Here is a 121,896-nt window from a genome sequence, read left to right as displayed (position 1 = left end):
GCCTGGCTGGCATGTGAATCAAGACACACCACCGGATCAACTTGGCAACCAGCAATTTGTTTTCAGCGGCTTTGCGCCCTGGTGACGAAAACGCAGGCCATCCCCGGCTTTGAATGGAGCACGTGGCGGCACATGAAGGCCGCCTCGCCACGCGCTGGCGCAGTCGGGCAGCGGTGACTTTTCCAGCTCCTCTCGCGGTACCCTCGCAAGTCTCCTGGCTTGCTGCAGAAGTTGTGGGCCGCGCCGGGTTGAATTCGAGCCCGATCTGGAAAGAAAACAGGAACCACCAGGGCCCTAAAACGCATTTCGCAGGAGTCGATGATCCCGTTGCTTTTAGGGGCGTTCCAGCTTAAGGGAGCACGCGCGTGCAGCAGCAGGGCAACCGGGTGCATGTTTACTCGGAAGTAAGCTCCACTACATTCAACGGAACTTTCTCTCTAGTTAGCCTCCATAGGAGGATTGCAGCCTAAGATTCGCAACGGTTCTTGATGCAAGAGCCTCTAGGCCAGCGGCCTATCCCCAACCTGACGCCCTCCAGATAGGTTGACTACAACTCCCATAAGCCTCACTCAGCATGGCCAGGGATGATGGGATTCGTAGTCCAAAACCTCCGTCATCACCGTCATCCTTTCCATCCAGGCAGTCCCCACCCCCTCTTTTTTTAATCACCCAGGACGCCCCGACGTGAGGAGGACTTCCGTCCCAACTGACATAGCCGGGAGTTTGCCTCGCGCGCACCCGATCGGTCCCGCGTTTGTGTCCGAGTGAGACCCCGATCCCCAAGCTCGTTTACCCTCTCGCCCTCCCCGCCGCGCGTACGACGAGGTTTACAGCAGGCACGTGTGTGCCCCGCGCGAGCCCCCTCCCCCATCTCAATTTGGGAATAAGCTCACACGATAGGGTTTACTTCCGAGGAAGCCTGGCTAGCCCCTGGCTATCAGGCGGCAGCTCCGGAGCAACTTGCGAGATAGCCTCACGGAACTCAAGTGCCCCCCCCCCCCCAAGCAAACGTGCACAAGTTGACATTTTATTTACTCCCTCGCCTCTCCCGACGCCCCAGGTCCGCGAGGCGGGTGGTGGAACACCTGGGTGAAAAGCGCGCTTTGCTGAACAAGACGGCCACGCCGCCCTTTCCACCTTGCTGTATTCATCCTGTATCAATAGGTAGAAGGACAGCCCCACCCCCCGCCGCCCCCCGCCGCTTTTCTCCCGTTGCCCACGATTCAAGCGCGGCTTCAAAGTTTCCGGCCCGTGGCGTTTCTCTGTCTTATCTGGAAGCCGCCGAGGCGGGAGTGTCGCAGAGCAGTAAAAAAAAAAAAAAGGAAAAAAAGGCGAGCAAGCGAGGAGAGACAAGCGAGGGAGTGAGAGCGCGAGAAAGCGGCGGCACTTGCTTGCGCGAGGCGATTCCATTGCATCGAGCATGCTGGGGCTGGGATGGAGGCGGGAGCCGCCGCCGCCGCTCTATTGCAGCAGGTAACGTTGCGCGCTAGGACCGGGGGGAAACCCTCGCCGCCCGCAAGCTGGACTACCTTAAACCCAGCCCAATGCCTCTTCCTGCGCCACTTTTCCCTGCGTGCTTGGATGGGAGCGCCACAGTCGAGAGCCGCAGCAGCAGCAGCAGCAGCAGCAGCTCGGAGCTGGAGGAGTACAACGGTGGAGCCCTGCAGAAGCTACACCTGTTCCAAGGCAACGCAGCGGGGAGGCACTAGCAGCCCTTGGACGCCTCTCCCTCGCTCTCTCCTTGCTCACCACGGTGGATCGTCGGCCAGGCTAAACCGAGGGGCATCCGCTGAGGATTCTGGATAATAGATCTGGACGTCAAAAGTTTCCCCCCCATTATTATAATAATTATTATAATTATTATATAGAAACAATTACTCTTTCCTCCCTTTTTTTTGGTGGTGGTGGGATTTGTCTCAGCGAGCAAACCTGAGATCCCCCCTCCCCTCTGCTGCTGCTGCTTCTTCCTCCTCCTCACAGGATTCGTGCTGATGTATGCAGTCTGTTATAGAGTAAAAACCGCGCATGCCTTTCTGGGATCCGAATCCATAAAAAACCCTGGCATCGTCCGTGCATCTTAAATGCATCTACCAATAACCCATGTACGCGCCTCCCTTCTCCTCCTCCTCCTCCTCTAACGCCGAAGTTGCGATGGTGGTTCTGCTGCTGCTGCTAAGCCCGATGGAGAAACTACGGGTTCTTATCCTCATTACGGCCGGATGGGCAGAAGACCACCTTACCGCTTGCTGAGCCCGGAGGGAATATCGATGCGCTCAACCCGGCTCCACTCGGAGACCTTCCCCCGCTCTGATGTGTTTATAAATATGTCACGGTGTGAGTCGAACGTGGCGGTGGTTTCTTAAGACGTGCAGCGGCTTGACCTTGAACCTGAGACCAGTCAAAACAGCAGATTACTTTTAAATATATATTGATGGATTAAAGCAAGAACGCTTCCTCTCCCCTCCCCTCCATGTAACTGCAAGGGGAGAGTGGAGTGGAAAAGAAAAAAAGGGGGGGAGAAATCTTGGGTCTGGGCACTAGCGTTACAATTTTGCTGCACACACAAAAAAGGCGACCTTCCCCCCCTCCTCTTCCCTCCCCCTCGCTCCTGATGGCTCCCTTAGGTGAAGTTGGGAACTATTTCGGGGTCCAAGATGCGGCGCCTTTTGGGAACGTGCCGGTCTTGCCGGCCGACAGCCCGGTCTTGCTAAGCGACCACCTGGGGCAGTCCGAAGCAGCGGGTCTCCCCCGGGGGCCGGCCGTGACGGACCTGGATCATTTAAAAGGGATCCTGAGGCGGAGGCAGCTCTACTGCAGGACTGGATTTCATTTAGAAATTTTCCCCAATGGTACGATCCAAGGAACCAGGCAAGACCACAGCAGATTTGGTAGGTATGGGGCGATTAACCCTCTGGTGGCCGTGGGAAAGACGGTGACAGAAGTTGGTCTGGATTTCTTTTTTTGTAGGGAGGAAATGGGATGGAGGAGGAGGAGGAGGAGTCGATGATGAGGATTATGGTTGTTGTTATTGAACAGCTCCGAAGAGGAAATGCCTCCGGAATTTGCAGATGGCATGCACAAGGGACACCCCTGCAATCGTTCAAGTAAGAGTTTTTTAAACTCAAGAGCCACAAAGTATGGGAAACTAAAATATATGGACTACCACTCCCCTCTGCCTCAAACCAGGCTTGTGGTAGGGGTAATAATAATAATAATAATTCCAATATTAGTCTAACTTAAACTTCCATTCATTTCAATGGGTCTACTCTAAGTAGGACTGACATGGATGCATAGGAAGTTATTCTACTGCTATCGAGAAGGTTTGGATCTCCTAACGTGTAATGGACTTATTGAAATTGCAATCTTTTACACGATTACCTGGAAGTGAGTTTCCTTGAACTTAATGGACTAGATCTGGACTTAATCATACTTCAGTCCCATTGATTTCAATGGGTGTATATTCTAAGCATGCCTAAGTCTGGATTCAAGCCAGGGAGACGTACTTCTGAGTGGGCATGCACAGGATTGTGCTGGTAAGAAAAGATAACGCCTTCTTGAGGCACATCCGAAAAGTACCTTCCCAACTCTCTCTGCTCACACAGCGTTAATATCTGGCTCCATCCACCTGCAAAACAGTGTATAGAAGGATCCCGCCCCTCTTTCTCCCCTCCCCCCTTTGCAGGATTTCCTCCCTCCCCATCCGACCCACCCCGTCAGTAGCTCCTGCCAAGAGTTCTCTCAGCGGTGCTGTCGGTGCCTGCATAATAAACCGAGATCTCTTGGTCATGAAATAATAATAGTAGCCGAGGCATTCGCTTATCTTTGTCTCCCTGAACGATGCCCGCCCGCATGTCCGAACATTATGCAGGTATCGGAGGAAAGATCCACGCGCAACGTTTTCCGTCAGTAGCGCGCAGGCTTCCCTGAAACTTAAAAAGATCACGTGGGCACTTTTTTTTAAAGGGCATTCCGGAGAGTTCATTTCCAAAGGATCCTATTTGTGACTCAGCATAGAAAGGCGAGTGAGCTAGTTCAGCCTCCTCTGCAACCTGACGCCCTCCAGAAATGTTGGCTCAGTCCAACACTTCTGGAGGGCGTCAGCTTGGGAGAGGCTGTATTGGTGGGATGCTTCTCGGGTGCTTGGATCCACACACATCTGATGCGTTTCAAAGAGGCTGCAAGTTAGCCCCCCCCCCAAAAAACACACCCCAGGTGTTTTGGACTTCAACTCCCATCAGCCCTATCCAATTTCAAGAATGCTGGGAGTTGTAGGCCAAAACGTCTGGAGGGCATCAGGTTGGGGAAGGCTGCTTGCAGGTCTACTGTATACATTGCCAATGAGTTATTATGCTGGACGGGTCTGACTGAATCCTGCAGATTAAGTTTTGAAGGGGGCGGGAGAGACAAGATGATGCTACTTGAAGTTGCCGGGCTCCCAACTGCTGTTTGGAAGGAGTTAACTTCTGAGCGAATCCACCTGACAGCACTTAAACCAGGTCGTAAAAGCAGTGTCCTGTGGTGATCCCCCCCTCCTTCCTTCACCGTCATGTTTTAATGCCAGATGTTGAGCAAGATCTAAACTGTTTCTTTTACTGCTTTCAAGTGCTGTTTAGATACTGCCGTTGTTGTGAAAGGAAGGGATGCGCTTTGGAGGGGTCATTATGGGAAGGATGATGCGAGAAGCTCTAGTTACATGCAAAGTCATCCGGTTTCGTCCTCCGTTCCTCGCAACCTAGGACAGACTCACTCACCCACCCCAATCAGGGGCCCTCCAGATGTGTTGGACTGCAACTGACATCCTCCCCACCCGGCTTGGCGGCTGGCTGGGGATGATGGGGGTTGTAATACAGCCTCTTTTCTTAGTTGTGTGCGCGCGCACGCATCTCCTTTTCATGCCCGGGCACCGTTTCTTAGAGGAATATATTTTGCGGATCCAGCTAATAATGATGTTGGATTTATAGAGACTTTAAAATGTTTTACATTAAGGTGGTTCAAGTGGGAGCACACTCTACCCAACCAGCTCCAGCGTTAAGTGGATAAACTTGAGGGGTGGGGGGATTCCAAGCAATCAAGATTCAGTAGGTAAAAGCTGAGAAAGAAAGTTGGCAGATGACGCGCGCATCTCCATTCGCCCCACCCACGCCCCCTTCTTTTGGTCCGGGCTGGTGCTGCACGCCCCCGTGGCAAGCCGCCCAGCAGAGGCGAGAGATCTGGTGCAGCAGGCCGGCGCGTACGCGCGAAAGGACGCGGCTGCAGTCTCTTTACGGTACATTTGGCGGTGGGGCGAGATCAAAAGCTGGAAGCTCTGGTGCGTTAAGAGGCGAGATTTGCATGCTGCGGTTGAGCTCAGCGGCAGCCCGCGGGCTCACGCCGCTAGCAGGTGTACGGCGGCCGAACTGGCGCTTCGGCTCGCTCGCGCGTTTGCCGTGGCAGCAGCAGGAGGCCGCCGCAGGGTCCTATACCCCGCCGCTCGGCTGCGCTGGGCTCTCGCTGCTGCTTTCTGGAGCTACTGCATGCTCACGTTTCGAGGGAAGCGGCTCCTTTTATATTCGAAAACGAGCGCACTGGATAGCTCACCTTGCGGTTAGATCCAAGCCTGTCCCTTATTTCTTGAAGATTTTAAAGGGCAAACAATGTTTGGGCATGTCTGGTGTACTAGTGGGCAGGAGAGAGGTCCCAGGTGACCAGATGTAAAAGAGCTCCAGACTGGAGAAAAGAAGACCGACGGGAGACATGTTAACAGGGTTCAGGTACCTAAAAGGGTGCCACAGGAAGGATGGTCAAGAACTGTTTTCCATGGCCTACAGATATCAGGAACCGAAATAATGGGTATGAGTTACAGCTACCTTGATTTCAATTAAATGTAAGGAATAACTTCCAGAGGATAATATCTGTACAGCAGTGGAACAGTCTATCTACAGAGGTTGTGGGTTCTCCTTCTCTGGAGGTTTTTAAGAAGAAGGCTGGTCAACCACCTCTCATGGATGGTTTAATTGGTTTTCCTGCACATTGCAGAGGGTTGAACTGGAAGATCCTTGTGATCCCTTCCAGCTCCATAGTTCTATGATTCCATGTACCCATTTCATGGTCATGTCATGAGGCGTTTTGCCCAGCTGTAGGATAGTAAAATCACACATGCTGATGCTCCTTCACCTATGCAAGAGAATCATAGAATCATAGAATAGTAGGATTGGAAGGGGCCTAGAAGGCATTTATCCTCCTTTGCATCTGGTCACCCCATGTACAGGTGACTTTCTCAGAAAGGAATAGGTTATGTGTAGTTTGCAACAGAGAAGTCTGTGAGATCAGAGTGAGATTAGGTGAGGTCACAGGGCTTGATATGATGTCCTCACCTATCTGTGCTCAACCTGATGCCCTACAGGTGTGTTAGACATTTATTTTCTTATTTATTTATTCAAATTTATATACCACTTATAAGGGGTGAAATATAAATACAGATGTGTTGGGATTACAACTCCCAGCATGCCTCAGCCAGCATAGCTACTACTTATAATGGGTGAACATAAATACAGATGTGTTGGGCAAGGGTGTTCTACTGTGTGCAGTAAAAACCAAGCTGGCTGGGTCACATTTCATGGAAAGCCTCTGTAAAGACATGAGTTTTAAGAAGGCGTTTGAATGTCAGAACAACCATGGTTGCTGGGGATGATGGGAGCCTTAGCTGAGCAACCTATGGGTCAGGCACATGTAAAGTGATGGAACTTGACTCTAATTTAATTACCAAAGAATCACAGGGAAGGGAACAGTAAGACATGCAGTGAGATTCTATTCTTTAACTATGGCTGCACACTTACTTAGGAGTGGGCCCCACTGAATTCAATGGGAGTTACTTCTGAGTAACTATGCATAGGATCAGGCTACAGGATGTGTGTATTTGTGTGTGTAACTTGCTTTTTGCTGGGCCTTCCACAGGGATCCTGGTTTCAGACAGGCATAATTATACTAACAGAATGGTAAATTTGTGGGAGAGAAAAACTTCCCCTATCACATCCATACAGATTGACCAAAGATCAGCACACTTCTCCTAGTGTGGCACCTGCAGAAAGCTCCAAAGGAATCAAAGAAGTGAGCCAAGCCATATTTCATATTATATCCCAACCTAGGGATCTCCTATATAGTTTCATCAGAAACCTTAAGAAACCAAGGTCAGGAAAGCAAATTGGGCAAATCATTTAGGCTTTGTACACCATGGCAAAAAACCTTGTACCCAGGTAGTACTGTTAAAACTAGCTAGGTTCTGTTCAGAACAGAAAAGTAACATAATCCCTGCTCAGGTAAGTCTTATAATAGAAATAAAAGTCTTCTCTCAAAAGTGGGTGTATGACCCCCCTGGAAAAAGTGAAGCAGAAGTTGAGGGGGCAGGATTGTAGTTTGAGATTGATAAACAAATGGTCAAAGAACACCTAATTTCCTTGAATGAGTTCAAATCTCCAGGGCTCGATGAACTGCATCCTAGAGTAATGAAGGAGCTAGCGGAAGAACTCTCAGAACCTTTGTCTATTATCTTTGCAAAATCGTGGAAGACGGGTGAGGTGCCGGACGACTGGAGGAGGGCTAACGTTGTCCCTATCTTCAAAAAGGGCAAAAAGGAGGAACCTGGGAACTACAGACCAGTCAGTCTGACATCCATCCCTGGGAAAATTCTGAAGCAGATTATAAAGAAGTCAATCTGTAAACACCTTGAAATCAATGCAGTGATTACTAGAAGCCTACATGGATTTGTCAGGAACAAATCCTGTCAGACTAATTTGATCTCATTTTTTGATTGGGTAACCTCCCTTGTGGACTGTGGGAATGCTATGGACGTCATATATCTTGACTTCAGCAAAGCTTTCGACAAAGTGCCCCATGATATTCTGATTAACAAACTAGCTAAAAGTGGGCTAGATGGAACAACTATTAGGTGGATTCACAGTTGGCTACAGAATCAGACTCAAAGAGTACTTATCAATGGAACCTTCTCAAACTGGGGAGAGGCAATGAGTGGGGTACCGCAGGGCTCAGTCCTGGGCCCAGTAGTCTTCAACATTTTTATTAATGATTTGGACGAGGAGGTTCAGTGAACGTTTATCAAATTTGCAGATGACACAAAATTGGGTGGGATAGCTAATACCCTGGAAGACAGAAACAACCTTCAAAGTGATCTTGGGCTGAAAACAACAGGATGAAATTTAATAGGGATAAATGCCAAGTTCTTCATTTAAGAAATAGAAACCAAAGGCACAGTTACAAGATGCTTAGATACTTGGCTCAGCAATACTATAAACGAGAAGGATCTTGGAGTTGTTGTAGATCACAAGCTGAATATGAGCCAACGGTGCGATATGGCTGCAAGAAAGACAAATGCTATTTGGGGCTGCATTAATAGAAGTATAGCTTCCAAATCGCGTGAGGTACTGGTTCCTCTCTATTCGGCCCTGGTTAGGCCTCATCTAGAGTATTGCGTCCAGTTCTGGGCTCCACAATTCAAGAAGGACGCAGACAAGCTGGAGCGTGTTCAGAGGAGGGCAACGAGGATGATCAGGGTCTGGAAACAAAACCCTATGAAGAGAGACTGAAAGAAATGGGCATGTTTAGCCTGGAGAAGAGAAGTTTGAGGGGAGACATGATAGCACTCTTCAAATACTTAAAAGGTTGTCGCACAGAGGAGGGCCAGGATCTCTTCTCGATCCTCCCAGAGTGCAGGACATGGAATAACGGGCTCAAGTTAAAAGAAGCCAGATTCCAGCTGGACATCAGGAAAAACTTCCTGACTGTTAGAGCAGTATGACAATGGAATCAGTTACCTAGGGAGGTTGTGGGCTCTCCCACACTAGAGGCCTTCAAGAGGCAGCTGGACAACCATCTGTCAGGGATGCTTTAGGGTGGATTCCTGCATTGAGCAGGGGGTTGGACTTGATGGCCTTGTAGGCCCCTTCCAACTCTGCTATTTTATGGGAAGCAGACTTTTAAAAGGATTAGCTTTTTAATAAGGGTTAATTTGGAGCAGGCAGTGCAGAAATAAGGAGGAAGGGTGTGATCCCAAATATATTTGGACCCATGCTGATCCCCCAAAATGTTTACTTTGCAATAGGCCAACATATTTGAATGGTGCTTCTAAGCTTATTACTTGTACGTTTCATGAATATAAAACTGCAACCCTAAAGACATACTTTTCTCATTTGTCTAAGGGAACTCTGGGAATAGCAGATCCGTGGTGTGGCTAGGGATCTCCAAGGGTTGTACACAATGTCAGTTCTACTTAGAATAGACCCATTAAAATGAATGGGACCTAAGTTAGACTAACAGTATATATAGCTCCAAGATAGCATCTCAGCCTCCTCGGCATGGCAGTCTCCATGCAGTTCCTAGGGGGTCTTTGATTTATATCATAAGAATTTAACCAAAGTTTGTAAGGCGTGTCTCTCTGTACATCATCCACATGTGTTTGTCTAAACCAGCCTCAGGCTACTGCGGCTTGGAAGTGCACTAACTGTATTTAACAGCCTTCCTCAACCTGGTACCCTCCAGATGTTTTGGACTACAATTCTCAGAATTGTGGACCATTGGCAGGGGCTGATGGGAGTTGAAGTCCAAAATATCTAGAGGGTACCATGTTGGGGAAGGCTGGTGTATAAGGCCCTACCTAATATCTTTGCCTAACTGTGCATTCCTATACATGTTTACTCAGAAGTAAGCCCCATTGGGTTTAAGGGGCTTCCTCCCAGTTTCCTATCCTCAATTAGCAGTTTTGGGGAGGACAGACAGATACAGTGTATTTAACTGAAAAATAAAATAAAGGGAGCTATCCGTGAAGGGGGTTTTGTGAGGAGGGTTTTTTGTGAGGAGGGGTCAAAGCCATACTAATACTAATAATCAGGGAGCAGTTTGCTGTCTTCAGAAGCGGCATTACATCTGAAGTCTATTTTAAACACGTGCCTGGGGCACTCCATAAATTACGTCACACTGAGTCAGGAAGCCCTTACAGATGACATCTTTAACACGTTAAAAAAAAAACTTCCTGTATAAGTAAGCTCCTTTTTGCAGCGATTTACTAACTGGATATGGCTGTAACGCCGTCCTGTGTGATCAAAGCGTTGGTAACAGGGTCTCGTCCTTTCTTTAATGGAGCCTCCTTTGGTCTAAGACATTAGTCTTGAGGGGAGGCGTGTCTTTTGCGTCAGCCCCGGGACTGCGTGGCCAGTTTTTTGTTTTGTTTCGAATTTAAGACACCCTCCGCCTCCCCGGTCAGAGCAGGCAAGAGAAAGATAGCACGGCCCAGTGGAATCTACCCAGAAACTGCCAGCAGGGCCGAGGGAAGGAAGCAAGCGGGCTGGGTAGGCGGGTGGTTCGCACGCAACGGGTAAGGTTAGCTCCGAGCGCATCGCCGCGTGTGGACCCTCGGGATTGTACAGAAGACGCAGAGCCTCGCCGGGCCAGTGTGTGAGCGCGGTCCAGGCTCAGCAAGCGGCTCGTCTCGCCGGCGGCTGCTGCTAAGCGTCCTCGAGCGACACCCTGCAAAGGTCGTTGAAGCGGCCCTGGAAGGTTGCGCGCCAAGGTTGCCCGGTTCTTGCCGAGCGAGCCCGATTGGATTCAGCGCCCAGTCAAAACGCCCATAGCTTCCGGCTGCTGCTGCTTCTGCAGCGGCGTCCTTCCTTGCCCGGAGCCATTCTGCTGCAGGCAATAGCTGAGGAAAGCGGAGAAGCGGGATCCCCGCAGCAGCGTTTCTTTGAAGGACGGGCGAACAACCTCACCGCCTTAGGACTCGGGCGGTGCTAGGCGGGGCGGGTAAGGCAAGGCTTTGGTGAGGAATGACCTCGCCTCGTCGCACGGTTTCTCTTTCCCCTGGTGCCCGGGCGTGCTAAACAGAGCTTGCCCTCTCTCTATAAAGCCAATTTTGTCTTTTCTTGCCCTTTCTTTCCCTTCTCCCAGTGCAGCCGTAGAGTACGAATTAAAAGGCACCTTGCAGACTTCTTTAGTTCGCTCTTTCCTTCTTTCCGTGACGCTTTGGCCCTGCCCTTCATTTCCAAGGGGTTGGATTTCGATTTAGGGCCCAATCCTAGGCACGTTTCGACAGACCAAAGTCCCACAACTCCCAGCATTCCCCGTTTGGCTGGGGCCTGCTGGGAGTTGTACGACTTTTGCCTGTTGAAACATGTTTAGGATTACGCCCTTAGTCACACTTAGAGCAGACCCATTGAAATCAACGGATCTGCACTTAAGCATGACTAAGCCTAAAGCTCTAACCCAAGATTCTCCCATCTTATCCTCTCCCTTAAGGAGAGAGATGGTAGTTGTCTTTAGATGGGCAGAACATGGAGCAGCTTTGTTCTCTGTTTCTCCACAGGGCAGAACTATTTTTTGGCTAATGTTAGGGGAAACTTCCTACCTGTAAGATTGTGGAACAGGCTCCCTGGGGGAGTTGTATAAATAAAGGCTGCATGACAGGAATGCTATAATTAAATTCTGCATTGCAGATCCTGCAGTGAGAATTGGGACGGACTAGATGACCTCTAAAGTTCTTTCCAAGATTCTATAACTGTACTGTGAGGTAGGTTATGGACTGAGAGTGCACGATTGGCCCAAGTCAGCTCCATGGCTGAGGTGAGGAGATTTGAACTCAGATCTCCTGGTACAGATAGTTTTTCCACTGCGCTAGACTGGTTCTCTTCTATGCCCATTCCATGGTTCTCTTCTGTGCCCATTCCATGATATTAAACATTTTTAGAGCCTTTACTTTGCAGTGTAGGCTGCAATTCCAATTACATAGTTGACTGTAACCAGAGCTGGATCTACACTATTGCTTTAAAGCGCTTTATAACAGTTTTATAGAGCTTTAAAGCAGTTAAAGTGCTTTATAACTGTTATAAAGCGCTTTAAAGCAGTAGTGTAGATCCTGCTCAGCTTAGATCTGAGGGGGCAAAGGAAAACACTTCTTTTAGCTATGTCAACTAACAAAATACCCATCCATCACCTATCTATCATACTGGAGGGACTAAGTCCCTAAATCCTACTGCATGCTCAATAGGGAACAAGTTCAGTGCCCCCCCCCCAGACATCCCAGATGCATTCCTTTACTCAGTGGAGGCTGTGGCTCTGAATTTGGTGGGGCTATGAATCTATTCTGGGTTTCAGTCAGAACCAGCTAAAACTCTAAAGGAGTTATCCAAGGTGCTGAACCCTATCTTCAAAACAGGTTCAGTGCCTTGGATAGACCCATTGTAGAGTCATAGCCCACTGAAATCAGTACTGAAAATACGCTGCCTTTACTTTCTTCCATATAACTGATGGTTGACATTGCTTCCTGTGGTGGGGGAGTAAAGTGTTTCCCATAAAGGCACTGTTGCAGCGAAGGAAAAACTTACTCCTACCTCTGATACTGAATGGCTCAGGGTTCATCTACACCAAGCAGGATATTCCGCTATGAAAGAGGTATAGAAAAGGCAGGAGCCACACTACTGCTTTATAGCGGTATTGAAGTGCACTGACAACTGTTGGGGCCCATTGACACGTACCATATGCCGCTTTCATCCCACTTTCATAGTGTTATATCCTGCTTGGTGTAGAGCTGGCATGGGCCCCATACTTCAGTACCACTATAAAGCAGAAGTGAAGATCCTGCAGTGCACTTCAATACCACTATAAAGCAGTAGTGTGGCTCTTGCCTTTTATATACTGCTTTCATAGTGGAATATCTTGCTTGGTGTAGATGAGCCCTCAGTTGATGCTGGCAGTAATCCTGCAGTGTGTGCGTGTACATGCACATGCAAAATGTGACAGCCAGAGTAGCATCGTGGTTAAAACAACCTCCCCTTACCTGGAGCCCTCCAGATGTTCAGACTACAGCTCCTGATCATTGATTATGCTGGGAATTACGGGAGATGGTCCAAAACACTGAGGTAGTGGGGAGGATCAGGTTGATGAATTCTGGGTTAGAGAGTTGGATAGACTAGGGTGGAGGAGATCCAGGTTAAAATCCCCATTTTGCCATGAAGTTCATTGGGTGACCGTGAACCTGCTATAATCACTTGCCTTGACCTACCTCACAGGGTTGTTATGAAGATAAAGTGGGTGGACACCATTTATGTTCCTGTGAGGTCCTTAGAGGAAAGATGGGATATAAATACGATATTTCTCAGTGCTTAAGGATCCTTGAATTATATAAACCTTCCCTTGACCTGTCCTATTGATAGAGGTTATAAAATGAAACATATGGTAGGTTGTATGTATCTCTCTCTCTCTCTCTGTGGTTGGTTTCATTTTCCTAAATAAAAGATGCCTTTCTAACAGTCATAAGCACATGCTGTTCTGAGATAGGCATTGATCCATAAGAATAGGGGATAATTTGCCAATTATATCACCTATTGTCTTCAGGGAGTTTGCCTTGCCTGCTTTTCTAGGCAAAAATCCCTGCATGGGAAGTAATTAATCCTACAGCAAGGGGGATGTGAAGGAAGCACATAGCAGCCTATGTCGCCTCTTTTGATTCTTCTGCAGTCTGTGACCTTCCACGGATAGCTTGTGACTCCAACTCTCTATGCACGTAGGTGATGATGCAGCAGTGGAATTGTTGCAAAGGCTGGAGGGAAAAGCTGAGGGCTGCTGCAGCTGCAACATATCTGAGCTCCTCCAGAATTGCTGCAGATGAATTGCACCTCCATTCATTGGTCATCCCCTTCCTAGGAGGTGGGCAGGAAACTCCTTTTAAGCCCCGACAAAGTGCTTCTCCTGGCTGGCAAGGAATTCTGCTCCTCTACTCTCTTCTCTATCACCTCCTCCAGCTTTGTCCCTGTCCTGTCCTCTCATTTGCTGCCAGTTTGTCCCAGCTATACACTGCCTGCATTCTGCTTTTGTGAAGGTTTAGCAGCCAGAGATGGAGCTGGCTGGCTTCCTGCCTCAGTTTCTCTTTTCTGGGGCAGTGGCAGCAGTTCTCAGAGCTCTCACCAGGGCTGGCCTTTCCACAGGACCAGTGGGGCAGTTGCTTCAGGTGGCAGATGAAGGATGGGGGTAGGGAGCAGTGGTGAGATGCTGTGGGGTCAGAGGTGTGTGTGCTAAGCAAGCCTGCTGTCCACAGGTGCAGTGGAAGCTATGCTCCTGGGTAAGAATCTGTACTTGGAATGTGTGGAGCTGCCATGTTGTCCTTTGCCTCAGGCAGCAAAGTGTCTTGTGCCAGACCTGGCTCTCAATGGGCTCCAGAAGGTACAGAGGAACCTGGGCAAGGCTGCTGGGTCAGAGCTTAGCAACAAGCATGGATTGAATGGTTTTGGACAGGGGAACTCACCTGAGAACAGTTGCTTCTTGCCTCAATGCAGCAGACAGGTGGCAAAATGCATTCCTGCCTCTGCTTTCTCAGTAGGTTATTATTTAGGGTGACCATATGAAAAGGAGGACAGGGCTCCTGTATCTTTAACAGTTGCATAGAGAAGGGAATTTCAGCAGGTGTCATTTGTATGCATGCAGCACCTGGTGAAATTTCCTATTCATCACAACAGTTAAAGCTGCAGGTGCTATACTAGAGTGACCAGATTTAAAAGATGGCAGGGCACCTGCAGCTTTAACTGTTGTGATGAAGAGGGAATTTCACCAGGTTCCCCATATATACAAATGACACCTGCTGAAATTCCCTTTTCAATACAACTGTTAAAGATACAGGAGCCCTGTCCTCCTTTTCATATAGTCACCCTATTATTATTACCATATTTACACTAGGGATGGACAAATCTGTCAATTTTGATTACTCTGTCTGATTTTTCCACTTTAAGTTTGGTTCATCCTGAACTTTGGAGATTTTTTCTTTTCTTTTCAATACCACATGAAAGTTTGTATGTACTTTTCTGTGCCTTTCTCCTAATACTTGTGTATTGCTGTGCAATTTGTATGCAATTTAATATATACAATTTTGGCAAGTAATTCTAATATAATGAATTTTGAACGTTATTTTCATTAGTATATACATTTTTGTGTGCACCTTTCCCAAATATACTCATTTTTGGGGTATGCTTTTGATTCCATTGCTAAATTTGGACAAATGCAAATTTAGGAAAAAAAATTTTTGTTCAAAAGAGCAAAATTAGGTAAGTTTGTGTTAAAACGCGAACCAAACCAATTTCTCCCCCATTCCTAATTTGTATCAGTTGTAAAAGTACTTTGCTTCTGTACTGATTGTACAGCCGTTCCAGTGGAGTTAAAATTATTATTGTTCCTTTTTGCTTTTCCTCCATTCTGAAGAGAAATGTAGTAGCTATTCCATCTTAAGTGATAGCTTATAGAAGATCCTGCCTTTGAAAAAGGAACTTTACCAAATTCTGTCTGTTTGGAAGGGCTAAAGTAGTTGCACTCTGCTCTAGAACTGTTTTGTGATGTCAAAGATCCTGGAGGAAATTGCAGCCAATTACTTAAATCGAACACCTGATGACCTACATCTAAATCTCTTGCAACCTGATATATGGGAAGTCACTATCTTGGAATTCAATTGCAAGATCTGTTTATTTTTTAGTTTACAGTATTTGTATACTGCTCCATATCTAACAGATTCTGGAGCAGTGAACATAAGAACACAATAGTAAAACGTCAAGATTAAGATACCATATTAAAATGTTTTAAAATAGAATGCCAATAAAAACCGTGGCTGGTAATTTAAGGAATGCTTCCTGGAACAGAATTGTTTTCAGGTGGTGCCAGAAACAACAAGAGTGTTGGCATCTCCCCTGATCTCCAGGGGCAGGGAGTTCCAAAGAAGCGGGCCACCTAGTAAGACGTGTTGAGGCCCTGAGCCATGACAAGATTCCGAGGCTCCATACCATAACAATAAAGAGACAAAAGTATATTGCATTAGAATAGGAAGAGTAACGAAAAGGTACCACCCAGCGTTAGGGGGTTCTTTTAGTCAAACAGTGTTAGATAGGCTTCTTTTTTGCAGGTGTGTGAAAAAGTGCTTATAAAGTAAGTTGATTTGAACTTCTTTTGAACTGCAGACTAGAAGTCTGCACTTACTGTTTCCAAATACTAAATGTTGTGTTGCCAGGGCTCCAAGCCCCCCCCCCCCCATAGGGCCCACTGTGGATGCCTGCTCTGTTTCCCCAACTCAGTTTTTTTTTCACATGGCATGGCATTCTGAGCAGTACCATGCAGTGGAGGCTGGTGGCTCTGATGTCAGTTGGGTGGTGCATCTGCTCTGGGTTTCAGTCAGAACTCTGAAGGAGCTATCCACCGGTGCCAGGTGGCTGGATCTAGCCACCATTTTAGCATCCCACAATGTCCCCAGCCTGCAGCCAAATATGCCTGCCTGAGTATAAGACCCATCAAAGGACACCTTGGCCAGGGCTCTCTCAAAGCTGTATCTGGAACTACAAACAATAGAGCACACTAGGGCCCTTTCTACACCGAAGGGTTTTCCCAAATGGAGGGATTGTCCCTGCCTGCTCCCGGGATCCCCTGTGTGGCATTTGGATGCACAGAAACGATCCTGGGGGAAAAAGGCAGGTGTAGAAATGGCCCAAGTAGGATCTCTTGGCCTTCCTAGGATGATACTTAGAAGATAATCTTTGTGAACTGCCCAGAGAGCTTTGGTTATTGGGAAGAATAGATACAAAATGAAATGTAAAGTACATTTTCAGAGATGTATTTTGCAGAGCATACTCCCTGGGAGAATGAGCCCAATTAGAACATATATTATCATATAACATATCATATGTTATGCTGTTGTCAGTTGGTTGCCTTTTTGCAAAATCCTTTCACTCTTGATGGATTTGATATCATTGTGACAACGTTGTAACTGCCCCCTTTTTCTTCCCTGGGGGAGAAACATTACCAAGGGCCATGTGACGGCAGCATTTGTGGGGCTGCAGGGAGATTGGAGAGTTGGTGGGCCAAAGAGAGTAAGTTGGCTGAAGGCAAAGGTTCTGAAAAAAGCAGCGAAGGAGACGGGTGTTAAAAACTTGTCACTGGTTTAGAGTGGGCATGTGTCTAATTTTTACAGAGACAGTCCTCTGTTTTAAGTTGTCTTCTATTTGAAGGGCTGGTCTATCCATGTCTAGTTTAAAGATAAAGAGCCATAAGAAAGGGAGTGTGAGGGGCCTGGAAATTGCCCACCTACAGTTAGTAGCTCAGCTGACAGTTCACCTGGTCAGGGCCTTCTCCGCTATGAAATTCTATTTCTCTTTATATCATAATAATAGTTTCTAAATTTGCATGTATACATACAAACTATGCAATTCTAGCTTCTTTTGTTATAGCTGCTGCTGTTCTTTTACACTGGTTGGGCCTAAGCACAAAAGGGGATGACTTCAAGGTGACTACGAGAGGTGAACATAAGAGAGAGTGGAGCTGAAGAGAAGGCAAAGAGGAAGGAATAGATGGGGAATGTGCTCCAACAAGACCTGAGGGCAGGACTGGCTGCTGTAGGAACTTGTAAAGCCGAGGGTTGAGGAAAGGGAAGGGGAAAGATTAGGAGGGCTGAATTTCAAATATTCTTTTAAAATAAACAGGCAAAATTTGAACCATAGGTAACTTAGTTTATTTGGAGGTGACCTTTATTATTTATGGCTAAAATTGGAGGTACTGGCAAATGGGAGCCCTGGTGGGGGCCTAACTCCTCATTCAGTCATCCCTTCTGATGGCCTTTTTATTTCAGGAAAAATTGCTTCAGGTGGGAAGAAACCTGAAGAGATGTGGAGAGAGGAGATGCTTAACTCTCTCCCTGCCTGTTGCTTCTCTGCTAGAGAATTGCCTCAGTAGCTGCTTCCATCATTGCAGGATTCCAAAAGCATACTGCTTACACTAAAAACACACACATCTAAATAGTTAATAAATTTGGAACCTCACAATGGCCATGTTCAGAAGATACCTTAAACCACAGCTTTAACCAGGGTGAATAAAGCAAAAAGCCTTATTCAACATGGTTAAAGCCATGGTTTAAGGTGTCTTTTGAATGGGACCACCGTTAAGTTGCCATTGGTGGGGGTAGGAAAGGAGGCTATGATTTAAAGGATCAATGGTGAAGAGTCCAACACACTGTCTCTGTTCCATCCTGGGCTGTCGTTTCCTGAAATTAAAAGGCCAAAGGACTATTGGGATTTGGCATTTGCCAGTTGGTGTTATATAAATTCATTTAGTCAAGTGTTATCTATTGAAACTTTAGTACTGAGTTCAGGCTTCAGGTACATATTGGTAAATTAATATGTTTAGTATATTATTGACCAGGTTAAGAACGTAAGAAGAGCCTTGCTGGATCAGACCAAGGGTCCATCTAGTCTAGCACTCTGTCCACACAGTGGCCAAACAGCTGTCAACCAGGAACTCACAAGTTCCATAGCAAGGCTCTTAGTGCAGGCCTGCAGCAGGGTCTCTCCTGGTCCAAGGAAAGGGAGGGAAAGGAAAGAAACTGTATTAATGGAAAAGTGCCCAGTTAATTTACAGTGCCTGAATGTAACACAGATTTACACACATTTGTGTCTGTAACATGAATTCAGACCCTCAGTGGTGTTTATCAGCTTTGACACAGTCAGAATCAACTTTCACAGCCTATCAAATAAATACTGTTCTTTTCAAAGCTAGCCTGCAAATAATGTTACCAACCTTTCCGGACATCCTAGCATGTCAACAGATTGCTGTAACATTGGGCCTGGTACTTGCTTGGAAGGGCTTATGAAAAATCTCTTTGAACGGGTATTATTATTTATTTCATTTCTATTCTGCCTGGTAGCCCTCTGTGAAGGGCTGAGCTTTTGGCTTGGCACCTACATGCTGTATGCATTGCATAATTTCAGAAAAAAAGCTCAGTACAGTTGCCTTTTATAAGCAGAGGATGCTGTATCTCTAATAATTACTCATCTGTTGGCATTCTCCCTTCTGGTGGAAAACAGCTGCCATCTTAATAATACATCAGTATTGATTAAAAGTGAATCCAAAGTACTAAATTTGTGAATGAAAACAATATGTACATTTTTGTGTTATATATTTTGCAGGTATCCTGGAATTTATCAGTATAGCAGTGGGCCTGGTCAGCATTCGAGGGGTAGACAGTGGACTTTATCTTGGAATGAACGAGAAAGGGGAATTATACGGCTCAGTAAGTTCCTTACAGTTTTTTTTTTTAAAAAAAACATCTTGGCTTCTGTATGCTTTATTTAGTTAAATTGTTATTATGATTATTGTTGTGTCTAAATGGTTATCTTTGGCTTCCACAAGGCCTAGGTTTACGGGTACGTCAGACAAGATATTGTGCAAACGTTTAGTCAGTGATCCTACAGTCTAGTTAAGAAGGAGAAACAAGATGCTACTAATAGGGGATGCATAAGAACGTAAGAAGAGCCCTGCTGGATCAGACCCAGGGTCCATCTAGTTCAGCATTCTGTTCACCCAGTGGCCAGCCAGCTGCCCACGGGAAACTCATGAGCAGGACATGGCCACATCTGGCTACAGCTTGCAGATTGTTGAACAGTTAATTTAACAGGTTGATCCTAAGGTCCCATGTTGTCATAAAATAAATGTGAGCTAGGTTGTACCTGCACTGTCATGTCTTGTAGCTTTGTATTGGGGTTGCAAACTCACTTAGGCTGTTAAACTGGCATAACACTTTGGAGGGCACCACTGCACTGCCAATAGCCACCATTAGCAGATGCATCCTTGTGGTGTTGACAAGCTCTTATATGGCCTTGAATCAAGCAGATCCAAGGCATGATGAGGGTAGGGTGAAGCAAGAAGGCTAAAGTATATATAATCTCCAAAGCATTCCAGCCACCATGGAACTATCTACGTCTGCACTCACATTAGCAAGATGAGTGGCATTTGATATTTCTGTAGGTGTGTGTGCCTTCTGTTCACAGGTTTTATATGCGAGAATGTCAGACAAAATGGGAAATGCCTCTTATTTTCATCATGCTAAGATGCAATTTTTTTGGTTTAGCTTTCTAGAATATCTTGAATTCCTCAAATCTGGACATTGTTTACTGTAATTATAGTGGCATCTGTTGCTTAAGTATACTAATGTACATCCCCCAATTTTCTCCCCACCAGTGATATTTTAGGAGGATATATGAGAGTTTTCTACTTTTTATAATTGTTTCTATAGAGAGAAAGAAACAGAGTCCACCTCAGGTGCAGAAGGGAATCATGTTGTGCTATATTAGCTCCTACGAAACTGGCAAGGAGTAGGTAGCCACTATCTTTCCAAGGTCAACTGAGCAGTATTTTCTGCTTGTTGCAGTCTGGGCTCCAGTGTATTGTTTCCTGAAATCAGTCACTGACATCAAGGATGCAGGTCTAGATTTTGGCATTGCTGTTCACAACCTAAGCCTGGCTGAGACAGAGTCCATGTCCATGACTCTCAGCCTAATTTCAAAAGCCCTCTACAAGCCATCATTTTAGGCCTTTGGCAAGAGCTGTCTGCCCCTCCCCTGGCAGCCGACTGAGTGGTGAGGGAGAGAGAACGAGTGTGTGAGAAAAGAGGGTGTCAGAACGGGAGAAAAGTGAAAGAGAGAAAAAAGGACATGGACCCATTTTCTTCTTGTTTGGTCTCACTCACTGCTGGGTAGTGATGTCTGTCAATGGGAAATCTGCCCTTTTTTAGGCACGCAAGATTCCTGTGGCATCCCCAACTTGGCAAATTTCAACCACTACTACAAATTTCAACCATATGTTGGACAAATTACTGCCACAGTTTTTGAAAATTACACAATTACCACCGGAATTTGTGCAAATTACAACCAGAATTTGTGCAAATTACAACCGGAATTTGTGCAAATTACAACTGGAATTCATGCAAATTACAACTGGAATTCATGCAAATTCCAACCAGAATTTGCGCAAATTGCAACAAAAATTTGGTCGAATTATACAATTTGCAACCGCAATTTGTGCAAAATGCTATTTATGCAAATAACACCACCCCCTGAAAATCTGTGAACTGTCCCGACTTGATGCAGATCAAGTCAGGCCAGCTCGGGGGGCGGAGCTTGGCAGCCATGGCGGTGGCAGGTTTCTTCTGAGGCTCTGAGCGGCGTTGCCGGAAAAAGCAATTATCTATTTTTTAATGGGCATAAATCTTTGAGCAAACGACAGGAAATGATTATAAAAGCTATCGGAGCTGGAAAGTGTTGAGAAGAGCCGATGGGATGAGGTGAGCTTGACGGAATGTCTTTATAAACTGCAGAGGCAAAACCGAAAGTAAAGTAACATGATTGATGTCGCAGTTTGAAAAGAAAGAACTTATGCTTGTTAGACGTTGATCTGATTTACAGCGATCCTCACTTCTCATCCTTTATCTTAAGTTGGAAAGATTGAAATACTGGCTTTGAAGTTGTTTGCTGTAATCTTTGTAAAGTGGAAAGTGGAAGCTGTTTGCGGTGTGTCGAGAAGGGGGGGGTGAAGGGGAAGAAACAGCATTCTGTGAGGGAGATGTGGGATTTTGAGAAACTGTGAATGATTGGATCTGATCCCCTCTAGTGAATGCTGTTGTGAACTGAATATATTTCCTCCCCCTCGGGAAGAAGGTGGTGTGTTTGGCACATAGAAGAGAAGCCAGTAAAAGTTGCTAAGGAAGTGGGGGCTCTAAGATTTATGCCCTACTCAGAAGGGTCCTATGTCCAACATTAAAAAAAAGATTAAGAAGTGGGAAAAGTTGAATATACAAAAAAAGAAACCTTCAAATCATAATTTAACCCACCTCTCCCACCTGGAAGATACAGCCCCTGGAACAGACCAGGAAGACGAAGTTATAGACCCAGTTTCTTTGGATACAGTACCAAATAAAGAAAAGAATATGGCTGAAGGGGGAAAAGCAATGGACAGCAACTTTCCCTCCCTAGCAGAAATTAAGGCAGTTATTGTAGAGAATAATATCATCATTTTTTAAAAAATGGATCTGCAAATGAATGAATTTAGACAACAAATGCGTGTTCTTTCGGATAAGACCGCAGAAAACTCGGATAAGATCAAAGAGATAGAGGCAAAAGCGGAATTGGACCAGAAGAAGCAAGAGGCTTTTGAAAAATCAACAAATATTCAATTTAAGGAATGGGAATTACGTCTGATCGCCTTGGAAGACCAATCTCGTAGATCTTCAATTCGAATAAAGCAGCTGAAGCAGATACAAGGAGAAGATCTTAGAGAAATTATTCTGAACTGGTTCAAAGAGCTGATGCCTGACATACCAATAGATGGATCGGATCTGGACCGAGTCCACCGCGTGGGGGGGCAAAACTACAAAGGGACTAGAGATATTTTGGTGAAATTTGGTAACTATTATAAAAAAGAGCAAATCATGAAAGAATTGAGATCTTTGACCCAGTTACAATATAAAGGCAAAGCAGTGCAAATTTATAATGATCTTTCTCAACATACATTAAATTGGAGACGGAGTATTAAACCAATAACTGGAATGTTAATGCAGAACAAAATTCTATACGCATGGGGTTACCCGGTTTTCTTAAGATTTACATATGGGAGGAGGGAACACAGAGTAACCTCATTGGATCAAGGTAAAGAATTGCTGAAGAGGCTGGGTCTGGATGGGGAAGCAAATGGGGCTGGAGTGGGTGGGGGAGGGAATGAGGCTGGGACATCTGGAGAGTAAGAGAATTGTTAATTATGTTTGGAGATAATTGCAAATAGAAATGCTAATATAGAAACCTGCCGGCCAGGCGCAGCACTGCCTCCCCCCCCCTTTAAAGTAGATGGCTGGAGTACTAGACTCACGGGGATATGGGGGGGGATTAGAGTGGGGGGGTGGGGAGGGGGGGAAGGTAGGAGAGGAGGGATTGGGGTAGGAGGGTGGGGGTTTTATGTATGGAGTTTGTGTTTTTATGTAAGCAAGTTTGAACTGCTGAGCACAAGGGATCGGAAGAGATTTCAAAAGGGTGATTATGGATAAAAAGATAAAGGTATCAACACTCAATGTTAAAGGTTTGGGGGCAGTCGTGAAAAGGAAGAGAATAGAACAAATGCTTAATAAAGAGGGATCAGTTATTATAATGGTCCAAGAGACACACCAAGGCTCCGAGAATTCGAATATGATAAAATTAAAGTGGTTAGCCTATTATGAAAAGTCATTAGGGACATCGAAAAAAAATGGAGTGGCCACTTTGATTTAAAAAAAAAGTGGGTTTATATTAGAAGAAGTAAAAAAGGATGATAAGGGCAGATATCTTATGTTAAAAGGTAAAATTGAGGGAAAGGTCTATACTTTGATTAATGTTTATGCCCCAAATGAGAGGCATAGAGAGTTTTTTATAAAGTTGTTTAAAGAAATAGAAGAATTTAAGGAGGGGTATGCTATATTAGCTGGGGATTTTAATATGGTTATGGATAATAAACGGGACAGGTCAAATCCCACTAATGCTGAAAAGAGGAACAATATGACTATATTGAATAAATTAGTAAAAGAAAATGATTATTTAGATTCGTGGCGTTTACTTAACGGGAATAGGCCTGGATTTTCATACTTTTCCCCAGTTCATCATACATACTCCAGGATAGATTATATATTTGTTTCAAAAGATTTTGCAACGAGGATCTGTAAAATGGAAATGGGGGTAATAAAAGTAACTGATCATGCCTTGTTAAGTCTAGAATTTACAGTTAAGAAAGATTATAAAGAGGCATATAGATGGAAGCTGAATACAAAGATATTGAAATATAATAAAATAGTAGATAAAATTCGGAAGGAACTGTCGGAGTCATGGGAAATTAATGAAAAAGGAGGAACAGCTGGGTCAGTCATTTGGGACACCATGAAGGCTGTAGCAAGAGGAATCTGTATTAGAGAAACATGTAGTTTAAAAAGACAACAACGTGCAGAACAGGAAAAGTTAGAGATAGAAATTAAAAACTTGGAGGAAAGATATTGGCGAGTTAAAGATAAATATAAATTAGTGGAAATACAAGCTAAGAAGAAACAATTAGAAAATTTAAATATAGAAGAGATTCAAAAGAATTTAATGTATATGAAAAGGGAATATTTTGAAAACAGTGATAAGAACTCAAGGTTGCTTGCCAAGCTCACACAAAAAGAAAAAGGGAGGAATGGGATAGAAACGTTGAAAGATAGCCGAGGGAATTATTGTCATGCAATGAAAGCTAAAATAAAAATTTTTCAGGAATTCTATCAGGAATTGTATAAGGGTAAAGAAAGTCAACAAGAAAAGGTGGAGGAGTATATTGGAAGGTTTATAAAGAAGGGAATAAAATTAGAATATAAGGAGTTAATGGAGTCAGTAATAACTCAAAGAGAAGTTGAAGAGGTTATTGATAAGTTAAAAGTTGGTAAATCACCGGGAGCAGATGGTTTGGGTCCAGAATATTATAAGGTCTTCAAAGACTGTTTAGTTCCAAAATTAATGGAACTTTATAATAGGATATTATCAGGAGAGAAGATACCTGAATCATGGGAACATTCAGTGATAATTCTGATCCCAAAACCAGATAAAGATTTGACTAATCCCGATTCTTATAGACCTATTTCTTTAATAAATCAGGATGCTAAAATTTTTACATCTATTATGGCCAAACGGCTAAATAAATTTTTGGCAGAATATATAGGAGCAGATCAATGTGGGTTTGTGGTAGGAAGGCATATGCATAATTTAGTGGGTAGAGTTTTAAATGTAATAAATGTAATTAAAAAAGCAAATATTAAGGCAGGTATTATGGCATTAGATATTTTTAAAGCTTTTGATTGTGTGAGCTGGCAGGCACTAAAGAGTATCATAGATAAATTGGGATTTGGAAATAAATTTAAAAATGTAATAGAACAGCTATATTCCCAAAATACGGCGGTAGTGGTGGTAAATGACGGACTTACTGAAAAGATACGACTAGCCAGAGGAACAAGACAAGGATGTCCGCTCTCGCCGGTCCTGTTTGTAATGGTTATGGAAGTTTTGGCGAAGGCACTAAGGGAGGATGAAGAGTTAGAAGGAATTGGAGAGGTAAGGGAAATAAAGTTAAACATGTTTGCGGATGACACTTTATTGACCATTAAGAATCCATTAAGAAAGTTAGAAAGAATTAAATATCAGTTGAGGGAATTTGAGGAAATTACAGGGTTAAAAATAAATTGGTCTAAATCAGAGATGATGTTGTTTAACTATACCAAGAAGGAAGAAAAGGATTGGGAATTTAAGGGAATGGAATTGAAAGTTAAGAATGAGATTAAATATTTGGGAATTAAAATTACAAAAAATTTAGAGAATCTTGAAAAGGAAAATTTAACGAGGTTAAAGAAAGAGGTATTAGAGAAATTGGAGAAATATAAAAGATTAAATTTATCTTGGTTCGGAAGAATAGCCTTAATAAAAATGAAGATATTAGCTAAAATTAATTTTGTATTTAGAATGTTACCTATAAAAATATCAGAAACCGAGATAAAAAGTTGGCAAAATATTATTAATAAATATTGTAATGGAGAAAAGAGAGCAAGAGTGAATAAAAATAATGGGTACCTAAGCCAAAAAAAGGGGGGAATGGGTCTCCCAAACATAAAATTATACTACGTAGCAAATAGATTAAGACATGTTGTAGAAGCAATTATGGGAGTAGGAGATTTATATTGGATGGAAGAAAAAACCATAAATAAGGTAGAGATGAATTTGGAGAATGTTTTTTTTAAAGACGGAGGAAGAAAGTGGGTTGGAAGTATAGATAATCCACTCCTGAGGACTCAATGGGAAATTTGGAGTAAATTTAAAGGGAAGCTGCTTCCGAGCAACTCTCCCTTAGCACCGATAATAATGTTAAAGAATTTCCCAGAGGATCTAAAGGGTAGATTATGTAAAATATTAAAAGAGAAAAATAAAATAAGATTAATGGATTGGGTAAGAGATATTAAAACAAGAGAGGATATGGAAAATTTGTTAAAGGAGAAGAAGCTATCTTGGCTAGAATATGGTCAATTAGAGCAATGGAATAAAAAGTGGATTAAAGATAATAGAATGTGCAGAAAGATGACGAGGTTTGAAGAATTAGTAGTAGGAGGAAGGGAAAGGAGGGAGTATAGTTTCAAAAGGATTAATGAGTGAAATATATAAAATATTGTTAGAGAAGGAGTTTAGAGAGAATACAGAGAAAATGGTTTGGGAATCAGATTTGAAGATACAAATAGGGCGACAGAGCTGGGAGGGACTATGGAAACAAAGAGTGTTGAGAAGTTTATCAGTAAGAATAAAGGAGAATTATTTTAAAATCCTATGGAGGTGGTACCTAACCCCGGTTAGATTGAATAAGATAAGTGATCAACATTCAGCAAATTGTTGGAGAGGTTGTGGGGAAAAAGGAACGTATTTACATATGTGGTGGCAATGCAAATATGTACAAAGATTATGGAAGATGGTGTTCTCAGAAATTGAAGAAATAGTGGGAATGAAAATAGAACAAACACCAAAAATAGCATTGCTGTCACTATTTGAAGATATAAAGTGTGGAAAAGGAACTATAGAGCTGATATCGAATTTGTTGGTTGCAGCACGATTGATGGTAGCTAGGAACTGGAAGGTCCAAGGGGAATATACTATTGAGGAATGGTACAAAGAAGTATGGGACATAGCCATTAATGATAAACTGACATGTAATATTAAGTGGAGAAAAGGCGTAACTAAAATAAATGAGTTCGAAGGAATTTGGAAACAGTTCCTAGTGTTTGTGTTTACTAAGGGAAGTGGGAAACCACCAGCAGAAGAAACGATTAGATTTTGGACTCAAGAATGATCCCGAGGTGGGGGGTGCACTTTTATGTTAAGAACGAAGATGTTGTAGTATGATAAGGTATATGTAATAGTTTTTGATATTTGTACTCAACAATCATTCAATATGTATGCAGCAGATATTTGATGTTTTTCTTTTTCTTATTGTGTTTTGTTTCAGTTATATTTTGGTAATGTTTATCTATGTTTATATAGTGTTGAAAATGAATAAAAATTTAAAAAAAAAAAAAAAAAGTCAGGCCAGCTCGCAGGAAAGCAAGCCAAAATCCGAGGGGCCTGAGCTGATGAATGCTCCAACAGTGTCTGGCCACAATGTTATTTATGCTGTGCTTGAAGAAACCAATAATTCTGCAACATCGATAGTGCTTGCTAGCATGACTGGTTTATTGATGTTGCTCAAGTATTGGTTTTCGCTAGCACAATGTAAATAGTGTTAGTATATGGACATTATTGGATCCTTCAAATACTTTTCATCAGCATCATTATTTTAAAAGAGCTTGAGGAAGAGTTCACAGACTCACAATGCATCAGACCAATACAGCAGCTTCTGTACACCTTTCAGTTCTTTCTTTCTTTCTGATGGAAGCTACTTCTGCTTAGCAGATCTGATCGTATGGAGCTTGCTGCCTCCTGTAGGATAGGATTCAAAGTGTAAAAACTGGAATGACTGGTCATGGGAAGATGGGCTATGTTGACATCTTGGGATACATTGTAGTAAACCACTTAAAATGTGAATAATACTAAAACGATACATGGTGGAGAAGGCTTGCTTTACACAGGATGTATCTGGTAATACTACTAGTGTGTTTTGCTCTGTGTGCTATTGTGATTCTCTGTGCTGCTGTGAATCTTTAGGATTAGTGTTTTATAAGGGCTAGTGTGTATAAGTGTATAATGGGCTAGTTTACATTTGATGATTCAGCACGTAATGTCTGGTGGCTAGATGTATGAAATGATTGCATTGAAAACATTTTGTTTGAGGTGACATGAAAGCTCTACCTCTTGTGATGGCTCATTCACACATGCAAGCCACATATATGTTAGCCAACTTTAAAAAGATGATTTCATATAGTGTTTCTTGCATTGCTACCTCATTGACATCATAGTTGCAAAGTCTTGAAGAGCAATGGAAGGAAAGCAATGGCTGTTAATTTATGGATTGGTTGGAAGGAAGATATTTATGTATCCATTGTCTATTTAGATCCAGCTTTTCCTCCTCAAACAGCACTCAAGGCAAGTGTATAAAGCAGAGGTTCTCAAATGATAGTCTGCAAGGTCCAATCAGGGGATTCATGGAAAGATATTCTCATAACAGTTGTGAATATCTTTATTTGACCATACACTTGGATTTCTTTTTTCCCCTCATGATAGATACCAAAGACGTTTTGACCAGGGACAGATTATCAAATAGGCTAAGGAGGCCCTGGACAGGGCCCCATGATTTTTATAATATGGTACTGGTACAGTCCACCAATTTCCCCCCAAAGGATGCTAATGAGTATATTTGGCAGACTGAAACAAATATCCTATCTCAGCATAAAATTTGAAGAGAACCCCTGGAATGGCAATGAGAAGAATTTTGGTGATGTTGTTTTTGGAAGATTGGAAGGATCATATCTAGCAAGAAATCAGATTGATAAAGCTTTACTCAGGAAGCTGCTTTATAACAAGTCAAACTATTGGTCTATCTAGCCCAGTATTGCCCCACTCCTGTTGATAATCACTGACCACATCCTCTTAACCAAAACTTCCAGAGGCTGCATGGTTTTTTTTCTAGGGTTATCCGAGGGTTATTTAACCCTCAAATAACCAAAGATACCTACGTTTGCTCTACATGACAAGCTGTGGTATGCTCTCGCCATGGCTTTCACCTTCAAAATGGGGCCCTGCACATGTCTCAAAGCTCTGTGGTTTAATTAACCCACGGTGGCTTATTGTGACGTGTGAACTGGCCTAGTCCTTCAAATAGCCTGGTCCCAAGCCATTTAGGTTATGTCTTTATAGGTAATAACCAGCACCTTGAACTGTGCCTAGAAACTAACTGGAAGCCAATGCAATTCACTTAACACTAGAGTAGGGATACGCAAATCATCAAAACCTGAGTTTGCTGAAGTTCTCCAAATTCCATCTCAAAGCTCATTCTGGGAGTTGGACTCTATGGCCTTATAGGCCCCTTCCAACTCTACTATTCTATGATTCTATGGCATGAGTCCATATCCGATTGCAAGCTTTGTTTTTTTCCTTTTCGCATGAAAATCCGTAAGTATTTTTCCAAATGTATGCATTGGTTCTGTGCATCTTGGAAATGTACGGATTCTTCTCCTATTGATTAAAGAATATTTATGCACGTTTTTCAAAAGTACACTTTTTCATGCATATTTTCCAAATGTATGCATGTTATCAAACACATTTTTTTTTGTCCGCAAATGACATTACAATCTTGGAAATGTGTAGACTTCAATAAAACTCAATCAAGAATAATCTGCAATGATTTTCTCATACACTGGAATAATACAATCCATAATACTTGGCTGTTGCATAGTGACAGGCAAAAAACTTGTCAACTCCCCTGTTTTTTTGTCTGAGCCAGGCAACAAAAATGGATTGCTCAAAGCAGATACATTGTGGTGTGCAATTTTGCATTTTTTTTGCAAACAATTTCCTTATAATGTATTTTTGAACATTATATTCACTAGTACACATACTGTTATCCGCATTTTCCATTAATATAGGCATTTAACACAGAAAACTCCATCACAAAATTTGGAGAAATGTGAATTTCAAAGGGATTTGGTTTGTGGTTGGTTTGAAAGTGCAAAATTAGGTGTGTTCATATTCAAATGAAATCTGAACACACTTCTCCCCAATCATCATTTGCTAATGTTTTAAGTGAAATCTTTGTTCCTGGGACAGAATGCCCTCTTGGAATAATACTAGGAGTGTGCTTTGCTTCGGTCCCAAACCCCAAATCTGAGTCAAAGTGGGCCGATTCAGCCCACCTTGATCCGAATATGGTTCAGGACTGGATTGTACTGCTTCAGACTGATTCACCCCAATGACCAGCCACTGTTTCCATCTGTCCATTCACCTGAGGGATTTACATGAAGCCGGCCAGAGCGGCTCTCCTGGAGGATGGATGGCTCACTGGTATGAGCATAGGCATCAGGTAAGTTCTGTGAGCAGGTGGTGGTGGTAGTGAGTGGTAGAGCCCTATGGACTCCCAGTCAGCCTTTCGCCTGGAAACTGCAACAGCCGACCTGCTTCAGATTTGGAAATTAATCTGAAGTGGGCTAGGGCAATTCCTCGGCACTCCAGGTTGAATTGGGGCCAATTTGGAAGCCTCCGAGGTGAATCAGGGGGGCTCCACACAACCCTAAATAATACTACTTTATGATATAGCATCATTCCCAGGACCATTCTTGGGGGTGGGGGAAGGTGGCTTCCATTGGCCACAAATATAGGACTGCAACTTTAAGTCAATCCTTTACATATTCATTGCACAGCAGAATGGCCTTCCAGTGTGATACATATATTAAAAATATTGAGATCTAAAATGTAGTCTACTAACAGGAGTAATGTCTGCCTGTAATTTTGTTGGGTTAAGAAACTATTATTATATTATAAAGAAGCTAGTACTAAGTTTTAAAAACTGTCTTTTAAAAAAACTAATAATAAAGCATATACTGAGAAGCAAATACTTAAATGTACTACAAAAGCATAAAACAGGCTTTTACTAATGATTTGGAATTGGAAAATTATTAATTTGGAACATGAGATGGCATTTGTCCTTCCTGTGTTAATTTTGCAATTGGTGCTTATAAGAATTCTAATGTCATACTGAAGTGGAGAAGCTATCCACCCCCAGCCCCGAATATTACATGTGCAAGGAGCTAATGAAGTACTTGGCAGTTATATGTTTGGGGCATAAGCTGTACTTCTATGCAACTCCCATTTCCTCTGGCAGGGTTTGCGTAGGAGAAATTCTTTGTGGATTGTACCCCTAGAATTGGCTGAGTAGGCTTTAAAAACTCGGCAGAAGATGGGTCTTGCCATCAGACTGCAGTGTGTTGAAAAGTGGCTGTGATCTAATTCCATTAGTTTCAATGAAACATAACATCTAATATTCATGATCCTTCAGGGCCTTGTTGACACTGGCAAAATTAGTACCCATATTTCAGCAGCTGCCAACAGTAGCACAAATACTGTTGTGGTTTGGAATCAATGTATATTTTCCTATCCTCTTGGGTCTGGATGCATGTGCCAATAAATAAGTGTTCAGGATATTGGGTTATGCCATCCAGTGTGCTGGTGCACTGTTGACGAACCTGGGGCTAAGATGGCATTGCAGGGTGCCAAGGCTGTACAAGTGTTGTATACTGCTGATGTTGCAGTGCTCATGTTTGCTAAATGAACTATGTATCCTATAGGGAAAAAATGCCTTCACTGAAATGGATTCATTATAAATCACACAAGTTGTAAACCATTCTAGGGGGTAGCATTGTTAGTCTTTCAGTTGCTACAAGACACTTTCTTGGTTTTGCTACACTTTGGAAGTTGTCTATAATGGTAGTTGTCATTAATATATGTGATTAAAAGAGGAATGTAACGAGAGATAGGATGATGATAATACAGTGCCAGGGCCAGCTCCAAGTCTGAGAGGATCCTAGATACGTTGACGTCAATACTCCCCCCACTCCCACCAGTGGAAGAGTAATGTGCCTCTATCCTGTCCTGGCAGACTTACCAGACTGTTGCAGTTTTAGGGAGTCCAGTGCTTCCTGGCTTGTGATTGACCAGGCAAAAACAAAATTAAAGTGCATTTGTGTGTGTGTGTGGGGGGGCAGACCTTGTGTATAGCAGTGGGCACTGGGGCCTGTGCATTTGTCTGAGGATCTTATGTGCTAGTGCTGGGCCTGTTCAATGCCATGTAGAGGGCACATTACAGAGTAACATAACTAAAGCAATGGTAGGTCCCTGTCCCAATGTAAATTTCAGTTATATTTGGAGACAATTGGGAGAGAAGAGAGGCAATGGAAAATTATGAGCAAGTGCATTTAACTATTGGCTTAGTCTTCTTTTCATTTGGAGACAAGATACAAGAAGTGAGTGTTGTTGAACCAATTAGAAACATTCAAGTGGAAAATTACCAAGGAAGTCCAACACAGGGCTCATCTACACCAAGCAGGATATTCCACTATGAAAGCTGTATGAAAGCGGTATATAAAATGCAGAAGCCACACTGTTGCTTTATAGCAGTATTGAAGTGCACTGCAGGATCTACACTACTGAATGAAGTGCTCTGAGAACTGTTGGGGCCCATTGACACATCTAAAAGCTCCATCCAACGAGCGTTTTATCACATGCTCATTACTGGGCACTCATGGATTTCTTGGAGGTCCCTCACATGACGTCGTCTGCCTCTCACATGCCTTCCGCCCCTTCTGGACTTCCTTGGGCTGCAAGAAAAACCAGAAAAAGTCTGGTTGCTGCTCTTTCCTGCTGTGTGTGAGAAGCAGCATGATTACAATGCCTGTGAATGGGCCTCGTGCTCCTTGTTTACTTCCTATTTTCAAACAGGAAGTAACTGAGCAATGATGGAGAAGCGATGGTAGCCAGCGTTTCTTCCTAGGTGTAATGGAGTTCTAAACCAAGCAGGATGTAGCACTATGAAAGTGGTATGAAAGCAGGAGATAGAGGATGTACACTACTGAAGTGCACTGACAACTGTTGGGGCTCACGACACATCTAAACCAAGTAGGATATTGCACTATGAAAGTGTTATGAGAGCGGTATATGGTCTGTGGCATGGGCCCCAACAGCTGTCAGTGCACTTCAATACCGCTATAAAGCAGTAGTGTGGCTCCTGCCTTCATACCGCTTTCTTGCCACTTTCATAGTGGAATATCCTGCTTGGTGTACATGAGCCCACAGTCACATTAGACTTCAAAAGAGGAAAGTTATCTAAAATGAAGGAACTGTAAAAAAGGAAGTTGAAAGGCAGAGTCGAGAGGGTTACATCTCTCAAAAATGCTTGGTGGTTACTCAAAACAACAATATCAGGAACTTAGCCAGAATGTATACCCCACGGGCTCATCTACACCAAGCAGGATATTCCACTATGAAAGTGGTATATAAAAGGCAGGAGCCACACTACTGCTTTATAGTGATATTGAAGTACCTTGACAACTGTTGGGGCCCATTGACACATGCTATATACCACTTTCATACCACTTTCATAGTGTTATATCCTGCTTGGTGTAGATGTGTCATGGGTCCCAAAAGTTGTCAGTGCACTTCAGTACTGCTATAAATCAGTAGTGTGGCTCCTGCCTTTTATATACTGCTTTCATAGTGGAATATCCTGCTTGGTGTAGATGAGCCCCATGTCAGGAAAGTTAGCACCAAGTCCAAGAGGTTAATGGGTGGCTATTCAAGAAAAGAAGACTTCCTTCAGAAACTGGAAGTCTTGCCCAAATGAGAACAAAAAGGAACACAGACTTGCACAAGGGAAATGCAAATGGACAATAAGGAATACAAAGAAGTATTTTGAGGAGCATATGACTAATATCATCAAGGCCATCAGTAAAGAATTCTTTAAATACACCAGAAGCAGCTAGAGAGGCAGTTAGATTACAATGGTCTTAAAAAGAGTACTAATGGAGAATAAGGAGATTGCAGAGAAGCTTTTTATCTGTCTTCATTGCAGAACGCATAGTGTGCCAAATCCAACACATCATCCATATTTGCACTACCTTGCCCCTTTTCCCCAAATAGGAAATTCAATAATTAGATGCCTCCAAGAGAATTCTGGATTCAAATATGGGATTTTGAAAGCCAGTGTGAGGCAGCTTGGCCTCTTGGCATGAGAGTAATTAAACTTGTCTTATCTTTGAGGCTTCCCAGATGGGAGACAGAGGTGCCAGGCCATTATTCATAGATGATTAGATCATTATTACACTTTGCAAACTCCAAAGAAAAGGTGGCAGTTTTTGCACTTGGGACACCAAGGGGTCAGCAATAAATAAGACCCCTGTCAATGCCCATATTAGATTTACTGCCATCTAGAACTCACAGAATTGTAAACAGGATAATAAAAGGTTGATTATAAAACCAGTCATACAATCAGATAAGGTAATCAGATCATAAATACAAGAGATATATTTTGAGCACCTACCCACAAAACAGGATGGAGTCAGAGAAATAATTATTGTATCATAAAACACACCTGTAACATGTCATGGGAGTTTGGAATGTTTGTATATTTATTTATTTAGTTATTAAAACATTTGTACCCATCCCTATATCATTGGGATCTTACTTGCAAATGTAGGTTGTTATAATTATTGATCTTATTAAGAGGTTTAGATTTTAGCAATATTGTTTAGACATAGGTGGTTTAGAAATAGAAATGTATCCTTAGGAATGTATTGTAATGAGACATAAGTAAATGAAATAAACATTAGTAGCCTCCCAAAAGTATATAAAGGCGACTCTGAATGCACAACATTGAGTTCTCTCATCAGAGAACCTACCCCATCTTAATCGCTTGTAGACAAACCTGGTAAGCCTGATACTGACTATCACTAATACTGATATTGCTTAAGATGTGGTTGAATCTATGCATGTGTGAAGGTTTGAGGCCTACAGAGGCAAAGTAATAAAGTCAGGATTAGAGGGCTGAGTTGTTTTATCTTGGGAGGGGGTATCCCTAAGAGGAGTAGTTTCATTTCTCTGGTTAAGATTCATTTTCCTTGGTTAAGTTTCATTTCTACAGTTAAGTTCTGTTTCTTCAAGATTGAAGGAACAGTACTTTTGTTTTGGGGGGAATAGGGTATACAAGAATGAAAGAGCAGGAAAAGATGAGAGCCCAAGGAAGGATCACCTGGAAAAGCCAAAATGAAGCTAGGGTAAAAGAATCTACATTTTACAACTTTCTTTTAATGCCTTTGAATCACTCAACTCTGTTGACTAAATATCTTTACTTGTCATTTGATTGTAACAATCTTCTAGTAAACTGTTGTGTTAAACCTAAAGTGTCTGGAGTATCACTCACCCCACATCTACAGCCTAAAACCCACGTTATTGGGAATGGGAAGGTAAAGGAAGGAAGGAAAGTAGGATTTTAAGTTGGCAAAAGATTCTTAAGGAGTTGCTCAGGTAGTCCAGGTCATAGAAGGAACCCTGACAACATGTATAAGCTTTGTGTTTAGTATTCTTATGCAAATATGTTTAAAGTAAAGAAACAAAAGATAGATCTGGTTTGAGAGATTGATTTCTAGCAAACATAAAATTCTGTATGTTTTCTGTCTAGAGTTTAGAAAATTAATCTTACTCTCAGTTAGCAACTTGTTGTATGAGGATCTGTATATATGTATTTAACTAGATAGCCTATGGTTGCCTACATAACGTATTTTGAAAGAACCTCTGAACAAGGACATACATACACATACAGGTAGACATGTCTGAACGGATATTTTCAGAAAGGGAGTCTGAGGAGCTGAGGCAAACAATGGTGACAAGAGATAAAGATCTACTTTATTGAAAAATTGAAAGCTTGCATTTCCCTAGGGAGGAAATCCTCCATTGGTACCCATTGGTATTATCCCCCGCAATGAAAATACAGCTTCAGCAGTGTGATTTTCCTCAGGACGACAGCAGGAGAGAAAAGGCACCTTCCCTATTTATTTTAAAATAAATAAAATACATTCTCCCTATGTCCCTGAATCAGTCTTGTTGATTATCAACCTCACTTGCAGCAAATTTAATTTACATTTTATAAAACCTGCATGTTAGGTGCAAAGATGTATCTGGCCTTAGCTAGACCTAGCAGTCCAGCGGGGTGGAGGGGTGATGATCATGCGATATTTTTATAGCGAGATCTCCCCATCAGTACACATGCGGTGCGCGATGACCTCAGAGGGAGAGGTGTTGCGCCCGCCATTTTCTTTTTTTTTCTTAAAGGGACAACAGCGCATGAATGCTCGTGCGCAAAAGGTAAGTGATTTTTTTAAAAAAATAATTACTTTTCCTGCTCCCCCCACCCCATCCCGATGGGTGCAGTGCTCCTGAGGAGCTCTGCACCCTGTGCGCGGGTCCCGGCTCCTCGTGAGGAATTGCGAGGAGCCGGGACAAACTACGGTGCCTGGCCACATGTTCTGCAGCTCGGGCTCAGCCTGAGACTGCGAAAACCTGGGCCTAAAGGGGAGCGCGAGATTCCGGGGCAAGGGAGGGATCATCCCTCCCTGATCTTGGGATCCCCTGTGTGTCATGTGGATGCACAGAGATGATCCCGTGGATCACCCCAGGATAAAGCCCCATCTAGCTATGGCCTCTGGATCTAGTTTGATCTTTAGACTGGAGAATAATTTGCATTTTTGAAAATCCTGCACCTCATGTTAAGACACAGATATCACACCTAGTTTGGTCCAAAGGATCCCTGATTTCAGCTATTGGAACTTGCACAGTGGAATACAGGTGGTCAGAGGTGATGCTTTGATGGCCAGACAGGTATAGAAGTCGATGTACCTAGTATTTGCACTTCACCCAATCAATTTAGAGGCCTTCTATAGTTTGTAAATATTGCACACTCTGTTCCTTTCTGTGCCTGAGGCTTTTGGGACCTAACTGTAAAGAATTCAGGGGCTCACTACTCTTGGTGTGCACTTCAGGGCCATGATTCCCAGTTCAACCCCTATATTTTCTGACAGGACTTGAAAGGCTATGCCAAAAGATTCGGAAAAAGGTGGGTTTTGAAAACACATTTGTCATTGATCCTTCCTTGCTGTCCCTTTGCTTGGACCCTTGGTCTGTTCCATACATCTGGTGCAGCCAAGAAGAAACTGGAGCATTTGTGAGGGAGGAAGCAACCTTTCCATCCTTCGCTGTTTGATTCATTTTTATTCTTCCCTTTCGGTATGCAAGCATATGATACAATGCGATCTCTCTTCCCAAAAGAATTTGTGTTGGATTACTGGATAGTGACCTTGAGTTTAACACAGCCTTCCTCAACCTGGGGCGCTCCAGATGTGTTGGACTACAACTCCCAGAATGCCCCAGCCAGCCTGCTGGGGCATTCTGGGAGATGCAGTCCAACACATCTGGAGCGCCCCAGGTTGAGAAAGGCTGATTTAACACAACAGGGTGCATGAAACCAGATATTATATGACCCAACATTGATTCATGTTTATTCTTATGAGAGGAAATAGAATATTCATTGTCTGAAAAAGTCTTCAGCTTCAGTAGGGTATAGTGTGAAAACAGACAGGAAATGATAACCTTGCAGATAACTATTTGCTAAATCACCTATGCTCTCACAATGAGATACTACAGAATGCTTGTATATTTTTTTTATTTAAGTGTGATTTTTAATTGCCTCTCTGCTCAATGAGCTCTTGCAGTACAATTAAAAAACAATAAAAGAATAAAATACAAAATGACAACCAATACAATAAAATAAACACGAAAAATAGAGAGCAGTACTAACTAGTAAAAGCTAGCCTGAACAATAGCCATAGCTAGACGGGGCGAAATCCCGGGGTGATCCCCGGGATCATCCCTGTGTGTTCACATGACACACAGGGGATCCTGGGATCAGGGAGGGATGATCCCTCCCTTGCCCCGGGATCTCGCCCTACACTTTAGGCCTGGTTTTTCCGCAGTCTTGGGCTAAGCCTGAGACCGAGGAACGTGTGGCTGGGTGCCGTGGTTTGTCCCGGCTACTCGTGATTCCTTGTGAGGAGCTTGGACTTGCGCATGGGGCGCAGTGTTCCTCAGGAGCTCTGTGCCCATTGGGGCTGGGGTGGGGGGAGCGGGGAAAAAAATTTTTTTAAATTTTTTTTTTTAAAAATCACTTAACTTTTGTGCACGAGCGTTTGTGCACTGTGGGCCCTTTAACCGGAAAAAAAATATGGCTGGCGCGACGCCTCTCCATCTGAGGTTGTCACGCGCAGCGTGTGAACTGAGGGGGAGATCTCGCGATGAAAAAATCCCGAGATCTTCACCCCTCCATCCCGCTAGACTGCTAGGTTTAGCTAAGGCCAATGTTGTTGTAACCAACCATCTAAAGGGACAGCAAGGAAGAATCTAGCCTGACCTCCCAGGCGAAGGAGGACCACAGACTGGGTGCCCAGGAACCTCATTTCTTTAGGAAGTGGGACACAGAACGTTCCATAGCGGGAAATCATGATGCTGTCCCCACTGTTGACTTTGAGAGAAGAGTGGTCAGTGCTACTGAATCACCAGCCCTGGGTTGTCTTTGGAAGGATTTACTCTGTGTGCTCAACAGGCTCCGCTTGTTTAGCTTATTATGAAACCTAAAATCACAGCACACAGTGGTGTAACACAGAAGTGATGACAAGGTCTTTACCCCTGCCAGCAACAGTTCTGTTACAAGCATCTTGTAACCCTGCTTAATAACTCAAAAGAGTTTGTTTATATATTACACTGGAGGTAACACTGCCTGCGGTGTGTCATATTTGTGTCTAATACCCACAGGGGTATTGCCTGAGGACAAGATGTGATGCTAGCAGATCAAATGAGCAAGAAGTAAGTGTCCCCCAATCATTCTTTGAGCTAGGATCGCTGATTTTTATTATCAGATTTTGTCCAGTTTTATCTGCTGATTCACACCTAGTACCAACGTGTTGTTAAGGGCCACAGGAAACGGCCAGGCTGTGACCAACCCCCCCACCGTTGGCAATTCTGTTTTTAGGAGGCCTTGGTATGAACTGATAATAAACCATTCCGTGTTTGCAAATATAAGAAGTTGAAATTGCTGAGTATTAAAGAAAATATTGAAGTATTTATCTTGGCTTGAGCATAGTTACTCATGTATTAGCCCAGTTGAAGTCAACGGGTTTTCACTGGTGCATGATAAATTGATGGTAAGATTGTCCCTTTAAAATGGTATAGTTGTGAGTGGGCCCCTGCTGGAGTGTGAGCCCCTAAAAGGTACCCCCACCAGGCCTACCCTTGATGCCAGCTCTGGCCAGGAACAAAGTCCCACTTCCTCCCCATGCATTTGGTGTGGGTCAGAACAGCCCTTTAGTATTTCATTTATTTATTTATTTATTACATTCCTATACTACCCATTAGCTGAAGCTCTCTGGGTGGTTCATAAAACAAACTTAAAGCCATAAAATACTATAACAGACTAAAATATAATATAACAGCCATAAGTTTAAAACAGAATAGAACTAAAGTAAAAAAATAAACAACCCCAATATATAAGCCAAGAGCTGTGCAAAGATCTAAAAAAGTATTTCTTAAGAACTGAAGTGCTACAAAGGCTGGGAAAATAAAAAAGGTTTTCACCTGGTGCTGAAAAGACCACATAGGCACTAGATTGTTTTTATTTGTGGAAAATGTTAAGGGATTAATTTTAGCCATTTTAATTAAGTATCGGTGTGTGTGCGTGCGTGTGTGTGTGTGTGTGTGTGTGTGTGTGTGTGTGAAGTCTCCTTTTCTCCCTCCCTTCTCCTTTATGGGCTTTCAAAAATAATCAAATAACTCACAGCTATGTTTGTCATTCAAAACTTGAGCACTTAATATTTTTGGTCTTAAGGAATGGTCACATGACATCTAGCAAGATGGCTGCCTGTTCTCTGACCTCTTCACTCATCAATTCGATTTAAATTTTAATAAATATGTAATTATCTATTACATAATTGACGTAAAGTATCATCAAAGTTGAAATTAACTGGGGATAAAGTTTTGACCAATTACACTGGACTCCAGTGTGAGAGATACATACAACGAAACAATGGGTTTTTTTGGCTTAGCTAGGCTTTAATTGAAAGGTGAAACAGCTACGTTGGGGCTATTTTTGAGGCAAAACTGTATGGAAGTTTTTCTTGTGGCAGGGAGGTTTTTATTTCTAGAGATGTCCATTAAGGCAAACCATGCGGAAAATAAACTCCCCAATATCTTTATATGTTATTTTTTTAAAGTAACCTCCTGGGAAGAAAATGAAGGAAAAATTCTGAAGAGAGGAAAAATCAGAGAACAAAATTATATTTTATATACGTGTTCACTGTATATAAAATATATTTGGTTTTCCTTGATATTTAGGATATTTTCATCTTATGTGACATGGCCTAGCAACAAAATTGTGCCATGCTTTAAATATGAGTATTGCAGGGTGAGGAACATTCTTCCTATGATGGACTGTTGATCCATGGTAAAAAAATAAACCAGGGGTTGTGGCATTGTTGCCTGGAAGCTGAGCCAAAAATAGGTGGAGCTTGCAGCATTACATCTCTCTCTGTACCACCCCATCACTTTCTTTGTGCGTTGCTCCACATGAACATAAGAAGAGCCATGATGGATTGGACCAAGGGTCCAGCTAGTCCAGCACTCTGTTCTAGAGTGACCATATGACTGGATTTGCCTGGATTTGTCCGAGGTTTTGATGGCAAATCCGGGAGGGGGAGGGGAAATCCGGATTTCCCCCCCAAAGAGCAGCTCTAATGGGAATTAACAAAAATGCTTATAACTCCATCATTTTTTTAAGATAAAGACATGAAACTTGGCACAATGGTAGCTCTTAGGAAGGGCTTTAGTCATACCAAATTTGAAACAGATCCGTTCATCCATTGATTTTTTTAGGAATTTTGTAAAAATTGAGGTTTTAAATTATTATTTTTTAAATTGTCATTTTTAAAGATAAAGAGATGAAACTTTGCACCATGAAAGGATTTAGGTAGAGCTTTAGCCACACCAAATTTGAAACAGATCCATTCATCCATTGATTTTTTAGGATTTTTTTTTAAATTGAGGTTTTAAAATTATTATTTTTAAAATTGTCATTTTTAAAGTTAAAGAGATGAAACTTTGTACCATGATAGGATTTAGGTAGAGCTTTAGCCACACCAAATTTGAAACAGATCCGTTCATCCATTGATTTTTTTTGGGATTTTTTTTTAAAAATGAGGTTTTAAAATTATTATTTTTAAAATTGTCATTTTTAAAGATAAAGAGCTGAAAGTTGGCACCATGATAGCTTTCAGGTAGAGCTTTAGCCATATCAAATTTGAAACAGATCTGGGGCCAGTAGCAAACCCTGTTAACAACAACAGCAGCTTACAATGAGTGAAGATACAGTCAGAAAAGATATTTGAGGGAAGGGGAGAATGTAACATACAGAGTATAGCAAAAGCTTCAAAGTACAGCAAAACCTACAAAAGTAGGAGTGAGTAAAGTTAATTTCAGATACACTGAATCTCTCACTTGTTCTTTATTTCAGTGATTTTAACATTAAGATGTTATGTAGAACAGATTTGTCTTAAATGTGTGCTGTAAAATCAGACATGTGACCAAGGCTATGTTTGGGTGGGCAGTACCCCCTTGGTACTGGACACGCCCCCTTGGGGGCGACCATGTTGTCCTCCTTTTTGGTTTCCAAAATATGGTCACCCTACTCTGTTCACACAGTGGCCAACCAGCTGTCAACAAGGGACCAACAAAACAGAACATGGTGCAACAGCACCGTCTCACCCATGTTCCTCAACAAATGGTGCACGCAGGCTTCTGCCTCGAATACTGGAGATGGCCCGCAACCATCAGGGCTAGTAGCCATTGATAGCCTTCTCCTCCAGGAATTTATCCAACCCCCTTTTAAAGCCATCCAAATTGGTGGCCATCACTACATGTTGTGGTATGTGGTAGTGAGTTCCATAATTTAACTATGCTCTGGGTGAAGAAGTAAAGAGAGCTGGTTTGTTCTTCAAAAGATTGTCTTTTGTTTTTAAACATACACAAGTATCTAGGAATCAGCCATTTACATTTTGGTATTATCTGAAGATTGGGTTCCTTTCGTTGAATCCCATGTTGTGAAGTTTTATCATTATAATTGCAATGAGAATTAATTTGGGTTGGTCCATCTTATGTGCTTTGTAATGTTTTGTAATATATGGATTTAGTTATTTTATATTTTCTTGATCAGTGGTAAGTTAGGACATCAGTTTCTCATCCTAAGTATAGTATGCAGTATGGGAAACCCGTTCTTTTAAATGACACAGCACCTTGTTCCTTTGTGTATGGAAGATGTTTGGAAGGTAGGTCTGGTCACTGTGCTTAGTTCCCTCACTTGCATGTAAGGCTGCTGGGAGTAAGACTTATAGGACACAGTGAAGCTTACTTCTGAGTAGACATGCATAGGATTGTGCTGTAAATGTTTTCTTTAACGAATAGTCATAAAGGCACTAAAAGGACCAGCAGTCCAGAAAAAGGGGGTGAACAATTCAAAACAAGAATAATGGCTAAATGTATCTCTCTTAGAAAGTTGAAATGATGCATGATAACAACTGTAAAAGCTTATCTTAAATTCAGCCTTTCCTAACCTTGGGTCCCAAATGTTGCTGGATTACAACTCCTATTATCCCCATGATTTTTTCTTTGCTCTCTTTTCTTTTCTTCAGTGAAAAGAGATTTTGTGCTGGAAACCAGATTCCAGCTGGACATCAGGAAAAACTTCCTGACTGTTAGAGCAGTACGACAATGGAATCAGTTACCTAGGGAGGTTGTGGGCTCTCCCACACTAGAGGCCTTCAAGAGGCAGCTGGACAAGCATCTGTCGGGGATGCTTTAGGGTGGATTCCTGCATTGAGCAGGGGGTTGGACTCGATGGCCTTGTAAGCCCCTTCCAACTCTGCTATTCTATGATTCTATGATTCTCTGTGTCCAGGTTACCTGCGGGATCGCCTTCTCCCATATAGTCCGCCCCGCACACTCAGGTCCTCTGGGGTGAACTTACTTCAGTCAGCTAAAACTAGGCTGACATCAGTTTCCCAGAGGACCTTTTCTTCTGTCGCCCCCAGATTGTGGAATGGCCTGCCGGAGGAGATTCGTAAAATTAACTCTCTATGTGATTTTAAGGCAGCTTTAAAGACTAGCCTTTTCCGGCAGGCCTATCCAGATCAATGTTAAATCATGAATTTTTAAGATGTATTGATTCCTGTTCTAATGTTGTTCCCCGCCTCGATCCAAAGGGAGAGGCGGGTAAGAAATAAATATATTATTATTATTATTATTATTATTATTATTTACAAGTCCCATTACTTTTGATGGGAAAGTTAAATACATGTTTATATCTATGCTACTGAAATCAGCAGGATTTAAAATTGCTTACATTTAGACTTTACAGGACATCTTGGAAAAGACTTTTGGGGTTTTGAGGCTCTAAGGCAGGTTACCTTCCATTATCCCCAGCCATCATGGCTAATGATCAGGAATGATAGGAGCCATAGTCCAACAATGTCTAGGAACTCAATATTGGGAACCACTGACTTAGAGGATATGATCCAAAGAAAATTAAAACATTTAAAAATTAGAACATCTTCGTTCCTATGGGGTGGCAATACGAGCAGCGAAGAAAGCTTTCTTCTCTGACCGCATTGCGTCTGCGAATTCACGTCCAGCAGAACTGTTTAGGGTGGTGAAGGGTCTAACTCAGGCACCTCCTCCCCTGAACCCTTCCACACAAATCATTCCATGATTTTTTCTTTGCTCTCTTTTCTTTTCTTCAGTGAAAAGAGATTTTGTGCTGGAAACCAGATTCCAGCTGGACATCAGGAAAAACTTCCTGACTGTTAGGGCAGTACGACAATGGAATCAGTTACCTAGGGAGGTTGTGGGCTCTCCCACACTAGAGGCCTTCAAGAGGCAGCTGGACAAGCATCTGTCGGGGATGCTTTAGGGTGGATTCCTGCATTGAGCAGGGGGTTGGACTCGATGGCCTTGTAGGCCCCTTCCAACTCTGCTATTCTATGATTCTATGATTCTCTGTGTTATGGACTAAACCCCACCTAACTTTACCAGATGATGAAGTGTACAGTATATTGTACAAAGGAGTAGCTATTAGTATATGGTGACCAAGTTTGGTGTAACTGGGAAACACTCAACCATAGAAGCAGTTCAGAATAGCTTTCTGGAACCTTATTTTTGCTGCCAGGCTGGAGATGACTTTCAGTTTGATGATGTCTAAAATTAGGTTTATGATCTTGATTTACCGGCTCAGATTAAAATTTGTGGAGCTCACAATCCTTCCACAGAAAAAGTCATGCCTGGTTAACCCCTGCTCCCAGCTTCATTTCAGCAGTAGAAGCAGGGGGAAAAGAGCTTTTGCCAGTGCTGTTGTTAAACAATTGGGAGTCGGAAATCCTTACCTATCTATGGCAAATCACTCAGAGATCTACCTTCTGCCCACCCTGGTTTAAAGCCAGAATAACTAAAGGATCATCTTCCCCTATATGATCCTGCCTGTCTCCTGCAGTCAGCCCTTCTATGATCCCCAGCAGCTGAAGTACAGTTGGTGGGAACAGCAGAAAGATGCTTCTCAAGGCCAAAACCAACATTACTTTAAAGATTTAGTTTGCATCCCTAAAACAAATGGACCTCTGTTTTGGTATATAAATTGGAGACATGCTCCCCCCAATCTGGATTAGGCCCATAGTGGTGTCAGGGGAAAGAGAAGGGTGACCCCCCCCACTCCTATACTAGGGTAGCAATCTGGATCAGGCACCCAGTGCCTGCTCTAAAGTAAAAATAAATAAAAGATGTAACTGCTAGCTATCGCCTGGTTCAGACAACACGCTAAACCATGCTGCTTAACCACAAAATGGTTAAGGGAAATTCCATTAACCATTTTGTGGTTAAGCAGCATGGTTTAGTGTGTTGTCTGAACGAGGCCTCCGTTGTGTCTGTTTTGACTCCCAATTGCAGTACCTAGGGTGCTTCCAGGTGAGGCTTCCTTTGTGCAGTCACACTACTTCATTCACAGAATTTGATGTGTGTGTGTGTGTGTGCGCAGATTATGTTATCTTCGGTTTATAGTTCTCCTGTGTTTTCCAACCATTTCTTTCATCTGTTTTTCTTATTAGAAAGAAAGGAAGAAAACATGGAATAGCTGCACAAATGCCTTTGGTGTGTTAGCACTAGGACCCCCCCCCCCCCTTGTGTCTGGAAGCACCCCTAGACTGTAGCAAGACTTCAGCGCTCTGATAGAAAGGAAAAGGCTGATTAGAAATCTGGCACATAAATAAATAATACCACTTGGTTACCCATAAAAGCAGTTCGTGGAGAAAAACCAAATCTAACAAAAGGTTTAATTAAACTTTGACTGGGTTACTTTTAAGTGTAGGTGTCTCTTAATCCCTTCATGATTTGTTTACAGGCTGTATGTTACTGGCATATCACTGTACTTTGGCCTGAACTTTTGTTTATAAAGGTGTACAGAGACTTTTTTGTGTTTATATTTCATTTTGCTCCAATTTGCAATTTATTATACTTGATGTTTTTTGATATTAAAAACAAAACTTTCAAAGATAGCCCAAATCTTTTTTTAAAAAAGCACTTTATGAACAAAAATTAACTCCTGACTTTGAATTATAGTGAAAATGGTTGTTATTCTTGGAATCTGAGTGTCAGGAGCTTTCCAGTGAAGCTTGTTTCTTGAGAATCTGTCAATGGGAAGGCAGTCTACTAACTTTGGGCACTTCCACACGTCATACTCAGGGTGCTTCCATCCGCCCCCAGTGCACCCCGAAAACGATCGTGTAACTTGCCTGTAAAAGAGACGAGGAAGAAGCGTCCTTGCCGCCGCTGCCGCCACCCAACTCCCTCCTCGCCGGATGGCTCGGAGAGCTCGGCAGAAGAAGGCCCCGCCTCCTTCCGCCGAGCTCTCCGAGCCGGCCGGTGAGGAGGGAGTTGGGCACCGGTGCCGGCAAGGACGCTTCTTCCTCGTCTCTTTTACAGGCAAGTTACACGATCGTTTTCGGGGTGCACTGGGGGCAGATGGAAGCACCCTGAGGACGACGTGTGGAAGTGCCCTCTGGATTTTGAATTCTATATATAAGAGATTCAAACAGTTGTCAAATACATTTAGTTCTTTATTGGATCTGAGTCTTTTCATGAAAAAATGGCTTTATTATTCTTGGACTGCAAACTATAGATTCTTGTAAGTTTGGATGAGGCAAGCTTTGCCCAGGTGGTTGTGGAGCTTGCTCACTGAGTAGCATTTTACTCCCTTTTGGAGCTCCTAGTGAATCAGCCCTTTTTTGGCCAGAATGGGTGGCCATTGCTGTATATGTTCAGATATTTGTTAAATGACGTGGACAAATATGTAACTTTAAAAGTGGCCCAGTTTGCTGTTCTAGTGGGTAAACGTAGACAGGACTTTGTGGATAGGAATGTGGGCAGACTGTAAAAATATCTCAGCTCCGTTTCTTTTCTCCTGTGCTCTGGTCCTTTTTGGGTGTGGGGGGAAAGCAAAACTGTCCTTAAACGTAATAATACATTTTATATGTATTTATGTTATATTGTGAAGGATTAATGCTTACAATAAATTACTGACCCTATAGCTATATCTGGAATAAATATTGAGATTGGGTTGGATCCAATGTTAGTTTAACGTAAGTCCCATTTATTTCAATGGGTCTACTCTAAGTAGGACTAACATTGGATACAACCCATAGGATCCCATTTTAAGTGCATATCATAGGAAACTGTTATACAGAGGGCCTGTTTAGAAGACACCTTAAACCATGGCTTTAACCACGGTGGTTAAGCCAGAAAGCTAGGCTGTGTTCAGAAGACACCTTAAAACATGGCTTTAACCACAGTGAATAAGGCTTTTTGCTTTATTCACCATGGTTAAAGCCATGGTTTAAGGTGTCTTCTGAACACAGCCTAGCTTTCTGGCTTAACCACTGTGGTTAAAGCCATTGTTTAAGGTGTCTTCTGAACGGGGTCAATGTTAGGTTTCTGGTCTGTCTAGCTCAGTATTGTGTGCACTGGCTGCTGCAGGGATTGAACCAAAACCTGGGACTTCCTGTGTGCAAAGTGTGACTTCTACCATTAAGCTATGGCCCTTCCCCACAGTGATGAATGGCCTGCACAGCTGTCTGTGATTCCATTGTTGGGCGGGGCATATCGTCAGTGGAGGATAGTGGCTCTGATGTCAGTGGAGCGGTGAACCAGTCAGAACTCCAAAGGAGCTATCCAAGGTGTAAAGCACCTTTAGTGTTCTGATAGGTTCTAACTGAAACCTGGAGTGGATTGAATGCCCCACTGAGATCAGAACCGCCAGCCACCATTTCATATGGGCCAATAACTCCTAATCATTGCTCAACAAAGCATTGGCTATGCTTCCGGGGAATGACGGGAGTTGCAGTCCAACATAACTGGAGGGCATCAGGTTGGGGGATTTATTTATTTTTTAGAGAAGAGAAAATGGGCTATTATTTCTGAAAGCAAAAGAATTACTTGTGTTATTCTGCTGTAGCTAGGGATGTCAGAGGAATCCACAATGGAACTAAAAAAGGCCAGATTTTTATGAATCCTACCCATTGATTCTGCAGTGGACCATCTTTCCCCCTGTCTGATGGTGTCTGCAGACTTATAGACCATTTTCTAACCTTTGGGGATTTTGCACAAATTTTGTCTTAAAAATATGCAAAATGTTTTTTAAAATGGCAAAAAATGCACATATCTCTGTAGGCTAAAGTGTGAAATACACATTTTGGGAGGATTTGTGCATATGTGAATGTGTGCGAATTCACATTTGTGCAAATTTGGAAGGTGACCCTGTCCCCCGACTCTGTGGATGGGTGGATGGACAACGGAACAAGAGGCACCTGACAATCTGCAAAATACAGATGGATTTTAGCCAATCCGTACATCGCTGACTATAGCATAGTGCCACCTAGAGCTTAAGTAGTGGAAAAGCAGGAAAGGAAAAGCTCTTTGTGTAGAGTTCGGATCTCAATTCTGTACCGAAACCAAAAGTAGATGCAGCAATTAACAGCCTCATGTAGAAAAACTCTTACCCCCTTTTAAAGCCATTCAAATTGGTGGCCATCACTACATCTTGTGGTAGTGAATTCCATAGTCTGACTATGCCCTGTGTGAAGAAGTCCTTCCTTTTATCTGAATCTCCCACTAATCAGCTTTATGGGATGACCCCAGGTTCTGTTGCAGCTAAATCCAAGTTTGCAGTCTGCAATATCTCATTTCAGGAATGCTTCAGTTTTTTCATAGGATACTGATTTTTCCAGTATAGAGTCTTAGAAGTAGATCCATAATCAGGGATATCAGAGGATACCAGGTGTGGATGGCATCAGTATCCAGTACCAGAAGCAGTAAGCCTATATACACCACTTGCTGGGGAAAATGGGCAGGAGGGTGCATTTGCACCATCTCCTGCTTGTGTTTTCCTGGACAGTTAAGATATCTAGTCCACTGCTCTGTTCACAAAGTGTTTGACCCATCATGGCTCTTCTTATGTTCTTATGACATCAGCGGGTTTCAAATATATTCTGGGAGATATCCTAGGAAAGGCAATTTCTGCGGACATACATTTAGTAAAAGATTTTTTTAAATAATAGACTTTTTCCACATTTAATTCCAGCACATTTTAGACTTTATCACATATGCCCAATAGTATATGAATGGGCAATCCCCATAGCTGTTTTAAGGTCCTCTTGCATGACAATTATTTTTACGTGGAAAACTGCTCATGAAGTGACTTTTCCCTTCAGGTTTTGTATTGTGTAATAGTCTTGTGAAAGCACCTCTTCAGCCTCTCAAAAATGCTGGAAATGTTTGAGATGCGGAAATTTGCAAACTTGCTACATGAGGATGTACTCATAAACATGTCAAATCTGAGTGGGGCAGGGGGAAGGTATATTGTCTCTTAAATCTTTAAGACAAAATGGCTCATCAGCACTGATTTTAGAGTCAGATCTTCTGTGTGTGTGTGTGTGTGTGTGTGTGTTTTAAAAAAATCTGAACAGTGGTGCAAACAGGGTAGGACTTTGGGTCAGATGTCCACCTGCAGTCTCCTGGAGGGGTTTGGACAATATGTGGATATGAGAAAGAGAGATCACTTGGGAGTCCCATGGGTGCCCTGTCCCACGAACTTTTGTGTTGCACAGCTCTGGAAGACTCTGTGCTACTACTGTCCTAGTCCTCACAGCCAGGCAAACCAGAGCCATATTTGGGGCTGGAGGCATCCTGCTGCCCTACTCTTTATGGGAAATATTCTTGAGGCTTGGAAGAGTATTTTTACAGTCCGTGCACATTTTCAGGACTGTTGCCTCTCCTGCCTGGAACAGATTTATGATGCATGCTCTCTCTCTTCCCTCAAATCCCTTTTCATAACCTATACTTTCCATGGTACAACCCTTTAGACCTCATTCCCAACTAAATTTCAAAATGCAACTGACTTGAATGTATATTCTTCCTCTGTTTCCTCTATCCTTCCTCCATCTTCCTAATTTCCTTCCTTCCTTCCTTCCTTCCTTCCTTCCTTCCTTCCTTCCTTCCTTCCTTCATCTCCCTAGTGTTGAACTTGCCAGTTTGTTGGGGCAGGGAACAGTTATGTTAATCTATAATGTGCATTGCAGAAAGGGATGTAAAAGAAATTTGTGTCAATTCACTTTTGACCAGAACCAAAGATGTCAAAGTCTGCACATTTCTGAGCTTGTGATATGATTCTAATGACAACCGCCGTTGCCACCACAACAAAAGCATTAAAAATGCATACATTTGAAAAATGTACACGAAAGACCCATACTTTTGAAAAATGCCTACGATTACACTTTAGTAAATGGGAGAAAATGCATATATTTTAAAAAATGCACACTATTTATGTGTACATTTGGGGAAAGGCACAGAAAATACACAAGTGTTTTCATGCAAAAGAAAAAAGAAACCCTCAAAGCTCGCAATCTTATATGGACATGAGTCAGAATGAGCCTCAAGGTAGAATTTGGAGACCCTCAATGAGTTCAGGTTTTGCTGATTCACGTATCTCTAATTGCTCATTGATGGTGCTATATCAATCTTAGAGCTCCATCAGACGAGCATTTTATTGCACGCTTATTACTGAGCACTCACGGACTTTTGTGGGTCCCTCTCATGACGTTGTCTGTCTCCTGCGCACCTCCCGCCCCTTCTAGCCTTTTTCGCGCCACAAAAAACCACCCCAATAAGTCAGACTTATTTTTTGAAACGGAACTTGCCACTATCTCCTGCTGTGTGCAGGAGAAGCAGAGCAATCAAAACTGCTCACTGAATGAGCCATGTGCAGGCTGTTTACCTTCTCTTTCAAAGAGGAAGTAATGAGGGATAAATGCGCAGGTGGAGAAGCGATGGTAAGCAAATGCCATTTTCCCCTGTGTGATGACGCTCATCATCATTTCTGGCTGGGAGTTGAATGGAGAAGCAATGAGAGTTGGGTGTATGGCTGCCACCTAGACTCCCACTAGTGTCTGCACTAGTGTTTGGTGGTGTTGAGGCACAGTAGTGCTGCTCACAGGTATATGGGAAAAGTTATTGATTGTATCCCAAAGTAACAAAGTATGATTTCTTATGAGCCACTGAAATCCTAAGCCACTATAGCTCATATGATATGTGGAAGTGCAGTGGAACAAAGTATTTGGTTAGAAACAATTTTATTTCCATTGCATACTAATTGTTGCTTTTTGTCTGGGAAGACAGGATATGGTAGGTTTTTTTTAAATTTAAATAACACTGTTTGGTTAAAAAAAGGTGCAAAATACATAGAGGACCCAGACTGATAAAACTTTTGTTAAGCTTTATCTCTTTAACATTTTGCAAGAGTTATTATTTATTTATTTATTTATTTATTTATTACATTTTTATACCGCCCAATAGCCGAAGCTCTCTGGGCGGTTCACAAAAATTAAAACCACAAAAAACATCCAACAGGTTAAAAACACAATTACGAGTTATACCCAATGTGTAATACAACGTACATAATCTTCTTTGGTATATTGGTGTTACGCCTTATCATGTGTTATATTAACCTGTTGGATGTTTTTTGTGGTTTTAATTTTTGTGAACCGCCCAGAGAGCTTCGGCTATTGGGCGGTATAAAAATGTAATAAATAAATAAATAAATAAAATATTATGCTACAGTACTTCATGCGAAGAAGAAGCTTTCATTTTTTCAAAAGGATATAACTTTTAGTGGCAGCATGGTGGCATCCTGCAGTGTTGTTATAATTGATTGAAGCCATCCAGAGGAAAATATGCATGTTCTTAAAAGATGTATCTCAGGCCTTAGCTAGACCTACTGGTTAGCCCGCGACGGAAGAGGGAAGATCTCATGATGTGTTTATTGCGAGATCCCTCCTCTGTTTACATGCGACGCATGAAGACCTCAGAAGGAGAGACGTCGTGCCCGCCATTTTTAACTTAAAGGGGCAGCAGCGCATGAATGCTTGTGTGCAAACGTTGAGTAATTTTTAAAATTTAAATGACTTTCCCCACTCCTCCCACCCTACCCCCGATGGGCGCAGCTCCTGGCTTCTCGCGAGGAATCGCGTGGAGCCGGGTCAACCCACGGCGCCCAGCCACACGTTCCGCAGTCTCGGGCTCAGCCCAAGACTGAGGAAAAACCGAGGCTAAAGGGGAGGGTGAGATCCCAGGGCAAGGGAGGGATCATCCCTCCCTGATCCCAGGATCCACTGTGCACCATGCGGACGCACAGGGACAATCCTGGGGATCACCAAGGGATAAAGCCCCATCTAGCTATGGCCTCAGTTTCAAATGACCTGTTTGGAGTATTTTTAAAAGCTGGTGAACTGAAGAATTAACTGATTCAGGAAAGAACTGAAACCGTTAAGGGGACCTCTCTTTTTAACACCAGAGAGGTTCTGCGGTGCGCATTATGTGATCTAAACTGCCTGCAGGGAGCAGAAAAACTTAATTCAAATGAGTCTTATGCTCTCTCCCCCCTCCCAAGATAGAGCCCAGCACTCTCTACTTCCCCTCGGCATCTGGTTTTGCAATTGAAAGAACACAAAGTAATTTTAAAAATTGCTCCAAGAAATGTTAAGACAACAAGAGCCGTATTTAAAGACTATTCAGCAAATATAAAGAAGACCTTGATTATAAAGCTGTCTGCATTCTTCTCTTTATATAAGCTATGGGAGGCTATTAGAACACATTCAGCTCTTACCTATTGTTGAATTCAGTGAAATGGTTTCCTCTTCAATGTGCAAATGCATTGGATTTGGGACTACTTCTGTGCTAAGGTTTTGGGTTGAATTAGACAGAATGGTGGCCATGGGTAAAGTGCTTGCCCATTTAAGATTTGTAAATATTTCACTGTCTTCCCAGCCACATAAAAGTTTTTGTGTTTATATCATTTGCAGAAGACAGTCTTCTATTTGGAGGTATCCTCTGCTTGAAGGGCTGTCCGGTCCAAGTCCAATTTAAAGATAAATAAGGGAGACATCAGGGGCCTTGAAGGTGCCCATCAATGGTTAGGAACTGGACTGTAGGTTAAGCAGTGTTTTCTGCTATGGTGACCACTTCCCCACTATTGGGGAGACTATGATCAGGTGATCTGTGTGCATGTTCAGAGCTGCATTTCTGTTTAAATCCTGGTGGTAATATATAGTTGTCATAGGGTGGTCATTTAAGAATCACTAAAAAAGAGGAAAATGAAAAGTACTCATTTCTGACATTTCTCTCTCTCTCTTCTGTTTCTCTTCACAGGAAAAGTTAACCCAAGAGTGTGTGTTCAGAGAACAATTTGAAGAGAACTGGTATAACACATATTCATCGAACCTATATAAGCATGTGGACACTGGAAGACGATATTATGTTGCATTAAATCGAGATGGGACTCCAAGAGAAGGGACTAGGACTAAACGGCATCAAAAATTCACACATTTTTTACCTAGACCAGTGGACCCGGAGAAAGTCCCTGAACTATATAAGGATATTTTAAGCCAAAGTTGACAAAGACATTTCCTTCACGTGAGCCCTTAAAAAAGAAAAAAAAGTAACCACTATAAAGGTTTCATGCGGTGGGTTCTTTGATTAGCTGTGTCATCACATCAGCTCCACACTGTTGCCAAACTTTTTCGCATGCATGATGTATGATGGAGGCTTGGATGGAACATGCTGATTTCATTCTGCACTTAAAGGGTTTGTCTTCCTGGAAGAGAGCCTATGCCCATCGCTTGATTTATTATGAGAGGGAGGAAGGAAGGAAGAGTAAGAAGTGTGTGAAGGGGAAAGAGAAAGAGGGTAAAAGGGAGAAGCTGAAGCAAGAAGGAAGGGGGGAAAGGCCTGATGCATGCTGGGAAATAGACACGCTTTTAAATTTTTTGATCCGTTGTACTTCATCCTATATCGGCATAGTTGCCATACTTTGACTCATCAGGAATTTTGGCTGGTGGCCTGCTCAAGTGTACGCTGCATTTTAAAAAAAAAGGCATGGAGGGTACGGTCTTACTTACACAATTAAACACACACACACACACACGCGAGACTTATTTTCAGTTTGACTGCTCAAGTGGGAGTCACCCCTTGCTGAGTTTCAAGCAAAGATCTCTTAGGTAACACAACAAAAAGATTTAAAAAAATAAAAAAATGAATAAAAAGTTAAATTTATTTATAGAAATTCCAAAGGCAACATTTTATTTATTTTATATATTTATTTATTATATAGAGTTTATTTTTAATGAAATCTGTACAGGCCAGATAGGCAGTTTGGAAGCTTTAGGCTCTGTAAAACATTTCAACAGCCAGGCCACTACGAACCTGTGAACCACACAAGTCAAACGTAAAGGTGCATGGAGGCAAAGGGAAGTCTAGTGACCCTAATGTACGGAAGGTGGAATCTCTTGTGTGCCCATATTATTGTAAAGATATGCACAGCACTCTTAAAACTGAGTGCTCACTCTTCTGATGGCTTGTTTCATAGCTTAAATCCCCCCTTTCCTCCCCAAGGATTAAAGATAAAACTGGGTCTTCAAAACTTTAATTCTGTGTCTGTAATATTTCCTCTTTGATAAGTGACTTATTCCATCTTTGTAAGCTTCACAGTTGTGAAAGAAAAAAGAAAGACAGGAAAAGAAGGGTTGGTATATATTCTACTTGTTAAAATCTACTGCAGATAATACCAAAGCTAAATGATAAATATGCTCTTTTTATTTAAGCAGAATGCCAGAAACATCCTAATATTGACATTTTGTACTAATTAAGGTTCTCACAACTAGTACAAGAGGCCAGGGACAAGGTTCAACTCTTGTAAACTTGTTTAATTGTGCACTTGCCTATCTACTCTGAAATTACACAAGTTCCATAGGGGGTTCTTATTGTAACATCTTTTATGGGGAAAGAATTGCTTTCAGTGTGAACTGTCATAATACATATTAGCACCCTTCTTAATGCAAAATGAAACTAATAAATCTCTATTGAGAATTGCAATGAGGGGGAAAGTACTATACTCGTTTTATTTCCTGAAGTTATCTTTCCAATGTTCCTGAAAGTATATCATGCAGGCTCCACTTTCTTATATATGTCATTTGGATTAGGTAACATAACAAGTGCAAACACTCCTTTAGTTTTGGGCTATAATTTCAGACTTGCCCTTAGAAAAGAGCCTTTGTCACGAACCTTTGAGAACTACATAGCAGGTAGAAGTGCTGATGACAATTCCAGTCCAATGCACTTGTGTGCTGTTCCAAAGCAAGTGTTATGTAATTGTGCAGAGGAAAGGTACAATGTTTTGTACTGATGCAGGTAGCTCAATATGGTTTTGGTTGTTGCCTAGATTCTGTTTAGTCAGGAACGTCACACATCTTTCTCTGTGTGAACAATGTGTACACCTTTGCATTGCAGTCACCAATGAAAATAACTGAAAGGATACTTCTGGTATTGATAATGGAGCATTTCAAAAGCCACCTGCTATGGAGTAAGCGAGTTGGCGATTGTGGTCTCATGATCCAGTTCAACTTCCATTGAAATCAGTGGCAGTTCTGATAGTATAAGCAGTCTCAGAGCCATATACTTGTACCTTGAGTTTCCATGTGGAAGTATTAGTAAACAAACAGTTTCAAGACTGAAGCTTCAACACATCTAGAGTAAGATTGGAGCCGAATGCACAAAGAGGTTTAGTACTGTTTGTGAACATGTTAGACGATGATCAATACATTAAAAATGAAGTCAGTGTTTCTTTGCTTGGTTGCACAATTGCCCAATGGAACGAAGTATGTTATAAAATAACAAGCTGTGTAGGATGAGCCCCCATGTTCATTTTTAGGGGAGAACAATACATTACATTGAATAGGGGGCTGCAACTGAAAATGGCAACCCCCCGTGTCTGGGTCTTGCCCTGCCCCATCATGAAACAGAGCCACTCCTACTCTTGTTATATCATTAGGTTGTACATTTTCCTGCCATTTCTAATGGCAATCAATGCTGTAGAGCAAAGCCAAGGAAATGTGATGATGACACAGGAGGCTTTAAACATTATAGGGGAGCTGGAAAACTGAGCATGGGGCAGGTGTTTTAGTAGAAGCCTCATGTCATGTGTAATGTATAGTTACTTCTTTATGCTAGCCAATTCATAATACCCAATGTCGGGTAAATTCTAGATGTGATAAGATGCAACTTCCCATGATACACTGAAGACAGCTATTCCACGTACATGATAGCAGAAATAAAATGTGAGCACCATAATGTGTGCGTTCATGTTAACATGAAAAAATTAGTGTCAGTTTTTTCTCAGCAACCAAACTGGGACTTTCCAAATTTATTATAAATGGCTGAATATCACGCTCAGACTAAATCTTTCTAAGTAAACATGTGGTAGCTAGCTTAATTCCAAGGAACATTAGAGATCTAATTGCAGATCAGTTCTGCCTACACACAATATAATCTGGTGTAAGTTACAATCCTGTACCAACTTACCTGGGAGTAAGCTCCATTGAACTCAATGGGACTGACTTCTGAGCAGACAAGTATAGGATTGCCCTTTAACTGCTGATCAGGACTCCATTAGTATTTAAGACTTTTATCCCATTTTATTGTAGCTCTTCTAATTACTACCTGCTGTTTAGTTTTAACCTTTGCACCACTATTGAAATAGTTATTAAACAGGCTGCATCTTAACATAACCATAAGATAGGGACATGCCAAATTTTAAGCTGCCAAGCCAAACGAAGCCCACTGGCCGTGTATGATGGCACAACTTGAGCCTGATCATCCCCCCACCCCCATCTGCCTGACTGGCATTGCAAAAAGAAGAGATGAGTGGGTTGTCAAACATGTGGCAAGCCACAATCCTGGGCTGTGTTTGGTTCGGTGGATCACAAGTTGTGCAGACCTGCTGTAAGTCTTTAATAATCAAACCAATTTAATTGGAATAATTATACAGATCTCAAGAAGACTGTTCAATTGTAAATTAACTCTTAGTTGGATAATTTATACCAGAAATGATTACCCTCTCTGTTCTAAATGAAGAAATGAATTAGAGAATATATAGCATGCTCAACATCAAGTAGTGAAAAGGTGTTTTATATTGCATAAAGGTGGATTCAAGTAGCAATAAGGATCTGAATTTGCACTAAGTCCACAAAAATGTTAAGGACACCCAAAACTAAGGTCAACCTTGCCATGAACTGACCAGAATCATAAGACCATACTTCTTAGCCTTAATGTGGAATTTGCTGGTATTTTTGATCATAGACAGATCATTAATATTACTTAACGTGTTTTTATTTAATTTATTTTTTGTATTTTTTAAAGAAAGGACTAAAATAAGCAAGAAAAATGTTATGACTTTATGGCAGTTGATACAATAAACTGTAACCAATTTATTCAAATAACCCATAGTGGTGTGTATATACCTATTGAATTTTTGTAGATACAGAATTATTATAGACATTATCTTGGAAATGGATGGTCTGACACATGGTAGCAGGCTACAGAGCCTTTCATATTAGCATACTGTATAACAGAACTAAAACAAAAGTTTGATTGGTCACTTCTCTAGAACAAAACTCCATATATGTCTTTCCATAGATCACTCCGTTCCAGCCTTCTTCAATCCGGAGCCCTCTAGATGAATTGAATGGGCTATGCTGGTTGAGGGATTCTGGGAGTTGTAGTCCTACACGTTTGGAAGGCACCGGGTTGGTTGAAGGCTGTTCTATTCTATGCATTCACTTCAATTTCATTGTCCAAGATTGGATGGGAGTGGAAGTTTGCAAGCCCTCTTTGCAATAATTCCAAAATAGGATTGAAAGACACACAATACATCCCTTAGATTTTAGATGTAGCATGTAGCTGAATTTCATGGAGACCCCAGGTGTCATATCATGACAGTAGTGGTAGTGTGGCCTGGAGCTGCGCTCCTTTCCTGAATACACAGATGTTCATCTTTATATCATGTTTGGGTCCACCAATTGCCAGGCCTCACAGACATATTCACTACGGATGATTGCTTATTCCAATCAAGACTTATTTCTCGTAGACAACAAATAACTAAGGCTACTTCTATTACCTTTGCACTTGGATGCCTTGGAAATAAGGCGAGTGCACTATAGTGGGTGGGGTAAAATGGGGAAACTTTTATTGCTGCTATTCTTATGCTATGGACCAGTAGAAGCCTTCATATATTCTAGTGCCGGCACCTCTCTAAAATCCACACAAACAAAGCAATCCGAACAAACCGGTGTTATATACTTGATAACATGTAACTGTAAATACGTACGGAAATATGTACTTTGTATAAATATATTGTTATAGAATTTTGAAAATGGGTATTATTTTCTTGCAGTTCCATCAGATAAGATGTTTTCTTCAGATCTGTTCAACAACAATGGAAACCTTAATCGCTCTTAAGAGAATGATGAGAAAGGCCCACCTATATATAAAAAAGTTATGGTCAAAAAACCCAAACCAAAAACCCATGATTTCCATTTTTGAGTGCCTCATGGTGGAAAAGCAGGATATATATTTAAATATAAATAAACACAAATGATCGTTTTAACATGGGGAAAACACTTTGTTTTGCTACCTGGGCTGCGGAAGCAACACGTGTGGTTGCTTTGGATTGCAATCTTTTTAACAATGAGGCAGTACACAACCCAAGAAGTACATCCCAGAATCCTCTGCAGAGGGGTGCAGGATGCTGATCCAAGAGTTGTACTCTTGTGCTATCTTCCATATTGGAAGGGGACCCAAAGACCATCCTTCTTGGTCTTTGCAGTGTAGCTGTTTGGCATCTCAAAATCAAATCAAATCACTTTATTACGGTCCGAGACCAGCACAACATTAATCCAGCAACAACAACCATACAAAGTAGTACAGATCCTTAGTTCCCATCTCCCAGAGATTTAACAGTCCTCTGAGTTTAATAGGTTATGACGCGTCCTCATAGCCAAGAGGCAGAATTTAGCAACCTTATAAGTAACTGAGGGGTTTCTATCGGCAAGGAGAAACTTGGTATAAAATTCTTCAGAGTTACCTGGAAAGTCCTGTAGTAGAGGATGGATTAAACCTGACTGGGCCTCTGAGTAGAATGAGCAGTGTAAAAGCACATGAGAGGATGTCTCTATCTCACCTGAATCACATGGGTATAACCTTTGGGGGACTGGAATTCCTTGATATCTGCCTTCTATGAACTTGGAAGGGAGAGCATTGTAGCGAGCCCTAGTAAATGCCCACCTGTATTTATAATATGTAAGGAAACTCAGATAGGCCACAGGGCCATCGCCCTTTATACACCTCAAAATGTCTTGGGTTGGCTCTGTTCCTGCCATAGGCAATTTATCAGATACCACTTTTGGCAAACCTGTAAGAGACTGAGAATGCGGAACTGATATTGTTGAGGGAGGCCTACAGATTTCTCTCTTTCGAGAGCAGTCCCCAAAGGGCATGATCCTCTCATATGGAAGTCAACAAGAGATTCCCCACTTTTCAGCCTGTGGCCAAGCTAATTGAATTTAGAGTCATACGGGACCATAAACACAATTTAATGTAATTTCTTGTTCAAGGCAAGCAAAGTTAACCTTTCCCTATTATTACAGCATCAAACCTGCTAACGCTGCATTTAATTGATGTTTCTATATTGTATTTGGTAACTTTGGGCCCACAGGTTATTCTAGGCTGTCTGGGGTCCCAATTTGGCCCATGGCGCTTCCTGGGGTCACTATGCTCCCTTCCTGATGCCCTGCTCACTTGCCTTTGATCACTGCTTGGTTGTCTATCAGAGCTGGTAGTCCAGTTGCCAGCCAGCAATCACCACTTCCCCCTCCCCCTTTCCCTTTTTTTGGTGGTGTGTGTGTTTACTATTCGCTGAATGCGATCCAGCTTGCTTTCCATGTCCTGGAACTTTTGAGTAATTCTGGAGAGCTTTGGAGCAAGCTGGAATGCATGGGGGAAAACCTCAATCACATTCCTGTGACCACCATGCGCTCAGGTCATTTCCTACAGTGTAGGAGATGGAGAATGCACCTTTGATAATTCGATTGAGTATACTCATAGCTAAGTGATTTGCAATTCATTGTAATGTGTTCAGCCACAGATTCCTGTTATGCTTTCATCTACTAGACTGAGAAGAGAAGCCCTTTTGTACTCTTCATTGTCTTCTTCTGAAGGTATGCCTTTCGATTAAACCAATTTCTGTCCCATTTGATAAAATAAACAGATAGTGTGTTTGGATTGCACTCTGCAAATCTGTTCAGCTAAGACCTCAACTAAGATTTCTTCTTGATCATCCCAGAGGGCAGGACATGGAATAATGGGCTCAAGTTACAGGAAGCCAGATTCCGGCTGGTCATCAGGAAAAACTTCCTGACTGTTAGAACAGTACAACAAGGGAACCAGTTATCTAGGGAGGTAGTGAGCATTCCCACGTTAGAGGCCTTCAAGAGGCAGCTGGACAGCCTTCTGTCAGGGATGCTTTAAGGTGGATTCCTGCATTGAGCAGGGGGTTGGACTCAATGGCCTTATAGGCCCCTTCCAACTCTACTATTCTATGAAGACCTGCTTCTTAGCCATCACACAATTCTTTGCAGCATCTCTCTGTACTATTACTATGGATGCCAGAATGCAACGCAATGTTCCATTGAAGATGGAGATATCCTTTGCACAGGAGGACGATGTTGTTTGTGAGAAGAAAAGTATTGGGGGAGAAAATAATCTTACAAAACTTTTCCAAACAATGGAACCCACTTTGTTATTCTTTTAGAGGGATGCTGGAGGAAACTAGTCCCATTCTGGTGGTGGTGATGGCGTGATCCAATCTGCATAGAGCCCCGTTGTTTGGAAAGCTGTTCTCAGGTTGGCTACAAATTAAATTGGGAGATGTGTACACCAATCCTATTAAGGGGGAGTAGACAGGTTTCAAGGTACAGATATATTTTTTTGTGGGGAAGTGTTCAACAAAGAGCAATTCATTGCTCCAGAAGGGAAGGACGCCCATGCTGGTATCTGCTTGCTGTCAACACAAAGCTCCATCTGCCCTTCCTTGCATCAGCAGTGCCATGGAGGAGTGCTTAGCCTTTATTAAATATAAGAATAATATTTCTCACACAATGGCATGGGCTGAAGGGGCATGCTGTAACACTTGCACAGCCCAGGCATTATACAATGGGTGCCTGGAATGCTTGTTCAGCACCAACTGGTGTACTTGTGGAGAGGACGGAAAATGAGAAAATCCTTGCTACAGAAGTGCTACTTTGAGGATCCTCAACAAGACAGCACATTGCTTTACCTTTCAGCATGGCACCACTGGAGGCTGGTGGCTCTGATGTCAGTGCAGTGGTGAATCAGCTCCAAGTTTCAGTCAGAACTAATCAGAAATCTAAAGGAGCTATCCAAGGTGCAAAGCACATTTACTGGTATCATACTCTAAGCATGAAAATCTAGGGCTGGAAAAAGTGTGGAAAAACAACAACTAAATTGATCAAGGGGCTGGAGCAACTCCTCTATGAGGGAAGATTAAAACAGCTGGGATTGTTTAGCTTGGGAAAGAAAAGGAAGACATGAAAGAGGTGCACAGTATTATGCAAGGTGTGGAGACATTTTTCTCCCTCTCTCATTATACTAGAACCCGGAGTCATCCCATGAAGCTGATCGGTAGGAGTTTCCAGACAGATAAAAGGAAGGACAGCCATCTGTCAGGGATGCTTGGATTCCTGCATTCTTTACACAGTCTGTAATTAAACCATGGAATTTGTTACCACAAAACGTAGTGATGGCCACCAATTTGGATGGCTTTAAAAGGGGGTTGGATAAATTCCTGTAGGAGAAGGCTATCAACGGATGCTTCTCTTAATAACTACATGCTCTCTTCAGTATCAGAGGCAGTATGTTTATGTACATCAGTTGCTGGGGAACATGGCAGGAGGGTGCTGTAGCACTCATATCCTGCTTGTGGGTTTCTTATAAGGCAGCAGTTTGGCCACTGTGTGATCAGAATGCTGGACTCAATGGACCCTGGGTCTGATCCTCAAAATCATGAGGATGGCTCTTATGTTCTTATGGCTGACTCATACATGCTCTAAAAAGGGCCTGCTCAGTTAAGCGATGTTAAAATCAGTTAAAAGCTGATTTTAATAAACTCAGAACTATAATAAGTAAGGTCCCGTGGCAGGGGAGCCTAATGAGAAAAGGAGTGCAGGATGGGTGGGAGTATTTTAAAAAGGAAATTTTAAAGGCACAGTTACAAACAATTCCAACAAGGAGAAAAGATAGAAGACAACAGAGGAAACCAATGTGGCTCCACAAAAAGCTTAGAGATGACCTGAAAACAAAAAGGGATACATATAGGAAGTGGAAGGAAGGCCAGGCTACAACAGAAGAGTACAGACAGGTGGCGCAGAAGTACTGAAACGGCGTCAGGAAGGCTAAAGCTGAGAATGAGCTGAGGTTAGTGAGGGATGTTAAAAGAAATAAAAAGGCTTTCTTCAGATACGTGAGTAGTAAAAGGCAGAGGAAAGAAACGGTGGTTCAACTGCTTAATGAGGATGGCAAATTGATAACAGAGGACAAAGAAAAGGCTGAAGTGCTCAATTCCTACTTTGCCTCAGTCTTCTCCCCAAAGCGGGTCTATGACCCCCCTGGAGAAAGTGAAGCAGAAGTTGAGGGGGCAGGATTGCAATTTCAAAGAACACCTAATTTCCTTGAATGAGTTCAAATCTCCAGGGCCTGATGAACTGCATCCTAGAGTAATGAAGGAGCTAGCGGAAGAACTCTCAGAACCTTTTCTATTATCTTTGCAAAAACATGGAAGACGGGTGAGGTGCCGGACGACTGGAGGAGGGCTAACGTTGTCCCTATCTTCAAAAAGGGCAAAAAGGAGGAACCTGGGAACTACAGACCAGTCAGTCTGACATCCATCCCTGGGAAAATTCTGGAGCAGATTATAAAGATGTCAATCTGTAAACACCTTGAAATCAATGCGGTGATCACTAGAAGCCAACATGGATTTGTCAGGAACAAGTCCTGTCAGACTAATTTGATCTCATTTTTTGATCGGGTAATCTCCCTAGTGGACTGTGGGAATGCTGTGGATATAATATATCTTGACTTCAGCAAAGCTTTTGACAAAGTACCACATGACATTCTGATTAACAAACTAGTTAAAAGTGGGCTAGATTGAACAACTATTAGGTGGATCCACAGTTGGCTACAGGATAGGTCTCAAAGAGTACTTATCAATGGAACCTTCTCAAACTGGGGAGAGGCAATGAGTGGGGTGCCGCAGGGCTCAGTCCTGGGCCCAGTGCTCTTCAACATTTTTATTAATGATTTGGATGAGGAGGCGCAGGGAATGCTTATCAAATTTGCAGATGACACAAAATTGGGTGGGATAGCTAATACCCTGGAAGACAGAAACATCCTTCAAAGTGATCTTGATAGCCCTGGAGTGCTGGGCTGAAAACAACAGAATGAAATTTAATAGGGATAAATGCCAAATTCTGCACTTTGGAAAAAGAAACCAAATGCACAGTTATAAGATGGGGGATACTCGGCTCAGCAATACTACAAGTGAGAAGAATCTTCGAACTGCTGTAGATTACAAGCTGAATATGAGCTAACAGTGTGATGTGGCTGCAAAAAAGCAAATGCTATTTTGGGCTTCACTAATAGAAGTATAGCTTCCAAACCATGTTAGGTACTGGTTCCCCTCTATTTGGCACTGATTAGGCCTCATTTTGAGTATTGCGTCCAGTTCTGGGCACCACACTTCAAGAATGATGCAGCCAAGCTGGAGGATGTTCAGAGGAGGGCAATGAGGATGATCAGGGGTCTGGAAACAAAGCCCTATGAAGAGAGACTGCAACAACTGGGCATGTTTAGCCTGGAGAAGAGAAGATTGAGGGGAGACATGATAGCACTCTTCAAATACTTAAAAGGTTGTCACACAGAGGAGGGCCAGGATCTCTTCTCGATCCTCCCAGAGTGCAGGACATGGAATAATGGACTCAAGTTAAAGGAAGCCAGATTCCAGCTGGACATCAGGAAAAACTTCCTGACTGTTAGAGCAGTGCGACAATGGAATCAGTTACCTAGGGAGGTTGTGGGCTCTCCCACACTAGAGGCCTTCAAGAGGCAGCTGGACAAGCATCTGTCGGGGATGCTTTAGGGTGGATTTCTGCATTGAGCAGGGGGTTGGACTCGATGGCCTTGTAGGCCCCTTCCAACTCTGCTATTCTATGATTCTATGATCAGGAAAAACTTCCTGACTGTTAGAGTAGTACGACAATGGAACCAATGACCTAGGGAGGTAGTGACTCTCCACTGCTAGTAGCATTCAAGAGGCAGGTGGAAAGCCATCTGTCAGATATGCTTTAATTTAAGGCTCGATGGCCTTATTGGCCCCTTCAAACTCTACTATTCTATGATTCTATAAATCTTGTGCATTGTGAGTCTAATCCTGTTTACTAAGAAGTAAGGCCTACTGAGTTCAATGGCACTTACACTCTAGTAAGTGTGTTTTGGTTTGTAGCTTTAGCCACTGTTTTATATCAGCATAAAAGGTATAAGAATGGAAGATCCTAGATTGAAATTCTAAACTCAGTTTTGTGGGAAATAAACTCCACTGAACTCAATGGGATTTACTTTTGTCTAGACATTCATTGGATTGTACTTAAAGCCTACAATCCTATCCGTACTGTCCTGGGAGTGAACCCCTATGAACAAGATGGGGTTTACTTCTGAGTAGACATATATAGGATTGTGTTGTTTAAGTCTGACAAGTCAAGTTAAGGAGGACCATTTGTTAAAATTGAACAATTTTTGATAAAGAATAGTAATAGATTTTGTTCAAAACTGGGCATAACTTGCCTTTCTCTATACAATTATTTATGTGCAGAAAACGTTTTGAAAATATTTAGCAATACATAGTTTACTCTGTAAAATCTTTGCAAGGTCTTCAAAGGCTACTACAAAACATACACACAGGCGCGCGCGCACACACACACACACGTGTATTCCATTCAGCTACTTGTGAGCAAAGTCACATTGATTTGCTTAGCCCCCCCCCCCCCAGACAAGTACTTGCATGTGGAATGCTAATTAATCTCCACTTAGGAGGTTAGCAGGCTTGACTTTAATTTACTCCTTAAGGATAACAGCAAAGAATTTTTGAGAAACATTCCATAACCTTTATAGAAATGTGACAACATTTTACTAGGACCTAAGCTTCGGACTTCATATGAAGCCATTTTTACTGGGATTGTTAACAAGTTTAGTTTAGTTTATTAAGTTTCTAGGCCTCCAAGAAGATTAAAAGCAGCTTACATTATATAAAGCGTCCAAGTACCCCTGTAAAACCTGAAGTAATAACATAATCATAATACTAACAATAATTAACATTCCAATAAAATATACAAATGCAAATCAAGGCAATTCAGACCGCAAGAAGCACAAACAGAGTAAAATCATGAGCATGTCACCAAATACTTCCCTTAAAAAAGAAAAAAAAAGACTTGCATTGTTTTTGAATGGACTGGAGTCTTGAGCTTTTGTGGATCATTTTAGGTAAAAAATTCCATAAGCACAACTACCAGAAAGGTGGTAGTTTATCCATCAGCCAACCTTGGTCTTCCTGAGAAGGGCAGCTAGCAGCAACCATCTGGTAACTGAGCAAGGGGGCGGAGCCCTGAATGGAACAAGAAGTGGACCTCAGCTGTTTCCCAATGGCCTTGGGCAGGACCAGGGAAACAGGATTCAGAGGGTCTCACCCAGTTTTTAGGTTTTAGCCTCACAGGCCAACCAACTGTGTGAGCAGAGTGCTGGACTCTGGATCACAAGCAGGACCATGGATCAAAAGCAGGACATGGTACAACAGCATCGTCCCACCCATGTTCCCCAGCAACTGGTGTATTTAGGCTTTCTGCCCTCCCTAAGATTTAGTTCCTTCAATTCCTTCCTTACCCTGCTCTAACTGGCTAAACTAAAAGACAAAAAGAAATGGAAACCTCAGAGAATAAATTAGGAAAAAAATTGAGACCCCCAACCCTATTCACACTTTCCTGGGAGTAAGCCCTCTTGTACTCATAGGGGCTTACGTCAAAGTAGATATGCATAGGATTGCACTGTAATGTTAATATCTTAACTGGAATATTTCTGCTTCTTGTAAAAGGGTTAACATTCATCGGAATAGATCTGAAAGTTATTGATTTTTTGTGTGTGTGTTTTTAAACTCTGTGTATTCAGCACTGGGTCTGTTCAGACAACCCACTATGCCATGGTTAGGCCGCTAACCCTTTTGCAGCAAATGGTGAGTGAGCGTGTTTAAACTGTGGTTATATAGCCGCCATGGGTAGGAATGGTTCACATGTCACACTAAGTCATGGGCAGGAACTACACTACTGCTTATAATGGTTTATAATGGTTATGACAACTGTTCAGGCCCAGGACACATTACATATACCATTTTCATAACGTTTTTAAAGTGTTATATCCTGCTTGGTGTAGTAAACCATAGCTCAAAATGCTTAACCACTGTGGCTTAGTGTGTTGTCTGAACAGGGTCAATAGGAGTTATGGTTTGTTTAATTCATTTTGGAGTCAGCAGACAGTCAGGAGAGTTGGCACAAGAGTCGCTAACATAAGAAGGGGGAAACCCTCTCCGCTGAATACTGACAAATGCTGCTGCAGGATTTTCTGCACTTTCACTGACTCACTGCAGCACTGATGTTAAACACACCCACCCACTCACCCTGTGCCACATTAGACAAGTCTCAAAGTATGCCAAGATTTATGAAACAGCTCTTTGAACGTAAAGGGTTTCTTTTGGGTGGGTGTGTTCACATCGCCGGTATTACTGTATTCAAAATCATGCCCTTTTGTTCAACTGAGATCTGGATGTCATTTGTGCCCTCCCGATACAGCGGTGACAATTTAGGATTCTGTACTGTATGTGCTTGTTGGTTCAGCCACAAGGACTTAGATGCCCTTAATGTAATATTAGCCAGGGACCTTTCTCCTCCTCCTACAAAGTAACAACATTTTTTTTAACCATTATGTTCTATATGAGCCACTTTGGTGCGTGATTGAAGGAGGCTGGAAGGATGCCCTTTTGGTGAGCAGTCTGGGTAAATAGCAAGCAAGTGGTAGCAATGGCGACGAAAAGGGTGAGGAACAATAGCAGCCAGTAGCAATGGCGGTGAGAAGGAAAACTCACTGAGGGAGGGCCCCCATTGAGGGATGTCTTGCCCAAGGGCCCTCTGGAACCAGCCTGTGGGCCTTTGGTCTGATCTAGCACCGTTCTCCTTATGTTCTTAAGATCCATTGATTTCAATGTACCTTCTCTAAATTTGATGAAATCTGGATCCAGCCCACTGAGTTTTGGGCAGACACAGTCTTCACCCCCAGACTGAGTGCAAGGCAGACCATTTCTTACAGTTTGCACCTGAAAGGGCTGCACACAGCATTGATTGTCTGCTCCTTGAGTTAATCACACAACCACCTCTTCTTCTTGGAGCTGTGTTTTCTTTTTATGTGTTAAACACACACACACACACCTGTTTTAGAAAAAGAGAGAGAAAAGAAGTGCCAAATATTTGATCAGATAAACATGTGAGGGCTTGAAAAATAAAGCACGCAGCCCACTTGAAGCATGGGTGGGGAGGGAAAGAGCAATGAAGTTTGGGCAATGAAGTCAGAGGGAAGAAGAAGCAGCAGCAGCAGCAAATACCTCACAGCACCCTTGTTTGCAGGTCTGCTTGTATCAGGGTTGGAGCCAGGGGTTGGCTTTCCAGGGCATCTGCCTCATCAGAAGCTCACTAGAAGGCCCAATGAGGACATTTTGCCCAAGACCCCCTTCCCCCTGTCAAACCAGAAGCTGACTTAGAATGCTTCCATTCAGTTGCCCCAATAATTGTAGACACAAACCTGGAAGCAAAACATAAAATGCCTCACAGAAGAAGTACCTGTTATTTCATTTCTCCCCAGCCTTATGCATTGTGACATATCCATGACATTATTCAGGAATCGCAATAAGGTGAAGGGAGTGTACTAAAATGAATGTAAGAACATAAGAAGAGCCCTACTGGATCAGACCAGGGGACCAATCTCCCTTTAAAGCAATCCAAACTGGTGGCCACCACTACACCTTGTGGTAGTGAATTCCATGGGGACCATGTAGTCCAGCACTCCGTTTACACAGTGGCCAACCTGCTGTTGAACAGAAATCCACAAGCACGACATGGGTGCAACAGCACCTTCCCACCCATGTTGCCCAGCAACTGGTGTATATAGTCTTACTGCCCCTGATACTGGAGGTAGCACATAGCCATCAGGACTAATAGCCTTTGATAGCTTCCTCCCCCTTCAGGAATTTGTCCAAAGCCGTCCAAATTGTGGCCACCACTACATCTTGTGGTAGTGAATTCCGTAGTTTAACTATGCACTGTGTTAATAAGTCCTTCCTTTTATCTGTCCTGAATCTCCCACCAATCAGCTTCATGGGATGACCCCAGGTTCTAGTATGATGAGAGAGGGAGAAAAATGTCTCCCTATCCACATTCTTTCTACACCATGCATGATTTTGCACACCTCTATCAGGTCTTCCTTTCATCGTCTGTAAGTGCAGAAGGGGAGTTTAGCTCAAAAAATAACATGTACAAAGTAAACATACAGAGGGGTGCATTATGATTTAATTGCTTTTTAAAAAACTGGACATTGCTTTGAGAGGCACAAGGTATTTAACTTTGATTTCTTACACTTAAACCACGGAAAAGGTGGATCAAAACTGACTTAATGTGCAAATGTAAAATTTGTTGAAAACCAGGCAGAGCCTCTTAGGGCAGCTGGGCTTATGAAAAGGGAAGGTTACAAAATTCAGAGAAAGGAGGATTATTCTGCTTGCTTCATTGCCCTATATGCCTTTCTGGTTGACTGAGAGGATTGGAGTAAAATGAGAAAACTGTCAATCTGTCAAGTGTTCTGCAACTGACGTCAAGAAGAGACTGCTGAATTGAAGGTCATGTCTGTGGTTTAATGAAAGCAGCAGTTTCTCCACAGCTGAAAAATAGAATATTAAGTTTGGAACGAGGTAATTGCACTGACATTGTACATCCTTGGCTTGATAGCCTTAAAATTGGTATCTGTTCTGAGATCCAGTTATACATGAGATCCAGGTCTATCCTTGGGTTTGTTGCATCAGTTCACCCTCCATGTGCTCAGCTGATGTGAAAACACATCCAAATTGCAGACCAGCATTGGAATTCTCATCTAGTTCTCACTGAATTTAGTGGATACATCTGAGATGGAAGGAGAAGCACCTTCTCATTTGGGTACATGTGCAACAAAGACCGCCTAGAGATAGGTGGTGGGTTTCTCTATCGGCTTTCATATGTTTGAAGACCCTCATTTTTCTATTTGCCATAAATTCCATCTCCTCAGAGAATGTTTCGATAGCCATGGTCAGGGCCATGTGATTTTTTTTTTTTAAAAAAGTATTGCATAGCACTTAGCTTTGAAATCACAAGTATCATTATACCAGGAGGGAACAGCACAGCTTTGTAAGAATATTCTTCTGAAGTATTCAGAAGAATATTCTTACAAAGGGAGAGAAGGGAGGGAGGCACTTAGAAAATCCGAGTCAGCAAAGAATCCTGCCTCATCGGAAAAAGTGAACTGTATGACCTTCAACAGGTGTTTTCTGTCTCTCCGGCCTGTGACACTGCTGTGCTCTGAACAATGCTAATTAAAGATCTGAAGTAGACTCGAAAAAGAGCAAACGTTTTAAATAAGGACATCACCTGACCTTGCCATACACGAGGGGCTTCTGTCTCTAAGCAAACAAACATCCCCCTCCCCTTCCCAGCAGGGTATGAAGTGGAATGTCAAAGTCTAAGCAACTGCAGAATTGTCGCCCTCAAATGTACTGAAAGTAGAGGAGGCTGGTGACTCCGATGTCACTGGGGAAGTAAATTGGCTCTTGAAACCCGGAGCGGATGCACCTCCCCACTGACACTGGAGACACCTACCTCCAAGGTCATAGAGCTCAACCCCCTCCACTGAGCAATCTGTATGGTGAGCTTTTTACTTATGGCAGGGGTTTTTTTTGGGGGGGGGCAAATCTGGCCCTCTGGGGGTCCCAATCCAGCGTTCCTGGGGTCCCCAGATGGCCACACCCCTTCCCCAACCACCAGTTGTTCGGAGGTTTCCTTGCTTTTGCACATCCCCCTCATTGTAAAAGGTTGAAATGCCTCTCCTAAGGCTTAGTGTGCCTCTCCTAAGAGTCAGTGTGGTGTAGTGGCTAAGGTGTTGGACTGGGAGTTGGGAGATCTGGGTTCTAGTCCCCACTCGGCCATGGAAACCCACTGAGTCACATACTCTCAGCCCAACCTACCTCACAGGGCGGTTGTTGTTAGGATAACATGGGGAGGAGGAGGATTACGTACGCCGCCTTGGGTTCCTTGGAGGAAAAGAGACAGGACATAAATGTAATTAATAAATAAATAATAGTTATGGGCCGTAAGAGGTTTTAGCTAAAATATGCTGGGGTTTATTGTTTTTTGGCCCCTCCCCTTTTGCCTTCAGCCCTGCGCACAACTGGAATTCAGCCCCTGAGAGTTTCTCACAAATTCAAGTTGGCCCTTGGATTGTAAGAGGTTTCCCACCCCAACTTATGGGTACAGCAAAGAGCATTATTTATCCATATTCGAAATGTTCCATCTAGATGGATCACCATCCACCATCAGGTGCCACCAGGATGTCTGCTGGTGATAGAGAGATTCTCTAATCTGCTGAATGGTAGGGATTCTTGAGCCTGCAAGACCTATTCTAGAGTAGGGTTTTCACTCCTAGTACCTGACATAGAAATATTGTGGTTGCTTCATTGATGTGAATGGTTATAACTGTGCTGGAGCTACACATCATTTTCAGTAGCCTCTCCTGCAGCCACATCTTGAGATGCACTGCTCTAGAGTTGACAGCCATGTGAGTGTGGATCTCTTGCTATGTGAGGGCACATTGGGATTAGCCTTCACTTGGAGGTGCCATAAAAACATAAGAGGAGCCATGCTGGATTAGACCAAGGGTTCATCTAGTCCAGCACACAGTGGCCAACCTGCTGTTGATCAGGAACCCACAAGCAGGACATGAGTGCAGCTATGCTTTTGACCACCATGGGCCTAAGTGAAAAAGCAGCCACACACTTGTGCAAGATTTGGAAGGACATGAGTTAGGAATCCTAGGGTGACCATATGGAAAGGAAGACAAGGCTTCTGTATCTTTCAGCAGGTGTCATTGGTATGCATGCAGCACCTGGTGAAATTCCCTCCTCATCACAACAGTTAAAGCTGCAGGAGCCCTGCCCTCTTTTGTATCTGATCAAAAACCTGGAGCCGGCCAGTCGGCTGTTCATCACTGTTGTGTTGAAGAGGGAATTACAAGAAGTGCTGCATGCATGCAAATGACATCTGCTGAAATTCCCTTTTCTATACAACTGTTAAAGATACAGGAACCATGTCCTCCTTTCCATATGGTTGCCCTGGTTAGGAGGCTCTAGGGTGACCATATGAAAAGGAGGACAGGGCTCCTGTATCTTTAACAGTTGTATTGAAAAGGAAAATTCAGCAGGTGTCATTTGTATATATGAAGAACCTGGTGAAATTTCTTCTTCATCACAACAATTAAAGCTGCAGGTGCCCTGCTCTCAGTTAAATCTGGTCACTCTAGTATAGCTCCTGCAGCTTTAACTGTCGTGATGAAGAGGGAATTTCACCAGGTTCTCCATATATACAAATGACACTTGCTGAAATTCTCTTTTCTATGCGACTGTTAAAGATACAGGAGCCCTGTCCTCCTTTTCATATGGTCACCCTAGGAGGCTCCCAAGACAGGGTCAAGCCCAGGGTAGGAAGAAAGTAAATTCAGTTAATGAAGACCACATGATATACATGGCTAACACTAGCCTTTCCCAACCTGTTCTCCAGATGCATTGGACTACAACTCTGAGCATACTCCAGCCAATGATGCTGGCTGGGACATGCTGGGAAATGTAGTTCAACAGATTGGGAAGCACTGTTCAGCTTGGCATACACTATTCAGCAACATATGAAAGACCTCCAACACTGAGTTCGGCTGTTTTTAATTAAGATGTAAACTTTGATATCAAAGTGACACAAAATCCCCAATTTGCTCAAACATAACTTTTATATCACTTAAAGGAATTTTACAAGTTGGGGTAAATACCCTGGCTTCATGGCATATTGGATTAATTGTACAACTTTCAGGAATTTGGCTAGCGCAAGCCGCTAATAATTCCAGCTTTCCTCATTAAATACAACTCCACATTTATTTTGTTAGTCTAATGGGCAAACATACTATGTAATAAGACATATATGGTGAGCAGTAGCTTTATTTAAACTAGAATTAGTGGTTGGCTGGCTGCAACACTGCAGAGTTGATTTCTATACAAATAAGAAATGGGCAGATAATATTTTGCATAGGATGACACATGTTCAGTGGCTTATAGGTAGGACAGATGGTCAAGAGGTTAAAGCTTTGAAATGGTATCATTAAAAAAAAGGAAAATGGAAGAAGAATGGCAACAAGATTTGTGGGAGCAATTAATTATTTCTGGCAATTAGAAAAAGATTCCAGAAGTTTGGGGCTGATTGTGGTTAAGGTAGCTTAGGGCTCAATGCTATGCATGTTTAGACAGAAAAGATGCCATACAACTCCTAGCATTCCCCAGCCAGTATATTTTTTTTAATTGTGGTTTTAACAAAACAAATTGTGGGGAAAAAACAAAAATAAGAAAAACAAAAATAATTACATGTATAAAACAATTAATATGCCATTATGTACAGCATTCCAGAAAAGATAGGAGATTAAAACCACATTTTAATTAATTACCAGTTGCCTACATTCCTGAGAACATATGAATGATAATACAGCATTAGGGTGTTTATAACCCTTGAGCATAAGTTTGGGCCTAGGGGAAAAAAAGGACATCCTTTCTAATAATACTGAACTGGTTTTTCAAATGCCGAACCATACATAAGAAAGTGGTTTGTAAAGGAATACTCAGTGGCCATGGAACACTGAGTTTGTGGGTGTCTCCACATTAAGCAAAACTAGGGTGACCATATGGACAGGGCTCCTGTATCTTTTACAGTTGTATAGAAAAGGGAATTTCAGCAGGTGTCATTTGTACACATGCAGCACCTGGTGAAATTCCCTCTTCATCACAACAGTTAAATCTGCAGGATCCCTGCCTAGCGTGACCAGATACAAAAGAGGGCAGGGTTCCAGCAGCTTTAACTGTTGTGATGAAGAGGGAATTTCACCCCTTGCTGTATACATACAAATGGCACCTGCTGAATTTCCCTTTTCAATACAACTGTTAAAGATACAGAAACCCTGTCTTCCTTTTCATATGGTCACCCTAAGCACCCCCCCCCCCACAAACCCCCACATCCTTATTATGGCTTTCTGGTTTTGGGTTCTTTGCGGTATTGGGATGGGCTCCTTTAAACGGCAGACACGCCCTGGCTGTTGACTACGTCATGTCATTGACCCACAAACTTCCATGAGTCACGAGCATGTTATAAATTCCTTGTTTAGAGAAGCCCTGTGTGTGTTTGGCTTGTGGAAAATGGAGGAGGAATAATGTAATGGAATTTTGGCTGGAACTCTGAACTGGAGAACTCTGCATTGCAATATTTTGTTGCAGCTCCCATTCTTGTTTCCCTCCCTCCTTACCATATTCCCTTGCTCCCCAGCATACCATTCACCCTTCAACCTCCTACCAGTTTCAGTTCTCCTCTGTGTAGAAGCAGAGGAGAAAAGTGCACAGTGGTTTCTATCTCTCTGGTTCTGTGTTCCATACCAGGGTAACCTCCCTTGATCATTATAGGCAAATATATTGCTTTGCCATCTGGAATGGAAACCTCTGCTCAGGAAGATGTTTTCTAGAGTTCTTCCATTGGTCAGGAGGAGGCAAGAGGGGTTGGGACTAAGGCTGGATCTATACTACTGCTTTAAAGCGCTTTATAACAGTTTTGACAACTGTATATGGAGTGTGTCCTGGGCCCCAACAGTTGTTAAAACTGTTATAAAGCCCTTTAAAGCAGTAGTGTAGATCGTGCCTAAGTATTATAAAACCCTCACATTCCCCAATCACAGAGAAGATGCTGGGGAGACAAGATGGTGCTCTGAGCCATAACTCCCCTTAGTATAGCTTTTGGAACCCGTGACTAAATGGTCTGCTCTATCCTCATTGCCCCAGACTGTGGGCCAAACTAAACATTCTTCAAATTACACAGAGCAGAGTTATGCGTGGTTGTTCTGTCTACTTCAGTGTAAGCATGCACAATCCCAATTTGAAGTGGGCCTATGGCACTCCGAAAAGGGGGGCAGATTTAAAATTCCACACACACACAGGGGGTTAAAAAATGGAGGCATTTCTTTGAGCCTATATGAATCATATAGGAATTTCAGGATGAAAAAGGGGGTGGGGTGGAGAGCTTGAATTCCTTCTTTTGGGGTGCCATGCTCCTGATACAAATTGGAGTATGTATGCGAGGGGGGAAAAGCACCAAGTAGCGTGGGCGCAAAAGAGACAAGCTCTGGTGCTGAAAGAATTCGTATGGAAATTTTTATTTGTATCTCCTGACGAAGGACTCACAGTCTGAAACGTTGAGCACCTTTGGATACAAATAAAAAATTCTATATGAATTCTTTCAGCACCAGAGCTTGTCCCTTTTGCGCCCACCCTGATCCAAATTGGGACCACACATGCTTTGTTGTTTATTCGTTCAGTCACTTCCGACTCTTCGAGACTTCATGGACCAGCCCACGCCAGAGCTTTCTGTCGGCCGTTGCCACCCCTAGCTCCCCCAAGGTCAATATCATCCATCCATCTTGCCCTTGGTCGGCCCCTCTTCCTTTTGCCTTCTTCAGCTTGGGTCCCCACACTTCATTTCGATTCCCACTCTGGTGTCCAACTCAATCTGCAGCAAGTTGGACCTGTATATGGATTTTCTGGGAATTCTGCACTTTTTGTGTGTGGGGGAATTCTGAAATATGTGCAGATTTCTGAGCAAGTTGTACACGTTCTGGCTGGATTTTGTAAAAATCACGGCCAAATTTGCGCAAATTGCAGCCAAATTTGCACAAATTGCAGCCAAATGTGTGCAAATTGCAACCAAATTTGCGCAAATTGCGCAAGGATTTGTGCACATTGCAGAACTTCCCCTCCCTCCCACAAAAATGGACAAAAAAATTCCCAGAGTTCAGGGGAAAGCTGGCAGCTCAGCTCACAGATACAAAGTGAATTGTACATGCTGCAGAATTCCATCGAACCAAAAAGAAGAAGAAGAAAAAAAAAAAAGAACCGGTCTTCCTTATTTATTGCCAATATTTGTTAGGTTATTATTAAATTTATTTTACTACCATCCAAGTGGCAAATGCCCTTGGAGTGGTTTTGTTGTTGTTTATTCGTTCAGTCGCTTCCGACTCTTCGTGACTTCATGGACCAGCCCACGCCAGAGCTTTCTGTCGCCACCCCTAGCTTTCCCAAGGTCAAGTCTGTCACCTCCAGAATATCATCCATCCATCTTGCCCTTGGTCGGCCCCTCTTCCTTTTGCCTTCCACTTTCCCTAGCATCAGCCTCTTCTCCAGGGTATCCTGTCTTCTCATTATGTGGCCAAAGTACTTCAGTTTTGCCTTTATTACCATTCCCTCAAGTGAGCAGTCTGGCTTTATTTCCTGGAGTATGGACTGGTTTGATCTTCTTGCAGTCCAAGGCACTCTCAGAATTTTCCTCCAACACCACAGTTCAAAAGCATCTATCTTCCTTCGCTCAGCTTTCCTTATGGTCCAGCTCTCGCAGCCATAGGTTACTACGGGGAATACCATTGCTTTAACTATGCGGACCTTTGTTGTCAGTGTGGTGTCTCTGCTCTTAACTATTTTATCGAGATTTGTCATTGCTCTCCTCCCAAGAAGTAAACGTCTTCTGATTTCCTGGCTGCAGTCAGCATCTGCAGTAATCTTTGCGCCCAGAAATACAAAGTCTGTCACTGCCTCCACATTTTCTCCCTCTATTTGCCAGTTATCAATCAAGCTGGTTGCCATAATCTTGGTTTTTTTGAGGTTTAACTGCAACCCGGCTTTTGCACTTTCTTCTTTCACCTTTGTCATAAGGCTCCTCAGCTCCTCCTCGCTTTCAGCCATCAAAGTGGTGTCATCTGCGTATCTGAGATTGTTAATGTTTCTTCCTGCGATTTTAACTCCAGCCTTGGATTCGTCAAGCCCAGCACGTCGCATGATGTGTTCTGCATACAAGTTGAATAGGTAAGGTGAGAGTATACAACCCTGCCGTACTCCTTTCCCAATCTTAAACCAGTCCGTTGTTCCGTGGTCAATAAGCCTGTTATGTGTGATTTGAAGAATGTTGAGTTTGGCTCCAGTCTTGACTGTTATGTGTGATTTGAAGAACCATGTACATTGTACAGCACCATGTACATTGATGGTGCTATATAAATAAATAATAATAATAATAATAAGAATGTTGAGTTCGGCTCCAGTCTTGAAGCTCAAGGTAAGATCACCCTCAACCCATTCCCTCCTTGAGGGGAACCAAGCTGTGCTACTGACCTATATGGCAAAGCAAACCCAGTCCTCCTCTTTAACAACTTAGGGAGTATAAGAACATAAGAAGTCCTAGGGCATAGTGTGAAGGCACATGAGGCAGCCACCTTGCTGAAGCTAAGCAGGTCTGGGTCTGGTCAGTGCTTGGAGGAGAGACCACCTGGGAACCACATGTAGTTCCACGGTGGAAGAAAGGTGGGATATAAATGCAATTAATTAATTAATTAATTAATCAAAACATGAAGAGCCATGCTGGATCAGACCAAGGGTCCATCTAGTCCAGCACTCTACTCACAGTGGCCAACCAGCTACTTACAACCCCCCCCCCAAGCAGGACATGAGTGCAAGAGCACCTTCCAGCCCATGTTCCCCAGAAACTGGTAAGTAGATTTAATAGCAACTCTAATCATCCTGAGACAGCATGATCAATGTCCATGCTGGCTGGGAATGTGGGAGTTGCAGTCAACCCATCTGGAAGGCACCAGGTTGGGGAAGGCTGAGATATAGGATGGATATAATTAGTAGGATATCTCAACAGCAGTGCAGGCGACAAAGTTACAAGTCTCTCAGCCATAATGGTCTTCTGAGAAAACATTGATTCCCCCCATCAAATGAATAAATAAAATAAACAAATCTCGTTGCTCTGGAAAATGCTGACTTAAACTTCTGCATTTGTCGACAATCCACAAGCTCTTATGAATCCAACTAGACAAGTCCAGGGTGACCATATGAAAAGGAGGACAGGGCTCCTGTATCTTTATCAGTTGTAATGAAAAGGGAATTTCAGCAGGTGTCATTTGTATATATGGAGGACCTGGTGAAATTCTCTCTTCATCACAACAGTTAAAGCTGCAGGAGCTATACTAGAGTGACCATTTTAAAAGAGTGCAGGGCATCTGCAGCTTTAACTGTTGTGATGAAGAGGGAATTTCACCAGGTTCTCCATATATACAAATGACACCTGCAGAATTTCCCTTTTCAATACAACTGTTAAAGATACAGGAGCCCTGTCCTCCTTTTCATATGGTCACCCTAAAGACTAGAGAACGTAAGAACTGCTTTCTGAAGTGACTATAATTATGGAATTATCAGTAAACAGTGAGAAAGTGTCTCAGAGATATTTCATGTGTAAAGCTAGATCAGTATATGGTCTTGCTAAATGCGACGATGTGAACTGAAAAACCTAAAGTGTACATTTGGTTTAAAGTAATCACTTCATAGCTTGTCAAATTCCTCTGTACATCTGTGTATCTTTCTCGGTAGATAAAACAACTACACATTAGGTACACCTGGTCCCTGAAGACCTGTATGTAGGTATTTGTTGGCATAATAGATGTAATTACAGTGCAAGTAGACAGACACTTAATGTAAGCATTACTGAAAAATTGATGCTTAGGTAATTGGCTCCTTTCCACTATTATATGCTTGAATTTGGAAAGAAGGCATGAGAAAGCAGAATGTTTACACAGTGCCGGTGGCAATTTAATACAGAATCTTGACATTTCCAGGAACACAACATCAGTAACTACCATATCTATATAATTTCTTTTAATTGCTCAACGGAGGGAAATTAGTAGGCATGCTGTGGCAAATTACCCGATTATTGGATAAAGGTACTGACCATTATGAATGACTTTGCGAACTAGGGGTCTTGTAGAAGAAGCAAGCTACCCATCTGGGAAGGAGACATGGCCATAACAAGTTTGTGCTTGAGTTTGTGTGTGGAATGCTTTGATTGTTTGGCCAGCTGATATCATTTTCATGTTTGCTTTCCTGGCTTGTCAGTGTTTCAGCACCCGGATCTTCAGAAGACGTAAGGCCCACTCCACACACTATTTTTTAGAACCCTAGAATCATAGAGTTGGAAAGGCCATTGAGTCCAACCCCCTGCTCAGTGAAGGAATTCAGTTTAAAGCATCCCTAATGGATGGCTGTCCAGTTTTTGCTTGAATTGCTCTACTGATGGAGAGCGCACCACCTCCCTAGGCGGCTGGTTTCATTGTCTGGCTGCTCTGACTATTAGGACATTTTTTTCTGATGTTCAGCTGAAATTTGTCTTCCTGTAACCTGCCATTTTTTGCAGCCACAACACACTACTGACTCATACTACACTTGTGATCAACTACAACTCCAAGATGCTTTTCACACATACTGTATTCAAGCCAGCTATCCTCCATCTTATACCTGTGCGTTTCCCCCTCAATTTCCTCAATTTGTGCAAATTTGCATTTGCGCAAATTTGTACTTGCGAAAATGTGCAACCCACCCCCCAGCAGTATGCATTTTCATGATTTAGCCTATTGGAGAAATGTGTATTTTTGGTTGGCTTTTAAAAAATTGTATGTATGTTTCTATGTCTAAAAGTACAAAAGATTCCGGAGAGTAAAAAACTCACAGAATCCGTGTGACTCAGGGAAAAATGCTCCGCTTTGGAATCTCCAGGTTGCATTCAGAGAAATCCGAACTTGCTTGATTCCATTGCAGATTTTCCCTACATCCTTATGCCTGGATCGTGACAATAACCAAGGACATACATTGACCCAGATTTTTCTTCAAGAGAAATGCCTCAAAAAGCATGGCCCATTTCATTTATCTGGGAAAATGAACTTTTCTGTTCATCACGCCTTTCTCTGTGTGACAGGAAACTCTTCTTTATTATGCATGAGAGGGTGACTCTTCTTGTTTTAGCTGACTCATTCATTGCTTATACAGAGTTATTTGAAACAATAACAGGCTGAATCCTGAAGAACCAAAAAACAAAAACAAAAAAAAAAACCCCTGTGAATTCTGCATAGTTTTATTCACCCTCCTCCCAGTTTCACCCCTCTTTGCAGCCTGAAAATTGTCCCCAAGACAGCTAACAAAGCATGAAAGAACATGCTACCACCACCAAATAATACCGTAATAATAATAATAATAATAATAATAATAATAATAATAATATTTCTCTATTCTGATCTAGGCAGGGAAACAACAGAAAATATTAAATACATAAAACTGAATATACATTGTTAAAAACATCCTAAAAACATTTTAAAACATCTTAAAATTCCACTGGATAGGCCTGCAGGAAGAGATCAGTCTTTATAGATTTCTTGAATGCTAATTAAAGCCCTTACAATAATTTCCAATATATGTTATTATATTTATTATTATTTGTTACACTTATATTTTGCCTTCTTTCCTCTTACAAGGAACCCAAGGTTGTTTCTTTGGCCAGCAGGATAAGATGAGGAGGATCCACCACCGCCACCACTACCACAAGCATTTGGCCACCTGTCCAGGAGTTATTTGGGGCCCCTCGCAAACTGTCGGGCCTCGCCCCTGTGGTCCAGCCCAGAAAGTGCCAGTGGGTGGAGGTAACAGTCTCTTCCATCATCCAGTTATCATCACCAAGATTGGAAGCCCCTAGACCAGGGATGGGGAATCTCTTTCAGACAGAGGGTTGAATTCAATTTCAGAGAAGCTCTTGGGGTCCTCCTTCCAGTGGTGGGCAGGGCCAAATGCCAAAGGAGGCGGCCTCCAAAACACCCCAAATGCCAGCTTAAAGTTCTTTCTGTCAGCAGCTGAGCCTTTGGAGAGTCATCTCAACCTTTTATAATGGGAAAGAAACTGCAGAAGACAGGAAACCATGAATCGGCAGTTCGTCGAAAGAGGTGGGACCATCTGGGAAACCCTGGAGGGCCAGATTTGGCCCACAGGCCTGAAGTTCCCCATCCCTCTCCTACAGGCTCCCCATCCCAGCATCATTGGTCCTCAGTGGTGGTGTTCTTCAAAAGAAGGGGCTTTGCAATCATCTCCTTTACTTCTTCCAATGATTCTTCTGGGCATCTCTGTACACTGGCCTGGTTTAGACAACACGCTAAACCATGCTGCTTAACCACAAAATGGTTAATGGAATGCATTCCCTTAACCATTTTGTGGTTAAGCAGCATGGTTTAGTGTGTTGTCTGAACCAGACCAATGAACTGTCTTGTGATCTCATCATTTCCTCTGAGATGTTTTCGCTAAGTAGCTGGAAAGCTTCCAAAGCCTTTGAATATCTCCAGTTGTTCTTACCTTTTCTGGGTGTTTTGTGGCAGTTCCTCAGCATGTGGACGTCTCATCCTAGCTTCCATCTAGAAGTGCATTTCATACCACTACATACTGGAAGAGGCATTCCTTCTCCTGGAGGAAACCAATCTAACCTAAAACCAATCTAGAGAGCCAGTGTGGTTTAGTGGCTAGAGTGTTGGGCTGGGAGGAAGAAGATCCAGGTTCTAGTCCCTACTTGGCCATGAATTTCACTGGGTGACTTTGGGCCAGTCACAGACTCTCAGCCCAACCTACCTCATAGGGTTGTTGTTGTGAGGATAAAATGGGGAGGAGGAGGATTATGCATGCCAACTTGGGTTCCTTGCAGGAAAAAAGGCAGGATATAAATGTAATAAATAAATAAATTGTGGTGCCCCCCCCCCCAATTATGGAACAATTTCCCCGATGAAGCCCACCTAGCACCAACATTGTTATCTTTTCGGTGCCAGGACTAGACTTTTCTTTTCTCCCAGGCATTTAACAGCATATGTTGTATTTTAACTGATTCCAGAACTATCTTTGGCCTGGCTGAGAGTTTAGTGGTTTTTTTTTTAAATGTTAACTGTTTTTATGTTTTTAAATTTAAAATTTTATATATTGATTTTTAATGTTCAGTCTTTTAATCTTTGTAAACCACTCAGAGAGCTTCAACTATGGGGTAGTGTATAAATGTAATAAATAATAACAATAATAACAATAACAACAATAACAATAACAATAATAATAATAATAATAATAATATCTCTCCTCTTGCTCACCCCTGCATTGATGAAGGCAGTAGAAACAGGCCCTCCAATGTTATTGTAGCTTGAAATATAAAAAGAATAGGTGATATGGGTTGGATCCAATGGTGCCCTTCTGTTCATGGGAGCACCTTTGATCCAGCAGAAGTTCTTCTGAACATAAGGGGAGGGAAGGCAATTTCCATTGGTTCCTCCTTCTCCCGGAACTTCCCTAAACATCAGCTGGGTGGAGAGTCCTTCTGGAACAGCAGGGGAAATGGTGCCAGGGTTTGCAGTGGTGAGAGGCAATCAGGAAAAAAAATGGCCTGCCTCCCTCAGTTCACAGGATTCTCCGCTGGATTGAATGCCTTTGCATTCATGGAAGGATGGCCTCCGCAAAGGGAGGGGCAGCACTGGATCCAATAATAAGTTCACACACTCCCTTCCAAAGTCCTCAGCAACAGTCTAGGTGTACAAGAAAGTAAATGGTTTCAAAAGTGAAGCATTCATTATTTACCTGGTGGTAATTCTGTGGTTATTTCCCGCAGCAGTTCTGAGAAATTGGATGTTGTATTCCCTCAATTCCAAATCTGCCCACCAACCCCAAAAGGTTGGCCCCCCCTGCATTAGTAGCCACCCCAATCAAATGGGATCTGGATCTCATGTGGCTTTGAAGATTGTGCCTGCCTTCTATTGCTTTGCTGCTGCTGCTGCTCCCCCTCAACCTTGGAAAGAGCACAATATAATTTCGAATATTCTTCCCCATTCTACTCCACATGGTCTTTTTCTAAATAAAACGCTGTTAAGGCTTAAAGTGGAGAAAAGAAGAGTGGTTGAATATATGATACAGTAGAGATACGGCTTGGGTCCAGGTTATCTGAAAGACCGTATTCTCTGTTATGAGCCTACTCATCCTCTGAGATCTTCAGGGGAGGCCCTTCTCTTGGTCCCACCACTATCGCAGCCACGGCTGGTGAGACTGCGGGAGAGGGCCTTCTTGGTGGCTGCCCCAGGAACTGGGAAGCTAGACTGGTTCCCTGGGAAGCTAGACTGGCTCCTCCCTGGTATGTTTCCAGAGACAGGCTAAAACTTTTCTGTTCCAGCTGGCTTATTTTTTTGGGGGGGGTAGTCTGGACCCCTGTTTATGCATTGTTTATATATTGGATTTTTTTTTTAAAAAATAATATTTTAAATGTTTTAAAATGTTTTAAATGTTTTGATATTGTAGCATGTTTAATTATTTTTTAATTTTTGTATATATCTGTTTTAACTGTGTCTGTTTTAATTTGTAAAGCCGCCTTGAGTCCCAGTATTGGGAAAAAGGCGGAATAATAATAATAATAATAATAATAATAATAATAATAATAATAATAGAGATTTTGACTTTGGAAGGTTTTTAGCCTTAAAGGTTGCCCCAAAATAATTTAAAAATAAAACTATTTATTTTTTTATTTATTACATTTTTATACTGCCCAATAGCCGAAGCTCTCTAACTAAATAACTAAGAAAATGCTGTGTACAATAAAATGCAAACTACTTAGGCATAAATTCCTTGCAGGCAACACTCCTCTTAATGGATTCCTCCCCCCTCTGTATTTTATTCTTCCTTCTTGCATAAAGCTAATGAAGAGGTGATTCCAATGAAGAACATGAGTGAAGAGGTACAGTGCTCATACCATTGCACTATTTGCATATCTCTCTAGTATGAAGGCATCATACAGTAAAAGGTTTCCTGCATATGTAAATCTAGTAAAGTCAAGGAGAGACTGATGTCCTGGCTTAACATGGGAAGGGAGACTTTGATGGTGGTATTCCAAACAGAATGAAGTGGTACAGCCCCCTCCAGACAAGTTGAATCAGCTCTAAATTGGGCTTTGGGAAGCTTCATGCAATGTGCTGATAGCACTTTGAACCTCAGGAAACATGAAGCAATGTCCCAAAATTGACTGAGTGCACTCGGCGTGCACTATGGCAGATCTACACCCAACTTAATAACTAGTAGGTATTTCAACACCAAATCTCAGTGATGGCTGATTTTCCTCTATTGTATATCACTAATTTCATTTTGACTACCCTGAAGCATTTTCTGAATTAGAAAAGATGAGGACTATCTCTGGGTTTAAAGCCAATTACAGAATAGTTCAGAAACTGTTAATGTGAATCTCCCTGTGGATATTCAAAAGAGTTTAAAATCTTCTTTACCATTTTCTTGGCTCACTTCTCCTAGGAGACATTTCAGCATGTGTGTGTATATCCTACTGGTGTTTCTCTTAACAATAGCATATCCTCAGAATTGAGAAGAAAGTTCACTCCTGGTTGCTGTAAAATGTCTCCTGATATGCTCATTATCCACAGGAATATTTAACTGAAACATATATTTTTGTCCAGACTTTATCCTCAATCATACCTAAGAGGTATGTAAATTTAAATCTGTTATTTTTTTCAGATGGAAAAAGTAGACTAAAGGAACACTAGAACAAAGAAAAATGTCTTCTAGGGCACCCAAGTTAAAGGTGGCCTAGCTGTCCTTGATTTGGAGAGCCATTACAGTCCTGTTCAGAGGCTTGGCCTCACACTTTTAAGGAATTCATGACCCTGGAGAGAATCTGTGCTGGCTAGTTCCACGCTTGACATCTGTGCACTGAACATAGATGAAGGAAGCAGAGCCAGAATACTTGCATCTCTGAGCTAAAGAGAACAATCCTATGGTCCCTGGCTGAGCATCCCAGAGACCATAGGATGGTTTGTAAAAGGCAGTGCTCCGTCTTTGGAAGGGGGACCTCCCTCCCCTTGCAGCCAGCGTGGAAAGAACTGTACCACATGTCTCTTAAGGCACGTCTACACCATAGGATGTAGAGGGACGATCCCGGACTTACCTGCTTCCAGGATCGTCCCTGGCTGTCTAAATGGAAGCATGATATCCCTGAAGGGAAAAGGGCCGTCACGCCATCATGGCCACCATTTTTTTTTAAAAGAAACAAAGACAGGAGCTGGAGTGCACTTCTGCTCCAGCGAAAAAGTAAGTAAAAAAGAAGAAGCCCCGACCCCACTCCCCCCAATATCCCTGGACTCCCCCCAGCCTGGCTCCTTCCCTCTGCTGACCCCCACTACTTGCAGGGAGGAGGGAAGAAGCTGGGATGGGTGCCCACAATGCCCACGGTCCTCGGGATCATGGGAAAAAATGGGAAAAAAGTGGTCTGGGGAAATGGAGGGATCCTCCCTGCCTGCTCCTGGGATCCTCTGTGCATCACGTGGATGCACAGGGATGATCCAGGGATGATCCTGGGGAAAAGTCATGGTGCAGACATGCCCTGAGGTTGGATCTTTGAGGAGGAGAAGGAAAGTGGATGTTCTAGTGGGTGGGGAAGGGAGGAGACCAGAGGAGCCAGGATACGAGTTACCCTGAGCTTCCTCCAGCCTTTGAAGCGCCCTTGCTAGACAGGCTGAAAAGCCCATCTATCAAAAATACAGGAGATCTTCATCCTGACAGGGTATAGGGATCTCAGAAGGCTTTGGGGGCTTTCGAGCAGCAATCGCTTGTGCCCTAAAGCTCTTAGTACCAGTAAGTAAGCCTTAGGAGAGGCATTTCAACCTTATAGAGTTGAAAAACTGCACAAAGTCCAGAAAACCACCCAACAGTCAGTGGAAAGGGGGCGGGAGCAGGGGGTTTGGCCACTTGGTAACTCTAGAGGGCTAGTTTGGTGGCAAAGGAGGGCCAGATTTGGCCCTGGGTCCTAATGTTTCCTATCCTGTACTAGAACGTGAGGCCATCCCGTAAATGACTGGCAGGAGATTCATGACAAAGGAAACAGGAAGTGCTTCTTCATGTGACATATCATTTGTGTATGTAATTCATAGCCACAAGATGCTTTGAAGGGCAGTAGCTTAGACAGCTATGGAAGACAAATTCATGGAGGTTGCGTCTATCGTTGGCTATTAGTCAAGATAGCTAAATGGAGCCTCCATTTTCAAAGACCACTGAATACCAGTCACTGAGGGCCAACAGGAGGAGGGCAATGACCTTCCTGCCCTCCTGTAGGCTTCTCAGATGTATCTGGTTGGCATTGGCCAATGTGTGAACAGGATGCTGGACCAGATATGGGCCTCTTGTCTGATCCAGCAGAGCTGTTCTTGTGTTCCCAACATGCACAATCCTATGCATGTTAAGACTGACAAAAAGTCCTGCAACACTCAGCATTCCCCCACCAGCTTAGATGGCTGGGGAATGTTGGGAACTGTAGGGCTTTTTGTCTGTCTAATCAAGTGATTGTACACTTGATCTAAAATATGTTGGGTTTTTTTGGGGGGGGGATTTCCGTTTGAGCCCACCTCCTTTTGCCTTTGGCCTCATCCATTACTGGAACACAGCCCCCCAAAGCTTCTCTGAAATTGTATCCGAAAGAGGTTCAGCACCCTGACTGTAATGGCATTGTGCTTTTCTTATAAACTAGTCAAGTCAAAGTTTATTGAGGCAACCAAAAGAAGTTTTAGCCAAAATCTTATAAACTAGTATTTTCTAACAACATTTCATGTCTCCCCCAGTAAATAATATGAGTTATTATATGGGTTATGTAAATACAAAATCACTGCAAAATCACTTTGTGGTGAGGCAGAGCAGGACCCCACCCGATGAGCTTCCTCCATTCTGCTGACCTGACCGGAATGAATTCCAGGTTGGGACAGAAGTGGAGCCCGGCAGCTTCCAGGTCCTCTCTACTGCTTCATAAACCACAGAGAATGTCAAGGAAGAGACGGAAGAGAGTTTTTGTTGGTGGGGTACTGGAGAGTTCTTTATGCCTTCTCTCCCCAGTGATGAGCAGGACTCCTTGGGCCTGAAAGAAAGACCAACAAGGAAATCCAGCCTCTTCTCTTGAGGCAAGGGAGGACTGGAATTTTTCTCTTTCTGCAACGCTCTTCAATTTTTTTAAAAAAAACAACCCAGCATAGGGATTTTAAATGGGCATGTTGATCAAGAAGAATTAATGTTTTATTATAATTCTCACGCTTTTTTGAAGTTTAATGACAACATTGCATTTGTATCATCCAAGAAACATAATTTCAAACATATTTGTTTACTGTGGTACAGAGATTTAATAATCCTTGCCCTTTATTTTAATATCCTGATTCATATATAAAACAGTTTCCCCCCCTCCTTCAGATTTCTCCATCTAAGAACAAAGCCCTAGCAAACGGCTTGCCAGGATTCCAAACAGCGTTAGACATGATCCCTTAGGCTGTCTTGGAAAAATAGAAGTAATTTCAGTTATTTTTATTACAAGGGCTCCAAATGAAAACTCACTTCCAACGGCACCTGGATTTATTACTGTGCAGTACTTAGGGGCATAAGTATAGTGATTATTACTTTTTGTTCTCCATAGCATAGTAAGTTCATGATGAGACCATAACAAACTTCTTTTTAAATTTTGCAAGAGAAATTAGAACATTTTGCCTACCACGGCTGACTAATTCAAAATTCTCTGAAGAAACAATTACTTTAGGAATCACTCTTTTTAATAGTGAATTCAGGTTGTGGGTGCCAATCGGAATCGAGCCAAAATGGGCTTCAAACATGCCCTCATATCAGTCTTTTTGTTCTTAGACCTTTCCGCATTCAGTATGGGTTCCTTCGGACCCAACCATGTGATTTGTAACTGAAACCTTCCCCTCTGGGTAATGTTCCATAAAGCTCAATGAAACAGTGCCATCTAGTGGTGGAATTAATCCAGCAATTATTTTTAGTTACCAGATTATCTCTAGGTTTTTTAAAAGCAAGATTTCTAGGAGAACACATTGGAGATGTCCTGGAGGTTGATGGTGTCATATAATGGACCCGCAAACTTCCATGAGTGACCAATCATGAGTGTGCAATAAATTGCTCTTGTAGAGAAGCACATAGAGAAACAAGAGGAAGGTATCAGCACACTAGGGGGTGGGGGCTGTGAGGTTTGCAGAAGTACAACAATCCTTAAAACAAAATATCTAAAGTGGGCCTCCTCCCACTACAAGTCAGCTCAATGAGAACAGACCATGCTCAGTAGCCACAGTATGTGGAGTGTCAGTTGAAAATGGAAAACAGAGCTCTGAAAGGGGAGGGGGAGTTGAATGCATTCCTTGAGCTTCTGAAAGCTTTTAAACCTTCCACACCAGCTGCTTGTTTTCCAAAATTTTGCCTCCCCCACAAAGCAGCTAAAAAGAAAAGAAAAAGCTTCCAATGGTGTCAATGGAGACTTTATTCTTTTTAACCTCCATGTGGGGGGAGGGCAATTTCAGAAAACAAGCAGCTGCAGCAGGGGGAGATTAAACCTCCCCATCCAGATTTGGATTAGGCCCCCAGTGCTTACTTGTGAGTAAAACACAAAGAGGTGGTCAGCAGCACTCTCTGTATTTAACATATTGTGTAGTTTGAGCCATACTAGATAGACAGCTGAACTCACTTGAATTGCCTTGAGAAGATCATTTCTTCTGAGCCTCAGTTCTCTGTCTGGAATATGGGAGTAAGGGCTCATTAAGAACAGCAGCTATTTACAAGGAAGGATTAAAGCTGCCAGGGACTCATGGTCAATTATGGAAAGATTTGTTAGGATAATAGGATATGAATGGAGTAGGATAAGTGAACAGAGTATAGGTGACACCATCTCTGTACTGTAATGAAGGGTGTTGAGGTGGCCATATGGAAAGGAGGACAGGGCTCCCGTATCTTTAACAGCTGTATAGAAAAGGGAATTTCAGCAGGTGTCATTTGTATGCATGCAGCACCTGGTGAAATCCCCTCTTCATCACAACAGTTAAAGCTGCACAAGCTCTGCCCTCTTGACCAGATACAAAAGAGGGCAGGGCTCCTGCAGCTTTAACTGTTGTGATGAAGAGGGAATTTCACCAGGTGCTACATGCATACAAATGGCACCTGCTGAAATTCCCTTTTCTATACAGCTGTTAAAGATACAGGAGTCCTGTCTTCCTTTCTATATGCTCACCCTAGGCAGATGGTACTTAATGTATCTCCAAGTTGTCTTATTTGTTAAATAATTTTTTTATTTGTTGATTTGTTAAATAATTTAACAATAATTTGTTAAAGATGTTTTATTTGTTAAATAATAAATAGGAACTAATTTTAAAAAAGAGAGCCGCAGCGATTTAACAACAGTCCTAACAGTAAACTCTCTCACAAAGGGGGTGGTGGAACACACACACACTTGCAAAGCGTAGGAGAAACAGGATACAATTTAGTCCTGCAAAAAGGCTTGTTTAATTTGTTCTCTGCTGTGGTCACTTAACATAGAACTTTACTCCCCTCTCTTCTCTAAACACAGATAATTACCATGGTAACTCTTGTATTTCAAGGCTCGTACATATATGCTCACACCTTTCTTAAAGAAGCACAAAGCACAACAATGTGGGTTTAGACCTGTAAATGGTTAGAGTGGGCTCTTTTATTATTTATGGTTTGTCAGAATTTAACAGTGCAGTGGAGACACTGAAAAATAATGAGGTTCATGCCCCCCCCAAATAGTTTTAGATGCTTAGACATCCACTTTGACATCTTCCTTTTCTTTTCAGATATCATTTATAATTTGGGTACAAAATGATTGATGTTTCTCTGTGCCATTGGAAGATTCCTTAAGGAGGGCAAAACATTAAGAACCTAAAACGTTTGGAGAAATCTAGAGCAGCCCTTAGAAAGTGAGCCATGACGTGTTAGAAACAGTGAGGTAGCCATTTAAACCATTTCCTTTAAAAAAGTAGAATGGAAATGTTTTGAATTGCTGTTGTTGTTGTTGTTGTTGTTGTTGTTGTTGTTAATATTAATAAAATGAAAATCATCACCATCATCATCATTTACCCCCTTCATTTCTTCCTGCAATGGGTCCTAATTCCCCACATTGACATATGTTTCTGACCCACACTTAATAAAGAACCTTGGTGAACATCGAGCCATCTGTAAGCCTTTAAAAAAAAAATCCCCATTGATTTTAATGGCAGAGTTAAGTATGTCACTGAATTTTGGCAGCATGGTTAACTTGGTGGCAAATTGCCACTTTTTCCTCTTGCCTAGCAAGCATTAATGATGTTGTGCTACCATTGGTATATGCCTAGTGCAACACCATTCACGCTAGTGCTGTGATGGACAGTATTGGATACTGCCCATGGTTGCTACTGATTTACTGATTTATAACATTTATATACCATTCTACGTCTATACAGATTCCGGAGCAGTGAACAATTGCACATACAAAGATAAGATAAAAGAATAAAACAGCATGTTTATGTTTTTTAAAAACAAAATTCTGATTAAACGGTGGCTTCAATGAAGGCTTCCTGAAATAAAGATGTTTTCAGGAGTTGCTGAAAATACAGTGTTGATGCTGAAAATACAGTGTTGATATACTGAGGGCACTTCTCCTGGTGGACTCCAATTGGGCCATAGATCCATGCAGATCCACCAGGAGCATGCTTCTGCATAATTAAGTGGAAGCAAGGCCATGCCAACGTTGTGTGCTTCCCTAGCTCCTCTCTATGCACTTAAGGCTTCTGTGAGAACTATGGAAGCCTACAGGCTCATAGGTTTTCCCCTTTCAATCACTTATGCTCAACAGAGTGGAGCTGGAAGCCAGGCAGGGGGTGGGTCTGGCGAGCCGATTGGCCGTTGGAATGTCTGTAATGCCTCCTGCCATCAACATTAGCTGCCACCACCCAACAGCAGTGAAAGAGTGGGGTTTAGTGGCTGTGCAGTGACAACCCAGTGCCATGAAGACACCCCCCTCCAGCCTTACTCACACCCATTATGCTGCCCCTGAGAAATTACTTCCAAGGGAATGTGGACTTTGACATAAAGAAGGTTTCCCACCCCAGACATGTTATAGAGGCTCTCCATTGTAATTGATGGAGAAGCTATCACAGGTGAGGAGTTCTGTATGTGTTTTCTGTGGCTCCCATGCCTAAAAACAGATTGATGGATTGGGACGACTTCTTTACTTAACCCTACTGTGGTTAGGTCAAGTTAGGATATTGGGAGTGACCAAGAGATATAGATAATGTCACTGGTTCTTCATCAGAATTTGCTTCCTGCATTGATTTTGAGAAGATTGTTAAGGAGTTCACTAGGAGGAAAAAAAGAATCCTGAAGGACAAATGTTCAGCTGTTGGAAATAATTTCATTCTTTTTAATGATGGTGGCTTGCAATAGATTGGGATGTAGTTTCTAATCTTTGTTGTTGTGGTGGTGGTGAAATCATCATGTGTGCAGATGTTTGTTGTTGCCATAACACACATTCATCATTGTAATTTAAATGCAGGGTACAGGAAGTGAGAGCAGATTGCAAAAGAAATAAAATCACCTTCCAAAGCACCGAGTCGTTATTCTCGGTGGTTAGGCATGTCAGGAAGCAGAAAGGAAAAACAAGACAGACGAAAGAAATGGATGTGTATCCTAGCTAAAAATGCTTATGTTTTCCTTCAGGTTGGAGATCTTAATCTCATTGTTTACAGTCCAGAAATCTTTCCACAGTTTATCCTTACAATTTCAGTGATACATTATCAAAGATCTGAGAGCTTTTAAGGCAAGATGGCAGGGCTGACCTACCCCAGAATAAATATATCCACTCCTATTAGGGTCACAAGAGTTTTTCCGTTCTCTGCTCATGTGTCTTTAACAGCAAACTGGCTTGGCAGTTATTAGCAGGTGATGGTCAGTGGCATCGTGGAACCAGGGCTCACAGAGACACAACCCTGACACTTTTTTTTTATTAGCAGGGATGCTGACATCATCTGCCACCCATCTGTTCTGGAATGGGGTGGGGGGAATGAATTTCCCCAGCAACAATATATTGTTCCCTCTTGTAATGTTGTATTTGGGGGCTGATCTAGGCAGGAGCTACACTACTGCTTTAAAATGGTTTATAACAGTAGTGACAACTGTTGGGGCCCAGGACATACTCCACATATAGTTTTCAAACCGTTTTCAAAGTGTCATATCCTGCTTGGTGTAGATCTGGCTCTAGTCTGGAATGGGCAGTTAAGACTCATTAGTTTTTAACAAAGACCTGTTCCTGGTGGATATGAAAATTTGTAGAACTGATTTGTTGATACAGATCCACACAGCAGCTTGGGTTCTTGGACTCTTGGGGGGCGTGGCTATGAGGACTCCAATGGCAAAGACCTGCACATCAAAATTTACCACCACGCCTCCGGTGATTGTGGTTATGCCCATGCTTCAGAAAGCTTCACCTGGCGATTTCTGGATATCATGTTTCTGTTAAAGGTGCAGAGCAGCCCTGTTCTTAATCTCTGGCGACCCTTGTTTAGGGTGACCATATGAAAAGGAGGACAGGGCTCCTGTATCTTTAATGCATAGAAAAGGGAATTTCAGCGGGTGTCATTTGTATATATGGAGAACCTGGTGAAATTCCCTCTTCATCACAACAGTTAAAGCTGCAGGAGCTATACTAGAGTGACTAGATTTAAAAGAGGGCAGGGCACCTGCAGCTTTAACTGTTGTGATGAAGAGGAAATTCCACCAGGTTCTCCATATATATAAATGACTCCTGCTGAAATTTCCTTTTCAATACAACTGTTGAAGATACAGGAGCCCTGTCCTGCTTTTCATATGGTCACCCTACCCTTGTTGATATCTGAAGGAAAAGAAGAGGTGGAGATTCCAGAAATAGATTTCATAGCTAGGATCTATATACCACGGAGCAAGCTGATGAGATCTGAAGTTTGCTTTAGGTGGTGTATTATGAATAAGTTGCAGGGCTTAGGATCCAGTCCTAAACACCCATCTCTGTTAAGTCCCACTAAACATTTCTTACACATCCCAGTCCCTTTCCTTGCTGTTCCTTATGCTTGGAACTCTCTGTCCCATAACATCTAAGACCGAGATTTCTTTAAATCTGTATTTAGCAGGTATCTTTTTTTTCAAGTTTTACTCTAGAGTAGCCACAAGGTCCCTTTTCAGATCAGGATTCTAGCTTGGGGGGTTCTTCTTCCTCCTCCTCCTCCTCCTCCTCCTCCTTCAAAAAACCCTATCAATATTGAGCCCCTGACATCTACTCTAGAATAAAAATGAACAAAAGACGTAACTGCTGTACAGCTTTAAAGTCATGTCTGTTTTGGTCCTGTGTGGCATCACGTCTCTTTCTCCCTTTTCTTCTTGCAATTGACTTTTTTCTATGAATCCTTCTGGCTTAGCTCCCTAGTTCTTTTGGCCCCCTGACCAAAACAAAGCTTAAGTACTTGAATCCTCATATTCTTACATTCATCCCTTGTTCTGCTTGTTGCTCTCTCTTCTCCCTCCAGGCTGTTGATTATTAGCTCTGCCTCTCCCTTCTCTCTTTTTGTTATCTCTCCCACTGTTGAAATATTGATTGTAAATTCCTTGGGGCAGGGATCTTTTCTTCTTATGTTACTCTCCATGGAGGTTGGTGGCTCTGATGTCAGTGGGGCAGTGAATCCATTCCGGGTTTCAGTCAGAACTCTAAAGGAGCTATACGAGGTGCTTTAGAGGGTGTGGACATCTGGAGGATTCTGGAGGCCAGATTTGACTCTTGGGCCTGAAGCTCCCCACCCCTAATCTAGACAATAATTTTCAGCTGAGAGTGTCTGGAGTCGGCTAGCCATCACCTTGCCCAGGAAAGGGAGTGTTTGCTACTGGCCTATGGCTGTTAACAATGGTTGGGTCCAGGGTAGGTTTCTTCAGGACTGGTTGAGTGGTGCCTTCTTTTAAAGGAGCTGGAACTGCTCCCTTTCTCTATTAGGCATTTACAACCTAGATGTCTTCTCCCTGATAGATTTAATAAGCCATGAAGAAAAAGGATCAAGAATTCAAGTGGTTGGCCAAAGTGGATAGGGAGACATTTTTCTCCCTCTCTCATCATATTAGAGATGAGGTCTTCCCATGAAGCTGATTGGTGGGAGATAAAAGGAAGGACTTCTTCACACAGCAACTATGGAATTCACTACCACTAGTGATGGCCACCAATTTGGATGGCTTTAAAAGGGGGTTGGATAAATTCCTAGAGGAGAAGACTATCAATGCCTACTAGTCATGATGGCTGTGTGCTACCTCCAGTATCAGGGGCAGTAAGCCTAGATACACCAGTTGCTGGGGAACATGGATGGGAGGGTACTGTTGCACCATGTCCTGCTTGTGGGTCCCTTGTTGACAACTGGCTGTCCACTGTGTGAACTGAGTGCTGGACTAGTTGGACCCTTGGTCTGATCCAGCATGGCTCTTCTTATGTTCTTATGTCTCCTACTCTCCTCTCCCCCTCCAATCCCCATATCTCCCAAAACCTGCTCCACAGAGATGTTGAGGGCATGCAGAGGGCTGCAGGAGGAATGGAGGAAATCTGTCCCTTCTTAATCCACTGATGGAACCCACTCCATGGTGCAAGGGGTCTATTGGAGAGTACTACCCAGAGTATACCAGAATCAAGAAATTCTTAATTTACTGAAGAGAAATAATTAACAGAATAGACAGTTTTTTAAAAAAAACAGGCTTAAGAGTCCAAACTTTAGTCTACAATCCACTAACTATGAAGAAATCCGACTTACTGTAATAGGATTATTCTTAAAGCAGTAAATTATGGATTTCATTGCAATATATATGCATGCACACACACGTACACACACATGCAAAGGGGAGCTTAACAACAGAGTAATTTCAAACCTATTTAGTGCTAAACGTTTTGGCTTCTGCCCTCATCAGTAGCTTTGATGTAAAATATCTATCTATATTGGAAAAGTCTTGTGTTGATCTAGATAGAACAACCTTTAAAGAACTGAAAGTCTGTCGTATCTTTGCTATTTCTGAAAAATGTTCCAATACAGAAACCAGGCCTAAAGCTGGCACTTGTCTAAAGACCGGAGCCTTCATATATTTGGCAGGCTCTAGTACATTTTCCTTCTGCTTCTTCCATTTGTTCTGGCTTTCTCTGGCTTCTGATACCCTGCAGCCCTGAACCAGACATTCTTGAAAGGGGAGGGGCAGAAACTGCATTGAGGAAAGGTGTCTGAAAGAATGTGCTGAGACCGGGACACCTGTGCAGCCTTTCCAGGGCAAAGGCACGGGCAGCCGTAGAGACTCCCCAAGTAAACGGAAAGGCAGCACAGCACTGTACAGCTCTCATGCAGCCTCCGGGGTGCTTTCACCAACCAAAGTGAAGCTGACTAGGATTCCAACCTAATTTGCCTGCTGCTGCTCAGAACTGATTCATACCAGATGCAAATGGGATTACCAGAAATTAAAAGTAAAAGGATGGCTGTCTATAGGGAGCCCCATATGAGCAATTCTCAGTGGGGCATGTACAATCCCGGAGAATTCAACATGGGTTTAGGCCGTACTGTGTGAGAGCAAACTTATTTATTTATTTTATTGCATTTATATACCGCCGTTTTTCCTCCAAGGAACACAAGGCGGCATATATAAGCCTCCTCCTCTCTGTTTTATCCTCACAACAACCCTGTGAGGTAGGTTGGGCTGAGAGCCTGTGACTGGCCCAAAGTCACCCAGTGGGTTTCCATGGCTGAGTGGGGACTAGAACCTGGATCTCTCTACTCCCACTCCAACACTTTAGCCACTATACCACACTGGCTCTCTTAGGCATCACCGCTGAGAGTAGAGATGTATCAAGGATGCTGATGCTGCAACATCTTCTGCCAAGTGGGAAAAATGGAAAACTTAACAGAAAAGTGGAAAACACAGTAGGGACCTGCTGCATCATGGACCCAGGAGGATGAGTCGAACGGTTGAAAACAGACTCCGTGTCAGACGGCGGGATTTGTAGCTGGGCATAGGGTTGGTTCTTTGAATAGGTAATGTAGGGAGCATGAATTATATCTGGCCCACTAAGTGTTCTCTGTTGCTATAGGCTGCCCAGCGATCTATGCAATGTTCAACTATAAAAGTGTTACACATAGGATACATTTATCAGTGGCTATTAGTCATAACAAGTGGGACCTGCAACAAAATCTTGTAGAGCGGAATGTTAATGTTCAGTGATCCAGCCCGCCATACCTTTTCCCAAGATACTCCATTCCAATTCCATTCTGTCTTGTTTTCCATTCTCCCCCTGACTCCCCTCCCTGCTGTTAGGAAACTTTATCTGGCCACAGAGCATTCTCAGTCCTCATTGCACTGTTGGGGGGTTCCCTTCAAAAACCTGGACAAGTCACTTAGGTCACTTGCTCAGTCTTCTCCAGCATACTGTGTGTGTATTTTCTATTTACATTGTTATTTACATATGCAAATTTAATGCAAATTGGACTGCTCTTTTTGTGATGCAATTCCTCTTTTTTGGCAATGCGTAACTGCCCCCCCCCATCTAAATGTATACATTGTTGCATAGTGCGTTTCCTCTGTGCCTGTGTTCCATAATCAGGAGACGTAAGAAGTGCCCTGATGCTGGATCAGACCAAGGATCCAGCCAGCTGCCCACGGGAAAGCCCACAAGCAGGATCCTTTAGTACTCGAAGGCTCTAAGTTTATTATGGAATCTGGCTACTCATCAGGCTTAGTGGCAATATATACTTTCCCTCCTGGACCATTATCAGGGCAGGATCTACACTACTGCTTGTAATGGTTTATAATGGTTATGACAACTGTTCAGGCCCAGGACACATTACATAAACCGTTTTCATAACTTTTTTAAAGTGTTATATCCTGCTTGGTGTAGATCGAGAATACAGAGGTTTTCTTTTTCTAGTTTAAGTAAATACTGTGTTGTGGTTTGTTATGCAGCAGTTATCTGAATCTATATACATTATGCACACATTTTAAATATGTTTTCTGTTTTAACCAAATAAAGCGAATAAAAGGTACCCTGATCATACGACTGGGTTGGTTTTTTTTTACAAGCTGTTTTAAACAAAGTGCTAAAAGGGAGGGGAGAAAACCCTCCAACAATTCTATTGCTATGTACCAGGTACTGTATCATAAGATACAGCAGAAGAGCGTCATTGCCGTCTGAAAGATATGTGGCACGTAAATTGCTGCGATGTTAGGCGTAATGTTAATGCTTCTGAAAATGCAGCTGATAAGACTTCAAAACATTGGATAGATTTTCAGCTTGGATAAAAAAAAAAAATTCCAGAAATTTAGCAAATCAGGGGTACAAGGGAGCTTGTTTAAAGTGAGATTTGACAGCCTCTGTTATCATGACTGTTTCCTGAGAGACAGTTTATGGAAGGTGGTTTTACGACGCATTCCTGAAACACCTCCAGTTTTCAAATATGCAATATAAACCACCTTATGAAAACTTCAGAACTAGCCTTTGATTTATAAATAGCTCCACACCTACTTTAGATGTAGGAGAATTTCCGAGATCAAGAGTGGCCACTTAAAGAAACAAATACACAGGTTAACACAGAAGGACTTGTTTAAGGACCCATAACATCAAATGTCAGGAGGCCACCTGCAAGATTAAAGCCTCATCTTCTGGTATGAGAACTTAGAAGACTCACTGAATTTTAATGAGAACGTCCTCAAGAAATGAGATTATAGTATGAATACAATCTCTTCCAAATTGGCCTTCTTCTAGGGATGGATAGTCTGTCAGTTTTGGTTTCACTCCGTTCTTCATTTTTCCAACCTTAGGTCCATTGCATCCCATTTCCACATCAGTTTGTGATTTTTTTTAAAAAAAGTCTTTACATAAATTCAAATACATTTTTGTGTACATTTCTCATATTGTTTGTATACCATTCTGCTTATTTTTTTTTTAAAAAAACATGCTGTTTAGGTGGCTTCTTCTTCTTCTTCTTCTTCTTCTTCTTCTTCTTCTTCTTCTTCTTCTTCTTCTTCTTCTTCTTCTTCTTCTTGCACCATCAATGTACATAGTGCTGTACATAGTAAAAGAATAAAACAACTTGGATGCTTTTCTCAAAAAAGACTCAAGGTGATTTACAAAAAAATTAAAACATACAAAAATTTAAAACAGCTAGACATAATTATCCAGTATAATGCCACCACCTCATAAAACAACTGAAACATCACTGACAACCATAAACAATTCAAGTGATGCATCCAATAGAGCCCTTTGTATGCCAATAAATTCTTGGGAATAGAGTTTTACAAACAAGTTTCCCTAATATAATGCACTTTTCATTCGTCTATGCATTTTTGTATGCATTTATTTATTTTTACTGGAGAACTGAAGCACCCAATTTGGAAACCCGCAGCTATTGATAAATAAATAAATAAATAAATATTGATGTATAACTGCATTTCGGTTTTTGTATTGGTTTGGGAAGTGCAAATTAGATATGTTTGCACTAAAAGGTGAACTGCACCTTGTACATTGATGGTGCTATATAAATAAATAATAATAATAATGCACAGATTGCTCCCCTATTCTTACTATCTGTCACCTCCTTCCCACAGACAGGGTATTCAAAAACAGTCAAAGACTGTTTTTAACATTCTGTCTCTACCAAGAACCAGAAGCAGGGATGGGCAATGCCAGAGATGTAGAGAGCCAGTCTGGTGTAATGGCTAAAGTGTTGGACTGGGAGCTGGGAGGTCCAAGTTCTAGTCCCCACTCAGCCATGGAAACCCACTGGGTGACTTTGGGCCAGTCACAGACTCTCAGCCCAACCTACCTCACAGAGTTGTTGTTGTGAGGATAAAACGGAGAGGAGGGGGTATGTATACCACCTTGGGTTCCTTGGAGGAAAAAAGGTGGGATTTAAATGAAATAAGTAAATAGTAAATAAATGTTGAGTTTCTTTCAGTTAGGGTGACCATATGAAACGGAGGAGAGGACTCCTGTATCTTTAACAGTTGCATAGAAAAGGGAATTTTAGCAGGTGTCATTTGTATATAATGACAAATATACAGGAGCTATACTAGGGTGACCAGATTTAAAAGAGGGCAGGGCACCTGCAGCTTTAACTGTTGTGATGAAGAGGGAATTTCATCAGGTTCTCCATCTGCCAATCTACACCAAGCAGGATATAACACTTTTAAAACGGTATAAAAACTGTATATGTAATGTGTCTTGGGCCTAAACAGTTGTCATAACCATTATAAACTGTTATAAGCAGTAGTGTAGATCCTGCCCATATATACAAATGACACCTGCTGAAATTCCCTTTTGTATGCAACTGTTAAAGATACAGGAGCCTTGTCCTCCTATTTCAGTACAAGGACCAAATTCAATCTTGGAGAAGGTCTTGGGGCCTCCATTCCAGTGGAGATGAAGGCAAAACAAACAAACAAACAACCCCCCCCCCAAAAAAAAAAGAAAAGAGAAAAAGGGAAAAAACTTTATTTGACCTTAAAGCTCTTATTGCCTTAGGAGAGAGATAGAATGGGGAAAAAAACTGGGAAACCACCCAGCAATTGGTGGTTGGCTGGGGAAAGAGGGTGGGGCCAAAAGAAGGGCCCCACCCTCTTCTGGGAGGGCAGACATGGCACTGAGGCCTGAATTCCTGGGCTATGCAGAAAGATGCAGTAGCCTTGATCATCAAAGGCTAGAGTGACTATCGGCAGAGATCAGGGGGGATTCCACACGTTGTACTGAGAGCGCTTCCATGCACCCCCAGTGCGCCCCCAAAGCGATCATGTAGCTTGCCTGGAGAAGAGACGAGGAAGAGGTGTCCTTGCCTCCGCCGCCACTCACCTACTTCCTCGCCGGCGGGGTCGGAGAGCTCGGCGGAAGAAGGCAGGGTGGAGAGCAGGGTTGTTCCCACCCAAGTGTAGGGTGGCCAGTTACGCATCAGCAAAGGACCAGACCTGTTGAAAGCTAAGAGATGGAAATAGTGTGGTTATATTAAAAAAAAAAATGTTGACTACATTGAGTCTGGCCTCAGTTGAAATTAATCCTTACCTTTGAGCACTGAGTACAGGCCTCACAATTATGAAGCACATATCTGGGCTTTACAGACCATAGAGATGTAGTATTATAGCAATGAATCTCTCCTATGCTTGTTTTGGTAACAACGTTTCCCCCTCATGAATGGAACAACAAGCACCAGACAAAGCTACATCTGACCATCATATGGAGTTGAGAAAGACAGATTTCTCCCTTGGGGATATCTAATGAAACTGATTGGCAGGAGATTAAGAAAGAAGAGACAAAAGTGCTTCCTCACACAGAGTACGCAATACATTTATGGTATTCCCTGCCACAAGATGCCATGATGGCCACTAAGTTAGATGAGTTCGAAGAGGTTTAGACAAATGTATGGAGGAAAAGCCTATCAATGGCTACTAGTCATGATGGATCTATATTATCTCCTCTATCAGAAGCAATGTGCCTATCAGTACTAGCTGTTGGTGAGCAACAGCAGAAGAGGGCTATTGCCTTCAGGTCCTGTAGGTGGGCTTCCAAGAGGCACCTGGTTGGCCATTGTGGGAAACAGCATGCTGGACTAAGCAGAGTTTTTGTCTGATTCTGATCCAGAAGGGGTCTTCTTAGGGCCTTACATACTGCTCCCTGGGCCTAGCAATATTTTTCAGAAGAGGGAAGGGCAGGTGATGTTTACCTAAGGCAGGGATGGGGAACATGTTGCACTCCAGATGTTGGACTGCAAATCTCATTATTCCTCACTACTGGCTATGTTGGCTGATGGGAGTTGTAGTTTAATAACAGACGTTCCCCACCACTGGTATAAGGAAAGTATCATCTAAACACAATGAAATGGGCAAGGAAAACATGCCCAAAATAAAGATGGACATTGGAGCGGTGAAGATCAGGGAGACCCATTTAATTCCATGGCAGGGAATGAAACTGTATTTAATACATTAAGTACAAAAAAGCTGAGCCTAATGTTTAGTGTTCTCTGGTAAATTCTTAGCTGTTGGATCATTTGGCTTGTGTGTTTGTACATTTCCATTTGTGACACAGACATTTATTGCTTTATTATTTGGGGTGATATTTTCTCACCTTTCCAGTCAAGATCTAGTGCTAATGAAGGGAAATAATTCTCCAGCAGGCTGAACTGTTTATACTTTGAGATGATTCACTTCTCATCAAAGTGACTCCGGTGAAATTGTGTTAATGAATGCGGCTTCATTATGCCCTGTGTCTTAAATGACCGTTCCTTGCTAGTAATAGCGGTGTTGCATTGTGTTAACCTTTCCCTTTCAAATTAATATGACACATTGAAAATACTGAAGAAGAAGAAAATGCTAATATGGACATATTTAATGTAGTACATGTATAATGCAGGATTACTGTTCTGACTCTTTCACACTTCCTTGTGCTGCATAAGAAAGGGTTGTGGTTTTTAGGCTTACAAATAAAATCCGACAGATATTCCACATTTAGTCATGCCAGTATTTTATTGTCTGGAAGGGGGTCCCTATGCCCATATATATTAAAGTGTACACCTGCCTTCAATAAGTCCACATTAGGGTATGCAAGTGAATTGCATGCCAAATTTGCCTTGTAAAGCATGTATAAAAAAGCACAGACATGTTGCTGGTAAAAGATTTTTTTATTTTTTTTTTAAAAAAAGTCAAGTCATAACTGAAGAAATTCAGCTGTGATTAAAGTGTCTGAAAAGGGTAGTAAAATGCGCGCGCGCGCGCACACACACACACACACACACACACACACACTCCCCTTGGTTTTTCAGTAAAAAGAAAATCATTTAAGTGCTGTTAATTTCAGTTGAGAAAATACTTAAATTTAGTTGGATCTATAATGTCTGTACATGTGTATAATCATGACCTCTGATAACTGTGCCTATCAGTTTGGAAGCATAACGGGCCCACTCAAAACTAAGGCAGTGGTTTCTATATGCTTGGAGGACTCTCTAGAGATGCAAAATTATATATGTTTGTAAATAAAAATAAAAATGGTAAATCTGCCAAAAATGGCCTCACAAGGACCTGTGAGTTTCAAGGACTTACAGAATGTAGATTGCATTTGAGCCTATAGAGATAGGAAGTGTAGAGTAACTCATCCCATTGTCTGGAGACGAACCTTTCAGGTTCATATTAAGGACCAAAGTTGCTCCCTCTTGCCTTTCGGGAATATGCTGCTGCCCAATCATGACAACAGCTCTCACTTCTATTTATTCATTTATTTATTTATTTATTTATTACATTTTTTATACCGCCCAATAGCCGAAGCTCTCTGGGCGGTTCACTTCTACCATTGGCAATGCTGGCTGGGGATAATGGGAGTTTTAGTTTAACACATCTGGAGGGCACCAGGTGGGGAAGGCTGTGCTAGAGCATTATTGCAATCTATTTGTGCCTCAGTCCTGTGAGGAGATGCTCCTGAGCCCTGCACCAGTTGAAACTTCTAGATGGCCAGCTAGGTCAGCCTTGTGTACAGAAAGAAATAGAAATTAGCTTAAATGTTTTAAAATCTATAAACAAGATTTTTTTTTTAAAAAAAAATAGGAAGCTAATTAAGTGAGCCCAGGACTGAGAGCTGATCAGCTTTTGAAAGTAAAATAAATGCATAAATCCATGGGGCTGGCAGAAAGCTCATTTGTGACTCTAAACAACTCTTTGACTGGGTTTAAATGACATGACAACCCATGTTGGGTTAATTAACCAATCATGGGTTATCATGTTGTCTGGTGGGAGTTTGGGGCACTTGGAATGTTCTCTGAAGTAACTATGCAGGGGGTTGATGGTGGACCTGCTGCCTCCTGACTGGGAGATGCTCTGTGTGGAGTTTGGCCCTGATCCTGCAAACTCCCAAGGTTTTCTAGCTATTCCCCCTCTTTGGGGCACTTGAGATTTTCCCCTCTTGGTGAGTTATTGCACAGGGGTTTGATGGTGGATCGGTGCCTCCTGACTGGGGGAGGCTGTATATGACGTTGTGTCCTGATCTTGCAAACTTCCAGCGCTTCAGAGGTGAAACAGTGCCACTGCTTGGGCAGTAGGACTTCAGCAGGGCAGGGGGCAGGGGTGGTTAGTCAAGCTACACACAGTAGCTTATTAAGCCATCGTGGCTTAAAGTGACATCCAAATGCAGCCTTTGGCTTCTGGGCTAAATTTCCAATATAGATATTGAATCATACAGTGCAATCCCATGGATGTTTACTCAGTTGTAAGCTCCACTGGGTTCCATTAGGGTGACCCTATGGAAAGGAGGACCGGGCTCCTGTATCTTTAACAGTTGCATAGAAAAGGGAATTTCAGCAGGAAATTCATGCATGCAGCACCTGGTAAAATTCCCTCTTCATCACAACAGTTAAAGCTGCAGGAGCTATATTGCAGCTATACTCCCAACATTTGTCTGTTTTGTAGTATAACGAAACAAGCTGAAGGCTGTAATCCTACACATAGTTTCCTGGGAGTAAGTCCCCTTGAACTCAGTGAGACTTATTTCTGAGTAGGATTGTGCTGTCGGTTTGCTGCCAACCAATGTTAAGCTGAAACAATGGATTATAGCCTGTTGCATAAAGCAGTATCATGGTCCCTATGGGGACAGTATCATGGTCCCTATGGGGACAGACAGTAGCGCATTGGTGGAACACATCCTTTGCACGCAGAAGGCCCTGGGTTCAATCCTCGGGCTCTCCAGTTGGAAAAAAAGACCAGGTATCAGGGGATGGTAGCGGGAGACCCTAGAAACAGTCCTGGATGGATAAATAGTGGGACCTGATGAAAGGCAGCTTCATATGTAACGTTATTGCTTGTGGCTGTGTCTTGAATGCTATGGGTTGGATCCAGATTTAGGCCTGAGAAACTGGGTGCGCAGAAGTGGAGTTCCCCGCCCCCTTGCCCCCCATGACAGACCTTCCCCCTCTTTGAAAATGCTACACAAAGGGTCGGGCGATGGGTTGAGCTGTGGTGCAGGGGCAGACAGGGGTCCCTGAAAATCGGGCAGAGGCATCTTCCAAGAGAGAAGCCCTTCCATCAGCAGAAGGCAGATCCTGGACCCAGCCCTCTTTGAATAAGGCATATAGGGTTCTCTCACACTGTTTGCCCCTATTGTGAATGCTGGGGGAAAGGCACATGGTAAATACCTGGGGATAACACTAATTATGCAACTGGGATTTGATATGACTTAAGCTAAGGTTATGATGAGCTGTAAAGAGAACCTGAGCAGCTCCAGTTACTCAAATGACCCCTAGAAAAGCAAATGAGGGCACATGTTGAAATCATTCCAAATTGCTAGTTTAACATACTATCTGGCACCATGTGGGTACTGTGGGCAGCCTGACACATTTTCTTGCAGGTATACAAGCCTATTCGTATTGATGGCTCTAACTAATTTTAGCTTGAGAAAACAAACAACGGTGGTTTTATTCAAAAATTGCTCCCGTACGAAGCCTTGAGTGACTTCTCAGAATCATTTAAGCAATCTAACCATTTCTCCCTGCCCCCTCCCTGTCTCTCTCACCCTGCGAAATGTTAAAAAAGAAAAGAAAAAAGGATTGGGGTGTTATTATCTCTAAAATGGTGGGGTGGTGGTGAGAAGAAAGTAATTTTCACATATATGAAATTACAAGACTAAACAAGTGAATGTAAAAGTAAATTAGTCCTTAGCACAAGAGCGATTCACTTTATGATACCCATAAACTCTTATTATGGCAATAATATTTCATGTCTATGTTTATGCTGCAGAACAATCATGTATTGTAATACATAATGTGAGTTTTCAGGTTCTCTCTGGAAGCCTGCAGGGGTGAAAGTCTGGAGTGGAAAAATAGTATGGGAAGGAAGAGTTAAACATCACTTCTCCTCTGCGCCTACAAATTGTCACCTCTGGCTAGACCACCCTTCCCCAATCTGGTGTGTTGGGCCTCTTTTGTATCTGGTCACTCAAGTAGAGCTCCTGCAGCTTTAACTGTTGTGATGAAGAGGAGAATTTCACCAGGGGCTGCATGCATACAAATGACACCTGCTTAAATTCCCTTTTCAATACAACTGTTAAAGATACAGGAACCCCATCCTCCTTTTTACAGAGTCATCCTATATTATCCCATCACCAGTGTTGGAGCAATTCACCTATAATCCCAGTTGGCTTTTATACATGCATAGAATGGGGAAGGGGCACCATCTTGTCCTTGGGTGCAGGCAGCAAAATGTCTTGGGCTGTCTCATCCATCCATCTATCCTTCCATCTATCTATCTGGTTGTTTCTGAGGTAGAGTGTGCTGATGGCCCTTGTGGTGGCCAAGCTTTTATTGTTATATTCTTTTAAATTCAGTTAAGGTCTTCTATTAGGATTATTGTATTTTTTGTAAACTGCTGATCTTTTTTTATGTACAGTGTTTTGTAATAAAGCACTATATACGTCATCACCATCATCTTATACAAGGTCATAGGAACCCGTAATTATTATTCGGCTCCCCAGCAGAACAAGCTGGCAATTCTTTTAGCTTTCCCTTGAGTGATTCTTATCCTACAGGCATACACCAACCCATTCACCAACCCATTCATGGGAATTACACTTGGTAGTGGAGGATTCTGTATTGATTTAAAAGTCGTCGGACGCTAACCACCGTCATTGGACATGTCAGAGTGTAATGACAACTTCCCTAGCCTGCAGATCATGTCCTAGTGGTGAGCGCACAGGGTAGCTGTCACTGCTGGTGCATTTCATACCAGTCAGGTATACAACACTGGTGTGCTTCCATTTTGGCACAGAGAGATGCAAACACCTGACCTGTTCTCTTGTGGACAAGGGAAGTCCAGAAAGCTTCTCACAGCCTTCTGTGAGGGCTTCCTCATTTAGTTCAAACACATCCACCTGAGGCTCTGGAAGAGTGATGCGCTAAATTTATCTGCACTCTAGTTTTACCCGAGTAAAACATTTCCCCTTAGAAAGCAGCTGTCTGCCTCAGAGAGAAAGATGCAACGCTTCACCTCCTTTCCTACACAGGTGGAGGCACAATACATCCTTGACCCCAGAAGAGGTGAGGTGGAATAGAAGAAACAAGCACGAGCCGTGGGAAAGGAAAAGCTATTTTTAGCAAGCGGTTCAGCTTAGATTCTTGGTTCCACGGCTCACCCTAGGACACTTTTATATAAGGCCTTCCATTGTAGAAGCCTTACCAATGGATAAAAGTTTGTGCTGTGTGTATATGTATGTCACGGTGCCTGAAACATAGAAGAAATCAGAAGGCACCCGTGACAGTGGTAGATGATTGTAAAAAACGTAGGCATGACCTCAATTGTTTTGCAAACTACTTCTGGAACACATGCATAATACATAAATGTTCGGCTTTTTAAAGAATGTTTTGGTTTTCTCTCTCTCTTTCTCTATCACACTGAATCAGCACTATAAATATAACTGTGAGCAAACAAAGTATTTTATTTGCATAAGACTTGGCTGAAGCAGAAAGTGGCTTTGCTTTATGAATTTACTGCCGCATGTACTTATATATCCCGTCTGCTTGTTTAGACAACCTGGTCCTAGAGCAGAAAAAGCTACGTCTGACTTTCCTCCGAGCAGGAGGTTTTAGGTATGAAGGATTTTGATGACTTGGAAAATGAGCAAAAGTGGGTAAAGTTGATGGCTCCTGTTTTTGAGCTTTGGAGTGAGCCTGCAACAATATAAGGCCCACTGACTGATTGTGCCCACCTCCCTGACTATTAGCAGTAGGCCTGTGCACAGTCCCCCGACTTACCTCAGAGGTCATTTTGGAGCCTCCGACTCAGGGTGGTTGGGGAAGGGGTGCCCACCTCACGTTGGCACCAAAGCCAAGGCAAGATTTGCCCCCCCCCCCCAAGTGGGTCAGCCTTATGGGTTCGTGGCTGCTGTTTGTGCAGCAACCAGGAAAGCCAGGACCAAGGCTGTCTGGAAGTCCATTGGACTCCCCACTCTCCCCTTGCCACCCCCTTGCCCCTCAACTCAGAGCCGCTGCCACTGGGACTTACCTGGAAATGTGTCCTCCTCCTGGGAGCCAGGCCATGATTTAAAGTTATCTCAGGAGCTCTCTGTTTTAATATATCTATGCACCAAAACTATGGCAGCCTTAAAGGACCATTTCCTCTTTACGACTGCCATAGTTAGTGGCCTTTGATATACTAAAAACAGAGAGCCCCCACAATATCTTTAAATTGTGGGCCTTGGCTCTCAGGAGGAGAAAGCATTTCAGGTAAGTCTCGGCAGTGGTGGTGGCTGGCTGGGGAGGCTGGGGAAGGACAGGGGAGTGAGTCCAGTGGGTCCAGTGGAAACTTGCGGGAAAACAGAAAAAGAGGAGTAATGAATGGGAATGCACAGAGGGTGGGTCTACTATGGAATAAGGAAAGACAGGGGAGAGAGAGAGAGAGAGAGAGAGAGAGAGAGAGAGAGAGAGAGAGAGAGAGAGAGAGAGAGAGGAAGTTAATGGAGATGCACTATGGTGTTCAACAGAGACTGGGCTAAAAGAAAACTTTAAGTGAAAAATGTATTTTTCCCATTGGTATTATACTGCAGTTCTCTTGAATAAAAGTGTTTTTGAGTTGTGCATTCCTACTCCGTGGACTGATCACACAAACAAATACATTCATTGTTTTGGTCAGGGGTGGGCAGAAGCTAGATTTGGAACATATACATCATATACAAAATTCCCTTACAGAGGAAAGTGCTTCAGTGTAGAAATTATCTTGCAAATGACATGTAGATTGTCACACTAGACAGTCACACACCCACATTCTGGGAAGCTGTGATCAGTTGCTTATACACCGAGTGGAAACTCTCCCTTTGCTTTTAAAAACGCTGTAATGTGTGAAGCAGCCCTGGCAAACAAATAGAAATGGTTCCTTCCAGAATTAATTTCTTAGAATGTTCAAAGCACTTACAAAGTATCAGTTCAGTAACCCTTAGAACAACACTGTAAGGTATGTCAGTATTTCCCCTATATCTCAGATGAGATGGGTGGGCTGAGAGATGACAGTATGGCTAATAATATCCATTGTGTTCATCAATATATATATATATATATATATATATATATATATATATATATATATAGGAGAATTTCTGGTTCATAGGCCAGATCCTTAGCCATCCCAATAGTTTGTAGGGGTTGGATCATGGAACCAACCTGTAGAACAGGGGTGTTGAATCCAATTTGGCATTCCAGAGGTCCCCAGATGACCACACCCTTCCTCCAGGCCCTACACCTTTCCCCTGACTACAAGTTGGCTTTTGTACACCCTCCCCACTTTAAAAAGATGCCTTTCCGAAGACTTAGGGTCCCATCTTATCAACTAGATCAACCAATGTAGGGTAGAAGGAGTGGCGGAGATGATCTTTGCCTCCCCATCCTCCTGCCCTGCAGATTTTGCTAGACAGGCGTTTTAGCCCATCTAGCAAGAGCGCTTCAGAGTTGGAGGGAAGGAGGCTGGAAGAGGCTTGGGTAACTCGTACCCTGGCTTCTCCTGTCTCCTCCTCTGAGGGCAGCAGGCACCAGTTTTTCAATGCTGGCTGAGAGGGGGTGGGGGAGATCTCTGACTCCCCCTTCTGAGGTTGGAGCACTGTCTCCAACTTGAGGAGGGGGACTCCGAAGAATCCTATGGTCACTGGGATGTTGTTACGATGTGCTTTTAGCTCAAATATTCTGGGATTTTGGCACTTTTGCTTTCAGCTACAGCCATGTTGCCTTCTGCCACACCCATCACAGGAATGTGTCCTGCCTCCCCTGAAGGCTTCTCCAAAATTTAATTTGGGCCTCAGGCTGAAAGATGTTTGAAACCCCTGCTGTAGAGATACACCTGTGAGTGAAAATTGTATTCTCTGTATGGATTCAGCAGTTGAAAGCACATTCAATTGTGCATTTCCCCTTGAAGAAGACAGGAGAATTTCTGCACATCATTGGTGTATTCTCTTTTAACACTCATCTTAGCAGCCAAGGAACTTATCGGTGTGTTAGGTGACTGTGGTAGCACTTTCTTTAACACAGAGCTAAAAATAAAACCGGTTTTCCCCCTTAGGGAACAACACATTTTGTTTTCCCCTAGAAGTATTTTACAATGCTAATTCTTCTTTTTCTTTCTTGCCTTTTTTTACAGCCTCCCTTTGTTGCTCTCGCTGTGAATATGTATGGGTCTCTTGTCAGAAGCAAGACTAAACTCTTGAATATACAAATAGTATATCCTTGCTGCCAGGGTAGGTGGGTGGGGGGGAGGAAAGAAAAAAGTCATTGGCAGATCTGTTTTTTCTAAATTGGTCTAATCTAGCCTTCCCCAGAATGGTGCCCTCCAGATATTTTGGGCTACAACTTCCATCATCCCCTGACAGCATGGCCAATGGAGGCAATGGCCATGCTGGTGAGAGTTGATGAGAGTTAGGGAGGCGCCATAGCTCAGTGGTAGAGCACTTACTTTAAGAACATAAGAAGAGCCATGGTCCATCTAGTCCAGCACTCTGTTCACACAGTGGCCAAGCAGCTGTTGACCAGGGAATCACAAGCAGGACATGGTGCAACAGCACTCTCCCACCCATGTTCCCCAACTACTAGTGTATACAGTCTTACTGCCTCTGTCACAGGTTCGATCTCCACTGTCTCCATGTAGGGCAGGAAAAACTTGCCTGAAACCCCACTGAGCTGCTGCCAGTCAGTGTTGACAGCACTGGGCTAAAAGGATCAATGGTCTAACTCATTATGAGGCAGCTTCCTAAGTGCCTATCCATTGCAGTCCTACATTTCTGGAATGCACCACCATTAGATAGCTGTCTAATCCTTTTAAAACAGCATCTATGCCAGGACTGTTACCATACAATTTGGTGGTAGGGTAAGGGAGACATTTTTCTCCCTCTTTGATACTACTAGAACCCAGGGTTCGCTGCCATAATATGCAGTGATGGCTTTAAAATTGGATTAGCCAAATTCATGGGGGAGAAGGCTACTAGTCATAAAAAGCTATATAGTGATTTCAATGGGGCTGTAAATCTATTCTAAATTTCAGTCAGAACCAGCCAGAAATCTAAAGGAGCTATACAAGGTCCCAAACCTATTTAGGGGCTAGGGTTCAGCACCTTTGATAGCTAGTTCAGAGTTCTGGCTGGTTCAGATTGAAACCCAGTATAGATTCATGGCCCCACTGAAATCAGAGTCACCAGCCTCCATTGCATCTGAATCCCACCAATCGCTGGGAAACAACAGCAGGAGAGGGTTTTCAATGGTGTGGTCAAAATTTGCCTTTGTGTTTTCAGAAATGGAGATCAGCCATTGCCCTTGCTTCCCAAAATGCATTGCAAGGTGTAATCTGATAGCTGCTACACCTACCATTGACTAGGGGTGTGCACGGACCCCCCGCTCCTCTTCTCTTCCAGATTTGCGGATCGGGCCGCTCCGCCCCGCCCCCGCTCCGCCTATGTCCGCTCCGCTCCGCTGCGGAGCTCCGGATCCGGATCAGAGCTCCATTTCCCCCCCCATAGGCTTGCATTAAGCTAAAAAAGTATACATCTTTTTTTCTGTTAAAGTTAGAAACCTCAAGTTTGGCACCATGACACCCCATGGATGTATACACACGCACGCCAAGACTCAAGGCAATCCCATCATCCCCTGATTTTGGGGGAATGTATGAAAATCAGGCACCCCATTCACACCCCTTTCAATAGCTCCGTCAATTTGCATGTTAAAAACCTCAAACTCACCACCATGATAGATTATCCAGGGATACATACGCATGCCAAGTCTCAAGGCAGTCCCATCATCCCCTGATTTTTTGGGAATGTATGAAAATCAGGCACCCCATTCACACCCCTTTCCATAGCTCTGTCAATTTGCAGGTTAAAAACCTCAAACCCGCCGCCATGATAGATTATCCAGGGATACATATGCATGCCAAGTCTCAAGGCAGTCCCATCATCCCGATTTTTGGGGAATGTATGAAAATCGGGCACCCCATTCACACCCCTTTCGATAGCTCTGTCAATTTGCACGTTAAAAACCTCAAACTCACCACCATGATAGATTATCCAGGGATACATACGCATGCCAAGTCTCAAGGCAGTCCCATCATCCCCTGATTTTTTGGGAATGTATGAAAATCAGGCACCCCATTCACACCCCTTTCCATAGCTCCGTCAACCTCAAACCCGCCACCATGATAGATTATCCAGGGATACATATGCATGCCAAGTCTCAAGGCAGTCCCATCATGCCCTGATTTTTGGGGAATGTATAAAAATCGGGCACCCCATTCACACCCCTTTCGATAGCTCCGTCAATTTGCATGTTAAAAACCTCAAACTCGCCACCATGATAGATTATCCAGGGATACATACACACGCCAAGTCTCAAGGCAGTCCCATCATCCCCTGATTTTTGGGGAATGTATGAAAATCAGGCACCCCATTCACACCCCTTTCAATAGCTCCGTCAATTTGCATGTTAAAAACCTCAAACTCACCACCATGATAGATTATCCAGGGATACATATGCACGCCAAGTCTCAAGGCAGTCCCATCATGCCCTGATTTTTGGGGAATTTATGAAAATCGGGCACCCCATTCACACCTCTTTCAATAACTCTGTCAATTTGCACGTTAGAAACCTCAAACTCACCACCATGATAGCTTATCCAGGGATACACATGCACGCCAAGTCTCAAGGCAGTCCCATGATCCCCTGATTTTTGGGGAATTTATGAAAATCAGGCACCCCATTCACACCCCTTTCGATATCTCCGTCAATTTGCACGTTAGAAACCTCAAACTCACCACCATGATAGCTTATCCAGGGATACACATGCACGCCAAGGTACAAGCCGACGGCGACGGCGGCAGAGCCCGGTAAGGGACCAAGGGGGAGGGGGGCCTTACCTGCGTCCGTCCGCGGTCCGTCGGCTTGTTCAATTGAGCCCGTGGTTCAACCAGGAAGTCTGGGCCGCATGGGCGACAGCGACAGCAGCAGGGCCCGGTAAACCCCACTTACCTTTCCGGCGGAGCTCCGGATCGTGGCGAAGGATCCGCCTTCACCTCGATCCTCTTCACCACGCTCCGCCGGCCCCCCAATCCTCTTCACCTCCGCCTTAAGGGCAGGCGAAGCCCCCCGCTCCGCTTCTAATTCGCCGGTCCAATTAGAAGCGGAGCACATCCCTACCATTGACTAATTCATTCTGCAAATCTCCATTTTGAGACTGCGTCAATCTATACTGCAGATCTCAGGGCCAAAGCATCTGTCCGCATTTTGTGTTGATTCCAAGCCTTCTGCTGAGATATGAGACAATAAAGAGGTCTGCTGTGCAAGCCACAATGCTTTATTCAGCAAATAGACATCTCTCCAAATCTGAAGAGGTATCTTGGAGGTATCCTCTAAATTTAATTAGCTTAACAAAGCAAGGCAATTGCCTATCAACTAAATTGACAGTTTCTCACATAGTCTGACAGGCTTTAACCAAACCCCTCCCTCAGGGCAGGTCTTCCATCTGTCAAGTATGCTGTAGGGTGGATTCCTGCATTGAGCAGGGGGTTGGACTCAATGGCCTTTTAGGCCCCTTCCAACTCTACTATTCTATGATTGTATGATTCCAAGTTGTAATGTCTAGTAAGTAGCTAACCTAGTAGACTGCCTCCTACCTCCTCTCAATTCCACCCCTTTGAACCTGTGGCAGACTCTGGGATCTGTTAATTTCAATGTTCCCTCCCCCTTTGACAAAGACTGAGTTCTCACTGGTGGGGAGGATGATCTCTAAGCCTGGGCCTCCTGTCCGATAAGCTCCTGGGAAGATCCCTCCTTGACTCCTGGAGACTCTTGAAGAATTTCCTCTCCTGCTACCTGTCATGGCTGGTCTTCTTCTTCAGCCTCCGAGTCCGATTTGGAATACACACCAGGGAGACCGGGCCTGATACTGACACAGTTTTAGCCACTGCTGTTTCTTCCCCCATCCTCTGCTTTTTGTACCACCTACTAGCCAGATGAAGAGATCCGGAGAACTCAGAAGCTTGCATAATTTTGTGGAATTTTGATTGATCTAATAAAGGTATTGGCCAATTGTGGCTTTTACAGTAGGTTTGTAAAGGACCTATTGCGTGTGCACGGAAAAGTAGGGCAATACTTTGCCAAGGCAAGGGTGGTGGAGTTGCCCTGGGCTCCAAGAAAGGATGACTCTGAAGTCACTCCTTGCCCACTTTCATTTTACCACCTGCAGCCTCTCTAAGTCAATGTTGTCTGAAGACAAGGATTAATTTAATGGCTCCTTCCCTTAGTCTTGTGCTGCTACTGATGAAACCTGATCAGCCCGCTTCACATTCTTGTTCTTCACCTGTTCCCGGGAAGGAAATTCAATTCTTTCAAAGAAAGACAGACAAATTAATAAATGAGAGAAGGAGACTTGTTCCGCACAGCCATTATACCCCTCCCAGGTTTGTTTATGTTCAATAGTTTATTCCATCAAGATCTGGTTTCAGGTGCCCAGCGTGAACTTAGTCTGGCTTCCTGCATGAATACTATCTACCTAGGCTCTTGTAAGATGCAAAGGATTTTGAACAGATTAACTCAAGCAAGAATTTTCAAAACAAGAACTTTACTTCCTAATTTAGACTGATCTTCTTAACCAACAGGTAATGGAGGTTGCAATACTAAATATCCTAAATATACAGCGGGAGTACACCCCATTGGAAACAGAGGGCCTTACTTCTGAGGAAGCTTCTTTAGGATTGCACTGTTCAACACTGTCATCTGGCAATTTATTCTGGGGGTGGGGGCAGGAGCAATGTTGCATACCTGGTTTTGTTTAACTCTCCCATTCACTCATTGAAGGAGACGGTCTGTGCATATTTACCATTGTGCACATAGATTGGCTCTTCCCATAACATGAATGGGGCTCTTACACCCACTATAGCACACAGGGCTGGGCAAAGCTGGTAGTAGGCCCGGGCCAGATGGGAAATGTAGGCCCCATTTCAAACTACTCATTAAGTATTTTTAATCAGTTCTAAATACATATGAACTAGAACAATTTATAAAAAAAGGTAATGGCAAGCATTTTTATTCAAGATGTATCTAAGACATCACTTCTTCACATTCAGAAATGCTTTACGTGCTTTTCTTTAGGCAAATTCATCATCAACAACAGACAAATCAAGCAACTTTGTCTTGTCAATGTCAATGTTCAAAACTGCTAATCCATTCAAACGTTCTTGCACCATTGCGGACCGAAAGTATGACTTGATTTGTTTTAGGACACTGAAGCTCCTCTCATTAGAGGCCACTGTTGCTGGCAATGACAGAAAAATTGCTACTTTGTAACAAATCTTTACCAAAGGGTCCCCCTTTGCCTCTACCAGGGGGACTCGGAGTAGGCCCAGTCAAAATTGTAGGCCCATGCCAACTGGCCCCACTGCCCCCCCTTCCTCTGCCCAGCCCTGGTAGCACAGTGTGTGCAATGGAAAGGAGAAATCTCAGTGCAGTCAGTGAGAATGAAACACTAAGGCTGCAATCGAAGTAGGCTGACTGGTACCTTCCAGAGGTTTTGTGTTACCACTCCTGTAAACCCCAGCCAGCATGGCCCACGGAAGGCATTAGGTTGCCTACTGCTGAACTAGGGAGCAACCCTTGTGGAGTTTCATAGGGCTTCATGTCTGAGAGAAGATGCTCAGGATTGCCTTGTCACTTTAATCTGTTTTCAAATGTAGCCAGTTTTGTACAGATTGCTGCCATAGGCTGTGAACCATCAAGATGTCACAATATCAGTCAGGCAGGGATATTGCAAAAGCAGTATCTGGAGAACTGTGATTGACAAGAAGCAGAATCCTTTGAGAGGTTTTGCTAATCTATCCACCTCTTTTCCTTGCTTCACAATTCATTGGGTGTTCTGTCAGAGCAGAAGCCTGGAGGTTCCGCTCAAAACATTGCTTTCGATGGCAATGATCCGAGCTCTGTTTAAATCAGAGGTGGGCAACGGTGGAAGGTCCGGGGGCATTTTCTCTCCCACAGCCAATGCCCCACAGCATTCTATGGAGCACCAACGGCGGAAAAGAAATATGTTTGCAAATCAAATCTGACCTATTTACTGATCTGTAAAGGCTATGGAGCACTGGCTAGGGGCTCCGTCACACCTACTTTTTTTTGGTTTTCATCCTCGGTTTCCCCCTCCGTTTCCTTAGCGAGCCGAGCGCTGGGCATTTCTATGTCTGTGCATTGTTGCGCTCTTGTATCTTTTCACCTGTAACGCTACTATGCCGGCGAAATCCCCCGCCCCGCCCCCTACGTTCTCCTTCCCCCTGCAGTTATTTATTTATTTATTTATTTATTACATTTCTATACCGCCCAATAGCTGGAGCTCTCTGGGCGGTTCACAAAAATTAAAACCATTCAAAATATAAAACAACAGTATAAAACCATAATATAAAATACAATATAAAAGCTCAACCAGATAAAAACAAAATAGCAGCAATGCAAAATTATTATTATTATTATTATTATTATTATTTATTTATTTATTTATTTATTTATTTATTTATTTATTTATATAGCACCATCAATGTACATGGTGCTGTACAGATAACACAGCAAATAGCAAGACCCTGCCGCATAGGCTTACAATTTAAAACCATGTTATTTAAAATTTATAGATTGTTAAAATATTGGGAGAGTAAAAAGGTCTTCACCTGGCGTCTAAAAGCATATAATGTAGGTGCCAAGCGAACCTCCTTAGGGAGCTCATTCCACAGCCGGGGTGCCACAGCAGAGAAGGCCCTCCTCCTGGTAGCCACCTAATTGTTTAGATTTTTAAAATTTATATTTTTTCTGTGCAAATACAATACTATGGCAAACATTGCACAGGGAGACAGATGGTGGGGCTGGAGAATGAGGCTCATTGAAAAAAGCTGTGGCAGCTGATGCTGTTGCCGCCACCGCTGGAGGAAGGCCGATTGGCTCGGTTTCTCTATTGCTGCCTTTGGAGACGGCCCCAATGCTGGTGGTGGTGACTGACTGAGCTGCGGACTCTGTAATGGTGCCAGGGCTCCGGGGAGAGAAGGAAGGGAGGCTGTTTGTAGGAAGCAGGAGGGAGCACAGGGGCCAAAACTGTTGCTGCCACTACCTGTTTGTCTCTTCTGCCAAGACTCTTGTTCATGCATTGGTTATTTCTCGGTTGGACTACTGCAACCTTCTTCTCTCTGGCCTTCCTTCTTCTCACATCAGTCCGTTGGTTTCTGTTCACCACTCTGCTGCTAAGATCATCTTCTTGGCTCGCCGCTCTGACCATGTTGCTCCACTTCTGAAATCTCTTCATTGGCTTCCAATTCACTTCAGAATCCAATATAAACTTCTCCTGTTGACCTACAAAGCTTTTCACTGTCTAGCTCCTTCCTATCTCTCCTCTCTCATCTCACACTATTGCCCCGCTCGTGCTCTTCGCTCCTCTGATGCCATGCTTCTCGCCTGCCCAAGGGTCTCTACTTCCCTTGCTCGGCTTCGCCCATTTTCTTCTGCTGCCCCTTATGCCTGCAACGCTCTTCCAGAACATCTGAGATCCACAAGTTTAATCGCAGCTTTTAAAGCTCAGCTAAAAACTTTTCTTTTTCCTAAAGCTTTTAAATCTTGATTTTGTTCTGACTTTATACTGTTAGTTTTACCCTACCCAGTGCCTGTTTACCCTACCCAGTGCCTGTTTACCCTACCCTGTGCCTGTTTGCTTTCTCTTCCCCTCCTTATTGTTTTATTATGGTTTTATTAGAATGTAAGCCTATGCGGCAGGGTCTTGCTATTTACTGTTTTACTCTGTACAGCACCATGTACATTGATGGTGCTATATAAATAAATAAATAATAATAATAAGAGAGGACGGATAGCTTGGCTTGGGAAAGGATTACAGGGGAGGAGGAGCGCCTGTGCCTCCATCTTTTTTAAAAAAATGTCTTGAACTGTGAAGCTTTGCAGTTCTAGGGAGGCACAGGGATGACCCCCCACTTAGCTGGTTTTTTTTCTCCATTTCTTTTAAGGCAAAGCTTCGCAAGTTCGTTGGGTGCGGAGTCAGTCCAGTGGCCTTCAGTGGATCGCCCCTCCTGGTGCACCTGCACTGCGCTCCATTTCGTTTAAATTAATTAATTTGTTTATTTATTTATTTATTTATTTATATGAAGCTCCGTTATAAATTGCTGCCACTGTGTAACAAGGCTTTCCTCTGTCAGGATGTACACTGGTCAGGAAACTAGACACGCCTACTCAGGAGTAAGAACCATAGAGTTGAATAGGACTGAGTCCCGGGCACGGGCGGTGGTGGCCTCGCCCCTCTTTCCCTCCCCCTTCACAGTTGAGCAGAGAACCGCCCCACCATCCTCTTTTGTCAGCAAGACTGCCCTTGGGCACATACACCCCCAACAAAAAATGGGATGGTCCAATATAGCGCAAGGACAGCAATGCATGGGAGGGAGGAGTGGCTTTATTGCTCAAGGAGGGGAAAAATGGACTTCCCCCACTCTAAAATAAGATGGAAAAGTGAGAGGAAAAAGTGAGATGAGCGCAGGACAGGGATGACGTCATGTGAGTACCGTGCTGCAAAGACACATACCAGGCATGGCGAGAGTCCGATAAATCACTGGTGTGATGGAGCTCTAGGTCAAATTCAGTGGTAGATTGGTGTTTGATTTTGCTGCCACCATGAATTTTGCTGGCAGCATAGCAGTGGGGGGCATTGTGGGGGTTGAGGGGACACACAAGGGGACAACGGGGGGGGCACATAAAAGTCTGCAGGCCACTTGTTGCCAACCCCTGCTTTGAATTGATAGCAACTCTTTTTGCATAATATTTAATAGTCCTTTATATTAAATAACATTTAAGGGTCCTTCATGCTAAAGAGACTTCTGTGTTCAGTTCTCTGGCTACTGGGAAATTAAAAAGAGCTATAAGGAGCAAATATATCAGACATACTTTTGTATTGGATGGTGAGATTTAAAGAACATACACACAAAAGGAGCCCTGAGTTCTACGCTTCTCATGCAGGCACCTCTTAGTAATCCTTTTTCTGCTTCCTCTAAGCCCAAACTCTCTCTCTCTCTCTCTCTCTCTCTCTTGCTTTCTGCAAAATTCAAAAATGGCACAAGGATAATATGGATTTTTCAAGCCCTGTTGGCAAATTATGAACCTGACTCATTTTCTTTCAGTGGTTTTGCAGCTGTTCTAACTATAATTACTGTCAAAACGGGGAAGCATACCTTGTAATTTCTCTTTTTCAGTTGTTCATGGTTTTGCTGGAAAGAAAAAGGAATGACTGTGCTGGAGACCTAGTTGATATTTCCAATTAATGAACATTCGTGCTCTAGCTGCTTACGAAAAATCCCCATGGAGAAAGAATTCTCTCTCTCTCCCTCTCTCCCCTACACTTTCTTTTGGACTTACCTGTAATAGAAAAGTAGTCAGTCATACCATGTTGAAAATATATAATATTACCAAAAGCTCATACCAGAAATCCATAACACTGAAAACTTGAAAATGGCATAGAATGCAGAGGCCGCCTCCCTCCTTACAGAGATGGGCTACTGGGAAAATGCTCATGCTCTATTGGTTCTCTATTCCTTTGCAGGTATAATTCAGGGTGCTGGATATAACTTATACAGTCTTAAACAACTTGGCCCAACATACCTTAGAGCTGCCTTCCCCAGCCTTGTGTCCTCCAGGTTTCTGGACTACAACTCTCAGCATTCCTTCCAATTGGCCAAGCTGGCTGGGGTTGATGGGCGTCGAAGTCTAAAACACCTGTAGAGTACCAACCTGGGGAAGCCTCCCTTAGCAACTTCCTCTTCCCTTGTATCCCATTACAATCTCCAAGACCCAGCTTTTCAGTGGTGCCATCTGCGTGTTGGGTTCAGTCAACATGGACAAAAGAAGACGTGCTTTTGGTGGCTGCTCCCCTGTTGTTGTTGTTGTTGTTGTTGTTGTTGTTGTCATTGTCATTGTCATTCCATTAAGGACCTCCTTTCCACTGCAGGATTGCTAAGAGACTAAAGGTGAGCACCTGTTGAAAGCACTGTAAAAGTTCAATCCTATGAGAAGGTACGGGTGGGCATAGAACATTGTGATAAGAATGTGCCACAATTTGGTAGAAGGCTGAAACCTTGCATGCACTTTCCTTAGAGGAAGCCCCATTGAACTCAATTAGGCTGAAGACATGCATAGGATTGCATTGGTGGGTGGTTTTACTCTTTTTTGCTGGTTTTATCTTGGCTTCATTATGTGCTGTTTTTATTCACTGTTTTGTTTATGTTTCCAATGTATTGTACACCACCCAGAGAACTTGGATTATTGGGTGGTTTAAAAATGAAATGAAATGAATAAATAACAAAAGATGTTGTGAATGTCCCAAAACTCAGAGATATGGCAGTGAATGCTGACAGTTAACCTAAATGTAACTGCCAGCATTCACTGATGGAGGTCTCAACACGTGGCATTCAGAGAATGTGTCTGGAATTGCCAGCATTTGTATAAGAATCCCAGCATGTCCCCAAATTTGGACATTCACTGGAGTACATTTAGATACAAAACACATACGAAGCTGCCTTTTGCTAGGTCAGAGTATTTGTCAATCTAGCTCAGTACTGTGTGCTCTGACTGGCAGCAGCTCTCCAGGGTCTCAGGAATGGGCCTTTCACATAATCTATGACCAGATCCTTGAAAAAACAAACGGAAAGATAAAGGAAGGTGCTAGGAGTTGAACCTGGGACCTCTGCACACAAAACATGTGGCCAACCATTGAGTGATTTATTTTCTTGATAGGAAAGAGTAACTCCCATCCCCGCCCCATTTTAAAGCAGATCAAAGACCACTTACTCCAAGCATTTTAATGTCATTGTCCTATTCAAGCTTTGTGGAGTCATTTTACATTCATCACTTGGAGGCTGGCTAAACGTTGAAAAGATACAGGATGTGACTTTTTAAAAAGCCATTTAAACAGATGACCATTGCTGTGTCCTCTTCCTGGCATGCTATCATCATATACACTAGGGCAATTTAATTGGCACATCATCATCATCATCATCGTCGTCCTGACCATATGAAAAGGAGGTCAGGGCTCCTGTATCTTTTCACAGTTGCATAGAAAGGTGGAATTTCAGCAGGTGTCATTTGTATGCATGCAGCACCTGGTGAAATTCTCTATCACCACAGTTAAAGCTGCAGGAGCCTTGCCCTCTTCTGTATCTGGTCACGCCAAGCAGGGCTCCTGCAGCTTTAACTGTGGTGATGAAGAGGGAATTTCACCAGGTGCTGCATGCATACAAATGACACCTGCTGAAATTCCCTTTTCAATACAACTGTTAAAAGATACAGGAGCCCTGTCCTCCTTTTCATATAGTCACCCTAAGGGTGTGCACGGACCCCCCACTCTGCTTCACTTTAAGATCCGCCATATTCGGATCGGCCCGCTCCGCCCCGCCCCCACTTCGCCTGTGCCCACTCCGCTCCGCTCGGAGCTCCGGATCTAGATCGGAGCTCCGGTCCCCCCCCATAGGGGGGGTTACTGGGCCCTGCCGCCATCGCCGCCCATGCGGCGATGGCGGCAGAGCCCGGTAAGGAGGAGGGGGGCCTTACCTGTCTCTGTCTGTGGTCCGTCGCCGTCTTCAATTGAGCCCATGGTTCCACCAGGAAGTCTGGGCTGCACGGCCCAGACTTCCTGCTGGAACCACGGGCTCAATTGGAGACGCTGACGGACCGCGGACGGAGGCAGGTAAGGGAGAGGAGGGTGGGTGGGGTTTACCGGGCCCTGCCGCCATCGCCGCCCATGCGGCGACGGCGGCAGAGCCCGGTAAGGGACCAAGGGGGAGGGGGCCTTACCTGCCTCCATCCGCGGTCCGTCGCCGTCTTCAATTGAGCCCGCGGTTCCACCAGGAAGTCTGGGCCGCAAGTGCGGCCCAGACTTCCTGCTGGAACCACAGGCTCAATTGGAGATGCTGACGGACCGCGGACGGAGGCAGGTAAGGGAGAGGAGGGCGGGGGGGGGGGGGTTACCGGGCCCTGCCGCCATCGCCGCCAATGCGGCGACGGCGGCAGAGCCCGGTAAGGGACCAAGAGGGAGGGGGGCCTTACCTGCCTCCGTCCGCGGTCCGTCACCGTCTCCAATTGAGCCCGTGGTTCCACCAGGAAGTCTGGGCCGCAAGTGCGGCCCAGACTTCCTGCTGGAACCACGGGCTCAATTGGAGACGCTGATGGACCGCGGACGGAGGCAGGTAAGGGAGAGGAGGGCGGGGGGCGTTACCGGGCCCTGCTGCCATTGCCGCATGGGCGACAGCGACAGCAGCAGGGCCCGGTAAACCCCACTAACCTTTCCGGCGGAGCTCCGGATCGAGGCGAAGGATCCGCCTTCATCTCGATCCTCTTCGCCATGCTCCGCCGGCCCCCCAATCCTCTTCGCCTCCGCCTTAAGGGCAGGCGAAGCCCCCCGCTCCGCTCCTGCTTCTCCGGTCCGATTAGAAGCGGAGCACATCCCTAGTGGGAACCATGACTCTGAGGGCCAAAACTGGCCTTTTGGGTTCCAATCCAGCCCTCCGGTGTTCCCAAAATGGTCATGTCATCTTACCCTGGCCCCATTCCCTTTTCCCTTTCTCCTGACTACTGATCATTTGGTGGCTTCCTGGTTTTTCTGCAGTTCCACCCCAACTCTAAAAGGTTGAAAATGCCTCTCCTAAGGTTTAGATCCTGGCAGCAAGAACTTAAAGCTGCAACATGCTGGTATTTTGGCTCCACCCCTTTCCCATTTGGCCCCACCCCCTTGCCACCAGCCCCGCCCACCACTGGAATGTGGCCCCCAAGAGCTCAAAGAAATTCACAACCCCTGTTTCAAACCATAATACAGCAATTCAAATCCACAGAAAATTGCAATGATACTAACATTATAACATTTAGAAGAATATATGGGCAGATTTCAGGCTAGTGGGATGTAGCTTTTTTTCTTTACCCGACCCTGAGTTCCATCGGTGGAGCCAGCTGCAAAATATTGGCTTAAGCATGCGGACATGCCCTAAGAATGAAGGTAGAAGGTGCCTCTGAGCACATTCTCCATTTGTGATCATACCAGAACGAAGCTCACACATATTTTCAAACAACAATTGAGTCCTGATCCCCCAAAGGTTCTTTTTCAGGAAGCTTAATTCAGGCAGGGGGAAGCGTTTTAGTTGTTACTATTAGATGACTGGGAGTCAGAGCAAAATCTTTACTGATCTCCTGTAAAGCACCCACAGATTTACCAGCGGATCCCATTCTACCTTCTGCCCACCCTAGCTGAAATTCATTATGAAATAGGTAGTATCAATCATTAAAACACAATATCAACTGATATTATTAATCAAGTGGCAAAATACATAAGCCAACAATGGGGGCTGGTGGCTCCGATGTCCGGGGGAGCAGTGAATTCACTCCGGGTTTCAGTCAGAACTTTAAGGAGTTAAGAGTTCTGTGAAGCATCTTGGAGAGCTCCTTTAGCGTTCTGACTGTCCTGGCTAAAACCTGGAGCGGGATCCCTGCCCCACTGACATCGGAGCCACCATGTAGAATAAGACAGAGTAAGCCGGAGTCAGACACAGCATTACCCAGTGTGTTTGTGCCCATTTTGCAGGAGTTGACACAAGAACTCCCAAGTATGCAGCTTGTGAAGATGCTGGTTTTGCATCTCCTCTGTTAACATGACACGGCTGCTTCTTTTCAGAGAAATTCCTTTGCTTGGGAAAAAAATGCATGCATTTGCAGGAATGTGCCCCAGGTGGCTTCTCACCTTTCCCCCTCCTTCCAGGTTTTTATTATTTTTTTGGAAAGAAGAAGGCTGACATTTCGCTGGGAAGTGTATTTGCCAATTGTGAAAACGCCTTTTCATTGCTATGGAAACTAAAAGGCAGGAGTGCTGACGATTCCCTGGCCGTCGAGGTGCTGCTTCTATTTCCCCGGCTGCACAATGAAGGTGATGAGAGTCAAAGAGTTCCCCGCTCCCTTCTCAGTCACCTTGGCACACGGTTGCTTTTACTGCCAGCTCTAGAGAAGGAGACAAAGCACATTTCCTCTTGCTCGCTTTGGAGCCTTACTGTTGGGCTTTTATCTCCATTCTCCCACAGATTTTAGTTTAAAGCCCTCATGTTCAGGTTTGCTGCTTTGGTTAAGACAGTGTCGGCCGCTAGCCATGGTGGATGCAAGTTATGGCACTTGTAGGCCAGCGAGACCATATCACGCCAGTCCGTTTACAACTTCATTGGCTGCCAGTCCAGGTCCGGGGGCCAGGTTATTTGAAGGAACGCCTCCTCCCATATGTGTCTGCCTGGACCTTAAGATCATCCACAGGGGCCCTTCTCCATGAGCCCCTGCCAAAGGAAGTGAGGCAGGTGGCTACTAGGAGGAGGGCTTTCTCCGCTGCGGCACCCGGCTGTGGAGTGAGCTCCCCAGAGAGGTCCGCCTGGTGCTTACACTGTATTCCTTCTGTCGCCAGCTGAAGAACTTTTTATTTTCTCAGTATTTTAATACCTTATTTAACTTAAATTTAAACTTTGCTGTTTTAATTCCGTATTTTAATCTATATCAATTTCTGCTGTGTGGTTTTATCCTGGTTGTGCTTTTTATATTGTATTTTGTATTTGTGTTTTTAGACTTTTGGTTGTTTTATTATGCTTTTCATGGTTTTAATTTTTGTGAACTGCCTGGAGAGCTTCAGCTATTGGGTGGTATAAAAATGTAATAAACAAACAAA

At 43.1% G+C, this 121,896-nt stretch overlaps 1 protein-coding gene across 1 annotated transcript; it reads left to right on the top strand.

Moving 5' to 3' along the window:
- Positions 1 to 2,552: 2,552 nt before the first annotated feature.
- Positions 2,553 to 54,145, top strand: FGF9 (fibroblast growth factor 9). Its single transcript, XM_063127819.1, has 3 exons — positions 2,553 to 2,888; positions 18,966 to 19,069; positions 52,221 to 54,145. Exons 1-3 carry the CDS (start codon positions 2,612 to 2,614, stop codon positions 52,464 to 52,466), a joined length of 627 nt encoding a protein of 208 aa, XP_062983889.1. The 5' UTR covers positions 2,553 to 2,611; the 3' UTR covers positions 52,467 to 54,145.
- The last annotated feature ends 67,751 nt before the right edge of the window (positions 54,146 to 121,896 follow it).

Source organism: Elgaria multicarinata, chromosome 5, assembly GCF_023053635.1.
Source record: "Elgaria multicarinata webbii isolate HBS135686 ecotype San Diego chromosome 5, rElgMul1.1.pri, whole genome shotgun sequence".
NCBI classification, from domain to species: Eukaryota; Metazoa; Chordata; class Lepidosauria; order Squamata; family Anguidae; genus Elgaria; species Elgaria multicarinata.
Note: the sequence above shows the minus strand (reverse complement) of the source record. Positions and strands in the feature narration are given on the sequence as shown.

Coding starts and splice junctions, on each gene's coding strand:
- FGF9 (XM_063127819.1), top strand. CDS start 2,612: ATGGCTCCCTTAGGTGAAGTTGGGAACTATTTCGGGGTCCAAGATGCG. Junction 2,889..18,965: donor GCAAGACCACAGCAGATTTG/GTAGGTATGGGG, acceptor TATATTTTGCAG/GTATCCTGGAATTTATCAGT. Junction 19,070..52,220: donor AAGGGGAATTATACGGCTCA/GTAAGTTCCTTA, acceptor TTCTCTTCACAG/GAAAAGTTAACCCAAGAGTG.